The sequence below is a fragment of the Diceros bicornis genome, chromosome 14 (assembly GCF_020826845.1).
Source record: "Diceros bicornis minor isolate mBicDic1 chromosome 14, mDicBic1.mat.cur, whole genome shotgun sequence".
NCBI lineage: Eukaryota > Metazoa > Chordata > Mammalia > Perissodactyla > Rhinocerotidae > Diceros > Diceros bicornis.
Window position 1 is genome coordinate 58,764,776 of NC_080753.1, and position 144,179 is coordinate 58,908,954.

General features: G+C 41.6%; 2 protein-coding genes and 1 non-coding gene across 13 annotated transcripts; 1 reads left to right on the plus strand and 2 right to left on the minus strand.

Moving 5' to 3' along the window:
- Positions 1-3,617: 3,617 nt before the first annotated feature.
- On the minus strand, positions 3,618-74,441 carry SNRNP48 (small nuclear ribonucleoprotein U11/U12 subunit 48). Of its 10 annotated transcripts, none has more exons than XR_009222140.1 (13): positions 74,261-74,441; positions 71,599-71,712; positions 71,281-71,341; positions 70,363-70,437; positions 64,465-64,653; positions 63,900-64,021; positions 61,601-61,689; positions 61,069-61,233; positions 24,834-24,918; positions 22,576-22,646; positions 19,882-21,851; positions 9,840-9,930; positions 3,618-3,943 (listed from the first exon to the last, which is right to left on the minus strand). XR_009222140.1 is itself a non-coding variant. In XM_058555307.1 (10 exons), exons 1-10 carry the CDS (start codon positions 74,414-74,416, stop codon positions 30,597-30,599), a joined length of 1,236 nt encoding a protein of 411 aa, XP_058411290.1. In that variant the 5' UTR covers positions 74,417-74,441; the 3' UTR covers positions 30,413-30,596. The 10 variants fall into 10 exon arrangements, 7 of the variants coding, with proteins under 7 accessions (XP_058411290.1, XP_058411292.1, XP_058411296.1 ...); XR_009222138.1 differs by lacking the exon at positions 24,834-24,918 and adding an exon at positions 33,315-33,365; XR_009222139.1 differs by lacking the exon at positions 24,834-24,918 and having other exon boundaries at positions 3,619-3,943.
- LOC131414291 (small nucleolar RNA SNORA2/SNORA34 family) lies at positions 13,776-13,902 on the plus strand. Its single transcript, XR_009222180.1, has one exon. It is a non-coding gene; the product is annotated as a small nucleolar RNA SNORA2/SNORA34 family (small nucleolar RNA).
- A 3,456-nt stretch (positions 74,442-77,897) lies between the features above and the next one.
- DSP (desmoplakin) lies at positions 77,898-120,115 on the minus strand. Of its 2 annotated transcripts, none has more exons than XM_058555316.1 (24): positions 119,591-120,115; positions 107,593-107,695; positions 105,474-105,622; positions 104,289-104,463; positions 100,764-100,892; positions 99,818-99,868; positions 98,802-98,963; positions 97,819-97,923; positions 96,865-96,960; positions 96,418-96,543; positions 95,719-95,871; positions 93,650-93,804; positions 92,679-92,805; positions 91,697-91,898; positions 91,220-91,446; positions 90,364-90,530; positions 89,804-89,942; positions 89,039-89,232; positions 87,616-87,778; positions 87,047-87,130; positions 86,262-86,369; positions 85,585-85,683; positions 84,579-85,076; positions 77,898-81,801 (listed from the first exon to the last, which is right to left on the minus strand). In XM_058555316.1, exons 1-24 carry the CDS (start codon positions 119,794-119,796, stop codon positions 78,565-78,567), a joined length of 6,855 nt encoding a protein of 2,284 aa, XP_058411299.1. In that variant the 5' UTR covers positions 119,797-120,115; the 3' UTR covers positions 77,898-78,564. The 2 variants fall into 2 exon arrangements, with proteins under 2 accessions (XP_058411299.1, XP_058411298.1); XM_058555315.1 differs by having other exon boundaries at positions 82,782-85,076.
- Positions 120,116-144,179: the final 24,064 nt, after the last annotated feature.

Genomic DNA, 144,179 nt, shown 5'->3' on the forward strand with positions numbered 1-144,179 from the left:
CTGGAAAGGCCTCTCTGATAAGATGACTTTTGAGTAGAGAACTGGAGAACGTAAGGATGAGCTTTTCAGGCAGAAGGAACAGGGAGGGCAACGGGTGGGAGCAAGCCTACTGTGCTTCAGGAGGCTGGAGCAGGGTGGGTAGGGAGGACGGTGATAGAAGGTGAGATCAGAGGCTTGGGGGTCTGCACAGACCATGTAGGACCTTGATGGTCTTGGTGAGAATTTTGTATTTTACTCAGTGTGAGATGGGGAGCCACTGGATGGTTTTGAGCAAAGAAGTGACATGGTCTTACTTCCATTTTAAAAGGACCATGCTGGCTCTTGGCTCCTACATGGAGAAATAGGCCATAAGGGGGACACGGCAGAGGCAGGGAGATCTAGCTTTTTTCTAATAGTCTGAGGGTGATGTTGACTTGGACTAGATTGATGGCAGTGGTGTTGGTAAGAAATGGTAAAACACTAGATGAAGTCAATAGGATTTGCCCGTGGATTGGATGTGGGTGTGCGAAAAAGAGTGAAAAATGAGCCATTGGAAGAATGATATTGTAATTTACTGAGATAAGGAAAACTGGAGAAGGGCTGGTTGGGATGAAGAGTTGGGAAGAAATCAAAAGTTTGATTTTAAATATGCTTGATTTGAGATGCCTATTAGACATGCAGTGATAATGCCAAGTCTGGAATTCAGGGGGAAAGGCTAGAGTAGTTTGGAGTGGTCAGCACGTGAATGGTACTTAAAACAGAGGGACTGGATGAGATGGCCTAGGGAGGGAATGCGCACAGGGAAGAGGTCGGAAGATTGAGCCGTGGCCATGCCAATGTGTAAAGTTTAGAGATAAAAGGAGGAACCAGCAATGCATACTGAAAAGGAATGGCCTGTGAAGTAGAAGGGAGACCCGGAGAGAGCAGAGTCTTGGAAGTGAGGAAAGTGTTTCAAGAAGGGACTTGGCAATGATGTCAACTCTGCAGTTGGATCAAGATGAGGACTTGAAGTTGGCCATTGGATTTGGCAACGTGAAAGACATTTTTGACCCTGACCCGGAAGTTTGGGTGGAGTGTTGGAGGCAAACACTTAATTGGGAATAGCCTCAAGGGATAAGAAGAAGAGACAAAAAAAGAACAGAGGAAGTGAGGACAGTAAGTATAGAAAACTCTTTTGAAGAGGTTTGCCATAAAGGAGAGCAGAGAAATGGAGTGGTAACTAGAGAGAGAGACAGGGTTAAGGTAAGGTATTTGTTTTGTTGTTGTTGTTGTTGCTTTGTTTTGTTTTAAGATGGATGAGATATCAGCAGGTTTCAGTGCTGATGGGAATGAGTCAATAGACAGGAAAATTGATGATGCAAGGCAGAGGAAAGTATTATGAACACTGTCTTTGGTTGAGTGAGAGAGGACAGTTTCCAACGTATAAGAAGAGGTAGTGTTCTAAGATCAAGCACAGAATGACTCCTTCGTTGTAAAAGGAGAGAAGATCAAGCTTTTACAAGTTAGTAGAAATTTTTGTGGGAGTTTCTTTTCAACTTTTTGCCATAAGGTGGCAGTAGACAGCTTCATATAAACCAAAAATCTGAAGTTGATTTTGGAATTTTTTTTTTAGAGACTCAATGGGTGTTCCAGAAGACTATAATAGTACCTCTTTGTCCTTCCAGCATCATCTTAAATAGCATCTTCTCAGTCAGCCCATCCCTGTCCAACCTTCCTAAGTGGATTCACAAGGCTTTCTGAAGGTGATACCTGATCAGACTCTTAAAGGCTGTATGGTGCTCCTGGGAAGAGCATGGGGAAGAGGTCCAGCAATTACCTAGGCAACCACAACCGGGACTGATTTGAGGATGAGAATGAAGGCAGGAAGGGCAACTAGGAGATGGCTGCAGGAGTCCAAGCAAGAGAGGCTTGCTGCCAGGACTACAGCAGGGTAGTAAATCTGGAAAGGACAGGATGGGCTTAATACATATTTAGGAGACAAGATAGAGCAGTAAAGGAAAGGGAGAAATCAAGACTGGCTCTCAGGTCTCTAGCATGGGTGAACAGGAAGATGGTGACATGAACTGAATGCAAAGTTCAACACAGGAGGCAGAGCTGGTTTGGGGGAAGGTGATGGCCACAGTTTTGCACTGTGGAGTCTGAAGTATGTGGAGAGCATTTGGGGGAGCTGTGCAATTTTACTCATAAACATGGTACCTGGAAGGGAGGACTAGGCTGAAATCATCGAATTGGTTATTGTCAACACAGTTGTAGGGGAGGAAGACTTATCCTCTACCCACTGTGGGTGCTTTCTGTCTGGTGTACAAATTAAATTGACATGAGACCAAATAGCAGGAGAAAATCAAACAAAGCTTTATAACATGTATACATGGGAGAGACCCAGGAAAAACTGGGTAACTCAACAAAATGGCGGAGCTTCTCATCTTAAATACTATCTTTAGCCAAAGACAAAGGAGGATGTTGGTGGTGGGAGGAGTCAGCTATGAAAGATTACCAGAAAAACACAGTAAACAAGAGTAAGGTTAATATGCAGATTTAAGTCCTTGGCTTCTGCACTGATAAGAGTTTCTAGAGATAAGGTCATCCCCCCTTCTTCCTGGTACAGAGAGGGACATACCTTTACAAATAGAGATTTCCCTTATAAATGTAAATGTCTCTTACAAAGGATAACTTCTACTTTTACTTGGTTTTCAGAGCTTTGATAAGAATGGGCTTAGCAAGGACCATCTCAGTCTATCCATACCCAGAGTTATCTACGGTGATGCCCTGTCCTGGGGACAGGCTTTCTATCTTAAATTCCTTTAGGTAGTAGCAGGGGGAGGTCAAATTTTCTTTCAGAGTCTTCTGAGCCTTTATTGTCTTCAGCTCAAAATAATCCACATACCAGAGTAGCACATCTTGGGGCAGCCTGCCCTGAACCTCATCATAGTCAAATACAAGAGAATTGGTTACTGTCAATATAGTTAAGACATAAGAGTGGGTGACATCTGCTGGGCAGACCACATAAAATGAGAAAGGACATTAACCCTGAAAATCACCAATATTTAAGGATGGTCAAAGAACAAGAAGTCCATCCACACAAAGCAGTTGGAAAAGTGTGACAAGAACCAGGGAAATGTGGAGCTGTGGGAATCCAGGCCGTAGTGAGATTCAGAAAGGAGGCTGTTTTAGTCAGCTCAGGCTGCCATAACAAAGTACCACAGACTAGGTGGTTTAAACAATAGAAATTTATTTTCTCACAGTCCTGGAGGCTGGAAGTCCAAGATCAAGGTGTCGGCAAATCTGGTTTCCTTTGAGTCCTCTCTCCTTGGCTTGTAGATGGTTATCTTCTCCCTGTGACCTCACATGGTCTTCCCTCTGCATGTGTCTGTGTCCTAATTTCTTTTTCTTAAAAAGACATCAGTCAGGGGCCGGCCCAGCGGCATAGAAGTTAAGTTCGTACCTTCTGCTTCGGAGGTCCAGGGTACACGCGTTCGGATCCTGGGCGCGGACCCACTCACCATTCCTCAAGCCATGCTGAAGCAGCATCCCGTATAGAAGAGCTACAGCTCTACAACTATGATACGCAACTATGTACTGGGCTTTGGGGAGAAAAAAAAAAAGAGGAAGGTTGGCAACAAATGTTAGTGCAGAGCCAATCTTCCTCAAAAAAAAAAAAGACACTAGCCATATCGAATTAGGGTCCACCCTAATAACCTCATTTTAACTTAATTACCTCTTCAAAGGCCCTATCTCCAAATAAATACAGTCACATTTGAAGCGCTAGGGGTTAGTACCTCCATATGAATTTGAAGGGACACAATTCAGCCCATAACAGTGGGTTTGATAGATAGTTACACATAGCACAGAGGCCCAGTAATTTAAAGATTCCAAGCGTCCTTTGGATTTGGCAATGCAGAAATCATTGTTGATCTCAGTAGTGCTTGCTGAAGCAAGATAGCAGTGGGTCACCACAGTGGAAGTTCTAAAATGGAAACAAATACTCTTTGGTGAAATGTGGATAAATACATGTGCACAAAGAGTTTAGAAGAGTAGCTATTAATATCTCTGTCCACTTTTCTCATTTGGAAAGCAAGGTATAAGGATATTTGGTACCAAATAATTGAAATGTTAGGAATATTTCGAGATGATCTCTCAAGTAGAATAATTTCATTTATTGAGCACTTTTTATGTGCTAGAAAAATTCATTTAAACCTCACAACAAATCTATGAAGTATTTATTATCTTCATTACCAAGCTGAGGACCTGAGGCTTTGGGGTTTAAGCAATTTGCCGGTGGTGGCGCGCTACAGATGGCCGGGCTGGGAGTCACCCTCATACCTGTGTGAAAGCTCCAAAGCCCTTAATAGGCCACTTGCTTGGATCCTGGAATACATTTTCCCATTGAAATGTGATTGGTGGTGACTGACTTCCCACCCGCCCACAAACGCATATTTAAAGTACAAGCCATGAAAAATGCTTTTTAAATGCTACTAAAAAAAGAAAAATCTAAGGCTTTGCCATAATGATGATTAAATAAAACAGCAAAACAAGAATATCATCCGGCGAGAAATTTTTTTAAATGACCTTAAATGCTTGGACTTGATTAAATATTGATAAAAAAGTGAAGTAGGGGAAGGCTCTGGGGCATTTTTCCAAACATTTGCATTTGAAATCCATTTATTTATGCTGCTTAACTTACCTCAAACATTTGGTTTCCCTCCCTCCTTGATTCAAGTCATTCATTGGCCATGAGTGGGAGTTTCTTGACAAATTAATGCAATTTTAAGATTACTAGAAATTTTTCTCAAAAATTAGTTAATATATGTAAAGCAATGCCTGGCATATAGTAATTAGATTATATGTGCTGGTACTCTTCTAGACTCTTTGAATGTATTAACTCTTTTGTATTAACTCATTTAATCCTTATGTAACAATTCTATTGTTGCCCTTGGTTTATACATTTGAGAAATAGAGGCCCAGAGAGATAAGTATCTTTCCCAAGATAACACAGCTAGCCAATGGTAGAGCTCAAGTCCAAACCCAGACTTTTAATGCCTTTAGATGGGAGGAAAGAAGCTAATGAAGATGTGTGTATCCATTTGTGATGGTTAATCATGTAACAACTTGGCTAGGCTATGGTATCCAGTTGTTTGGTCGAACACCAGTTGAAGTGTTGCTGTAAAGATGTGATTAACATTTAAATCAGTAGGCTTTGGGTAAAGCAGATTACCCTCCATAATGTGGGTGAGCTTCATCCAATCAGTTGATGGCCTTAAGAGCAAAGACTGAGGTCTCCCCCAAGAGGAAGGAATTCTGTCTCTAGGTGCAACATAGAAGTTCTGCCTGAGTTTTCAGCCTTCAGGATCAAGACTGCATCAACTCTTAACTGAATTTCCAGCCTGCCGACCTGCCCTGCAGATTTCAGACTTGCCAGCCCCAACAATCGTGGTAGCCAATTCCTTAAAATAAATCTCTTTCTCTTTCTATAGATATACAAATGATAGATTAGATAGATAATAAAAGCAATAGATAGATAGATAGATAGATAGATAGATAGATAGATAGATAGATAGATAGATGATAGATGGATATCTCGGTGGTTTCTCTGGAGTACCCTGACTAATACACATGTGACAAATATTGCCTAAGGTCAGCAATAAAACTGAGAATGCAAGACAGAGGCAAAAGGAAAGGCTTAGCATGTGCCGCTCTGCCTGCTACAGAGGAAGTTGTGGTGGGGAAGCGTTCGTGTTGGCTCACCTTGTACTTGGAGCCAGACCTCAGTTAGTAGTGTTAGAGCAAGACAGCTTGGCTACTCACTAGTGAAAGAAGGGGTGTTGGAGAAGGTGAGGGGCCTCCTCTGAATGGAGCACTGGGGTGCAGGTCGGTGGAGGGAGGGAGTGTGCAATACACAATTCAAAGCATTAAAGAAAAATTGACATTAGCAACCTGGGGAGTCCTTTACACATGTCTCTCAAGTATTCAGGAACTAGCTATTCAATATCTACTTTCCTTTCATCTTCCTTCCTTCCTTCCTTCCGTCCTTCCTTCTTTATGATTTTTCTCAGCTTTTTTGAGGTACAATTTACACACCATAAAATTTGCCAATTTTAAATATACAATTTGATGAGTTTTGACAAACATACAAGTCGTGTTACCAACCGCCACAATCATGATATAAAACATTTCCAGCACTCCGAAAGCTCCCTCATACCCCTTGGCAGTCAATTCCCTCTCCCCATCCCTGGTCCCAGGCAACCACTCTGCTTTCTCTCACTGTAGTTTTGCTTTATAGAGAATTTCATATAGGTAGGATCTTATAATATACACTCTTTTGTGTCGAGCTGCTTTCACTCAGCATTACACTTCTGAGCTTCATCCACATGGTTGCGTGTATCAATAATTCATTCATTCAGTTTGCTGAGTAGTGTTCCATTGTATGGAGATAGCAAATTTGGGTTCCTTTTACCAGTCGGACATTTGGATTGTTTCTAGTTTGTGTCCATCATGAATAAAGTTGCTATGAACATTCAAGTCCAGGCCTTTGAGAAATATGTTTTCATGTCTTTTGGGTAAATACCTAGGAGTAGGATTGCTGGATCATGTGGTAAGTGTGTATTTAACTTTAGAAGAAACTGCCAAACTGTTTTCCAAATTGCCCATATATGATTTTTAATTTACAACAAGAGGAAGAGGAGAGAGGAGGAAAAACAATTTTGCTGTTGTTTAGTAAAAATCAACAACAACAAAAAAGGCTTTAAAGGAGGAAAAGCAGTTTGGGATCAGCAATGAGTTCCATTGCTATGTGCTACTCTTTTCCCCGGGCCGCAAAGTCAAGAGCTGATTGTACTTTGACTTCTTCAAATTAACATAATGCGAGACAGGTATGACCGTCCTCAGACCTCAAATTCAAGTATCCCAGAAAAAAAATGTATTTAAAAATTTTTCTTTAGATCAAATTAATTTCACCTTGGTGCCCACATTCCCCAGGCTAGAGGGAAACTCAACCGCAGTCACTCTTAAGGTTCTCTTCCTGTCTCCAGAGAAGTGACAAGGTGCCAGTTCTCACCTGGGCCAGGGCAAGGGATGGGTCCTGCAGTCATCAGTCATTAGCACCTCCGGGACACCAAGTCCCCAGGTCACTTGGCTAAGCTATTTCTGCCGATCTTGGAGGTTTGCTGACAGGAGGCCCTTGTTGGTCTAAGTAGTTCCAAATGACAAGCACCCCTGATACTCCTGTGAGATTCTTGGGGCACAGGAATGTCTGACAAGGCTAGAGATCCCTCACCCCGTTCCCCTTAGAGGTGTTGCCAACTCTCAGAGCAGGACACAGTTCCCAAAGAGGTTCGTAAATGAAAATCAGGGGGGAAAAGGTCTTGGAGAAAAACATCTACTTTCCACCCAAGTAACCTGCTAGGTACTTGAATTCGAGAAGAGAAAGAGAAAGATACAAAGAAGGAAAACGTAAATTAATACTACAAAATGATCCTGCCAATACAGAGTAATGTTTGCAACATGATTAATAATAAGTCATGTTTTTGAAGAACAACAAAATGAACACGCAAAACTACTGGAAATACAGACACCAAATGAAAAAGGATTAACCGTCAGCTCACATTCTGCCTGCCAGAGATGAGGATACCCTTCAGGACACCCTCTAGCCGTCCTCAGACCTCAAATTCAAGTATGGCCTTCAAATTGCTCACCCAGAATCAGCAAGCATCCTTAACTCAAGGGAGTCAAAGCTCAAGGCTCACAGGCCTGGGGGAAGCTGAGAGGAGAACGCGAGGACCAAAGGAAGCCTCTCCTACAAGGGTGGGAGGGGTCATCTCCGGCAGCGACAGCAGACTGGGCTGGGCTTTGGAGCTTTTCTCCCCTATAGACATGGCCTTTTAATCTCAGATTTTCAGCTTTTTCATGAAACAGAGAGAGAGTAGAAGCTAGACTTAGGTGGAGAAGTGAGAAAACTTTGGAAGAGGAAACTATAGGCGCGGGTATGATGCGGAAGCTCAGCAGGTGGCTAACGGTCCGACTCCACTTCCACAGCGGTGGTGGTGAATTGTGTTTGAGAGACTATCTCAAAGGACAGTCACTGGATCTCTCCACCAACCGTTGTGGAGTGATGGCAGTGGAACCCACTGGTCAAAGTGACTTTCAAGAGGCCTGAGTGTCATTAGCTGGAGTATCTGACTCCACTCAAACTGCTCGTGGAGAGGGACCTATCACCTCCACTTTGCAGATCCAGCAACAGTATTCAGTGCTCACCCCCCGGAATCACTTGGCAGCACTCATCCCAGCACAGGATCCCTTCTCTTGGCACAGCCTCTTCTCTTGGCCTCGTGACATCGCCCAGTTTTCCCCCTTGATCTCTGGCCGCTCCTCCGCTTTGCTGGCCCTCTGTTCTCCAGTTGACCTCTAAATGGTGGCGTCTGCCCAGCTCAGCCCTTCCCCTCCACTGGCCTGCTCAACAGTCTCACCGTATGCGCCTGTTGTATGCACCTCTCCTCCCTGAGCGGCCTCTCTTTCTTCGGCCTCTCTACGGTGCGGAGGTCATAGGTGCCATGTGTCAGGATTTCCTGTACTCATTTCTCCCAGAGAGTGTTTCTGTGGAGGGTGGAGTTAGGCGTTGCAGGGAACAGCATGGAGCTGCTGAGTGTTTCTTGGGTATTCATTTCTTACCTTATTATTGACAATCAGCCCTTTCCTTTTTTTGTTGCAGCCCACAGTCTTACCCTATCAGTACTTAACCATAAAGTGACCTCAAATATCCCAGATGTTCCAAGAGGACAGAAAACATTCACCCTGCATGTGTGCGTGGCTCTGAGGCAAATGGAAAAGAACAAGGAAGGGATGCTTAAAGGGAGGCGATGTAGATCCCTTTCATGAGAGCCAGGCTGGCGGGGAGCGTTATTTAAAATGACTTCCTCAGAGCCTGATAAATGCCACTCTCACCTGTCGCCTCTTTTTGGCTTCCACTTTCTCTTCCCCTCTTTCACTCTGGCATGTGAATTAGTTATTCCCACCAAGATGGCCACGAATTTCCACAGCCACAGGAGTCGCAGGGCCCTGAATAAAGGAGTTCCCCCACCAGTGTGGACCACCAGCACAGCACAGACACTCTTAGGATGGTTCTCACAAGAGAGCAAAAAACCGTTACAGTTGACTAGTTCCATCTGCGTACACACTGTCCCTATGACAGAGTTCCGTTTTAGCTCCCTTTAATATTAAATGCCCATAAAACACAACAAAAATTATCTTCTAAGGCATTCAGTCTTTAAGAAGCACAAAAGAAACCATGGATTCACAACCTGATAATTCACTTTCTTTAGACATGAAATCAATGTTATTATCTTTGCTGAACTGGAAGTCTCATTTATTTTCTACTTTGTTTTTAATACCACTAGGATAAAATCTGAGCATTTACCATAAGACCACTTTTTACGTGGGGAAAAGCTTTTATCAAATGACAAATGTTCGAGAGTTTGTCTCTGCAGGTAAACCTCTGCTGCCTTTCCTTTACCCTTTGGGCATCTACACGTGTGTGGTGCAGCGATCGTGGAAGCGCTGGGATAACAGAGATAAGAAGTCAGCAGGCAGAGAGGGGCCAAGCATCCCCTGACTGCTGCTCATTTGCCTGCTCTGAAATAACTGGCACCCCAAGACTCTTCCCACAAATTCATCTCAGGATTGTCAAAAATAGCCAACCATTACTATTCTTGGTTGATTTAATGACTGTTTTATCAGCCAAATATGGTACAGCACTCTAGGTAGGAGAGCAGACCCTGATGGAGATTTATTGAAAATATGTTTTTAAAACAGGCGATCCCTGTTGCACACTGCACCAGCGAATGCAGAATTGAACTACCACTATCGGTTACCTCATAGCCAGTGGGTGCCCCAGAAGGTCCCCATGATCCGAGCTTCCCTGAAGCCTGTTGTGTTCTGTGGCTCTCCAACTGGGCCGGATGTCTGGGGATTGGAAGAAACGATTGTAACTAATTTAGCCAAAGCCCATTGTTTTTAACAAATGCTTTTATCAGTACATACAGGAATCCCACTGTTCTAATAACCCATGGACTTTTGAAAGTAGAATACCTTGGGACAGGTGACCCAGCAACTCTTGTGAGTTTCAGCTGCTCCTTAGAGATCTTCAAGTGTTACTGCCTCGGCCCCCCTGGGTCTGCTGCTCTAGACCACCCAGGTCCTTGCTTGTTCTTAGAATAGCTGAGACAGGCTAGTAAGGAATTTTAAAAGATTATTATACCATAGGATCAAACAAAAAGGAGAGTACAATCGGAAGAAAAATAGTTCAGCTTTACGCAGAGAAACAGAGAGTAGAATGGTGGTAACCAGAGGCTGAGGTTTGGGAGAAATGGGGAGATGTTGGTCAAAGGGTACAAACTTCCAGTTATAAGATTAACAAGTTCTGAGATCTAATGTACAGCATGGTGATTATAGCTAATAATACTGTATTATATGCTTGAATGTTGCTAAGAGAGGAGATCTTAAATGTTCTCACCACAGAAAAGAAATGGTAATTATGTGACAGGATCAGAGGCTGTAGCTAATGTTAGGTAGTCATCATTTTGCAATATACAAATGTATCAAATCACCACATTGTACGCCTTAAACTTACACAATGTTATATGTCAATTATATCTCAATAAAGCTGGAAAAGAAATAAATTTAACTTTTTTTCAATTTAAAAAAATAAAAACTAGTTCAGCTTTGAAGGTTGAAGGTTCCAGTCCCACTAGAGTTTGCTTTATTTCAGGTCCTTTTCAATAACTCATAGGATCCCCTCAGTGTGAGGACCCACAGGGAACCCTCTTTCTAATACTACAGCTCTTTCTCTTGTTTCCTAGTTTTTGACATAGTGAATAACCTCCTCCCCGCCCACTTGTATACAGGGACTGCCACCGTTTCCAGGGCAGAGCCAATAATTTTAAAACACCTTTTTTTTTAAGGTTGTGAATCTCTGATTTGTAAGACAATACATATAATAGTTTAAAATAAGGAATTTTGGAGAAAAAGATAAAAAACAAGGTATATGAGCTCAAACTGCTCGTATATAATAAATATATATACTTTCTGGAAAAGCAGTTTCCAAAAGAAATTTTATTTCAGTTTCCAGCACAAGAACATAAGTATCTCCTGACTCGAAACAAAATAAAAACATCCTGTGGTAATACAAGTTCCTAGTAAGACACAGAATAGAGAGAATCCAATTGCACAATAATGTGTTTATAGTCACTATAAATTATCCTCTCTGGGATATGCACACATTTGTAAGAAGTAAACAAGGCTTTCCACAGAGGTGATTTCTACTTTCAGCAGATAATTGGGTGGACATGGGTTCTGCTTCTGCCTCTGATCCTCAGAGCATGCAGACACCATCTTCAGGATGTCCCATGTCATCTATTTCATACATATCACACATACCTCTTCTAAGTGTGGTCCCTTCATTGCTGAAAGCAAGTGGCACCACAGTGAAGGGCATGCCAATGAACGGGTAACTTGGTCCCAAATATTTACAAATTCATTAGAACCCCTCGTAGCAGAGTGTTGTGGATATTGTGAAAGGAAACAGCACTGACTGGATAAACCTGCCCGATATTATATTCCTTTAGTCTCTGATCTTTGAATATACGCTTCTTTGTAGCTCAGGACTTAGGTCAAATATTCAACAGCCATCTGGCGATTAAAAGAGCTTAACACATAACTTTGCTTGGGAAAAGTCATACACAATGAGTCCAGATTTAAGATTGAACTCCCTTTTCTCTGCACATCACCCACAGTCTGGGGCCAGCTGTTCCCACAACCAGCCAGTTTCGCCATATCGAGGGTGTAGATGCCTCTTCAGGCTGAGATGAGGGGCCTACATTACAAGGAGTTCTGGGATCCCTCCATTTAACTAGCTGATTCCAACTTCCAGTAACCATCACATTCCCTTCTGGACAGTACTCAAAACATCCAAGAGAGGCATTGTCTTAGTTCCCCCCAAAGCAGACCTTGGGATAAGATGTGGATCTAAAGCAACCCATGTGCCTTGACGATGGATGGATACACAAAATGTGGTGTACACATACAGTGGAATGTTGTTCAGCCCAAAAAAGGAAGAAAATCCTGTCGTATACTACAACATGGGTGAACCTTGAGGACACTATGCTAAGTAAAATAAGCTAGACACAAAAAGACAAATACTGTATGATCCCACTTACATGAGGGACCCAGAGTAGTCAAATTCATAGAGGCGGGGGGAGGGGGAGGGGTTGGGTTGGAGGGAGGGGATGTGGAGTTAGTGATTAATAGGTACAGAGTTTCAGTTTGGGAAGATGAAGAAGTTCTGGAGATGATAGATAATGGTGATGGTGTCACAACAATGTGAATGTACTTAATGCCACTGAACTGTACACTTGAAAATGGTTACAACATTTAATTTTATGTTATGTATATTTTACCACAACAAAAACATTTATTAAAAACAAAAAGATAGATGGATCCAAGTCCTTTGGGAGGAAACCCCAAGAAGCACTGTGAGGGAAGAAAAAAATTTAATAGAGGATATGTCAAGAACTTGCCAATGTAGGCAACTGGGGCTCAATTTCTCTGGGCAGAGCACACCTCAGAATGGTCCCGAGAGTGAGAGAGCTGAGGTATTTATCCACCATCTGCAGCCCTCGTTGATTGCTCCAGGAGCATTAACTCTCTGGCCCTTCTAGTCCGCCTGTACCCAGGCAAACCATTTCCCAGAGGCCAGCGGATGCTCTGGCACAGAGAGGTGCAGGAGCCACAGGTGTGTGCAAGGACTGTCTGCACGTGACCTCAGGGGTAGGCCAGGGAGATGTGAGTCAGGCACCAACAGTGTCTGCTACAGGCGCAGTGGGTCCCAGGAGCTCAAAGTCATGTCCCTCTGAAAGCGAGTCTGTTGCTTCTCCATTGCACAAGAAGGGCAGCATAATATTTTGGTTGGAGAAAAAGAATCTCCAGCCCCACCTAATTTTCCTAGTCATTAAAGCTTTATATGCATATTGGGTGGGTTTCTTTAAAAGTGCCTCTGTCACTACTTTCACAATAGCAAATAACATAGTTATGTTTGGAAAATGTTTCCTTTTTACCTCCCTAATTTCAAAATTCACCCTCTGTAAACATTTCCTTTGAAAGATAAAAATTTCCATGTGTAGAATATTTAGTATAAGGGTAAACGTTTTTGGAAGGATTGAAGAATACTCCTTCAATCAAAAGTTGTTTCACTCTTATTAAGTTTGGTAATGTTTAAATTTGAAGACTTCAGCCTGAAAATGCCATGAACTTTTTTGGAGAAAGAATTGTGCTTTTTTAAAAAAAATTGTAGTAAAATGTACATAACATAAAATCAAACATTTTAACCATTTTTAAGTGTAAAGTTCAGTGGCATTAAGTACATTCACATTGTTGTGCAACCATCATCACCACCCTTCTCCAAATTTTCAACTTGCAAAACTGAAACTCTGTCCCCATTAAACACTACCTCCCCATCCTGCCACCCCACAGCCCCTAGCACCCCCATTCTACTTTCTGTCTCTATGAATTGGACTACTCTAGGGATCTCGTATAAGTGGTATATCATCTGGTATTTGTCTTTTATGACTGGTTTGTTTCACTTAGCATAAGGTCCTCAAAGTTCATCCATGTTGTAGCGTGCGTCAGAATCTCCCTTCTTTTTAAGGCTGAATAGTATTTCATTGCATGTATATACCACAGTTTGTTTATGCATTCATCTGTCAGTGGATACTTGGGACGCTTCCACCTTTTGGCCATTGTGCTTTTTTAAAAAGAATCAAGACCAATGGTTTGCTGTAGCTATTAGTTTCAAAAGGAGCCAAAAGCAATGTCTTCCTATGGTCTGTGGACCATTCAGCACCCCAGTGAGACTGACCAGTTCAGTTGGAAGAAACATAATCTGTAGAATATAATGTCCTTTTTTTTTTAACATAGCAATTGGACTATGTTAGGTTTAAGAATCAGGGACTTACTCTATGGGGATAGGGACTTAACCAAAATAGTATTTCTTAGCCATTCAGAGGGACTTTGAGTTTTTTGTGCTTTCTCTTCCTTCTCCCTCTCCCTCTCTTGTTCACTGACTCACTTTGTGGCTGTTAGTACATTAATCAAGCAATCTCATATTGTCCGGTCTTTTAAGGCAATATTTTATTTTAACATGTAATTATGCTAATGGTCCATATTAGATTCATCACTGGTGAACTTAGATGTTAACTACAATTACCCTTAGAGGAATATGTTTCTTTAAATAAATATTTTTTTATTGTGGTAAAATATTTGTAACATAAAATTTACCATTATAATCATTTTTAAATGTACAATTCAGTGGTATTAAGTAAATTCATAATATTCTGCAACCATCATCACTGTCCATTTCTAGAACTTTTCCATCAGCCCGAACAGAGGCTCTGTACCCATTAAACTATACCTCCCACTTCTCCTCTCCCCCAGCCCCTGGTAGCTACTATTATACTTTCTGTCTTTGAGTTTTCCTATTTAAAAAAGATACTTTTTTAAGCTACAAAAGAATGAAAATTTCATTTCGGATCAATAGACTAATTAGATAAATGCTTCACATTGATTTGTTTCCTCATCAGTAAAATAAGGATGAGAATAATAGTGCCTTCCTCACAGAGGCTGGGATAGATGAGGACAGGCTGAGTTAACACACGCAAAGCACTGGGAACAGAGCCTGACACATAGTAATCACTCAATAAATGTCAATCACTATTGTTAACATTACCATGATGACCATTATTGAGAATCTGCTTTCAATCTACTCATTCATTTCTTGGTCTGAGAGTCTCGTGGGGCCTTGAGAGTCCAGCACACAGCTTCTGCTCGTCATCACAAATCAGCTTATGAGGCTAGTGTGTTTCATGGTTAAATATCTACATAGTAACTAGACATTTTAATGATGTCTTAAAGAATATCAAATGACAAATAAATTTGTTCAGAATATGAATAGTAAGATTAGTAGTGGATTAAAAGTTATATGTATAGCATAATCTCATTCAAAAATATATTAAATCTTTGTCAATATATATTATAAAAGTATGCATATTATTCCTTTGAAACACTAGAAGAACAATGGTCCTGGGTTTCTCCCCTGGGCTGATGCAATATCCTCCTGATTTTCTCTGATTCCTCTCCGGCCTTCCCAGAATTAGTTCCCCATTCAGAAACCAGAAGGTTTCAAATATCCAAATCAAATCCCAGCTCACGGCCATAGCCTATAAGGTCATGGTTTGTCTTTCAAGGTCTGGCGACTCCTGAGTGCTCAGCCTTGACCTCTAGCCTCTCTCCCCCTCATGCAGCGAGCTCCTGACAGGTTCACCTCATTCCTGCTTTGGGGAGTCTCTTCCTGGAACAGTCTCCCCACTCCTCATCTGCACAGAGCTAGCAGCCGCTTGTCAGTCAGTTCGCAGCTTAAATGTCTCCTCCTCAGGGAACTCTTCCTGACTTCCTGACCACAAGCCATCCCCAGGCAGTCACTCTCTAGCACAGCATACTTTAATTGTGTGCAGAGAAGGTAGCACCAGCTGAAAGTTTTCTCCCCGGTTCATCTGTTCCTTGCTCCCCCTGGACTGTGGGTCCCATGGGAGCAGGGATCTTGTCCCGTTCATGGCTGTACCCAGAACAGTGCACGGACACAGAAGGTGCTCAATACACATGCTGAATGAGGGAGAGAGGGAATGGAGACCAAACGTAACAGTAGAATCTCTGAGTGGCAGAATTAGTCTACAGATGATTTTCTTTTTTGCTTGCCTCTATTTCTCAAATTTCCTACAATGTGGAGAAAGTGTGTTTTTGTAGTTTAAAACATTTTTTGTATTTGGCAATCAAAATGAAGTAGTTTGCACTGATAACTGCTCCTGCAGCATAATAAAACTGGTGCAAGAATAAAATCTTGAGAAATCATGCAAATAGGGCTCAACCACATCCTTGGTTCCCTTGCTTAGTGTCTGTAACCTCTCCCATTCTCACTCTCCTTGGGGCACAGACAGGGGCTTCTGCCTCATTCCAGGGTTCTGAACACCAGCAGGGACGCTGTATGTGTCAACAGTCACTCATTCATACAGAAATTCGAACTGCGCGTCATCAGGGTGCAAGATACAGAGCCTGGCACTGGGTCTGTGCAGGGGTGATAGCCCCGCTATCCTTCAACAAACAGATATTGAACACCCGTCATGCGCTTGACGCTGGAGCTGGGGAGGCAGCCCTGAGCACGCCAGCGAGGATCAAGACATGGCAGAGATCGTTTTCGTGATAGCTACAATACAAATATAGAGTGACACAGCCAGGAAATGATTCTGGCTGAAACGATCAGGAATCATTTGAGACGACACTTTCACGATGAGTTAATGTCAGCATTGGAGATGTTTCATCTGAGTAATTTTTATTTAGTCAGATTTAGAGGGAGGTTGAAGAATCATTTTCCTCTGGTCACACTCAACATAATCTGAATACGGATAATGGCGGGCACCAGTGTCTGAGGGGAAGGAGTAGAGGCAGGGAGACAGGATTGCCACTCGTAGTAGTCCAAGGGAGAATAGAAACATGTGTTCCCTTATCACGATGTGCCTGCAACCTTATCAAGAATCCAATGTGAATTCCTAGCTGTAAGATTGCAATAAATCTGTCAAAGTAGTGTATGTGAGAGTGTCTACGAGTGTGCATATACATTTACACATACACACATTGAAATGGTGCCCTTGCACTAGGATGGGAAGATGAACTCTGAAAGTAAAGCATGACACATTTTGTAATCCTGAGTAATGTGTGTATTAAATATTAAAATGAAACCAAACAATTACAGCGGTTGAGCCCATTCTGATGTATAGGAATAGTCTCAGTAACTGTGAAGACACCTAAAGGCAGCGACAGCCCTTGCCAGGAAGCGACTCGTGTTATAATTGAGGCTGCCTCAAGAGCTGCTTGATGATGCCAGGAAACCAGGAAGAAGACAGTTTGTAAATAGAAAAAGTTAGTCAGAGTTATCACAATCTGTTGCATTTTTTAATTTGTGTGAGGAGTCAGACTCTGAAAGATATCCCTTGGTTCATGCTGTAGAATTTAGCAATTCTAGAACTCATACAATGAGGAGACAATGAGAGGAGTGAGTGAGGAGATAATAGGGCTGAATGTGGAGACAATGGGGGTAAGTGTGGAGATAATGGGGGTGAGTGTGGAACTAATGGGGAGCTAGTGTGGAGATACGGGGGTGAGTGAGGAGATAATAGGGGTGAAAGTGGCTATAATGGGGGTGAGTGTGGAGATTAAGGGGGTGAGTGAGGAGATAACAGGAGTGGATGTGGACATAATGGGGGTGAGTGTGGAGATAATGGGGGTGAGTGTGGAGATAATGGGGGGTGAATGTGGAGATAATGGGGGTGAGTGGGGAGATAATGAGGTGAGCGTGGAGATAATGGGGGTGAGTGTGGAGATAATGGGGGTGAGTGTGGAGATAATAAGGGTGAGTGTGGAGATAACGGGAGTGAGTGAGGAAATAATGGGGGTGAGTGAGGAGATAATGCGGGTGAGTGTGGAGATAATGGGGTGAGTGTGGAGATTATAAGGGTGAGTGTGGAGATAATAAGGGTGAGAGTGGAGATAACAGGGGTGAGTGTGGAGATATGGGGGTGAGTGTGGAGATAATGGGGGTGAGTGTGGAGATATGGGGGTGAGTGTGGAGATAATGGGGGTGAATGTGGAGATAATGGGGGTGAGTGTGGAGATAATGGGGGTGAGTGTGGAGATAACAGGGGTGAGTGTGGAGATATGGGGGTGAGTGTGGAGATAATGGGGGTGAGTGTGGAGATAACGGGGGTGAGTGTGGAGATAACGGGGAATGAGTGGAGAGATAACAAGGGCAGGTGTAAGAGACGAGCCAGATTTCCTCTCTTCTGTGTCATCTCTGTTGCCACCACCGTGACTCTGACCCCCAAGAGACAAAGAGTCTCTGGGATTATTGCCTCAGGAGAGGAAAATCATTCCCTTTTTCATTAATCTTCCTCAATCTTATTTATCTTAGCAGCCCATCTGGAACAAACCTAACTGGCCTCACCACCAGGGTAGGATTGACCTAGGGGGTGACTATGTGCAGATAGGAAATTATAGGTACAGAAGGTCAACCTGACAGGCCATCTTAGATATCCGGCGCCACCTTCCAGTTCTAGATTTTCGTCCAGTCATCTGAGATCAGCACAGGACTGTCTCTTCCTAACACAGGTCCAAACACTAACCCGGGAGCCAGATGAAGCGGGGTGAGGACCTCCACCACTCAGAAGCCTGCTGGGAGCGAGCCTGCAGAAGGCAGGCGCACGATGAGTTCCTGCCCTCCCGCGACATCATCTCTCAGGATGGAGAGACCATGGAGGAGAAGCTGTGTCTGCATGGAATTCAGACCACAGGCTGACGACCTCGTGAGGAGGAAGAGATCCCTCTATCATGGAGCCCACAGCAACAAAGAAGGGGGTCCTGGGCACGGATTGAGGTGGAGCCTTCACTTTAGGAACAGAGATTTCAAACGCCTCAGGAGAAACAATGTCGCTGTGACACGGCTGGAAAGGTTAAACGTGACTGCAACGCTGGACAAACAGAAAGTTCTAAAACTGAAATTGTCTTTTCTCAATCACAGCAAGGAGGGGGCACAGCCCCACTCCTGGCTTTTCCTGTGAAGTCACCGCAGGAAGTTTTCCTGTCCCCTCCCACCTGCTTCAGCCTCCTGGGGACATAACTGACTGATAGGTGAAGTTGGGAGGGGCCCTGAGGATTCTCAGCCTGCAGAAAGCTGTGTGCTGTGCTTCTATCTGCCGGCGCAGGATGGGGCCTGAGGGCGAGGGCTGCACTCGCCCGGCTATGCCAGCGCCTAGGCGGAAGCCCGGCCAGCTCTGGGGATGAACACTGGGCTCCCTCATACTTCAGCCATGTTTTCCTAGAGCTTAAGCCCTAGTAAAGCTGACATTAGCTCTCCATCTGGCCCATTTGCCTATCCTGTTCTGAATTTGGGTAGGGAACAGGGATATCATAAGTCATACCAATTAAGAAACAATGGGCGTCCAGAGTAAGGAAATCTAGACAGAAAGTAAGTCAGTTGTTGTCAGGGTTGGGGGAAGGGAGGAATGGGGGGGGTACTATGGACTGAATTGTGTCCCCCCCAAAATTCATAGGTCAAAGCACTAACCCCAACGTGACTCTCTTTGGGATGGGGCCTGTACAGAGGTAATTAAGGTTAAACGAGGTCTTAAGATCAGGGCCCTGATCTGATAGGATTAGTGCTCTTATAAGAAGAGTCCCCTGAGAGCTTGCTGTCTTTCTCCCTGAGCGTGCACGAAGAAGAGATCCCGTGAGCACACAGGGAGAAGGCAGCCGCCTACCAGCCAAGAGAGGAGTCCTCAGAATCAAACCTACTTTGCCGGCACCCTGATCTTGGACTTCCCAGCCTCTAGTACTGTGAGAAATACATTTCTGTGTTTCAGCCACCCGGTCGATGGCATTTTGTTACAGCAGCCCGAGCAAACTAGCACAGGGAGTGACTGCCAAAGGGTACAGGTTTTCTTTTGGGAGTAATGAAAATGTTCTAAAATTGACTGTGGTGATGGATGCACAACTCTATGAATATGACAAAAGGCATTGAATTGTACACTTTAAATGGGTGAAATGTACAGTATGTGAATTATATCAATAAAGCTGGTTTTTAAAAAAGCAGTGATAACATTTTATACAGAGATTTTTTCTAGAATTTACAAGTAGTGAAACAAAGTTAAAGTCAACACAGGGCAGATTCTTCCGGTAAAATGTAAAATGAGAGGAGTAGGCACATAAGTTAGGAGGTTTGGGGCTTCAAGTAACAATGACTTAATGAGGATGTTTTACCTCCCATGTTAAGAAGTCCAGCTATGGGGCCCTTCCAGGGTTGCTTCATTCAGAGTCTCAACACCGTCATCAGGAACCGAAGTCCTCCCCTGCTGCAGTCTCCAGCGTGTTGGTTCACCTTCTTATGCTGATTCCACTTATGATCACAAAGGGCTACCAAAGTTCCAAGCATCAGCCATGTGCAAGGTACAAAAGTGGATGTTTCTTTTCTAAAATATCTGTTTTTAAGAGCAAGGAAAGCCTTTCCCACGAGGCCTCCCAGGAGACTGAATCTCACATAGCATTGGCCAGAACTGTGTCACATGGCCACTCCCAAACCAATCACTGGCAAGGGGGATGAGATCACATGATTAGTTAGACCAATGAGGATTTATCTTTGAGCCCAGGGAGGCCTTTCCCCTGAGCACATGGGCTCCTTAAGCAAGAAAGAGTGAGAAATGGATTCAGATATGCAACCAGTGGTGTCTGCTGGTGAGCTGAATGATCTCTACGGGTCCTTGCATCTCGAATACCCAGTTGCTGCGTGAAAAACCAACATGAAACCCTGGTTAAGCAGTGCTCCTTATTTCTAATATAAACATGTCATAGGATTTGCCTCTTTGTTCTTTTACACCAGCTCTGATCTTCCACCAAGAATCTCAGAAGTCATCTGGATTCATTCAAGAGCCCAGCCCAAGACAGGTATTTAGTGCCATATTAAATGTACCCAAAGTCACTACTTAGGATAACCTAGGATGTGCTGTGGTAACAAATTAATCCTGAACTATTAATAGCTTAACATAACAAAAATTTAGCTCTTCTTCACATTACACATCCAACGTGGGTCGGCAGAAGGCTCTGCATCACTCAGGAACCCAGGCTGACAGAGGCTCCACCATCTCGTGATGCTACTATATCAACACAGCTTCAGGGTTTGATGTGACTTGGAGTATTAACATTTGCTCATAAGTGCCTCTGATTGGAAATGACATTTGTTCCTTCTGCTCACAGCCCAGTGGCCAAAACTAGTCATATGGTCCCAACATAATTGCTAGAGATCCAGGAAGTCTTCCCACATGCTCAGAAAGTAGAGAAAAATCAAACATGATGAGCACATCTAGTCTCTACCATAGACACTTTCCTCCTTAAATCAACAGAATATGGGCCTTTAGCTGAGCATTTCTAGGTTCTGGTTCTACATTGCCATCTGCCATCATTCAGTTATCAATGAATAACTTTGCATTTATATCTGATGATTTAATGAAATTTTTTTAAAAAGCAAAAACAAAAAAAGTACTCCCTCGGTTTTATTTGCTTGTTCTTTTTTGAGTCATGAATGTACCATGTGAATAGAGCAGATGACCAAAAAAGTGAGCAACAAACTGTGAAGGTTAGGTATCCATGAACAGAGTCTAGGACTATAATCAAACAATTGTATATTAAATAAATATAAGATGACATATTCAATTACAAATATAATCATTATTTTGCTCCATGGTAATAAGCCGTAAAGGGTGAGAAGTCCATATAGGATATTATACTTCATATTCATTCTAGGCTAACGGTGTTCTGACACCAACTCTCTGACACCGCTGGGTGTCCTGCAACACAATTCTGACACTAACTACCTGGAGTTAGCATCACACTCCACAGGCTTAAGGACTCAGCCTTCCACCACAAGAGTCCCCTCACTTCAGATGCCAGCCACAAGTAGGGTCCCCAGGCCACCTGCACTGCTGATCAACCGGCTATACATTTGGGGGCTCCCACAACCCCCCTCAGGTTCAGTAATTTGCTAGAATGACTCACAGAGCTCACTTAAAACTTTACTTGTGAGTACAGTTTATTATAAAGGATACAACTCAGGAACAGCCAGCTGAAGAGATGCACAGGGGGAGGTCTAGGACAGCAGGGGGACAGAGAGCTTCCATGTCCTCTTGTTGGGAGAGAGGGAGAATCTCCCTCTGCCCTTTTCCTTAAGGTTCTTATGGCTGCCAAATAATTAACAAGACAGGTTAGCAGGAGAAAATAATACCAAGTTTAATAACATGTATACATGGGAGAAACTCAGAAATGAGCAACTTGTCCCTCTGTCTAAGCTGCTTGCTTAAGTATTGTAGCTAAAGGCGAGGAAGGTGTTGGGGGTGGGTGGTGGTCTGGGACTTCAGAGGGCAAGAAGACAATTCTTTTTAGGGTCATCTATAGATAATGTGGTCAGGGAGAGATAGAGTTTTTTGATAAAAAGGGCTTGGTGCCCCTCCCATTGTAACATCTATTTTTCTTTATCATTACAGCCATCATGATAGAAGATCTGTTCCAGGAAGGAGCCACCATGTCAAATTCTTTAGGCAGTTAGTGGGGGAGGTCAAATGTCCCTCAGAGGAAACAATCAAGGTAAAGAGACATATTTCAGGGTGGCCAAATCTTGATCTCCCACACTCTCCTCATGGAATCTGAGCACACCACCCTGCCAGCACATCAACGTCTTCACTAACCAGAAAGCTCCACTGAATCTCAGCATCCAGAGTTTTTACTGGGGTTTCATTACGTAGCCGTGATTGGTTAAATCATTGACCACAAGACTGAACTCAATCTCCAGCCCCACTCCTCTCCCTGAAGGTCAGGCTGGACCAAAGTTCCAATCCTCTAATCGTATGGTTGGTCTTCCAGGTAACCAGCCCCCAACCTGAAGCTATCTAGGTACCCATATGTCACCTCATCAGCATAACAAAGACACTGCTGCTGCTCAGGAAATTCCAAGGGTTTCTGAAGCTCTGTGTCAGAAACTGGGGAAAAAAACAGATATATTCTTTATTATACCACACAAACAAACCACATTTCAGTTTTTCTTTTCATGCTCCGTTAAGTCTACAGTGTTTCTAATCAGTGATGATAATGACCATTTTCCTAATAGGATCATAGACTCAAACTTATATTATTGGGAAGGATCTTAGAGATTTCCCTTTTTTACAGATAAGGAAACTAAAACTCACAGAAGTGACATTACTTGCCTAAAGCCACAGCTGGTTGGTGAAAGAATTGGGATTAAATCCTGAGTCTTCTGTTTGGCCTGTGTACTTTATAGTGAACCATAATGTTTCTTAATGCCATTTGGCTAACACACATTTTTGGAGAGGCTCAACTCTTCCAACCTAGAGTTCCCTACAAACCCACTCCCAGAGCCTAAAGCTAAGCTTCTCTTGGTCACATTTGGTACCAGCCCTCTGTCCTCCAGCCCGAACTGGCCTGCAAACCATTAATGGCACAATCCCCCCACTTATGCACAGGATGAAGATGAGACCCAGACTCAGCTTCAGGAATGATAGAAAGCTGGATTCACAGTGGGTTCTTAGAGCCGAGGAATCATGACAGAAGGAGATGACCCTCTGTGCTCAGGCAGGCAGGCTCCAGGTCCTCACTACATCTGAGAAGAGCTCTCTGCTTCCTGATGCTCCAGCAAAGTCAGCCCCAAACTTCTAACCTGGTCCTTTTACAGGAGCAGAGAGACGACTGAGAGAAGAAACAGCAGTCCCCCCTCCATCCCCAGATACCACAGAATGATCAAAGCAGGCTTAGAGCCAGCCTAAGCAAGGGTGTATGATTACTATGATCAAAATCCACCTCCCCTTGGGAAAAAAAATCCCTCTACCATCATCTGCATTCTGAGACTTTCAGTTCCTTTAAGGTAAACAAATCCTTTCATTTTCTTTTTTTTTTTTTTGTCAGAAAGATTAGCCCTGAGCCGACATCCGACGCCAATCCTCCTCTTTTTGCTGAGGAAGATTGGCCCTGGGCTAACATCTGTGCCCATCTTCCTCTATTTTATATGGGACACCACCACAGCATGGCTTGACAAGTGGTGCATCCGTGCGCGCCCAGGATCCAAAGCTGCAAACCCCGGGCCACCAAAGCGGAGCACGGGAACTTAACTGCTATACAACCTGGCCGGCCCTTTTTCATTTTCGGATGAGAGATACATTTCAAAATTTCAAAACCCAGCAGACAGAATGCATTTATGCAAACTCTCACTAGAGTGTGACTGACAGCTTTCTGATTATGAGTTTTGTTTTACATTTCATTTTAAAGAAAGAGAGCATTAACAAACACAAGGGCACTAAGTACATTAAGTGTATCCCAAAATTGTGCCCTGAGCTCATCTCAGCAACACTGAACGTGTTTGTATTTCATTTCTAATCCCTTCTCTCTGCTTATGATGGTGATGTTAATGAGAATGAAGTAGGCTATGAGAGGAGAGGCAGGAAGTGTATATCAACTGTAAATTGACTACTAATGTCTTGAATTGCCTAATAATCAAGAATCATTGCCCAATTTCCTAATAATCAAGAATAACCAAGAATCCTCATGAATCATTGCCTTCTTCCCTAGAAGCCAATAAATAAAGATATGAGGGGCCAGCCTCGTGGCGTAGTGGTTCAGTTGAGCACACTCCACTTTGGTGGCTTGGGTTCGTGGGTTCTGATCCCAGGCCTGGAGTATACCACTCGTCAGCCATGCTGTGGCGGCAACCCACATATAAAGTGGAGGAAGACTGGCACAGATGTTAGCTCAGGGCTAATCTTCCTTAAGCAAAAAAAAGAGAAAGACTGGCAACAGATGTTAGCTCAGGGCTAATCTTCCTCAGCAAAAAAAAATAAAGACAAACCAGCATAAACATAAAAGAAAGATATGAGCTTCTAACATGAGAGTAAAATTCAATATTAAAATAATTTAAAAATTAACTCATGTAAATTTATGTCTTTTAAAAGCACAAACACACCATGTTTATTCATCTAGGTCTTTCATCAAGAGAAATCTTTTCTACACATTATACATCCCTTCCCTTCTAAGGAATAAATGAAATAATTTTTTTTGTAGACAATTCTTTCCTCCTCTTCCCCCAACCCTAATTAAACAATTGTCTCAAAGATCAGAATTTTTTAAGACTCCAGAAGAAGGATGAAATGGATTAAAACCTGATTTCTTTAAGCCAACGGATCGAGGCAGTAGTTCTCCAACGCTAGTCTGTGAACTGGGAGCAGCCTGCTTCATCAGAATCACCTGCGGGGCATTGTGACAATGACATTCTGGGGGCTTATTATCTGAATGAGTAAATGTACTGTGCTCCTGTTTGGGGCACTCAGTTTGATCTGTAATATATCAAAATTATTATTAAACAACAATTGCTCTTCAAGTTATGTATAGTTCATTTAATCAAAACTGACTTTTTTTTTACCTCTCTGCATTTTTTCTCAAAATAATAAACTCATGTAACACTTGGCCATTATTAAATGGAAAGACTATAAAAAGAAACATTTACTAAGTATCTGTAATATGGCTAAACTCTGCACCAAAAGCAAAATTCATAACTTTTGACCATGTTAGTCTTTAATTCCCAAAAGAATGCCTTGTTTCATTGCCAAATAAATATTAAAGAATTTCAGTACATCAAAAAGAGTGACTATTTTAAAATGCTAATACTTGGAGTGGAAATAAAAGAGCAAAGACAAGTGCAATTTATCTCCCTTTTTATGTGCTAACATTCTCTAATGTGAACAAATAGCTCCTTATAGTTATTCAATAAAACCACTAGGCTACGAGTCATAAGAATAGAGCGGCTACATAATTTGCAGGGCAATGAGCAAAATGAAAATGCGGGGCCCCTTGTTCAAAAAGCAGGAAAACAGAGCAAGCCCTGATGACCTAGCGGTTGGGGTTCAGCGTGCTCTGCTTCAGCAGCCTGGGTTCCGTTCTGGGCATGGAACCACACTACTCATCTGTCAGTAGCCATACTGTGGCAGCGACTTCCATAGAAGAACTAGAAGGACTTATAACTAGAATATACAACTACGTACTGGGGCTTTGGGGAAAAAAAATAAATAAAGAGGAAGATTGGCAACAGATGTTAGCTCAGGGCTAATCTTTCCGAGCTAAAAAAAAAAAAGCAGGAAAACAAGAAAGATTTTTCCTTTCTTCCACGATCCCTCTCTTGACCTGTGGTGGTGTTTTTCTTTGTTTTTAATGTCACGCTCACTTAGGCATGAGGATAGTCACAGGTCAAGTGCTGACCCCCACAGGAACACCCCGGGTGAATACACCCATGCTCCCACCAAGCAGAGACGGGGAGTGAGGGGCTGACAACCATCCTAGGGAGGCAGGAAGTGGAGGGAGGCAGACCACACCTGAACCCCAGCGCATGCTCCATTGTCCCATCAGACTACACTTATGGGACACAGATTCAAAGATAAAATCATTAAGAATTTCAAGACGGCAATGGCAGAACATTGAATCCCAAGCACAGGTTCCCCTTCTGAGCATGGGGCTCCGTGTGATGTCCATGAGGCTGGCCTGCAAGAGCGCGCGGGTTATAGGAATATGCTACATGGTACCAGGACATCCAGAAAGTTGTCAGAAAAAAAGCTGCAGGATGCTGTTACTTATTTTAAAATACACATACGATCTATCATTCTCAAAAGAGAACAAATCCCAGCCTTTTTGGTCAGGGTGGGCAGATCTTTTCTGTAAAGGGGCAGATAGTGAACATTTTAGGCGATACGGTCTCAGGCACAATGCCTCACTCTGCTGTTGGAGCTCCAGCGCAGCCACAGAAGATATGCAAACGAATGGGCATGATTGTGCTCCAAGAAACATTTTTATGGATGCTAAAGTTTGAATTTTATACGATTTTCATGTGTCATGAAATATTATTATTTCGATTTTTTTTCCCAGCCATTTAAAAATGTAAAAACCATTCTTAGCTCAAGGGCTGAGCAAAAACAGGTGGCCAGCTGGATTTGGCCTGTGGACAGTAGCTTGCTGACCTCTGCTTTAGAACTTAGTAGACTCAGGATGGAAAATTAAAGAAGCCCATAATACCCCCTCAAATCTATAACTGTGTCATTTCATTAGTGTGATCAAGAGAAGCAATATTTATAAGAATTCAGAAAAAGGAGTGGGAACAAGAATTAGGAAGCTTGGATTCTAGACCCGGTTCTGTTACATACCAGCTGGATGCTATGGACTGAATTATGTCCCCCGCAATGATTCGTATGTTGAAGGCCCAGCCTCCAGTGTGACTGTATTTGGAGATAGTGTCTATAAGGAGGTAATTAAGGTGAAATGAGGCCATAAGGGTGGGGCCCTGATCCGATAGGATTGGTGTCCCCATAAGAAGAGACAACAGAGCTCTCTCTGTCTGCCATGAGGATTCAATGCAAAGGCAGCCGTCTGCAAGTCAGGAAGAGAGCTCTCATCAGAAACCAAATCAGCCAGCACCATGACCTTGGACTTCCCAGACTCTAGAACTGTGAGAAAACACTTTTCTGTTGTTTAAGTTACCCAGTCCGTGTGTTGGCAGCTAGACAGACTATTACGCTGGGCAGCCTCAGTTTCCTCACCTGTAAAATGAGGGGAGAAAAATGATCAGATAAACTCCAAAGGCTTTTCTGGCTCGTAAACATTCAAGGATGTGAGAGAGTATTTAATATAGTCTTTAAAATACATATACATTTTTAAAGCCCTCCTTTCACTCATCCTTTCCAAGGAAAATCCCTGAGGGTTAAGCATGGTGCAAGGTCCTGTGTTCCCACCTGCAACATATAAACTAGAGGGCTCTTCCTGTTTCTTACAAAGTTTTCCCTCCCTAAATTTCATTCATTTCTATGACTAGTATACATGGTATGTGAAGGGGGGAGGGGTATGTGAACGAAAGTTTTAGTAGACTGTGCTTTTAAAACGTGGAGTTTAGGGCCGGCCTGGTGGTGAAGTGGTTAAGTTCACATGCTCCTCTTCGGCGGCCTGGGGTTCACAGGTTTGGATCCCGGGCCTGGACCTATGCACTGCTTATCAAGCTGTGCTGTGGCAGGTGTCCCACATATAAAATAGAGGAAGATGGGCACAGCTGTGAGCTCGGAGCCAATCTTCCTCAGCAAAAAGAGGAGACTTGGCAACAGATGTTAGCTCAGGGCCATTATTTCTCACCAAAAAAAAAAAAAAAAAGTGGTGTTTATCTAAAAAATTGGGTTCAGCCCCTTCAGAATCATTGAGTTTTAATTAAACAACATCAACGAAAACACACAAGCTGTGTGACTGACGATTACAATAGGATCCTGTTTCTCTTTTTCTCTTCTATTGGCAAATCTCTAACACAGATCAAGTAAAATAATCATAATCTTCCTACACCCTACTATCCTCTTTAATTAACCACTCTGGTTCTCTATCTATAATTTCTAAATCCAGTTAGTATATAAGTTTAACTGACATGAGAATTATTTGGGAAATTTGTTTAAAATACAGATTTCTGGTTCCTATCCCAGACCTAGTATCTTCAGCGATGGAGCCCCCAGATCTATATTTTTGATTAGTCCTCTCTGTGATCTTGATGCAGCCAGCCCAGTACAGGTTCCTGGGCCAACATTTGGGAAGCAGCACCAAATTACACAGGCCCAGTCTTCAGGGACCAGGACCCTAAGACTATACTGGCTCTTCTGTACATTGACACCCTGGGTAACAGCCACGTAATGACCAAAGGTCGTTCATTAAGTGCTTACTAACGACCCACTGTAGGATGAGAGCTATGCTGGCCAGCCCACCTCTAGCCCCTTGTAGGGAATTCCGGTTCTACCCAGAGATCTAGAACAAGATGAGACATAGGAGGAAAGATTGTGGCTCTGCACCTGGATTTTTTCACCAATTAAATAGAGATACTAATATATAGATGTGCACCACACTCCTGCATGCCTCCCCCATGGATGGGCCTGCCCCGTGCAGGTGATGATGCATTTTGGAGGGAAGCACGGTGGCCCTCCCCTGAGGAGGCAGCTGCTGAAGATCAAGGACAATGGGTGTGCAGTGGGATAGGTCACAGAGGGCAGTGGAGGATGAGCTTGGCCAGGCAGTGGCGTCGAGGTCCCAGAGGGAGATGAGCAGCTCCCACAGCCCCTCTGCTGGGGCTGTGGTGTTTCACCCCCTTTGGGGAGATCAAGGCCAGGGGCAGCATTGTGTTGAAAAGAAATAGCCCTGAGCAGTGGATGGATGTTGCTGCAGCCCACAGCCACGGTGACCACGCAGTGGGCATGCTCAGTACCTCCCTGGGGGCCTGCAGCAATAGTCATGCAGGAGAGACTGATACATTCACATACACACTGGTGTTTGACTTTGCCCAGATCAACAAAAGAGAAGTGACTGATGCGCACAGTGACTGATGGTGGCCATGGCCATTGCATGACCAGCCCCATCACCCACTAGCAACGTCATGCTGCTGGTCCTACCAGCCACAGGCCGTGAGCTGGGCCATCGGTGCAGGAGTAGGGAGGCGTCCTACAAAGACTTGGTGCTAACCAGGTTCCTTTCTTTGATGTTCCTCAAGATCTCTGTCCACAATCATAAGAAACAGCAGCTACACCTGAAGTTTGTCACTGGCTGCACATTTTTCCTGCAATAGTGTCTCCCTTCAGACACCAGGGGAGACCTCATTGCCTATTGGGAAAAGGTCATGTATCAGCTAAGACCCCCAGGAAGTGTAGCAGTGCCCACGCCAGCACAGCTGGGGACACAATAGGCATGCCTGTGTTGAGGCAGAGAGCAAGCCAAGCCCAGCAGGAAAGCCCTGCTGACCCGGGAGGGTGGGACTGGGTTTAAAGCTGATCCTGCAAAGCCCCCAGTGCCCTCTGAGGCCCAACAGTAAAACATACTGCATTTGAAGGGGCTCAGGGCCTGGAGTCACCATTGGGGGATTTGTCACATTGGGGAGGATCTTAGGGCTTCTCCTGAGTGTACCACAAAGCTGAATTCCCAGCTACTCTAATCTTATTCCCAACATTGTAGCCCCCTCTGCAACACCCTGGTGGGCCATGCTTTTCTTGAATACTTACTGCCCCAACTCAGACAGTCCCAGCTATTGTTGGACATTTTTAACTACGAGGAAGTCCTTCCTTTGTTTGAGCTGTAATCTGTCTCCTCATGACTGCCATGCACTGAACTGTGTACAGTATAGCGTGTGTATGTATGTGCACCACCAAAATGTGTGGCCATCAAAACGTAAAATATGCTTGTGTGTATGCCTTGACCAGCAGTCTCACTTCTACGACTCTGTACTACAGAAAGATGAGCACAGTGTGCAAAATAGAAGCATCCAAGGATTTTCAGAGGGAATTGCAATCGTGCTCTCCTGCTGTGCTGCAGAACGGAGGGCTCCTGAGGTGGGTGCTGGAGAGGAGATCCCTGCGGTAAACAGGACAATGAACTTGACAACCTCAAACAGTCTTCCCTTACATGCTCTGGATTTGCAGATGCTTCTGGCCTCACTTTCTGTCTTCTCTACCTCATTTCTTTCTCCTCCGCTGGGGACAAACCAACAGCTCCACGGAGAGGGAATGAAGGGAAGGTCATTTCACATGCTCCCTGAAGTGTCTGAGGCCACTTCTTCTGGCTGTGCTGGGGGAGGGGCGAGGGGAAGGGAATCCACGTGCCCCCCACACAGACCTGGGAATGCCCCGTCTGTCCGCCCCAGGCTCACTCCTTCCGCAGTCACCCAGTTTGCAGTTGGGGCCAAAGGGGCCACAATATGAGCAGCAGCAGGGGCGGCGGTAGCAGAGGCGACAACAGGCAGCAGCTGTGAGGGCAGCAGCCCCGAGTCTGCAGCCCGGGACGGGCAAACGCAGCAAAGAGAGACAGGACCCGCCCCAGGCCCGAGAAGAGGCGGGGCGGGGGAGCAGCGGCCAGCGGGTCCTCGTGGTGTCCTAACGAGGTCGTGGTGGGTGCTGCCGCGTGGCCGTGGGCTGGACACCAGGCCCTCCAAAGGGGGCAGCGCGGATGCGGCGACTGCAGGAGCAGAGACACCAGCAGGTCTGTGGTGAGACAGCTAAAGGTCCAGAAGCGGGAGCCTCCTCGCCCTTGCAGAGGGAAGGCGACGGGAGCCATTGCGATGGCAGCCAGAGAGTCTGCTGGCTGGTGCTGACACCCAGGAGGGAAGAAGCGGGAGAAGGAAAGAAGTTCCCATCACCACAGAGCAGGGGCTGACACGTCAACCAAACCATCCTCCAGCTGGCCCCACGAGAGACGACAAAACCGCCAGCCCCAAAACGGTGTGGACATTCCCCAGTCAGGGGCGCTGACACAGCCAGCCCAGGCTCCGCCGGTGACACGGAGCAGCGGGGCCGGCTCTTCCTTGAGGAACGTCAAAGCCAGCCCTCTGCAACAGGGTTGTGGGCCCACCACGGGCTTGAGCGGAGGGCGTCTGTCTGAGGCTCCGGGGGAGCAGCAGGGCCATCGTGGAGACAGCAGAGGGCGGCCAGGGGCCGAGGTCCCTGCTGCTGCTGTGACATCCAGGACCAGGGAGGCGGAGCCAGAGAAGGAAGCCTCGCAGTGGGCCCAGGGCCGTGTTCCCAGAGCCCCCGCCTCTCTCCTCACTGCAGGCTCAGCAGAGGGACCCAGATAAAGGAATCTCAGAACGTCGTGCATCCTCTGTTGGACTCCACGTCCCCTAGCCTAGCAGTGACCGCACAGTGCATTCCCTGATGTCACTGTGCTGCAGCCCGAGTCCCCAGTCTCCAGAGAGCCCCCTCATACCTTCGCTCTGAGAGCCAGTGTGAGGGCACCCCCTTCCCTGCACAGTCCTGGCTTTGAGCCCCCAGGCTGCCGGCTGGGAAACACCCCATCTCCTCCCTCTCCTCTCCCTCATCTCTCTCCTCTCCCGCAGGGCCCTGAGCGCAGACATTCAGTCCAGGCTGTAGACCAAGCAAGGACAGGATTCTGTCCCCTCGGGACGTTCAGGGAGGGAGGAGGGACACATCCAATTCATTGGGAAACAGAGTGGGAAAGTCTATCTTGTCGACTTAGTGGTTCCAGAGGCCTGAGCTCTGGAGAAATGCTGACACGTGCTCCAGGAGACACGCGGGGAATGTTCGTAGGAAAGTAGTTCGTAGCAGCAAACACCGGGAGCCCCAGACGCCCCTAAACAGGGGGACAGAGCAAGTGTGGATGCGCACAGAGAGTACAGTCCCAGAGTGAAGAACAGGGGGCAGGGCTGCACCTCACATACCGCTGAGTGGAAAAGCAAGTCACAGAAGAATAATTCAAAGACAAGACCAAAAATGTATGTTGAGGGCACGTCTGGAATAACAGTAGAGAAATGAGGGCATGAAAAACGCAGAAGTCAGGAGCGTGGGTGTCCGTGGGGTTGGGGGAAGGGAAATGTAACCAGGGAGGCTTCAACAGAGCTGATATATGACAAAAACTTGTTCAAGTCTGAAAGACCCCTTCGAATAAGATTAAAAATTCCAGGTGACAAGATAACAAGATAATATATACTGTGCAGTGCTATTGAGGAGTAGAAATAATGCACATAAAGAGCATGGCACAAATTTATGATGCTAATATTATTATTGTTATCATTACTAATATAATGGTTCCTTTTCTCAAAGGACTTACAATCTAAAAAAATATATAGACATAAAAATATCCACTAAGTGTTTAATGAGATGATAGAGGTGGTGTTTTAAGGTTTCAGTGAAAAGTGAGAGCTGGAGTAACCAGGGAAGCCATCAGGTGGGATGTAAAGAATGAGCATGATTTAGTTAAAAGGAAAGACAGGAAATTTAATTTAAGTCAGGGGGAAATGAATATAATGTATTTGTGAAAAAATCATGTGAGACCATGGTCTCAGATCATGGTATGTGAGACCAGACTGCTTACAGCAGAAAACTAAAAAGAAATGACATTTAAAAGATACTTTTCAAATTGACAACATAAAATGAAGTTCATTTGGAAGATGGATTTACCATATTATTTTTCCCTCACAAATACGTTGTACCAGAAACACACAGGACGGGCAAACAGCCAGGTGACCACGTAGCCCATTCAAGGTTTCTAGATAGGGGGACCAAGTGGGGAGGGAACATACTGGGTTTGCAACCTGCATCCCCACCGACAAGCTGGTGACCTTGGGCAAGTCATTCGAGTCCTCTGGGTTCCTTTTCTTCAGCTGTGAAACTGGGGCCAGCGGTGCCTGCCTCCTGGGATGGTTGCAAAGGTCAAATGCAGCATACATCGTACATCAGCTACTGCTCAGCTGCCGACAGAAGAAACCACTCTGGCTCCTCTAAGTAGAAGAGTTCCCAGGGAATCTAACCTAAGAAGTCTATACAAAAGTGCCTCATTAATTGAAAGCACTCAATACCAGGAAGCTAGCATATTTCAAGTCCAAGAGGCATCAATCACAAGATGCATGCTATAGACTGAATGTTTGTGTCCCCCCAAAATTCACATGTTGAAACCTAATTCCCAGTGTGACGGTATTGGGAGGTGGGGACTTGGAGAGGTGATTAGGTCACAAGGGTGGAGCCCTTATGAATGGGATTATAGAAAGGGGCCCCAGAGAGCTCCTGAGCCCCTTCCACCAGGTGAGGGCACAGGGAGAAGACAGCTGTCTGTCTGTGAACCAGGAAGAGGATCCTTACCAGAGACTGAACCTGCCAGCACCTTGATCTTGAACTTGCCAGCCTCCGGAACTGTCAAAAATAAATGTTTGTTGTTTAAGCCACCTGATCTATGGTATTCTGTTATAGCAGCCTGAATGGACTAAGACAATGTATGTTATTAACTGAGGGATTAGGTGCATACAAAATCATTGAAAGGGCTGCAGGAGGGGCCCCAGGCTAGGCTTTCAAACATAACTTCCAGGACCCGGCCCCGTGGCGTAGCGGTTAAGTGCACGCGCTCTGCTGCTGGCGGCCCGGGTTCAGATCCCGGGCACACACAGAAGCACCGCTTGTCAGGCCACACTGTGGCGGCATCCCATATAAAGTGGAGGAAGATGGGCACAGATGTTAGCACAGGGCCAGTCTTCCTCAGCAAAAAGAGGAGGATTGGTGTGTATGTTAGCTCAGAGCTGATCTTTCTCACAAACAAACAAACAAACAAAAAACTTCCAGAACAACACCCCAGAACTGGCCCACCAAAAGAACTGCCACCTCTGCCACACCCAGGAGCCTGGGAATCAGGAAGTGCCAAGTGACAAAGATTCGAGTCACACAGCTTAGCAAACATCCATGATAAGGAAGACACTGCCACTGTGGCTCCAGGAACAAATGCCTTCTGCTCAAAGAACACCAGGAAATCTCCCCAAAAACCACACCCTCAAAGCACATGCCCTGCTTCCTACCTGGATGTCTGCTCACACTGCTGCAGAGAAAACAACTTCTGTTGATATCAAACCAAGTGGGCTCGCCTCCTGGTGAGTTAAATAAGACTCTATACCAGTGGAAGTTGTCTCACAAAGTACAGTGTATTTCCAGCAAATAGGAGGCCATGAGGAATCACTTCCAAAGTCATGGCCTCCCCGAACAAAGGGGAAGGAGGAACTTTTATGTGGTTGGGGAGTGAATATTCAAAATGGCGAGGTGGGTATTCGCTTGCACAGGCTCAGCTGGTGTCTTGACATGAGTACAGCCATGTTTGGCCGTTCCATTAACCTACAGCCACCAGCACACAAAGAAATACAAAGCTGCTTTCTGTGTGGTGGGAACTGGCCTTTCTCCCACAAAAATAGTTGCAATTTGTAACATTTCAAGGTCCTTTGGGTGTCACAGTCAAGGGCAGACTGGCCATCTGTGCCAGGCTGGGACGATAACCAGGGAAAACAGTGCACGTATGCCACTGCCGGGCTGGGACAATAGCCAGGAGGCTCAGTGCACGTATGCCACTGATAACCATTTGTGCATGGGAACATTGAATGCTTGCTCTGTAAACTCTGTAACTGCTTATATAAACTGCTGGAAACCGAGGCCTGGTGAGAGTCTCACCTGTGGAGGGGACGCCCTGCCCAGGACCTCTGATGATCAGATTCCCACCCAGCCGTGTCAATTGAAGGGACTCTCCCTGGCAGTGGGGTGTGGATGTTGTGAGTAACCGATCTGATGTGTTCTCTTTTCAGTCAACCTGGTGTTTCTCTTTCTGGTTGATTTGTGTCCTTTCCCTTCAGTTGATGTGGATGTTTCCCTTTCTAATCGATCTGATGTTTTTCCCTCTCATTATATGATCTATTCAAATCTGCTGCTATCTCAGTCGATGTGGATGTTTTCCCTTTCCAGTCGGGCTGATGTTTTTCCCTGTTAATATTTGACCTATTTGGATCTGTTTGCAGACTATCGCCTTTACTATCCTCTATATAATAAAATATAGCTTCAGTCCATTTGTTTGGAGTGGAAAGTTTCTTTTACACCTCCGATCGAATCCCCAAACCTCTCATAACAGCTGGGGAACATGTTTCCACATAATGACGCCTTAAGCTCTGCCTGGAGAGATCTTTGCATTAAACATAAGGCAAAAGCCATGGGCATAGCTCTTGTGGTGTGGCTTGGTCAGTTTCAGGATGGCTGATAGTTATATCTCCTTAACATACAAAAGGAAAAGAAACAACTTGGAAAAACAGTTAATTGCTTCCAAACCCACCTTTGAGTTTCTCGAGGCACCTAGTTGGTGACACTGTGACCTGCTTGCTAACAGCAGCAGCAGAGGCAGAAGCAGCAAGGCCCCCATGTCACTTCTGCCTGCCAGATCGCCCACGAGTTCATCTGATTGGCTGACCCGCCATTTCATCATGGATTTTTGCTGCAATGGAAGCCAGAAGCGTGGCTTTTGGCCTCCAACCTCTATAGTCCAGGAAAGCAAAGAAGGAGGGTAGAATGAGTGCCAATCCACCACACCCGCCCCAGGGAGCTTATGTAAGGAAGCCAGCACTGTCTGTTACCTAGTAAGTGCTCAGTACATTTCCAGCTCGAGCAAACAGCTGGAAAAATAGTGCATGTTTTCCCTCTTAGCTGAGGGAAGAATTAAATAAAAGGGGAAGGATAACATGTTTCTTTGCTCCTGTGACTTTTGTTCCCAAGCAGGACTGTCCCACTGTTACATACCCAGCAATAACAGATGCTTTTTTGAAGTAGCTGGTTTTCAAAGTAGCTGAGAAGGTGCAATTCCCAGATAAAGCAAGCAAAAGAATTCTCTCTTCTCCTAAGACAGCTGCCTTTCACAGTTCTCGTAGCAGATTCATTGCAAAATTATTTTTTTTCCTGAAAATACATTACTGCTTCTTAATGATTAATTAAACCAATAAAGCCCTAGAAATTTCAGAAATCTTCTGAAATGTTTTACTTCTTGCTTCCCGTGAACAGCTTCAAGACTCATGACATTTGTTCCTTCAAGAGTGAGGAGACAGGGATCCATCTACCCAGCACCTGCCCTGCTTACCTCCACGTTAAAGGGGGACAGCAGCCCACCCTTCTGTTACGAAGCCTCCTCTGGGATATGTGTGGGGAGCACAGGGATGAGGTGACACATCCGTGCTCTGGACCTCAAGTCACCCCTTTGCATGAATCTGGGAAAACTACTGTCTTCCCAGCCCTCGGTGTTCCCACCTCTGAAATGGGGACTCAGCCTATTTTCTCTACCACCTTCCACGGATATTAGGGCAAACCATAAACAAGGTATAGACTGTACACATTTTAAAGCAGTAGCTAGTTTGCCTTGCCCCCCCCCACTACACCACAGTAGTCTAAATCCTTGCTATCTCCTCAGCAATTTTTTGGTAAAATGGTATTCTTACTGCTTTTTTTCATTCTAATAGAAAAATTCTTACTACGGCTAGAAACCACACATTGCCCTCTTTCCTTCTTACCTAAGAACATAATATGAGAGACTAAGAGGACAGCACCCAGGCCCCAGGCACTGGCAGCGAGGCTCCATGGTAAAAAGCCGGTCTTGGTGTCAAGATTGGATCTGAACCCTCTACAATGGGCTGTGAGATCTCATAGCAGCTGCTCGATCTCTCCAAGCCTCAATTTCCTCATCTTCAAATTGGGTGACAATGATGGTAGTTCCCACAGGGTGAAGAGTGAATGAGATCACAGATTGTAGTGTTCGCTGTGGTGTGCCACCCACGTCTCCCCTTCAGCATGGAGGTGCTTCTCCTCTGCTGCCAAGAGAGATGGCTGATGACAGCTTCCATCTGAGACACTCCCCCAAATTGTCCTTGGTCAAAGGGAGTCCACACCCAAGGTTACAGCCCATCTGGGGTGTTAGATGGAGAGTGGAGCTTGCATCCAATACATGGCTGACATGGAAGTATAAAGGCCTGCTCCCCAATTGCCCCAGCTGGGTACAACTTTGAAGGATCATCCCAGTCCCAGAATCCATACTCCCTATAGGATCAGCTAAGTCCTTTGTTCTGACTGCACTGTAGTTAAATTTCTCCCTCTGACCAATTCCACGTCCTTCCCCATCCCACAGGTGCAGATCCTGCAAGCACTCCCCCAACAAACTTCCTACATCAAATCTCAGGCTCAGAAACTGTTCCCGGGGAATCTGACCTGAGACACATATGCAAAGGGCCTCAAGAACAGGAAGCACTCAATACAGGGAAGCTACCATATGTCATTGAGTCTAAGAGCCATCAATCACAAGATGCCCATTATTTTATGCACGACTAAGAAAGAAAAAATACCCAAGATGGGAAGTCTAATAGGATACACCCAAATAGAGCCGGGACACCAACCAAAGGTGTCCTATTCCCTGCAGAATAGGACAGCAAGAAAATGTGCAGGGCTCAACCACGGTTCTGGGTACAGGAAGTGGGCAAAACTGCCCTGATAATCTGCACTGAGCTCGCTTCAAGCAAAGAGTTGAATTGAAGGATCTCAGGTCAGTAGCACCCCTAGGATACTGGCAGAAGAAAGTGAAAATCCTCTCCAGAAAAACTCAACTTCTATTCTCACCAACAGTGATCATAAAACCCGCTCAGATTTCAAAGATGTGAAGATGAGAAAGAAAGGTATGTATGTTAGAATCAATGAAGTACAGCATTATTCTGTTCACAAAGACGTGAGCACACCCAGCTGTCACTCTGCAGCAGTGGTAACTCCCATCGTCCCCTGTGGAGTTCACCATAGTCAAAACTGACCATGGAAGTGACCAGGCTTCATGTGGACCCGGAAGCTGGTGGATCCAAGCAGAAATCAGAGATAAAAGCATAACCCACTCTGGGCAGAAATAACATATTCCAATAAGACTGATAGCGGCAGGGAAGAGCTCAGACTGGAAATTGGGAGAGCTGGGCTCCAGTCCATTCCCACTCCTAGTTAATTAGCTATTGGACTTTTAAACTTTTCTGAGGCTCATTTTTGTCACACCTTCCCATCAATGAGGAAAAAAAACTATCCTTCCTGCTCAAGTATTATATCAGAGGAACTAGAACTTTGAAAAGTTAAATAAATACTAATAGTTAACATTATTATTAAATATGTATTGATTGAACACTTCCTACATGTTTTAGATGCCGGAGATGCAACACTTACAAATAAAACAACATCCCTGCCCTCATGGAGCTTACATTCCGGTGGATTGTAGCATCACTATCGTAAATCGGTTCTTCCTTCTGTAGCAGGATTTGCCACGTTCCTCACGGTTATGACACCCAGAGAAGGTTCAGTTCCAAATGGACATGGCTTTGAACAACAGAGGTACACAGTGTGGAGTGTGGTAATTGCATATTTCCACACATACTATTTAAAAACATGTGTAAACCAGCTGCACACTTGGCTTCTGATAATGAACCCATTTATTTGCCTGCAAGTCATGTGGGGCAGGGGAGAATTTGGAAGGGGTGGAGGCATCCGGGTATAGGGCTCCGAGCCTGGAACTTCTCTAATGGGCCGCATCCGGCCGCCTCCATTGTCAGGGGCATTGGGTCCAGAGGCCTTTCCCAACTCCTGAGCCCCTCTCCCTGGTCCCCTTAGATCACAATCTACTTTCACTCTGGACTGAAGCAAAGCAAGGGATCGCTTTCAGATGACTGCAACAGGAAGCAGGAGGTGCGGCAGTTGGAGCAGAGGTTCCAAAGGCAGACCCTTCTGGGTTGGGATCCCTTCCCTGAGACTTGGCAACTGTGCAGTTCTGGGCAAGCTACTGGAACTCTCTAAGTCTGTTTCCTCATCTGCAGAATGGGAATGAGAATAGCTCATACCTCATAGGGTGTGGGGGGATTAAGTGGAATAATGCACGTTAGGTAAACTGTACTCCAACAGAACAAGTGCCCAATAAGTGATAGCTGTTACCGTTGCTGTTGTTGCTATGGTATTATTACCACCTCCCTCCCGTCTAGATGTGTGTCTCAGCGATGTTCCTGACACGGTCTTTGGAATGTTCTCACAGCTGGAGAGTTTCTGCCAAACTGAAGAGGATGCCATAAGTTCTGGCACTTTTCATTGCAGCTTCCTGGGAAAAGCACAATGGTTAACACTTCCACGATCCTCTGAGAGATGCCAGATGTGGAGGCTTGCCTGTCCTGCCTGCTCCCTGTGAGGGTGTCAGCCGCTGATCTGCTCATCCCTTCCTCCCTCCATCAATCCCTCAGGCACCCAGATAACACCAGTTCCGCTCAACCCCGGTTCCTTCCACAGACCAGGAAGGGGCTGGGCCCCCAGGCCCAGGTTAACCCGAGGGAGACAGGTAGGAAAGGTGAGACTGGCAAGGTGCACGGCGGCCCCTGGGAGCAGCGATTCCCGTCATCAGAGAATCCCACCACTCACTTTTCCCAGTTCAGAAGCCAATGCTCTGACATTTAGACTTGCTTCTCCATTTTGACTTTTAATGTGATTTCATCAAAAGAAGTCAGTCTGGAGCCAGAAAAACACGGCAAATTGTTCCATTCATGTTTACACATTACCCACAAACCTCTGACCTCCCAGAATTTTTTGAAAATTCCAAATCTTGATTCTTTCCTTGTCAAACACAGCCACTTTTTAAAAAAATAAACTTTATTTTTTAGAACAGTTTTAGGTCCACGGCAAAATTGAGTGAAGGTATGGGGAGTTCCCATACATCACCTGCCCCCACATGCTCAGCCACTCCCCACCCATTAACATCCTGCCTAATAATCACTTCAAATAAAATGAACTATCTAAAAGGGTGGAATCTTTCCTTATAAACCTCCTGGAATAATTTTCCTTGTGTCTACAGTCACATTCTAAACTGGCCAAAAATTATGGGAAATGTATCTTTTTTGTGTGTGTGTGAGGAAGATCAGCCCTGAGCTAACACCCATGCCAATCCTCCTCTTTTTGCTGAGGAAGATGAGCTCTGAGCTAACATCTATTGCCAATCCTCCTCCTTTTTTTCCCCAAAGCCCCGGTAGATAGTTGTATGTCATAGTTGCACATCTTTCTAGTTGCTGTATGTGGGACGCCACCTCAGCATGGCCAGAGAAGCAGAGCCTCAGTGCACGCCCAGGATCTGAACCCAGGCCACCAGCAGTGGAGCGCATGCACTTAACCGTCAAGCCACGGGGCCGGCCCCGGGAAATGTATCTTTTCTTGATAAAATTATAATTCAACAAAGCTATAATTTTGCCTCCTTGGCTCCAAATTCTACTTTTTCTCCAAAGAAATCAAATAAACTCTTTATACGTATGACAATGTTTTTTGGGAGGTGGGGTTGTTGTTTGTTGTTCAGATGAGTTGTCCACAGACACCTCCTGTAACAGGAGGAAACTCTTTCCTTTCCTCCCGCCTCTCCAGGACTCAGCGTCCATCTCAAATTCGATGCCTTTTCCTTTGCTGCCTCAGAGTTCTTTTCCTTCTGCTGCTCTGGGTTATTATCAGCACTACTAGGTTTGGTACTTCAACTCCAATAGACAGCTACTCATGACCCACAGGGATATGCCCACAAATATTCTTCACGTGGAATACCCAACTTTTCTGTATTTAGTCTCTATTTATTCACCTTTACTATCAACTTTCCAGTACTTCTCAAGTGTAGGTTTTTATTCTCCAGACGACTGCCCTAAAGTGTGTTTCTCTCAGATCCCCAGCACAGGCTGGGCACACTGTGTGTATTCCAGCTAAAACACAGTTGCTTTAAACTGCCTTCGACAGTCAGAGAAGAATCCAGAGTCCTTCCAGAGTGAAGAATCCAGGCAGAGTCCTTCCAGATTGAAAAAAGGGGGACAGGGAAGCCCCCGCTGACTTGTTAATAGGAAAGCCTCAGTTCCCTTTCCTTCCCTGAGGAAAGCTGGGCTTGCTTCCCTCATTCCCAGGGCGTGGCCGAGCATGCCCGGTCACCACCCTTGGGCGTGGGGTTACAGCTACCGACTGTGGGAGTGACACAACATGTTGAAGTGAACCACACCTGAGCTCTAATCACACGTTAGGGAGTAATTTTTTTTTTTTTCAGAAGTTTATCTTAACTCCCTGTGTAGACCAGGAGCACCTAGAGGAGAGACGCCATCATACTCTTTTTCTTTTTTCATTGCTAAGTATAATTTGAATATAATAAATTCATCAATTTTAAGTGTATGACAATAAATTTTAACAAATGTATTCAGTCCTGTAACCAACACAATAATGACACAGACCATTCCATCATCCTAAAAAGCCTCTTTATGCTACTTTGCAGTCCCCTCTCCCCACCCCCAGCCCCTAGCCACCACTGATCTGCTTTTTGTCACTATAGTTTCACCTTGTCTAGAATTGCATATAAGTGGAATCATATAGTAGATAATCTCTTATGTGTAGCTTCTTTCACTTAGCATGCTTTTCAAAGTCATCCATATTGCCGCGTGTATCAGCAGTCGCTTCCTCTTTATGGCTGGGTAGTATTCTGTTGAATGGATAGATAATTTGTCTACCAATTCACCAGTTGATGGACATTTGAGTTGTTTCCAGTTTGGAGCTACTATGAATAAAGCTGCAACGAACATTTGTGGACAAGTCTTAGTGTGGATATGTTTTATTTTTGGTAATACAGGAGCAATCTAAGAGTAGATTGCTGGATTGTATGGTAAGTGTACGTTTAACTTTAAAAGAAAAACTCTGGCAAACAGTTTCCTAAAATGACTACAATTATAGAGTCCTACCAGCCATAAATGAGAGTTCCAGTTGTTCCACGTTCTCACCAACACTTGGTATTATCAGTCTTTTAATTTCAGCCATTCTAGGGTGTCTAGTGTTCATTGTGGTTTTAATTTGCATGTCCCTTACTAATGATGTTGAGCATCTTTTCATGTGCTTATTTACCATTCGAGTATCTTCTTTTGTGAAGTGTTTACCCAAATCTTTTGTCCATTTTTGGGAGGTTATTTGCTTTAAGAGTTCTTTACGTATTCCAGATACAAGTCCTTTGTCTGCTATATACTTTGTGAATAGTTACTCCCATTCCATGGCTTGACTTTTAATTTTCTTAACAGTATCTTTTGAAGAGTAAAAGTTTAATTTGACGAAATCCAACTTAGTGATTTTCTCTTTTATGGGTTATGCCTGATGCATCCTATTTAAGAAATCTTTGCCTAACTCAAGGCCACAAAGAATTTCTGCTGTTTTCTTTTAGAAATTTTTATTTTAGCTCTTACTTGTAAGTTGATGATTCACTTCAGGTTGATGTTCGGTACATTGTGTGAAGTAAAATTCAAGGTTCATTGTATTCCATGTGGATATCCTGTTGTTCCAGAACAATTTGTTGAAAGCACTATCTTTTTCTCATGGCGTTACCTCGGTAGCTTGTCAAAAATCAACTGATCACATGTCTGTGTTTCTATTTCTGGATTTGCTCTTCTGTTCTACTCATCTACATGTCTATCCTTATGCCAATACCGTTCTGTCTTGGTTACTGAAACTTTATAATAAATCTTGAAATCAGGTAGCGTAAGTCTTCCAACTTTGTTCTTTTGTCCTCCCTAAAATGTTCTCTCTTAGGTCCACTGCATTTCCATACAAATTTTTAAATCAGCCTGTCAATTTCTAGGGGAAAAAAAAAAAAAAGCCTGCTGGCATGCTACAACATGGATGAACCTTGAGGACATTATGCTAGGTGAAATAAGCGAAACACAAAAGGACAAATATTATATGATTCCACTTACATAAGATACCTAGAGTGGTCAAATTCATAGAGACAGAAAGGGGAATGGTGGTTGCCTGGGGCTCGAGAAGTGGGAATAGGGAGTTAGTGTTTAATGGGTAGAGTTTCGGAAGATGAAAAAGTTCTGGAGATGGATAGTGGCAATGGTTGCACAACAATGTGAATGTACTTAATGCCACTGAACTGTACACTTAAAACTGGTTAAAACGGTCTTTTTTTTGCTGAGGAAGATTCACCCTGAGCTAACATCTGTGCCAATCTTCCTCTATTTTGTATGTGGGTTGCATGGCTGCCACCAAGTGGTGTAGGTCTGCGCCCGGGAACCGAACCCAGGCTGCTGAAGCGGAGGTTGCTGAACTTAACCCCTAGGCCATGGGGCCAGCCCCTAAAATGGTAAATTTTATGTTATGTATATTTTATCACAATTAAAAATGTATTGTGCTTTAAAAAAAAGAAGCCTGCTGGGAATTTATTGCAATTGCACTGAATCTGTTGTTCAATTTAGAGAGAATTGGTACCTTAAAAATAGTCTTCTGATTTGTGAGCACGGTATATCTCTTCATTTATTTAAATCTTCTTTAATTTCTCTCAGGAAGATTTGTAGTTTTTGGTGTACATGTCTTGCACATTTTGTTAAATTTATCCTATGTGTTTTATGATTTTTGATGCTATTCCAACTTTCATTAGTAGTATATAAAAATTATTATAGATTTTTTCTATTGACTATATCCTGTGGCCTTGCTAAATTTATTAGTTCTAGTAGCTTTTTTTTGTAAATTCCTTAGGATTTTCTACATAGATGATTATGTCATCTGTGAATAAAGACAGTATTACTTCATCCTTTCCCATCAGTATACACTTTATTTCTTCTTATTGCATTATTGCATCAGCTAGGACCTCAATACAATGTTGAAGAGAAGTGGCAAGAGCAGACACCTTTGCCTGGCTCCCAATCATAGGAAGAAATTATTCAGTTGTCCACTATTAAGTACAATGTTAGCTCTAGGTTTTTTGTAGATGTCCCTTATCAGGTTGAGGACATTTCCTTCCATTTCTAGTTTTCTGAGAGTGCTTTTTTTTTTAAACTATGAATAGGTATTGAATTTTATCATATGCTTTTTCTGCATCTATGAAGGATCATATGATTTTTCTTCTTTAGTCTGTCAATATGGTGAATTATATCAATTGAGTTTCAATGTTATACCAACCTTAAATTCCCGGGGGAAAAACTCACTTGGTCATAAGGTACATTTTTTTTAAATGTATTGCTAGATTCATTTGTCTGCAAAAATTTGCCATGTTTTTGTTAAGGTGTCTATGTTCATGAGATACATTGGTCTTTAGTTTACTTGTAATGTCTTTGTCTGGTTTTGGTATCAGGACAATGATGGCTGGGAAAGTTTCCTTCCTCTTTTTGTGAAGAACTCATATTATTCCTTCTTAGATGTTTCAGAGGATTTACCAGTGAAGCCACCTGGAACAGGAATTTTCTTTGTGGGAAAGTTTTTAACTATGAATTCAATATATTGAATAGAGATAGGACTATTTCAAGTTATCTGTTTCTTCTTGAGTAAGCTTAGGCAATTTTTGTTTTTCAAGGAATTTATCCATTTCATCTAAGTTGTTGAATTTATTGGCATAATGTTATGCATAATATTCCCTTTTTATCATTTTAAAGTCTGTACAATCTGTAGCAACATCTCCATGTTCATTCTTGATATCAGTAATTTGCATCTCCTTTTTTCTTTCCTCCTGGCTAGTGTCTGGTTACATCCATCTGCCTAGAGGCTTGTCAATTTTATTCATCATTTTTAAAGAATCAGCTTTTGGTTTCATTTATTTTCTCTATTGTTTTTTAGTTTTCTGTTTCATTGATTTTTGTTCTTTATTGTTTCCTTCCTTCTGCTTAATTTGATCTTCTTTTTCTAGTGTTCTAGGATGTAAGCTTAGATCATTAATGTGAAACTTTTCTTCTTTTCTAATATCAGCATTTAAGCTATGTTTCCTTCTCACCACTGCTTTAGCTGCATCCCAAAAATTTTGATATGTTGTGTCTTCATTTTGATTCAGTTTAAAATATTTCCTGATTTGCCTTATGATTTATTTTTGACATATGAGTTATTTAGAAGTAGGCTGTTTAATTTCTAAATATTTGAGGATTTTCCAGATATCTGTTATTGATTTCTAGTTCAATTCTGTTGTGGTCCGAGTATATATTTTGTATGATTTCAATCTTCTCAAATGTAGTGAGAGTTGTTTAATGGCCTAGAACATGGTCTATCTTGGTGAATATCACAAGCTCGTTGAACAGAATGTATTCTGCTGGTTGTTTGGATGGAGTGTTCTATAAATGTCAGGTCAAGTTGGTTGATAGTGTTGTTCAAGTCTTCTATCTCTTCACTAATTTGCTGTCCACTTGTACTATGAATTACTAAGTGAGGAGTGTTGAAATCTCCACCTATAACTGAATTTTCCTATTTCTCCCTTCAGTCCTGTCAATCTTTGTTTCATGTATTTGAACCTCTCTTATTAGGTGCATACATATTTAGGATTGTTGTGTCCTCCTGATGAATTGAATTCTTTGACATTTTGAAACATTCTTCTTTATTTCTGGTAATATTCATTGTTCTGACATCTACTTTGATAGTAACAGAGTTTTCTTTTGATTAGCATTAGCGTAATACATTTTCCCCCATCTTTTTACTTTTAACCTATTTGTATCCTTATATTTAAAGTGGGTTTCTTGTAGACAACATGTAACTAGGTTTTGCCTTTTTATTCAATTTGAGAATCTTTGCCCTTTAATTTGAGTGATTAGAACATTTACATTCAATGTTTAATAAGGTCAATACAAGTGGGTTTAAATCTACCTTCTTGCTATTTGTTTTCTATTTGTCCTATCCTTTTCTTCTCTTTTTCCTCCTTTCTTGTCTTCTTTGGATTGTTTTTAATGATTCCGTTTCCTCCCTACTACGGCTTATTAGCTATACCTCTTTTATTTACTTAGTGGCTTCTCTAGGGTTTATCATATACACTGTTAACTTACTATAGTCTATACTCAAATAGTATACCACTGCATGTATAGTGAGACCCTTACAACAATATATTTTCAATTCTCCCTTCCATTCTTGTGTTACTGCTGTCTGCAGAGAACTGTGGCTGATTCAAGTGTGTGTAACCACGTCCATGACCAGTATTCCCACAACACAGCAACTACACACAGGGCCCCCTATACAGGGCAAAGCAAGAAATGGAATAATATGTCCCATGTTAACAATGACATCATTATTTGGGGGAAAGGGTGACTGCATAGTCACCAATTAATCAGAACAGCCACCAACCAGCCTCAGCCCTAAAGCAGGGTGCTCCAAGGCCCCCAGCTGCACCAGTCATTGGCTTTATTTGCTGGATCATGGTGGTGTGTAGGAGAGGGTCACTTCCAGAGCAGACGGGAAGAAGGGAGGTAGGGCTTGGAACAGCAGTTATTTACCAAGCAGTTTAAGAGTATTTCAGTATTTTTACACTGGTAATATGAAGCACCCCCTATACACACTTCCTTATGTAGTCTTCAATAACGTATGGCATATTTGCTAAGATTATAGTATGAGAGAATTCTCTGAGGCATGAGAGAGGTATCTAGGTTGGTCCATAAGCAAAGCCAGACATAGGAAGCAGAACAGAAAGAAAAAGCTCACAAGTGTGTTACAACTCATAATAACGGCAACTATTTAGCACTTGCTATCAGACACTGTGAGGCAAGTCACATTCATTATCTCCAAACCTCACTGCTACCCTTTGAGGGTGTCTTGTTATTCTCAATCTACAGATGAGGAATAGGAGGCATGGAGAGATTAAGAATTTGCTCAGGGTCACATGGTGAAGAAGAGGCAGACCTGTATTATATATATCTGACTCATCCCACTGCCCCCTTTGATCAAGGCTATTCCTTCCAGAAGGTGAAGAAGGGCCGGCCCTGTGGCTTGGTGGTTAAGTGCGCGCGCTGCGATGCTGGTGGCCCGGGTTTGGATCCCGGGTGCGCATCGAGGCACCACTTCTCCATTCATCCTGAGGCCGAGTCCCACATACAGCAACTAGAAGGATGTGCAGCTACGACATACAACTATCCACTGGGGCTTTGGGGGGAAAAAATAAAATAAATAAAATCTTTAAAAAAAAAAAAAAAAAGGTGAAGAATTTATTATTTAAAATTATTTCATTTGTATTAAATAGTGTCAGTGATACCAAATAGTGCCCAGGCTCATGCTTCATCTCTCTGTATTCTTGAAAGCCCCCTTAATTACCTTTCTCATTCTAGAAGAGGAATCATGGCTTGAAGCTGGAGGAACAACATGGGTTACAAGCTCCATGATTATGGGAAATTAGCCTCATAAACATAGTACTCAAGCAACCCAACCCCAAATCCCTTAACTGTGCCACAAGGTGTGACCCTCATAAGGCAGGACTTTCCAGTGCCTGGAGCCTTTCTTAATTTAACATTGTCCAGATTGTGTGTGTAGCAACTCTTCAAACTGGAAGTGCCTCCTGCCTTATATTACTAAACCAAAGGACTGAAAATAAGCTTAGTTTATATTCTATTTTAGGGCAGCATCCTTTCTCTTAGGTGGCCTTGTTTTTTGAAGGGAAAGTGGCTCAGCTTTCCCATTCAAAAAGTGTCTCATTAAGTAAAGATTAATCCAGCTTGCAACTTCTCAAGTCTGACAAATCTTATTTTTTCTTTCCTGAAAAGGAGCACTAGAAATTAGTGGTCCCAGTCCAAACATGCAAAAGCTGTGAGGACTTCCCGTAACACCAAACTCCCAAATTTGTGACCAGAGTAGGAAGTATAATTGCTAAGGTAATAAAACAAGTGTGGCTTAAAAGAGCTTTAACAATTAACACATCTGTCAGCTCAATAAGCAACTCAAAAGCAAGCTACATAAAAGGAAATTAGCCTTATAAACACACTCAAACAACTACAAATGGATTTTATTTTTTATACTCAGAATGCAACAAAGCTTTACACCAGAACTCTTAGACCTTTATGAATTAACTAAACATAAAAACAAAGCATCTTCAGAGGACAGGGGTAAAGCCCCTATGCTTGTTGTTACAGTATTAAATTAATATTTCTGTATGATAAAATACATAGGTGATTAGAAAATATTTTTCAATGCCAATTTAAAATATTTTACCCCAGTGAGCAGAGGGAGCATCATGGCAGAATGAGCTTTCCCATAAACTCTTCCCCCAATAAGATACAACAAAAGGGACAGTCACAGACCAACAATGGACTCCTAGACAGCAAAAAGGAAGATTGGAAAGATCCACACTGCCACACATCTGAGAGTGGACGTGCTGGGGCCCCCAGAGGAAATGGGGAGAAGTAAGGAGACCTCCTCTCCCTCCCCATCAGATCAGCATTCCCGGTCTGCGCGGCTCCCAGAGAGGGGGGAGGAGTGGCCCTCTGCGGGGAAACCGTAGCTCTTCGGGCTCTCTCAGCCAGTGGGAAACTCCCACACAGAGGACTCAGGACTGCTGCAGGGGTGCCATCAACACCTGAGCACCCCAGGAGAGCGGATAACAAGGGGCGATCGAGAAGCCCCCCACGCCAGGGACCCAGCAGGCAAAAGAGAGAGCTCCCCCCACCCACGCATGCCCAACACTGCAGCTCAGCTGACCAGACCGGACAGAGCAGCCAGGACGATCGCAGCGAGCAGCCAAGGCAGAGCGCCGGGGGCTCAGATTACACAGCCCTTAACCCCTACATGGTGGCAGCAGGTGGAAACTGCAATCAGATATTTCAAGGATGAGGAAAAACAAAGCGAATACAGGAACCACAATGCAAAGGTACATGAAATTACTAGACCAGAAGGAAAACGACAAACACCCAGAAACCAACACTGAAGGCACAGAAATCCACAACCTAAACGACAGAGATTTCAACATACCTATCATAAAAAAACTCAACAAAATACAAGATAACACAGACAAACAATTCAATGAAATAAGGAGTTTCTTCACAAGAGATTGAAATCATAAAGAAAAACCAATCAGTACTGATGGAGATGAAGAACACAATGGAGGCAATAAAGGAGAATATGGAATCTTTAAAGAATAGAGCTGACAATATGGAGGAAAGAATTAGCATTATAGAGGATAGGAATACAGATATGCTCCAGATGGAGGAGGGGAGAGAACTAAGACTAAAAAGAAATGAAGAAAGTCTCCAAGAAATATCTGACTCTATTAGGAAATGTAACATAAGAATTATAGGTATTCCTGAGGGAGAAGAGAGGGAAAGAGGAACAGAGAGCCTATTCAAGGAAATAATGAGAACTTCCCAAATCTGGGGAAGGAACAGGAAATACCAGTAAGTGAAGCCAATAGGTCACCTAAATACATCAACAGGCAAAAGCCCACTCCATGGCATATAGTGGTAAGGCTGGCTAAAGTCAATGACCAAGAAACAATATTAAGGGCAGCTAGACAAAAACAAAAAATAACGTACAAAGGAACTCCCATCAGGCTCTCAGCAGATTTCTCAACACAAACTTTACAGGCTAGGAGAGACTGGAAGGATATATTCAAAATACTGAAAGACAAAAACTTTCAGCCAAGAATACTCTATCCAGCAAAAATATCCTTCAAATATGATGGAGAAATAGTAACTTTCCCAGGTAAACAAAAGCTAAGGGAGTTCATGGCCACGAGACCCCCACTACAAGAAATACTCAAGAAGGCCCTCAGGCCTGAAAAAAAGAAGAGAAAGGGAATACAAAGCTTACAGCAAGGAGAAAAATAGGTAGACAAAATCAGAAAAGTAGTAGATGTTTACTGGAATAGGTTAGCAACCACTTAAATACCAAAATCAAAGATCAAAGGAAGGAAATCACCAAAAATAAATATAACCTCATCACTATAAACACACACCCACAACACAAGATAGAATAAGTTGTAACAAGAATGACTTAGAAGGGGAAGAGGAAAGAGATTGAACTGACTTAGTATAAGGAAATAAGAGGCCATCAGATAAAGGACTATCTCATACACAAGATTTTTTATACAAACCTCAAGGTAACCACTAAACAAATAAGCAAAACAAAATCACGTACGATAAACAAAGAGAAAACTAGAAGAGTTATAAGACAGAACACCCAAACTGAATTGGCAGTCCAAAACATATGGGATAAGAAACAAAGGAAATGCAAAAGAACCAGAAAATAAGTGACAAAACAGCAACATTAAGCCCTCATATATCAATAATTACCCTAAATGTAAATGGATTGAACTCTCCAATCAAAAGATACAGAGTGGCAGAATGGATTAAAAAGCTGGATTAAAAAGCAAGACCCAACAATATGCTGCCTCCAGGAAACACATCTCAGCTCTAAAGACAAGCACAGGCTCAGAGTGAAAGGATGGAAGACAATACTCCAAGCTAACAGCAAACAAAAGAAAGCAGGTGTTGCTATACTTATATCAGACAAAGTTGACTTCAAGATAAAACAGGTAATGAGAGACAAAGAGGGGCAACATATAATGATAAAAGGGACACTCTACCAAGAAGACATATCAATTATAAATATATATGCACCCAACATAGGAGCACCAAAGTACATAAAGCAACTATTAACAAACCTAAAAGGGGATATTAACAACAACACAATAATAGTAGGGGATCTTAACAACCCACTTACACCAATGGATAGATCATCCAGACAAAAAGTCAATAAAGAAACAGTGGACTTAAATGAAAAACTGGACGAGATGGACCTAGTAGACATATACAGAGCACTCCATCCAAAAACAGCTGACTACACATTCTTCTCAAGTGCACATGGAACATTCTCAAGGATAGACCGTAGGTTGGGAAACAAAGCAAGCCTCAATAAATTTAAGAAGATTGAAATCATAACAAGCATCTTTTCAGACCATAATGCTATGAAACTGCAAATCAACTATGAGAAAAAAACGGGACAGTGACAAAGATGTGGAGATTAAACAACATGCTACCGAACCACCAATGGATCACTGATGAAATTAGAGAAATCAAAAAAATTTCTGGAAACAAATGAAAATGAAAATATGCCATACCAAATCATATGGGATACAGCAAAAGCTGTCCTGAGAGGGAAACTCATAGTGATATGAGCCCACCTTAACAAACAAGGAAAAGCCCAAATAAGCAACCTTAAATTACACCTAACAGAACTAGAAAAAGAACAAAGCCCCAAGTCAGCAGAAGGAGAGAAATAATAAAACTCAGAGCAGAAATAAATGAAATTGAGACCAAAAAAACAGAAAGGATTAATGAAACAAAGAGTTGGTTCTTTGAGAAGATAAACAAAATTGACAAACCCTCAGCCAGATTTACTAAGAAAAAAAGAGAAAAGACTCAAATAAATAAAATTAGAAATGAAAGAGGAGAAATTACAATGGATACCACAGAAATACAAAGGATTATAAGAGAATACTATGAGAAATTATATGCCAACAAATTGGACAATCTAGAAGAAATGGATAAATTCTTAAACTCATACAACCTCCCAAAACTGAACCAAGAAGAAATGGAGAATCTGAATAGACCAATCACAAGTACAGAGATTGAAATAGTAATCAAAAAACCTCCCAAAAAATAAAAGTCCAGGACCAGATGGCTTCTCCAGTGAATTTTACCAAACATTCAAAGAAGATTTAATACCCATCCTTCTCAAACTATTCCAAAAAACAGAGGAAGATGAAACACTTCTTAACTCATACCAAAGCCAGAAGAAGACAATACAAAGAAGGAAAATTACAGGCCAATATCGCTGATGAACATAGATGCAAAAATCCTCAACAAAATATTGGCAAACCGAATACAGCAATGCATTAAAAAGATCATACACCATGACCAAGTGGGATTTATACCAGGGACGCAGGGATGGTTCAACATTCGCAAATCAATCAATGTGATACACCACATCAACAAAACAAAGAATAAAAACCACATGGTCATCTCAATAGATGCAGGGAAGGCATTTAACAAGATACAACATCCATTTATGATAAAAACTCTCAACAAAATGGGTATAGAAGGAAAGTACCTCAACATAATAAAGGCTCTTTATGACAAACCCACAACCAATATCATACTCAACAGGGAAAGGCTGAAAGCCATTCCTCTGAGAACAGGAATGAGACAAGGCTGCCCACTCTCACCACTCTTATTCAACATAGTACTGGAGGTTTTGGCAAGAAAAAGGAATAAAAGGAATCCAAATAGGCAACGAAGAAGTGAAACTCTCACTATCTGCAGACAACATGATTTTATATATAGAAAAGCCCAAAGAATCCATTGGAAAACTATTAGAAATAATCAACAACTACAGCAAAGTCGCAGGGTACAAAATCAATCTACAAAAATCAGTTGCATTTCTGTATGCTAATAACGAACTAACCAAAAGAGAGCTCAAAAAGATAATACCATTTACAATGGTATCAAAAAGAATAAAATATCAAGGAATAAATCTTACCAAGGAGGTGAAAGACCTATACAATGAAAACTACAAGACATTACTGAAAGAAATCAATGATGACATAAAGAAATGGAAAGACATCCCACACACATGGATTGGAAGAATAAACATAGTTCAAATGTCTATATTACCTAAAGCAATCTACAGATTCAATGCAATCCCAATCAGAATCCCAATGACATTCTTCACAGAAACAGAAAAAAGAATACTAAAATTCATATGGGGCAACAAAAGACCCTGAATAGCTAAAGCAATCCTAAGAAAAAAGAACAAAGCTGGAGGCATCACAATTCCTGACTTAAAAACATACTACAAAGCAACAGCAATCAAAACAGCATGCTACTGGTACAAAAACAGACACACAGGTGCCAGCCCAGTGGCCTACCGGTTAAGTGCACACACTCGGCCACTGGTGGCCTGGGTTCGGATCCTGGGCACGCACTGACACACCACTTGTCAGGGCATGCTGTGGCAGCGTCCCACACAAAGTGGAGGAAGATGGGCACAGATGTTAGCCCCCAGTCTTCCTCAGCAAAAAGAGGAGGATTGGCACGGATGTTAGCTCAGAGCTGATCTTCCTCACCAAAAAAAAAAGACAGACGCACAGATCAATGGAACAGAATTGAAAGCCCAGAAATAAAACCACACATATACGGACAGCTAGTTTTCCACAAAGGAGCTAAGAACATACAATGGAGAAAGGAAAGTCTCTTCAATAAATGGTGTTGGGAAAACTGGACAGCCACATGCAAAAGAATGAAAGTGGACCATCTACTATTGTCATTCACAAAAATTAACTCAAAATGGATCAAAGACCTGAAAGTGAGACCTGAAACTATAAAATTCATAGAAGAAAATATAGGCAACACACTATTTGACATTGGTCATAAAGGAATCTTTTCAGATGCCATGCCTACCCAGACTAGGGAAACTAAAGAAAAAATAAGTGGAACTTTATCAGATTAAAGAGCTTCTACGAGACAAAAGAAACTAGAATCAAAATGGACAGACAACCCACCAGCTGGGAGAAAGTATTTGCAAAACATATATCTGACAAGGGGTTAATCTCCATAATATATAAAGAACCCACACTACTGAACAACAAAAAAAATTAACAGGCCAGTCAAAAAATGGGCAGAGGAAATGAACAGACCCTTCTCCAAAAAAGATACACAGATGGCCAATAGGCACATGAGAAGATGTTCAACATCACTAATCATCAGAGAAATGCAAATCAAAACAACACTAAGATATCACCTCACACCTGTTAGAATGGCTATAATCACCAAGACAAAAAATAACAAATGTTGGAGAGGATGTGGAGAAACAGGAACCCTCATACACAGCTGGTGGGAATGCAAACTGGTGCAGCCTCTATGGAAAACGGTATGGAGATTCCTCAAAAAATTAAAAATAGAAATACCCTATGATCCAGGCATCCCACTACTGGGAATCTATCCAACAAACCTGAAATCAACAATCCAAAGAGGCTTATGCACTCCTATGATCATTGCAGCATTATTCACTATAGCCAAGAAGTGGAAGCAACCCAAGTGTCGCTCAACTGATGATTGGATCAAGAAGATGTGGTATATATATACACAATGGAATACTACTCAGCCATAAAAAAGACAAAATCATCCCATTTGCAACAACATGGATGGACCTGGAGGGTATCACGTTAAGCGAAATAAGCCAGAAAGAGAAAGACAAACACTGTGTGATCACACTCATACGTGATATATAAACCAACACATGGACAGAGAAAACTGTAGTGTGGTTACCACGGACAATGGGGGTACGGGGTGGGCACAAGGGGTGAAGGGAGATACATATATGGTGATGGACAAAAATGTACAATCAAAAATTTCACAATGTTATAAACTATTAAAACATCAATAAAAAAAATTTTACCCCACATTTACCATTTGACAACTAATTTTCACTAAAAGGTTTGAGGTTAATCAATCAGCCTTACTCAAAAGTGGCAAATACTTAGAGATCATTGATCCAAGTTAAAATTCTGAGTGACGAGTTCAGTTTCTTATTGAATATAAGCAGTGCCTTGTGCTCTGCACAGCAGCCACCTTGATAATATGTAAATTAAAGCGACCAAGGTCAGTCTAAATATTTGAGAAGCTTCCTTAATTTCTTTTTGCTCACAAATGCCTCCCCTCCTGAACTTCAATGAGCAGCCTGAAACCACACCCACATCCTCTTCCTCAAGATAAGCAGGAGACAGAACGCAGTGGACGGGAGAATAAAGCAGGTCTGAGTTTCTCCTCAGCTGATTGCACCTTCCTTATGTCGGCTGAGATTCTTTCAAGAATGTGGCATTTCATTGTCAAGCAGTCTTAATTTTAGCAGGTGCTGTGAGATTGTTTTTGTCTTCATGTGGAATCTTGCTACGTAAAGTTGATCTCTGGTGCATAACTAAATGGTATCAAGACACAAAGCAGGTTCATCTGTGGATCAGTTTGAGTTTTAACAAAATGGCAGGTGATAAGATGTTGTTTTTTGGATTTTATAAAGCAGTTCTGAGAACTCTGGTGGACATGAAGAGGCTGCTATGAAATGGCAGACACTACCATGATGTGAATTCATTAAAAAGGGTCCACAGTTAATCAACACTTATATGGTGGTGAACAGCAGGGCTTCTAGTTCCAATCTTTGTTGTATTGTTTGTATGACGCTGGGGAAATACCTAAGCATCTCTATGCCTAAATTTCCTCATCCACAAACATTTATCACCTACATCATTCAAGAATTATACTAAGCACTTTGAGGATTCAAAGATAATCATCACAAAAATTTTAAAACCTAGTTGGGGATAGAAGCAGTACGTAAGTAATTATAAGGGAGAAAAATGGCACGAGTGTGGACCCTGGGTCAAAACTGCCTGGGTCGGAATTCTAGCTCCCCTACTTTCTTTGAGAACTGCAGCAAGTTGTTTGACTCATTGAATCTCAGTTTCCTCCTCTGGAAAATGGTGATAATGAGAGTATTTACACCTCAGAGTATTTTATTAGAATTAAATAAGCTTAAAATCAAGAGCTCATCAAAACCACAATGAGTTGCCACTTTATGGTCATAAGGATGGCTATTACCCAAAAACAAAAAACCACCAGAAAATAATAAGTATTGCCAAGGATGTGGAGAAACTAGCACTGGATCTCTGGTGCACTGCTGGCGGGAATGAAAATGTACAGACGCTGTAAACAATAGCATAGTGATTTCTCAAAAAATTAAAGAGAGTTATCTTATGACCCAGCAATTCCACTTGTAGGTATATTCTCCCAAGAACTGAAAGCAGGGACTCAGATATTTGCACACCCACGTTCACCGCAGCACTATTCACAACAAGCAGAAGGTGGAAACAGATGTCCAAAAACAGTTGAACGGATGAGCAAAATATGGTATATACATACAGTGGAATATTATTCAGCCTTAAAAAGAATGAAAATTCTGACACATGCTATAACATGGATGAACCTTGAACACACTATGCTAAGTGAAATAAGCCAGACACAAAAGAACAAATATTCTATGATTCCACTTATATGAGGTCCCTAGAATAGTCAAATTCATACAGAAAGTAGAATGGTGGTTACCAGAGGCTGGGAAAAGGGGTAAATGGGGAGTTGCTGTTTAATGGGTAGAGTTTCAGTTTGGGAAGATGAAAACGTTCTGGAAATGAACAGTGGTGATGGTTGTACAACAGTGTAAATGTACTTAATTCCACTGAACTATATACTTAAAAACGGCTAAAACGGTAAAAATGGCTGAAATGGTAAATTTTATGTTATATATACGTTTACAGTAAAAAAAAAGGCTCAGATCAGAGCCTGCCACATAGTAAGTGCTCAATAAACGTTAAATAGCCTTAGAGCTTTTAAAAGAGTTTAGGAGAGAAAATTACTTAGAGCCAGTAGATCAGAAATGCAAGTGTAAAGGTGCCATCCATGCCAGGACTTAATGGATGGGTAAGACGGATAGCAGTCATAATAATTACTAGTATCAGCACTTTATGAATCAAAAATTAGATGTGAGGTGACAGGGGCTTGCAAATGCTTTTGTCAAAATTTAAAACAAATTAACAACTATTCTGTGCTAGGCATGGGAGTCATATTAACGAAGATATAAACTCTGCTCTCAAGGAGCTCATAACCCAGTGAAGGAGCCCAAATCACAAATAGATAAGCATGGTAAATTAATACGCTCAAGGATCAAACAAATGCCTCATCATCTATTTCTGCATTTTATCAGATAGTTCAAAAACTTGGACTTTAAAGAACTCTGGTTCTTTTAGATCATCTTAGATTTTAGATCATTTTAGATCATCTCTTTTCCCATACTATTCTATTTTCCCCCAATCCCACTGACCCACTTCTCCTTTCCACTTATTTCTCTCTTCTACTAAAAACCCAAGTATGCCTTTGAATTTTATTTTAATTTCTTTCAGTTAGTAAGATCATTGAAATCATAATAAAAAATAAAATTATCAATTAAGTTATACTATATGAAACTGCTGGTAATTCAAATGGTTTTGACCTACAAGAGCAGCAATTTCATATGGTTCAACATTATGGTTAAGGTCAAAGTCTTTGTTTTAAGATTTTTAAATCTGAATTTTATATATTTAGAAATTAAGTACAATGGCAATAATAGGACTTCATCTTGGGAAGTGACCTGATTTCCAACATACATCTGGAAGCTGTGTTCCATACCTGAAGCTTAACAGCCACACTGACCTAAATCCAGTCAACCGTTCTGTCATTGTCAGTTACTTACTGAAATATCATTTCTATCTTGAATCCACCTTGGAATCTTAAACCTGGGTTTCCAAGATTCAAGATATTGCTATTCAGACATGAGATGCTTAACATTTAATGCGCAAGTTTCACCTGAATGACCTATCATACAACACAATATACTACTAGTAACAAAAAGGAATAGACTACCAACACACACAGCATGGATCAATCTCAAAAATATGTGGAGTGGAAGGAGGCAGATTACATAGTGTACTATTTCATTTATGTGAATTCTAGAAAAGATTCATCTAATCAACAGTAACGAAAAGCAGATCTGTGATTGCCTAGGCCTGGGGCAGAGAAATTGATTGGGAAAGGGGTACAAGGGAACTTTTGGGGGCAAAGGAAATGTTCTCTATCTTGACTGAGGTGATGGTTACATGGGAGGAGGTGAAAGTTTGTCAAAAGTCAATGAAATGTACACTTAAAATGTGTGCACTTTATTTTATGTAAACAGTACCTCAATAAAGTTGATTTACAAAAAACAAAACAACAGTATACTTTTAATTAACAAGTGCAACACGAATATCTTATTTTAAAAAATTAATGTATTATGGATAAAGCTAAAGTTTCCTTTGACTAGTCTCCCTATCCTGATTTCCACCCCTTCTCTCTCCCATCTACACCTCCTCCCCCAATAATCACTGTTATGAGTTTGGTATGGGGTCTTCTGAACCTTTAAAAGGACTTTGGTGTTACCATAATGTTGAACCATATGAAATTGCTGCTCGTGTAGGTCAAAACCATTTGAATTATCAGCAATTTCATATAGCATAACTTAATTTATAATTTTATTTTTTATTATGATTTCAATGATTTTACTAACCAGAAGAAACTAACTATACATATATTCGAATATATATATAGCCACAGAAACTGTACACTATTGTTTTGTCCATAAATATAACTTGTACATATCTTCCCATTACTTGCTGTTTTCACTTAGCATGTTTCTGAGATCTATTCACGTTAATATAGATAAAGTTTCTTTTAAATCCAATATAGTAATCTATCACATGACTATACTACATTTTATTTATTTAGCCAGGCCATTCCCTTTCTGACAGATATTTAGGTTGTTTTTCCCTGTTACAATTCCCCAGTGTAGCGGTAAATAGTAGTTACCACCAGGGTGGCCACAGGGATGGCAGATGATGTTCCAAGGGGACTTCAGCCTTATCTGTAAGGTTTCTTTTGTACAGTGAGAATGTATTCACTTATTATATAGTTTAAGTATAGACTTTAATTAAAGCATTTTCTGATACATAAATTATCACAAAGAATGAAACAAAATCAGAAATAGGAAGCAATCATCTATTAAATTATAAGGAAAACAAAGTTATAGGGCATCACAGTGTACTCATGGCTTGAGACATAAGTATTTATTGAAAAATAATGATCTGAGCGCTAACAGATCACAAAAATACATTCTCCTACTCAAAGCCATTATAATTAAAATATCAACATGTTAGTTATCATGGCATAAGCATAATTAATACATGCACAAATACTTCATTTACATTTTTTGCTTTCTTCTTTTATGACTATGATGTCTTTCCCCATCCCTGAAATGAAAGGAGTGAAAAAACACTATTATAACTGATGGACATTTTACTATCAGAGCTTTAAAATAATAATTTACCAGTAATATACTTACTTTAGATATAAACCAGAACAAGTTAAAACATGCATTTAAAAATGAACAGTGATTTTTTTAAGAGTAAATATGAAAAATGTATCATTAAAAGTAAGGGACAAAATAGAAATGGAGATAAGCAAAATGGAATTTTTTTATTTTTTTGGTGAGGAAGATTGGCCCTGAGCTAGTATCTATTGCCAATCCTCCTCTTTTTGTTTGAGGAAGACTGTTGGTTAGCTAACATCTGTGCCAATCTTTCTCTACTTTATATATGAGATGCCACCGCAGCATGGCTGGATGAGCGGTGCTTAGGTCCACACCTGGGATCCGAACCCACAAACCCCAGGCCACCAAAGCAGAGCACGTGAACTTAACCACTACACCACCAGGACAGCCCCACAAAATGAAATTTTTTTAAATTGCACTTTGAAGTTCTGCTTTAAAATTAACTTCAAATATATGTATGTGATTGATGACCAGAGAATTCATTTCAAATAGAATATTAAAGTAACAGAAGGAATCCAGAAATTGTCTAATTTCCTTATCCTGGTTCCTACCTCAACTCCCTACAATTCATTCCAACTCAGGGGTGAAATCTAAGATCAGCCTTGCCCCATTGAGAAGTATTTCCTCCTAATACTCAGTTTATCCTCCCTAAAGGAAAATTACTTCATGTTTAGATTTTGAGGCTGTCTAATGGATTTATGTCAATAGGGATTTATCAGAGATCCCAAAAATTACTTAAATGGAAGAGGCACTAACAAACCAGAAAGAAGTGAAAGAACACAATTTCTGATAGATAATTAAGAGTTAATTTGTGTATAATTATCACAAAATATCATTCATTATATGAATCAAAAGGGATTATTAGGCAAATACTTCATTTTTATAAGAGAAGGACTAACTCATAGCCAGTTTTAAACCTATGAACTGAATGATAGTAAGATGAGCAAAATTATTAAACCAATAAGCGTTACTAATTCCTGATCACCTGTGGCCCTGAACAGACAAGACATCATTTGGGAGCCTATTATTAGACAAGCACTGTGCACAAAACACCTGCCTTCAAGGAGCTCACTGTCCAGTAGGGAAAATAATAACTTAAATTCAATAAAAAGTATCTGCTAGGTAGAGTGGTGACGAAAATGGAAAAGATCAGCTCTGCTTGAATGAGTGAAAAGAGGCTTCAAGGAAATGACTAAGCCGGGGTCTTAATGGATGAGGAGTTTACCAAGCAGGCTTTAAAAAAAAACTAGGCAGCAGAACATGACATGGAAAGGCATCGATGTGGCACAGTGTGGATGAGGAACTGTAAGTACTCCAGGCTGCCTGGAGCATAAGTTATGCATTTCATGGGGGCAGTGGCTAAACACAAGGACAGTGAGGCGGGTGCCCTGATCCTGGAGGTCTTAAGGTCTAAAGAATGTGAATTTTGCCACTGAAGAGTTTTAAGAGGTGAAAATTCACTCTGGCTGTAGGGTAAGGCAGGATCCATGTGGGACCAGCTTACAGAAAGGCAGAACAATCAGGAAAACTACCATCCTTTTCCCGATAGACAGCAATAAGGACAGCGAGGAGGAGGTGCATGTGTGGTTATCTTCAGGTAGAACTCATGGCAATTAAGACTAGACAGTAAGGAATAAAAAAGGAGTATCTAATATGACTCCTTGATTTCCGGCTTTGTGAACAGATGATGGTCATCTTTAACCAGGATAGGAAGTGCTGGGGAAAGAGGAGCAGATTGATAAAAGGGTAAGTTCAGTTATAAACCTGATAAACTTGAGATCCAGGTAGATGCCCCAGTAAGCAGGTGTATTACAGGAATAGATCTCAATTGATTTAAATTTATTATTTTAGTATTAGTTCATCACTCTCCAGCTATCAAAATTTTATCAGGGATATTTAACAAGGGCAAAATTAACTGACAACGTTTAGATCTTCTCTCTGACCCCATATACCCTTTAATGAAGGAATTAAGCAAGAGAAAGAACAAAAAAGAGAGGGAGGAAGGGAGGAGCAGAAGAAAGAGATCTAGGCAAACATCTTTTTAACACAGTTAACTTACCACCTAGACATTACTTTCATATGTCCCGGTTAGAAAACAAGTAATAAAAAAGGGAAATCCATATCCAATCAGGCATATAGAGAACTACGTCACCACAGCTGTAATTATTTGAACTAAAACAGGATGAATGTTAAGAATCTTCATCAATTATTTACTCTCCTACCTTACTTTACTCTTAACAATCCATTTTCTCAACATGGTCTACAACAGAAGGAAATGTTTACTTTTCAAAACTAAACTACTCAATACTGGATGATGCAGAGTTAGACTTACCTCTCTTTCCTTCTTCTTGAGTCCCAGTTTTTATCCTTATCTTTATTTCTTTTTCGTTTATGTGGGCTCCTACTCCGATCTCTCCTATGTCGTGAGCACTCAGCATCCAAATAGCTTCCACCAGACTGTCGGGAATCTACTGAAGCTGACCGCCTTTCTTCATTCCTGAAACATAGAAAAGAGCATTAATCAGTTAGTTGTAACCACTGGTCTCCAGTTCAGACCAGCCTAAAGTCCAATATTCTATATCAGACCAATGATAGATAGAGTCTAAATAAATATGTCTAACCTTACATTCCACATATATGTATGTATAGCCTTACATTCCATATAAGAGACAGTCAAAGAAACACAGCTCTTAACAATGTTTTACAACTCTGGTATAATAATCCTGAGCAATGACAACAAGAAACAATAAACATTCTGATGAATTATGCTGTGCTACTGACAGTCTTAGAAATGCTAAAATTTAAACCATTATAGGTAACAGATTAAAAGGAGAATATTTTCACCAATAAACACAATGACATACTTCTCAGCATCATCCTCCGCTTTTTCCTGCTCTTCTTGCCATTGACTACTGAGTTCTTCCATGTGCACATTAATCACATCCCGAATCACCTTAGGAGAGGTAAGCACCGAATTTCAGATAAGAAAGCTGCTCAAAAAACTAAGACTACAAAGCTAGAAAAAAAATCACTGCTAACAATCAATCACATATTTACTAAGAGCTAGGATATAATGGACTGTGGGATGTGTGCAGTTTAGAGAACATAAAAAGGCAGTCGTCAACTGGAATATGAATGGTAGACGGAAGTACTGCATCAATGTTACATTTGCTGAAGTTGATAACTATACCATGATTATGTAAGAAAATACTCCTATTCTTAGGAAATACATACTAAGTGTTTAGGGATAAAGGATCATGATGATATATGTAACCTACCCTTAAATACTTCAGAAAAAAAATTATGCATAGGTAGAGATTGAGAGAGCAAAAACTGTACAGATAGAGGCAGAGAGTGCAAATGACAAGCAAATGGGACAAAATGTTAACAACAGGTGATCTGGGCAAAGGATATTCAGGAGTTCTTTGTACTGTTTTTAGTTTTGCAACTTATTTGTATGTTTGAGATTATTTACAAATAAAACTTTTTTTAAAACCTTATAATTAAATGAGATGACAAAATACAAAACTTATAGTCACTTCACAGATACTTTCCCAGTGAGACTATAAATCCCTTACCTAAGAATCACTTAGAAGTTTTTTTCTTTCCTCTTTATCCATGTCATCAAGCACAGGGCTAGTCAATGGCAAGGCACAGACGAAACTAAAAGAAACTCACACTTCCCTCATGCCTAATCAGGAGATGTTTTAAGAAGGTATGGGGGGAATAAAGAGGCAATCTCAGAGACACACACTATAGTTCAGGTCTGACTGCGTTTCTCCCCACCTCAAAGAAACTTTCAACGGCTCCCAAAGTAAAATGGAACAATGTCCAAAATGTATAGTCTTCGAAGCTTTCCCAGATTTCACTGCATCACATAGTAAAGCCAGCCTTATCTCTCACTGGATATTCTTCAGATGCCCTAGGTTCTCGCCACCCTGGATGACTAATGGGTCTCTGGAAAACTCCCATACTTGTATTTATTTTTAGGAACACTAGTCCTTCTACCTGAAAAATCCTCATCCATCATTTCCCCTCCTCCACTATATTCTCCTGTGGAAAATCTAAGACACGCCAAGGTCTACCCCCGGGAAGTGACATGAATCACATGCAGCTGATCTCCACTTCTAGCTCCAGCACCTCCAGAGCAGCCCTACCTGACCCCTGACCGGCAGCTCTACCTGAGCTCCATGAGCCCTGAACGTGACTGGACGCAGTTTCCATAGGCGACCTAGCACAGGTTCACCGCATAGAAGAGAGCCAGTAAACAGACATTCCCTTACCCCTCTGCTTCTCTTTTTCTCTCAAATACTGTCTTCTCCATGAAGCCTACACCAGTCTGATCTTTTAAAAAGAACTGCTCCCTCCTCCCACATACTTTGATCTCACCTTATTTTAGCACTTAACACAATCTGCATTTTGAGAGGTCTGTTTCACTTGTTAAACTACAAGAAGCTCCTTGAGGGTAGGGTCTGTGTGCATTTATCTTCACGTATCCCGCAGCACTGTGTTACGCAGAGCAACTACAGCACGTAATAAATTTTTGCTGAAGTTTGTCAAAGTTCAGGTTCTAGTCCAGAGCAAACAAAAATTATATAGGATACGAATGAAGAGAGGAATGGATAAAATGTTGAAAAAGCCATGACCAGAGCTAAGATAGAGCACTAAAAAGATTTGTAAACACTGAAGTATTTACAGATGAAAGACATCTGTTTCCAAGGTTACCAAGTGTGGGGGTGGGGGGTAGTAAGTGGAGGTATAAATAAAACAAGGTCATATGTTGATAACTGTTGAAGCTGAGTAATGGGTACTTTAGGGTTCATTAGACTATTCCATTTGATTCCAGCAGAATCAAAACTCAAGCCCACATCTGTCTAAAGCCAAAATCCATGCTGTTATCACGATGTAACATCACTTTCTCAAAAGGAGGTATTCTTTTAAGATTGCACAACCTCGTTATACAAGATTTGTGTTCCCTGGAAAGCCTCTGTCTAGTAAAGGGTGGGTCTGAAAGTGACAGAGCAGATACAAATCGGGTATGGCCCCCTGAGACACTTTCTGAAAACCTCTAAGGAACTGTGGAAATCCATCAACAGACTTAGAAAACTATCTAAGGGAAATTTCTCTTCTCAACAAAGCTCTACATGATTATGTAAAACTTACTTCAGTATATGATTTCTTAGTTATGTGAACATTCTTAGCTCTATAGGACTGGCGTCTTCTTTTATAATCTCTCACTTCTGCCAGTATTTCAAGGTAAGATTTTGGACTTTTTCGACTATTATCTGATAAAAGAATAAAATAAAATTATTATATCCTTAGAAGCTTTTAAATTCTTATGAATTAGCAGAAAGGAACATCAGACCCATCCTATATTTCAACATGTTTCAATGTAGCAAACAAAAATATTCTAAAAATTCTATATTGTATCACTGGGCTAAGCTTTATATCATTCCTTTTCTGTAGCCATTAGTTGAACATGAGAGTTTTTAGGTACACAAAGTAACAACACAAATGTAAGTAACGTTCTTACAGAACGAAGGTACACAATGTAAAAATCAGAGACCAAAATTTCATGTACTCAGTAAACATCTTAATATATATACAAATATCAAATGATACAAAACCATACCATTCCAACTCAAAGCGGACTAACAAATCATCTTAATAACACTCAAAAGATAGAATGACAATTAAGAAATATAAAACCATGATATTCATTTCAAACCTTGATTAACTTTGGCAGCCAAGTCTACAAAGAGATCACTGTCATTTTCAATAATGTGAGAATCAGAGCGCTTTTTCTTTGTCTCCTCGATTACAAAATCATAGAGGGCCAGACGATCAGCTTGGGTTAGATCACAAACAAACCGTTTGTGATTCAGAGGAACTTCAACAGGCAATGAAGAGTAAGTCCCTAAAGTAAAAATAAAATCACAACAATAAACAATACATGAAGCATTGTAGACTTAAACTCTACTACTTATCTTTAAACATGCGCCGTAAGAACGTTAATATTCACACAATTTTTTTCACAGTAATCCCTAAATATACAAAGTATCAATCTATGTGATAAATGGTAAACTATGACTCTATTCTGAATGCTATATCCACAGAAAGGATGTACTGTCGATGTTTGGTATTCTCTCCAACAACATTAAGACATATCTCATGAACGCAAGCAGTAATAACCATGAGACAATTAGTGCATAAGAAAAGCTTTTAGGTAACAATTTTAAAAAGGCTACCCAGGGCCGGCCCCGTGGCTTAGCAGTTAAGTGCATGCGCTCCGCTACTGGCGGCCGGGGTTTGGATCCCAGGCGCGCACAGACGCACCGCTTCTCCAGCCATGTTGAGGCCACGTCCCACATACAGCAACTAGAAGGATGTGCAGCTATGACATACAACTATCTACTGAGGCTTTGGGGAAAAAAGAGGAGGAGGATTGGCAATAGATGTTAGCTCAGAGCCTGTCTTCCTCAGCAAAAAGAGGAGGATTAGCATGGATGTTAGCTCAGGGCTGATCTTCCTCACACACACACAAAAAAATGGTTACCCATATTATAAAAGTAGACATTAACTTTCTTTCTGTTTATATGCTTTCCCCCATAAAAGCTGGAAAAAAATGCTTTTAACAGGTAACACACATTATAGTTCCTTTGAAAATAAATTATGGAAATATGAAAAATGTGTAAAAAATGTTGTTTTTATATGAGACATCAAGCTAGATGTTCCATATTCAAAATATATCCCACTTGTGCATTGACTGAGAGCTAGGGACCAAAAAACAATTAAGTAGCAGAAATCCCACACTTGCTCAGACCAGAGAAAGACACACTGAACTGAGACTAAGCTTGTTTTAAATTTCCTGAACAGGAAGCAGATTGGCTTAACCAAATTAACTGAAAAAAGTTAACAGCAGTACCCCTGACAGTTACAGAACTTTCTAAAATCTGCTCATAATGAAAAAAAAAGTAAATACAATACCTTGATATGATGTATTAAACATTGAAGAAAATTTTTAAGATTCAAATTTTCTCATAGAAATAAAAAATTACTGTGACTGTAAATAAAGCAATTTAAAATGACTCTTTCTAGATTTCATTATTCACTACTACAAAGAACAGGAGCTACTAAAGGAATCCTTTTAATGTTTGCTAGGTTACCCTAAAGGAATAACCCTGGTTCACAGAACAATGTAAAATCAGTAGCTCTTCCCAGATACTTATATTTGATAAAGTCTAACCTTGCTGACTTCCTAGGCAAAGAGGCAAAAGAAAAATTCAAATAAGAGCATACTATGAACTAAGCATTACAACACAAAAAAAGACAAGACTTTACACTTGCCTATAAATTAAGAGAGCTACACTGAATCTGAGTTCATGGTTTAACAGTTATGGATAACAATTCACAGCCATTTGTACTAGTCAAAGCGTTTTGAATTAGTGGGGAAAAAGGGTTCCCTTTCAAGTCATTCAATTTTACTCTAATTCTCATAGACACTAGGAAAAGCCTTTTTTGTTAAAACATTTAATTTTATACTATAAAAATGAGTTAGCTTTGATGAACCTAATTCCTTTGCATATAGGCTATAAAAATCTGGGATAAAAATACAAAGATTAGAAAATACTGATATATTATAAACAAGCCCCACATAAACCTTTGCTTGTTATTTTTAATAAAGAAATATAATTTCGCCCTTAAAATATTTTAGAGTTTTCCTTATTCATCTTAAATTTCTGTATGGTGAAGATTTATACTTAAATTCTTTGAAATTCAACTAAAATTCCAAATCAAGATTGTAATATTGTGACAGTGATTAAGATCAAGTTTAAAAATTTGAATGATACTTTTAAAAGGATATCATTTGCAAAAAGGATACTGCATATCTTTAAATAAGGAGTACATTCAGGTTCCTAATTCCTCTTTATACTCACCCCAATTACTGAAAAAGAAAAAGTACAGGAAAAGTTAAACAACAAACTGCATTTAAAGCATTCAGAACACAGATATTTCTGACAAAGAAAAAATGGATAAACAAATAAGCTTACATTTCCATAAAATGTAAATTTTCAAATCAAAGTTTCTATATGATTTAGAGGTACATCTGAATGTGCTGTAATCATACTAATTCTGTGACCCTCTATCCAGTATTTTTATAGTTTTTTTAACCTATGGTAAAATACACATAATACAAAATTTACCATTTTAACCATTTTTAAGTGTACTGTTCAGTGGCATTAGTACATTCACATTGTTGCGCAACCATCACTTCTATCCATCTCCAGAAGTTTTCATCACCCCAAACCAAAACTCTATTCTATTTTTTAAATAACTCTACTTCTCATTCTTCCTCATTAGTCACTTTTGCGATCATGGGGCATCTTAAACATATGAGATGCAACATCAAATACTAATAAGAGGTATTGTGTCAAGGATACAAATTAGGAATTTTAGGGAAAAGTCACACAGAGTCAATTTCCTAATAGTAGAGATAAAGAAATTAAGCCCCATAGAAATAAAATGTCTTGTTAAAGTCTCACAAGTGGTGGGAACAGATTAGGTCCAGACCATTACATCCTATCTCTTTAGGATTCTTTAGCATAGTCCACTGATCTTCAAATCATGGCCATGACTCAAATACATGCCATGAAATTGAAGTACAACAACTTGAATCTTTAATACTGAAGGAAAAAGATAAACCACTAAATATAAAATGATTATTTATGATAGAAATTAATCTTAGTTATAAAATTAACCAAAGTAACTACATCTGAAAATAAGTAAGTAGATCTAACGTTTGTTCAAGGTTTCACAAAGATTAATGAATTGAGAATTCAGTACCCTGAGGTTAGACCTGATATGACCGATGAAAGAAAAACATAAATACTACCTCATCAAAAAATCTACAATTTAGTGCATAACAAACAAAATATGAATTAAATGAGAAAATGTAATATTGTTCATGTTAATCATTCTTCCTTTAAAGTAAATACATCAATAAGAAGATATTAAAGAGATTTTTGTCCTGGGGGTAAAAGATTTTAAAATGTCTAAGACATAAGTGGGCCACAAAAAATAATCTCTATTGAGAAATTGTAGAACTCTACAGAGGACGAAAAAAAATTTTAAAGGAGGGTTATAGATCAAATAAAAATAGTTACAATTAAATCTTAAGATAGTGCAAAAATTCAAAATCAAATAAAAGTTTGTCTTAACTACCTATTGAAAGAACTATCCATTCAAAGTAATTCTTTGCTTTTGTAAAGAACTATAAACTTAATGTCCAAATCTGCCTTATTAACTCAGTTATATAAATGCAAAACTTAGAACATTTTCTAAATTACTCACATACATAAAATTCTCACCCATTTCATTAACTTAATATTGCTTTCTATAAATTAATTTGCTTAGAAATTAAATTGCTTAAAAATAGCAGCTACCAATTATTAGAGTTAGGGCTGGTTTAGCACTCATTATCTCTATTGTTTTAAACACCACAAGATAGTTTTATATTACAGACAAGGAAGCAAAAACTCAGACAAGTCATTTGTACAAAGCCAAGCAGATAGTTTATTTCTTTAAAACAGGCTTACACAAAGTAGAATAAACAACAAACAGTACTAATAGTAGCAGTGAGTACGCACAGATTTGAAGTTTGTGATATTCTTCTACTTAACCATGATAGATATAATAAATAACAAATACATTTGAGCAGTATCTAGAATCCTAGTCCATGAATTTCACTAAATGTAGCATTTCTAACAGAAAGCAGAATAACTCAATTCAGAGTTCGTGCCAAAATTCAGAATTTGGTTCTCAATCCAGCTTTGCTCTTATCTAGGAAAAAAGTGTTAATTCACTTCTCTGCACCTCTACTTTTTCACCTAACGTGGAGGGGAAAATACCTGCCCAGCCTACCACAAGTTTGTTGTGAAAGAGAAATGAAATATATAAGAGCTTTGAAAAAAGAATCTCTTTTAAAATACAAAAGTATTGAGGACGTTTAGAACACATACACTAGAACTTTATCATCTCTATCACGTGGGGTTTCCTTATCTGTAAAAAGCAGACTCTGGATTAGATGATCTCTAAGTCCTCTTTCAACTCTAAAATAAATTCGGTAAATGTATCTTAACTAATTACAGTCAAATAAAGTCCTTTAACTTTCAACCCCTCCAAAAAACCAAAAACAAAATCCTCTACTTTTTAATTGGTTTATTAACTAAATAGGGCAATGGGTAGAACCAATAACAGGGGCCAAAAAAAAGGCTTACTTGATCACAGCTCAGCAATCTCTTCGAATAAGATGGGAGTCAAACGCCTCCCTCAAAAAAAAAAAAAAACAAACCCTGGAATTTAGCACAAAAGTACATAAAAATGGGAGCTTCAACACAAGAAACTCGGGGCCGGCCCTGTTGCATAGCAGTTAAGTGCATGCGCTACGCTGCTGGCGGCCCGGGTTCGGATCTCGGGCGCGCACCGACACACCGCTTGTCAGGCTGTGCGGTGGCGACGGCCCACACAAGATGGAGGAAGATGGGCACGGATGTTAGCTTAGGGCCAGTCTTCCTCAGCAAAAAGAGGAGGATTGGCAGATGTTAGCTCAGGGCTGATCATCCTCACAAAAAAAAAAAAACCAGGAAACACAAGAAAGGTGTTTGTGGCTGTTGTAAGGAACCAGAGTAATGCAGACTCAGGATGAGAGACTTCCTCCTTCTGAAGCCACAGGGCAACTGAGGGAGAAAGCAAGCCCAGATACCAGCTTAGAACAATGTGTTAGACCGGTGAACTTCAACAAGGAAGACAACAAGTCCTAACTATGGGCTGGTTAATATAACTCGGCTAGAAAGAAGAGTGAAGGAAAAAACATACGATGTCCAGAGAAAGCTACCTCCAGAAGGTTCTAAGATGACAGCTCAGAAATCCTTATAAAAGGGGCCAGTCACGCTTTGGCTAGATGTTATACTCAGGTTCAGAAATCTATTAACTCTATTTACTTGTTTACTTCCATATTTTTGATGGATTAAGTTTTCTTTCAAGTTCCTAAAAGCTGATACTTAAAAATTCTAACCTAGTCTTTGCTGAAGTAAGTCCCAGACAGAAACTCTAAACCCAGCTCCAAAGCTGGGCATGCAGAGATCCACAAACCCTCTGAAATGGAATGTAAAACTCTGTGTTTGTGCTTCATGCTGAGGGGAAGCTGTGGAGACTGATCTCTTTCTGCCTACGCTTTTCCTTTCACATCGCATTTCAACATTCTTACATTTAACATTGGGCTAATGCTCAAGACAGGAAAACAAGGTAAGACAGTCTCACTCAATGGGATTTATTTATTAAATAACCATAATAAAAATAATTATCTACAAGACAATCTCACCTATTAGGTAATTCCAAAGCATGAACCCTTAGCTAAGATTGTCTTAGTGAGACTCTGGTGTAGTTGAACAGAAAATAACTAACAAAGGAACCTGACACCAAGCACGCTAGTCTAATGTTAAATGTAAAACTGAACCTTTCCCATGTAACTGTATCCACAAGATTTTTCCTGAAAACTAGTAACTATGTGTCTGTGGGAGAAAAATAGTTTGATTCATTAATTAGCTCAAACTATGATGCCACTTACTTTGATTATAACAATCACCATCTTTTCCAACTGCAGTTCTAGCTTGTTTAATTATCTGGAACTGTGAGTCCTTATCTGTCAAAAAAAAAAAAAACCCATAACCATAATATGAAACATCAGTGTCCATAACTAAATTATTAACTGGTTTCCAATCCAAGCTCTTTGGGCACACTGACAAACCTTCCAGAATCTTAAGAGAGGAAACACCCACATCACTGCCTAGGCAATCTGAATGCAGAATTCTTTCAGATCTAGCTAGAGCCCAGTAAGTAACCAGAGTTCACTATAATTAGGCACGCAGCAGTAGCCTCTACAAATTTTAGCAACCAATAATAGCTAACATTTCTTGAATCCCAGCTAAGCATAAGACACTGTTCTAAGCATATTATATATATATCATTTAATCCTCACAAAAGTGCTATTATCATCATCTCCATTTTATAAAGAAATTTAGGCAACAAACAGGTTAATTACCTTCCTGAAAGTCACTCATCTATTAGTGACAAAACCATGAGCTGAATCAGGGCATTCCGATTCCAGAGCCCAAGATTTTAACCTCTATGAAGATTTTAACCCCTACGTATGCTGTGAACACTTGGAACACATTTCCATCCTCAGTCTTCTCTTCAAACTGTGTTGTGGCCAGATTTTTGTTATAACCAAGAAGGAAGGTATCTATCCTACTGTGCAATGCTCTGCAGTTTTCACTGTCTATTAATATAAGCCTTGTCTCTAAGTTTCAGATTAAGCAAACTAATTTCACTGTACATTAATTAATCCTACATTCTCTGAAGTTACAAAACGTCCTTTTTAATCATAAACATACTTATCAAGTCCATTCTTTTGATAATTCAAAAATGAAATATCAATACCTATATTAAGATATTTTAAATTATAATCTATTAAATTAATACTTACTCAAAGTAATTGAAGGTATCTTCGCATTCTCATAGAAAAAATCAGAATTATACATTTTATCCTAAACAGTAAAAAAAAAAAAAAAAACTTAGTGTTCTTGAGTAACAGATAATGACTATTTTAAGATTTGACATAAACCAACAATAGATGAGTATCCTTTAAATATTTCTTGCAATAATTTGCAAAATTAGGCAAGTACCCTTCTACCCCTTAAATGACTACTATTTTATGTCAGAAAACCTCACACCATCCCTTCTGAATACTGCGAACTTATTAATGCATGGACTATACGATGTGTACATAGCACATATGGGGTACCTCTTCTTCTTTGGTGTAGCCCAGCTTCCTCAGTCGACAAGACACCATGTGCTTTGCTAAAGACGATTTAGGCATGTGATGATTGGAATCATAAGGGCATATCACAATTTCATCCTATAAAAATCAAACAGAAGCAAAGAAAAAAGGTACATGATATTTAAAGAAATAACTATACCATTAGATGTTTACTACTTGATTAAGTGGAACTATCTAGTAGTTCTCTCCTCTTCTGCAAAAAGAGGAGGATTGGCAGATGTTAGCTCAGGGCTGATCATCCTCACAAAAAAAAAAAAACCAGGAAACACAAGAAAGGTGTTTGTGGCTGTTGTAAGGAACCAGAGTAATGCAGACTCAGGATGAGAGACTTCCTCCTTCTGAAGCCACAGGGCAACTGAGGGAGAAAGCAAGCCCAGATACCAGCTTAGAACAATGTGTTAGACCGGTGAACTTCAACAAGGAAGACAACAAGTCCTAACTATGGGCTGGTTAATATAACTCGAGGCAGTGGCTGTAAGCTTTTCAAAGAGTTGAGCTTTGAAGGGATGGAGAGGGGGCAGAGTCTATAAGGGGGATGGAGATGGAGGGAGGTTTTTTTAAATCTGCACATACACTCACACAGGGGATTCTGATATGCCCTAGCTTAAAATACTTCCACGCGTCTTCCATTGCCCTCATTAAAGAAAAAAAACCTGGGGCTGGCCCGGTGGCGCAAGTGGTTGGGTGCGCGTCCTCCGCTTTGGTGGCCCGGGGTTCGCCGGTTCGGGTCCCGGGCGTGCACCGATGCACCGCTTGTCAAGCCACACTGTGGCGGTATCCCATATAAAGTGGAGGAAGATGGGCATGGATGTTAGCCCAGGGCCAGCCTTCCTCAGCAAAAAGAGGAGGATTGGCAGATGTTAGCTCAGGGCCGATCTTCCCCAAAAAAAAAAAAAAATCTGGATTCTTTAATATGGCTGATACAAGGACCTTTTAGATCTGGCGCCTACTCACCATCATTCCCCTCCTACTCCACATCCTATGCTCTAGCCATCCTTAACTATCTGAGGTTCCCTGATCTGGTCACACCATCGTCTCTACACATGCTGCTGATGCTTCCTCTGTGCTTCACCTAGCTAATTCAGCTCACTTCTATTTATCAGCTTAGAATTCACTTTATCCAGGAAGTCTTTGCTGTCCCACCACAGCCTACAATAACCTCTACTACACCAATTCCAACCCACTCTTCATAGACTTTATCACATTATAACGCAATGGCGCAATTCTCTGTATTCTCCCTCACTACCACCAGACAGTAAGCCCCATGAGGACAGGAACTGTGACTGTTGTTCACTTAACTGTAGTATTACAACAGTCAAGCAGAAAAGTGAAGATTCATTAACTATCAGGACTGCACCTATTCTAGGAATTATGGAATCACTTACCAGGATTTTTAAACTAGTCACTCTCCTGAATATCAGATGTTGGTTTTGCAAAAGTCAGAAGTATACTCACAGCTGATTGTCCAACTTGTGGAATTTTACAAAGGAGTTTTACAGAGGCAGCATAGCAATTAACAATTAAGCACACAGACTCTCAGGAGCCAGAATGCCTGAGTTCAAAACTCTAACTGCCATTAACTAGCAGTAACAAACTACACCTCTCTAGGTGTGTTTCCTCATCTGTAAAATGCAGCTAACAGTACCTACCTCTTAGGGTAATTATGGTTATTAAATGAGGTAACTAACGTATAGTAAGTGGCAGAGATAGGCAAAGTGCTATTTAAGTGTTAATACAAGAAATCCAAATTTACTACAATGCTGAGTAAACAATGGTGTGGAAAGGCTTGGCAGGCCTCACTCAATGGAATTCACAGCTTCAAATACCCCTCCAAACAATAAATATATTTTTAAATTTTCCACTCCTCTTTTTAATATAATAAACGCTTAATATAATAAATGGTTAGTCTATAAATCAAACATACTTCAAATGCCTCTGAGGAATCAGTTATGTAATTTAAACCTGAGATAAATTATTACAGTATGATGAACCCAGAAAGAATATTAGAGATCATGAATTATCCCACGTTGTGGCACTTCCCTTCCTCCCATCCTATTAAAAGATATATATATACCAGGATGGTTCACTCTAATACACTTGCTTACATATTTTTTAAAGCAATTCTAATGTCCAGGAGAGTTGCTAATCACCATCTCTTACTGCTATTACTTAATCCTACAGTCGGTGCTGTCCCAAGCAGAAGCGAGCAATTTTATGGCAGAGAAAAGTGCACTGAACTCCCAGGCTCTTCTGATGTCAAATCTGGTGCAACTGCAGAATCCATGTGACAGATGACAAAGCAAACCGCCAACACCTCCGCTAGCAGCACTGAGACCCATTCGTCTATTTTCTAAACAAACCCCAGACCTGCCATTCCTGCCTCGCCCACCGCATCGTCACGCTTTAAGCCGGAAGTTCCGCGGCGGGGGGGCGGCACAGGAGCTGGGTGCGGGCCGCCGCAGCGCGGGGTCCGGAGACGGCAGGGCGCTCCGAACGCCGTCCGCGGCGCCCCCCACGGCTCTGCAGGCAGGGGGCTCCCACGCCCTTCCCCGCGCCCGTCCTCTACCGCCAGAGAAGACCGCGGGCTGAGCGCCCCCAAAGGACCCCGCGCGCCCGCACCCCTCACCTCTGCCGTCCCCTCCTCCCCGGGGTCCAGCCGATCCAGGCTCCAGCCCAGGGACGCCGTCACCTCCTCCAGCGTCCGGCAGCAGCTCTCCACGAACTCGCTCAGCTCCTCCTGCAGCCGCCGCCGTTCCTCCACTGAGGGAGTATCGCCCTCCATGGCGGCGCCCCGCCTGCCAGGAGAAAGCGGCCGAACTGCCGGCGGCGCGCGCGCGGGCCTCTGGGAGCTGTGGGCGGGGCGCCGTCACGTGACTGGAACCGCCTATAGGAAGGGGCCCCGGCAAGGGCGGGAGCTGTTGTCTTGAGAGGCGTTTCCCGGTCTCTTCAAGAGGTTAATGGTTTTGCAACTGCTCCTGGGTGCGATTGCGCCTGGTGTTTCCTGAACGGCATTTCCCCCGCCGCCCCACTTTTTAAAACAATGGTTTATCTCTACAGAAAAGTTTAAAGACTAGTACAATGAGCTTTCGCATAGCCGTCCTCCATCTCATTAATTGTTAACATTTGGCCACATTTGCTTTCGCCCGCTTTCTCCACACGCACAGCCCCGCACACTTATTTTTGCTGAATTATTTGAAACTAAATTGCAGACACTTCACCCCCAAATATGTCCGTATGCATCTCCTAGGAATAAGGACATTTTCCTACATAACCAACAATACGTGATCAAACCCAAGAAAATTAATCATTTCATAGTATCATCTAATATACAGTTCATATTCAAATTTCCCGTTGTCCCTCAAATTCCTTTTATAGCCGTTTTATTATTTTTTCAACCTATGAGCTATAATTGGTTGCCTTTTTTAACCTAGAACAGTGTCCCCCACCCTCCTTTTTAAATTAAGTCATTGAATTGTGTTAGCAGCCTCAGCCAGTCGTCTTGTAGAATGGCCCTCTTTCTGGATTTGTCAGATTTTTTTTCCCCTCATGATTAGATTAATCATTTTTGCAAGATGTGTGTTCCTTTTTGTTACATCTCATAGAAAACACATATCTTAGATTCTCCTGCTATTAGTAATGCTAAATTTGATCACTTGGTGGAGCTAGTGACTGCATCACTTCATGATAACAGTCCATTTTCCTCTTGGTAATTGGTATGTAATCTGTGGGTGATGCCTTGGGGGCTTATGAATGTCATGTTCCCAACAAACACTCAGAATCCTTCACTGAATGTTATTACATTAGGGGTTATAAATGATGATTCTCTAATACTATGGTGGCTTCTACATTTTTAAATTCATTATTACATACTCTATTACCATAATTCTTGTTAATGCTCAAATTGTCCCAAATTTGACCAGTGGAAGCCACTTTAAACCACCCCGTTTCTCTTTGACACATCCCCACTGGTTCTTGAGCACTTCCTTCCTTTGATTAACCCAAGTTTACTTTGTACATCTCCTACCCAAGACCTTAATCTAATCCCTCTTATACCATTTTTTATTTTTATTTCTTTCAAGCCTGATGCCAAATCTTTGCTTTACCTTTGCATTTGTTTCCACCAGATGAAGAAACCGTGCAGGAAATTTTTGTAAACAACTATTTCCAAAGGCAAATAGCACAGTTCTCTCACTTAAAAAAAAAGGTGGGATGGGGACAGCCTGGTGGCATAGCAGTTAAGCTCACGCAATGCGCTTCAGGAGCCCAGAGTTCTTGGGTTCGGATTTCAGGCACAGACCTACATAACACTTGTCAAGCCATGGTGTGGCGGCATCCCATATCCGAAAAAAAAGAGGAAGGTTGGCATGGATGTTAGCTCAGGGACAATCTTCCTCACCAAAAGAAAAAAAAAAAAGGAAGGGGTGATAATGAGTATAAAAAGGTAGTACCATAAAATACAGAAATAGGCCAGTAGTTGCAACTGGATGTGTGGTAATTAGTTTATTCATATTCTGCCCACGGCATTGTTACTTTTTATTTGCACTTACATAGTGAGCCAAGCATCCTGGAAAATGTGAGACTACTTCTGGATGTGAAGTGATGACTGTCATTGAAAAGTTACATATTTCCTTTTCTGAGGATGCACTGTATATGTGAACCAAATCAAAACTTAGCCCAGGTCAAGTGTGTCCTCTCTCCAGGACTCAGCCCTATCTCACCTGAGCTTAATGACTTTGGCAGCAGCTTGGAGGGGCTGTAGTTTCAATCTGAGGAACTCCTTTACATTGATGCTTGTTAATCTCTGTTTAATCACCCTTTTCCTAAAGAGGTTTCCTGACCCCTGTTCTAGGTTAGGCCCCTATTATGGGCTGAATTGTGGGCCCCCACACCCAAATTCCTGTGGTGAAGCCCTAACCCCCAATTGTGGCTGTATTTGGAGATAGGGCCTTTACAGAGGTAATTAAAGGTTTAATGAGGTCATAGCGGTAGGGCCCCAATGCAATAAGACTAGTGTCCTCATCGAGGAAGAGACACCAGAGCTCCCTCACTGTCCCTCACTGCCCACTAGCCAGGAAGACCTCTCACCAGAAACCAACCCTGAGGGCACCTTGATCTTGGACTTCTAACCTCCAAAACTGTAAGATAAACTTATTTAAGCCCCCCAGCCCATGGTACTTGTTATGGCAGCCTCCATAAGCTGATACAGCCTACCAGCTCCAGCAGAGGATCCTCCTTCATTCCCCCCAACTCACTATTTACCACGTATTTTTTTTCTTCTTTTTATATTACAAGGGCTATTTTTGTACCATGTATTTCTACTATGGGATCCATAGCTTCTGGCACAATGCATGGCACACAAAAGAACTCAATATTTAGTGAATGAAATTAATTACAAGTCCTCCAGATTGGGAAGGTGGCAAGGGGAAGAAAAGGAGAGGTAAGTTAGGGAAGAAATGAGTGCTGTTTTCACCCTAAGTACCAAAAGCCCCCAATAATTTAAGTATTCTCTTCAGTATGATCTTTTTTGTTCCACACAATTAGCATTTCATTTGTTTTCCTATTTCCTATCTGTACTATTTGATTATATTAATATATACTGCTGATTTATGAAAGTTGTCCCACTGATTGCTTTGTGTGTGTCTTCTGTCCCCATCCAGACTGCAAATGCCTTGAAGTCAAGGGGGCTACTAGTATTAGCCCAATACTAGACATAATTGATATTCAGGAAAGTCATGTTAATTTAATGACAAATGTCTGAATTTCAAAAGTTTCTCTTTAACCCAAAGAATAAGCTTACATCTCATTACCCTTCAACAGAGAGCCAAGAACTCTTCAGGAATCACTTTCATAGACTCAAGGACAATTCTTTCCTCTTAGGGAACAAAATGAAACATCATGTATTTTGAGGATACCCAAAATGGAATCTTAGCCACTTCATGTTTTCTAAATGGCATGATGGTGACTTGTGCCCGTGCTACTGGGTACTCACTGTCGAGAATAAACTAGAACTGAGTATTGACCTCTGGCCTGGCCTCTTTACACAAGCTTCTTTCCAAGGACTCTGCCTGGTACAGAAATATTGAAAAAACTTACTTCAAAAGACCAACTTCTAACAAGAATTTGGAACTAAAGTAGTTTTTCAATGGTCTTTCTTAATAGGTATTTAGTAAATAGATGGTTTTAGACGTATTTTACAGTAAGCAAAAGATGCTGCTAAATGCCCTTGTGTGTATAAACATAGTATTAAATCAAAACGCAAAAACTTCAAGAGTCTAAAAGTTTATTGCCAAACTTCATAAAGACACCTTTTTCAAGTACACAGAAAATGACAAGCAAAATAAACAGAAAACTTTGACCCAAGAAAAGCCAAGATTGCTGCTATCATGCACATAACAGTCAAATTCATACCAAACCAAACAGGTGCATTAAGAGTATACGGGTTATACAATCCACAATCTAAAACTAAAGGAGACTCATTCCAAAATGCTTGGGTTTGGGGTGGGTAATTTTATCCTAATACAGAAAATGGAAGTATTTAGACAAGAAACAGAAAAGATGACTAAAATATCAATGATCAATTTAATTTTTATCTCCAAAGAACATGAATCTGATTTATACGCCGAAAGATGGTCAAGACGAATCAATCAAAAATCTAAACACGGAAGAAACGCATTCTAAATTCAATTTTTGCTATCCTTACAACTGATTACCACATCATACACACTACATCCAGTGTGTTACTAAGGTGAGCTAAGAAGATAAAAAGCCAGAACAGCCTTAACTATTTGATTTCAACCATGACTATGTTTTTTTAAGCACAGAAAGTTCTATCACTATACTGCAAGCACTAGGTTTTCTTTTTTTATTATGTAGTAGAGTGAAAATTCATATAAATGAAACCAAGGTATACCGACCATTTCCAACTGACTACTAGTGCCCAGTAGAGCTAGTGCTAAAGGAGTAGGAATAAGAGTAGGAAGAATTCCCTGTTGCATCAAAGCTTCCTCTCCGGGACCCACTTCGGGAACCAGAGCGAGAGCCGGATCGAGATCCGGAGCGGGAGCCGGAGCGGGAGCCTGGGGCAGAAGACACGTTATAGGGGCTAGGCAAGCCCTTGGACGAAACAGAGGCGGCCTCCAGAAGGCGTAGGCCAGTGACGTCTTCCACCATGGAGCGATTTATGGCATCCTTGTAGGATATTTTTAATTTGGTTTTGGGGCAGGTCAGGATTTTGGCATAGCTGCTGGTGTCTTGCAGCCTCTGAGCTGCTCGGCCGTCGATGAACCCCTTTCTGATGGCTTCTTCTGTGCTTATCCTCCCATGCACTTCCGGGTCAACAAGGCCTCCCGTGAGGTACTGGAACTCCAGGAAGCGCTGACCTGCCTCATAGGGGAGCCATTTTTCTTTCACTGCTTCTGCTGCTGACATCTTCTTCTTTCCCTTCACACCCTCAAAGCCAATGAAGGCTTTCTGAGCAGGCTTCAGCCTGGTGGCCATATCTTGGTCAATCAGGCCCTGGGAGACCGCATCCTGAAGCGGCAGCTTCTGCCCGGTTGTGGGGTGGATGATGCCACCTGTGCAGGCCTGAGCCTCCAGAAGCCTCTGACCAGTGATGCTATCGACAATGCCCCGCTCTATGCCTTCTGCAATTGAGATTTTCTCCAGGTTTTCTGTGTCAAAGATGGCTGCAATAGGGCTCCATTCTTCCAGGGGGTCAGACAGAGAGCTGCTCCTGATGGTTAAATTCCTGATGCTTGATATGGTAGAAATCTTACTTACTGACTCATGTCGGGAGCTGCTAAAAACATCATCACTGACACTACCCCCTATGCCACTGCTGTTGCCGACACCATTTTTCAAGGAGATCATATCAGCAAACTGAGTGAGGCTGAGACTGCCGGATCGGTACTGATCAAAGAACTTCCTGTCAATGAGGCCCTTGTCTATAGCATCTTGAATATCATACTGACTGCCTGTCTTCCTATCTACCAGGACCACCCTGGTGGAGCCATCGGATCCAGTGATGGTTATTTCTTCCCACTCACACTCCTGCTCACACAGTTCCTTGAAGGTTTCATAATCTATAAGGCCCTTCTTGTAGGCCTCCTGAACAGACATCTCCTTGTTGGTTTCTGGATCAACTATGACCACTCTACGCTTCCTGAGGGTATTCTTTTGTGATGTCTGCACCTGTTTCTTCTTTTCTTTCAGGGGCAGAAGACAGAGCCCTGTTTCCTCATCCTTAATGCATCTTTCCTTTAGTTGCAAATAAGTAAGATTTTCTTCAGTGTTTGGGTCAAAAAATCCTTTTGTATCATCACTTGGATCTGAGAGAATCTCATTGAGCTCCTCATTAAAGTAGCCCCTCTTGTATGCTATGTCAACTGGTAAACGATGGCTCTCCTTTGGGTCAATGATCCCACCGGTTGCAATCTGTGCTTCTAACAGGCGAATGCCATGGCCCTTTTCAATGAGTTCCTTGTTCATGGCTTGGAACAAAGAGATGATGTTTCCTGTTTCAGGATCATTATACCCGGTGACAGCTCGTTCCGCAGACAGGAGCTTCTCTTTGAACTCAATACCCACCAGACCTCTTTTGTAGGCTTCTTCCACCGGTAACCTCAAGTTGCTAACAGGATCCACTATAAAGCCAGTAGCTGCTTGGGCTTCTAGCAACTCCAGAGCAGTACCAGGTCGGACCAGGCCAATTTTCATGGCCTCATAAATGCCAAGCTTCTGTTTTGTGGTCTCACTGTATATGCCTGCTATGCAGCTTGACCCCTGAAGGAAGTCCTTAATTCTCTCACCAACCTCATCATAAGAAATCTGACCTAATTCCAGTTCTTTTACAGTGGATGGTCTCAATATACCAGAATCTACTAGCTCAGAGATGGTCACAGGTTGTCTGATTCCTTGGAAGGACATACTTCTCTTCTGTACCGACAGCAAGAGCAGACCAGTGTGTGGTTCGATTCTGCACCGCTCCCTCAGCTGCATGTAACTGACCTTCTTTTTGGTTACCGGATCCACAAAGTTTCTCTGACTATCTCGAGGATCGTTCAAGGAACGATACAAATCTCTATCAATCAGCCCACGGGCCAAGGCTACATCTTTTGGCAAAAAGACACTATTCACGGGGTCCACTATACCCCCTGAAGCAATCTGGGCTTCCAGCAGGCGCATTCCAGTTTCTCTGTCAATCAAATTTTTCTTGATGGCTTCCGAAACAGATACTGTCTTGCCTGAAAATGGATCATCAAAACCAGTGATAGCTTTTTCTGCTGTATATATCTGTTGACGGTCATCAAAGTCGATGAGGTCTCGAGCTATTGCACTGTCAACAGTTAGCTTCTCATTCCTATGGGGATCAATTACACCGCCTGTAGCTGCCTGCGCCTCCAGAAGCATGACTGTGGATTCTGGGGTGATTAATTTCTTCCTCTTGGCCTCTACCAAAGAGTATTTTTCCTTAAGAGAAGCAGAAGCTCCCGCGATAGCTCCTGCACCCCGAAGGAAAGGCTGGATTTCAGAAGCAACTTCTTCCACTGACTTCTTCCCCTTCAACAGTTTGTCCAGGGTTGTTTTGTCAATCAGCTGGCACTCGTAGAGCTGCATTGCTGTCACCTTCTTCCTCAGTCCATCGAACACCAGCTTTGAGGCATCAACAGTCCATTCGCACTCGGTCTGGGTCTCCCGATGGGACCCATATGGGCGCTGTTTGAGTTTGTCGATTTCCCTCTGAAGTCGGGAGCGTTCTGTTTCCAACCGTGACTGTGTCTCCCTAGTGGAATCCTCCAACTTCCGCCTGCACCTCTCTTCAATCCTCTTGATCTCCACTTGGAGTCTTTCAATCTCACTCCTAAGGCTGTTCTTCTCTCTCTCGCTCTTTTCTCTTTCCGATTCTATCTTCCTGATGGCCTCCTCCTTGCGGGAATATTGAGTTTTCCACTGATTCAGGTCATTCTGGATTTGCTGTTTCTCACTCTCGAGGCGCTGTTTCACCCTACTTTCTGCCTCTAGAGTCACCTTAGCGCGATTCAGCTCATCCTCCAGCCTCTGCAGCCTGGCCTTGTCTTGCTCGAGAACTTTAATTTTCATCAGAAGGGTCTCTCTTTCCTGCACCACCTGAGTGCACTGATTCTTTGATTCCTGAATCCTATTAGATGCCTAGAATGTAAAAAGAAAGAAATGGGAAAAAATAATGTTTTGATCATATCATATGACTATCATAATCTAACCCCTTTTCCTACATTTTTTTAAATTTGTTTACTCATTTGCTCTTTCTCTGTTTTCCCTGGATATAATGTTATTTTATCTTACAAATTTATGAAAAAAATTCTATAGATACATGTTGCCATTTTGATGAATGGCTTCATACTTACTATTTTTTTTCTATAGAAGGAAATAGGAGAATTTGTAGACTTGTCTCATTCTTAATAGTAATTACGATTTGAAAAACTATGCGGAGTTTTGTTCCAGGTTATCACACTTGCTATACCTACATCTTACCTGTGACAGCTATACTACTGTGTTTAATAAAGCAATGTAAATCTACAGACATATACGCACCCCACACGCAGCCCCACACAAATATTGTCTATAGAAGTCAAATGTATTAGAAGTTAAAGAAGTTACTTGTAAATTAGGGGGTAAAAGAAGAAAAGCCAAACAAAAAGAAACACATTAGGACCAAGATCAAAAGAGAATGAAATAATGAATGCAGAAAAATCATGCAAGCAAGAAAGAAAAAGTAACTTAAAAATTTCATAGAAAACCCCTCTAATATGGTTTTTATTTAGGAAAATTTTAATTACAAATGTAGATTAGAGCTCACTAAGTAAGAGCTACTGTCTAGAAAATAGAGTGGAACATTCAGAGGAAGTGATCTCCAATGTCAGACTAAAGTTCTCAAAGCAGGTTACACACAGATTGGTATTTGATGCAGTGATAGAATAGACGGGCAAACAGCACTGAAATTATTTTAAAGCAGTTGTCTGGATTATGACAGATGGTAGTACGGCAATAAAAAGAAAAATTAGACTTTCTGTTAGCATCTGTCCCAGTAGCAAGAGCACAGTTCAGATTAGATGACAACGGAGTCAATTATTTGAGAGACAGTGAAGCTGTGATCAAATATTTGTGAATACCTCTAAAGCCTGCTTTTGGAATTTCTCAATTTCCTGTCTCAAATTTTCCCTCTCTCTCTGTAAATCATTAATCAGCCCCTGCAGCTCCAGGGTCCGGTTGTTGCTGATCTGCAGTTGGCTCCTTAGTTCAGAAATGGTTGCATTTTTTTCATTATCTGCCTCACTTCGGCCCCTTCTGAGGTCATCATATTCCAGCCTCAGGTTCCGTAGTTCCTCCTCCAACATCAAGTGCTCCTTGGTCAGGCTCTCTGTGAGAGACTGCAGCCTCTCAATTTCTATTTTGCTTTCATTTAAGCTTCTGCTTTTATCTTCTATCGCCTTCTGGAAATGCTCATTCCTCAAGTGAGCCTGTTTGGCATTTTCTTGTTCCTGCAGCAACTGCCGCCTCAGGGCCTCGACCTCCAAGGAGAGCCTTCTCAGTTCCTCCTGGGTCCTCTGCTTCTCCCTCAGGTGGCCATCCAACACGTCCCTCTGCTGCCGGAGGTCGTCCTCACTCTTTTTCTTAACGATGGACGCCTGCTCCAGCTGCTGGGTCAGGCTGGTGATTCTTATCGCTTGCTCCTTCAAAGACCTCCTCATGCCTTCCAGCTCCTCCTCCAGCTTCTTCCTCTTGGAGGAGTCTTCTGAGGCCATCCTCTTCAGCCGGTTCAGCTCCTCTTCCACCTTCTGCTTCTGCAACTGCAACTCTTTCAGAGAACTCTGGAATCTTGTGATATCCTGGTCCTTCACAGTCCTCTCCTGGGAAATCCTTTCATAGTCGATTCTCAGGCGCGTTAGTTCTTGCTCCTGAACCTTCAATTTACTTATCGTCTCTGTTGCACTATTATTTGCTTTCTGCAAATCATACTGGGTCCTTTGTAATTTAGCATTTTCATCTTCCAGGCATTTCCGTTCTTTTGTTTCTGTTTCTATCAGTTGTTTTAACCTGTCTATCTCCTTGTTTTTATCCTGGATTGTCTTGGCAGCATCATCAAGAGACTGCTTATATCTCATGCTCTCTTCTGTTCGCATCTGCGTGACCTGTCTCAGCTCGATCTCCAGCTGCTGTTTTCTCTGAGACATCTCAGAGCCAGTGGCCTTTTGCTGTTGGACGTTTTCTTCGACCCTCCTGAGACTCTCTGTGGTCTGGGCTAAAGCGTTCTGCAGCCTCTTTATCTCTTCAGATAGGCTCCTGTTTTCTCTGGTGAGGTTGTCTACCTGGGCTCGGTAGCCACTGGTATCCTCTTCCTTCTGCATAGTGAGCTGGTGGATGGTTGTCTTGGTGATGTTGATTTCCGTCTCGAACTGGTTTTTTAAGCTAATGATTTCCTCATCATAATTGTTTCTTACCTTAGCCAGTTCATTTTCATATTCCCAGCGGCGCTTGGCCTCCTCCTGAAACTCAGCTTTGAGTCTTTCAATCTCCTTATTTTTGTCCTGAATGGTCTTTGCAGCCTCCTCCAGGGACTGCTTATGTCTTGCATTGTCCTCCGAGCGCTGCTGGATGACCTGCTTAAGCTCTATCTCCAGATGCTGCTTCTTTTGCATCATCTCAGAGCCACAGGCTTTTTGCTGCAGGGCATCTTCTTCAGCCCGCCTTCGCTGCTCAGTGGTCTGCAGTATGCTGTCATTTAGCCTGACAATTTCATCCTTCAGATCTCGATTTTCCCTTGAGAGTCTATCAAGCTGGTTTCTAAGGTTTTTGGAATCATCTTCTTTCTGCATGGATATCTCCTTGATGGTGGTCTTCGTAATGTTAATCTCTGTTTCATACTTGTTCCTTAAATTACTCATCTCCTCATTATAGTGGTTTCTTACCTTTGCCAGCTCATTCTCATATTCTCTCTTCCGGGCGCCCTCCTCCTGCAGAAGAACCCTCAACCTTTCTATCTCGTACTCCTTCTCCTTGATGGCTTTCTCGGACTCTATTTTTTGCCAACCAAGGCTCTCCTTTTCACTTTGCCTTGCTTTCTGCAGTTGGTCATAGTCATTCTTCTGTTGGTCAAATCTGTCTTCCACGGTCTTTCTTCTTCTCTTTTCATCTTCAATCTCATACGTCAGTCTGGTGATCTTCTCATTGAGCTCTTTTATTTGGCCATAGCACTTGTCTAGATTCTGTTTAGCTGCCTTTCCATCCAGCTCAGCTTGTCTCTTCAGCTCCTCCAGGCCCACAAGCTTTGCTTTGAACTGGGAACACTCTGCCTGGTATTTCTGCAGGTTCTGATCCAGGAATTTGTTCTTATTGCAGTTTTCAGAGTTGGCATCTCGGGCAAGTCTGAGCTCCTCTTCCAAAACTTCGATCTTGGTATTTTTCAGCTGTGGAAGTGAAATCAGAAATTATGTTGAAAGAAAAACATCTCATATCACAAGAAAGAAGCCCTACTTTTTCTCTCCTAATATGCATTCTCATTTTTCATATATTCTCATATTCTCATATATCTCTCATATAAAGTCAATTGAAGTTATTAGAAATGAGGGGTTTTAATTAACCTTTCAACATTAAAAATTCAAATCCAGCTAGTCCAGGATGTTCTTATCCTTAATGTAACAAAAAGAAAGCAAGCAAATTCCTTGACCAAACATTAAATGAAATTACTGGTTTGGGCAAGGCAAAATAGCTATAATTTTGCAAATATTACCTAAGTTCATTTCGAGCAGTGTATTGGAGCATGGGACTGACCCCAGACTTATGAATAAACTATATTATACTGTTTAAAGGAAATATTGTTTTATCAGTATGTCCAAATCTATGTTATAATGAGGCAGTAATAATAAGGTTCTATTCTATTTTTTGATGCTCCAAGGAAAAAAGTACGTAAATTACCTTCAGATCTTCCAAACTCTTCAGCATCTCACTTAAGAATCTGTAATAGTCTCCAGACCTTGTAAGTAGTTCTATGTATCGAGCATGTATATCTGCAGCCTTGGAGAAAAGGTGTGAAAGAAAAATAAAAGATACTGCATTAAAAAAATAGTCCTATGCAAGTTGACCAATTTTGTTTTCTAAGACAATGAAAAAGTGAATTTATAATTTAAGGAGTGAATTCCCTTTCATGTATGCTTATTCCAAAATCTAGAAGTACAACGAAACAAAGGACTAAAAACCTTGTATTCCATCCTCATCAGTACAGAGTGCTTCCCCTAAACCATCTGACAGGTGATGCTCTCTGACATCTTTGGGAAGAAGTTGTCTTTTAGAAATCTACTAGATATTTTCTACTTTTTAAAAGTCTCCCTCACTAAACCCAGAATTTAAGCCCAGTTTCTGCAGACTCTAATACATAAACCACAGATCCTAACTTCCACTGATCATTTCCTAAATGCATCATATATGGATGACTCACACTAGATGGAGCAAAACCTGCTATTAAAACTTTTTGAGTGGACACCCTATAAGAAGGGATGAATTCAGGGACTGTAGGGAAGACAGAAAGGGGACAGGGAAAACAGAAGAGGCAGAAGGAGGGGCAGGCTCTAGGAGGTATGTAATGACGTCCATACCTCTTGCAGAATCACCCCAGAAGGAGACTGAACCATGGTTCTCTTGATAGGTATGTTCAGCAGAGTTTCCAGTCCTGAGGTGTATGACGCCAGCTGGAGTTCATAATCCTGCAGAATAATAAAATTTAAGAAAAACATACTTAACAGACTTAAAAGTTGTCACTGATAGCTACAACTCCACAATTTTAAATCATCAAGCTGGGGCAGGCCCCGTGGCGTAGTGGTTAAGTGTATGCGCTCCACTACTGGCGGCCCGGGTGAGGATCCTGAGTGTGTACCACCGCACCGCTTGTCAGGCCATGCTGTGGCAGTGTCCCACATAAAGTGGAGGAAGATGGGCACAGATGTTAGCCCAGGGCCAGTCTTCCTCAGCAAAAAGAGGAGGATTGGCATGGATGTTAGCTCAGGGCTGATCTTCCTCACAAAAAAAAAAATCATCAAGCTGTATTTCTAATGACCAACTCCAAAGGCAGTCATGTGCTGCTAGTGTCCAAGCAGCTAATATTATATTATTAAACTAAGCAGTACATCTTTATATGCTAAATGGAGATTTTTGCACATACCACCAGTCTAAAGAATGAAGACGAGGCCAGTCCCACAGATATTGCCAATGCATAATGAATTGTTCATGGATAACAAACTTTTAAGGTTTGTTTAGCAGAGAACACATAAAAGCCATAATCGCTATCCTCAAGAAACTTATAATCTTTAAAGTGAATCAGAAAATAATGCAATTAATGTTATTCTTGATGAAACACCAGCATTCTTTGTGAAACTCAACATACCTTAATTGAATTTGCACAAAGTTCTGCAATCTTTTGTACCTCTTCTGATTTGTCTCGTTTGCCACATATTTCATTGTGCAAGTTCTATACAAAAAATAAAACACTTACAAATGTTAACTTGTATAAATATTTTTAAATAAGTGTTACTTCACTCTTTAACCACTGTTATTTCTTTTTTTCCCTCAGTTTATTACTATATGTACTGACCTCATACAGTTAACATACAGTTAAACCTTAGGAGATGGGTATATTTTCTATTCAGAAAAGAGAAGGAAGATCTTCGAGTTCTTATTATCTAAGAGCTTATCCTCTAGTCAGCACTCTTTTCTGGTCCTATCATCTCAATTTATGAAGATACTTTACTATGATATTACATTATTTCTACATTCATAATTGTATTTCTTGTAAATATCTCAATTGCTTTTCCTCTGGGCATTGTTTAAGCAGTCACGAAATGAACTAGTAATATTAAATATTTATCATTTCAAACCTAGCTACTGCTGTGAAAACCAGAGGAAAACACAGCTTATACCCAATGGAATCTAATGGAACGGCAAGTTGGCTCCTACCTTCTGCTCATTCAAAAATCGCATGACCGTGTTGGAATCTCCAAACTTCATGGACTCTAAGGAATCCTGGCGGCGTTTGGCATCATAGAGCCACTTACAGAAAGCCTGATAATTGTCACGATAATTATTCAGTTGCTTGATTTGTTTCTCCAGGTCCCATAATCTGGGGAAAACAGATATAATAAACATATTAACAAAGTATTTAATACAGAGTGACCATATGACTCAGCAATTCCATCTAGTATAAGCTCAAGAGAACTGAAAATATATATCCACAGAAAAAGTTACAAATGAATGTTTGTAGCAATATTTTCCATGATAGCCAAAAATTGAAACAACCTAAATGTTCATCAATTGATGAAAGAATAAACAAAACGTGGTATAGCCATACAATGGACTATTATTCAGTCATAAAAAGAAATGAAGTACTGAAATATGCTACACCATGGACAGACCTTGAAAACATTACGCTAAGTGAAAAAGCAGTCACAAAGGACCACATATTGTATGATTCCATTTACATGAAATGTCCAGAATAAGCAAATCTACAGAGACAGAAAGTAGACTGGTGGCTGCTTGGGGCTGGAGGGTTGGGAGGTGATGGGGAGTGATGCTTGTGGGTATGGGGTTTATTTTTTTTGGGGTGACAAAAATGTTCTAAACTTAGATTGTGATGATGGTTACATAATTCTGAATATACTAAAAACCACTGAATTATACACTTTCAATGGGTGAATTGCATGGCATGTGAATTACATATCAATAAAGATGTTTTTAAAAAGCACTTCTTTTTTTTTTTTTTTTAAAGATTTTATTTATTCCCCCCAAAGCCCCAGTAGATAGTTGTATGTCATAGCTGCACATCCCTCCAGTTGCTGTATGTGGGACTCAGCCTCAGGATGGACGGAGAAGTGGTGCCTCGATGCGCACCCGGGATCCGAACCTGGGCCACCAGCATCGCAGCACGCGCACTTAACCACCAAGCCACAGGGCCGGCCCTAAAAAGCACTTCTAATAAAATGAACTACAAGCAAGATTCAGGAGATTTTTTTTAAACCCTCATTTGCAGTAAGGCATTTCTTTTTTATAAGATACAATTTTCATAAACTTTTGGAGAACATTCACTCAACCATCTACCCCTTCCAATAGTCATAACAAGAGTTTATAGGGCACAAAAGAGCCTGATCAATGGTCTCTGCTATTTCCCTAAAACCTGGATGGCACCTGGCATGGGCTGGTTCAAGCTTGGCTAACGTGATGTACTCTCTTTCCATTTCCAACAAAGCTGCCTATATGAATAGAGCCCCTATTCTACCTAACCTACACACAAAACAAAAACCACGATTTTTATAGTCATTACTTCAAGTGACATTATCTTGGGAACAACCCAATGGGAAGAAAGTGAGGAAGGAGGTTGGCATACCTGTAGTCTATCTGTTTATCTATTCTTTGCCAGCGATCTGTCAGCTGTGTGACTTTTTCACTGAACTTGCCCAGATCCAGGTCATAAAGCGGATATTGCTGTGAAGTCTGGGAGTGGATCTGCTGGGCCTTCTGCAGCTCTGTCTTCATGGTGGCCAACAGTGACTTCTTCAAGTTCAAGTCATTTTTAATTTTCTGTCACAAGAAAAAAAAAGTACAAATTAATCTCGTCTCCCACTTTATGCTACACTACAAGTCACCAAATGAAAAATAAGTTTATAAAACTCTTTAGAATATTTACATTTTTAAATGATAACAATCGATCCAGAAAAATATATTTATTGATTGCATTTCCTAATATTTGTGCCAGCAATCTAGTTCTTTGTCCTACCCCGTTAAAAAAGAATACAATGTGTAAATCACTTTGAGAAATGCTAAATATCACACTCCATTCCCTTCCTGAATAATTGTAATATCTATTAACATATTAAAGGTTCCAAGAAGTCCTACAGTAAAGAAACCAGTTTAACTATGTTTAACTCAGCATTCCCCAAATTGATCTCACCACAAATGACTTTCTCGCATAGTTCCTGGGACACGCTCTGGAAAACAGAGTGTTAGAGATAACGACTGATATCAGCATGTGTGGTCAACGAAATCCAGTAATCTTTGACACTCATGAAAACTTAGTGAGGCTTTATAATTGGAGACCAAGTCCTGTATTGTTTCCCACAAACTTGGCCACTGTGATAACCGTCCACGTTACCTTCAGCCCACAGCGGTAAGCTTCCACTTTATCCAGATCCAGGCAAACAGTTTCCTCTTCAGTGAGTCTGGCTTCGTAAACCTTTAACATGTCTTCTGTTTGGAGAATCGCCTGGAGTAGTGCTCTTACTGCGCATAAGCTGTCAAGAGCAAAAGAGGCCAATAAAATTGCTGGTGACATAATTAGACGGTGAACATTTGGCTCTTGCCACTATTAACAAAAAGCAGAATATTAAAGTAGATAAAAATTTATTTTGCCTATTTTATAAGCTGCAGGAGCAATAATTTTTTTTCTCTCTATCAGGATTCCGACAGCCTCTTTGCATTAACTGAAGAATTTTAAGTTCTGGCCCTTAAGATGCATTAGATTTCAGAATAGTGGAATTAACACCTTAGGCTAGAAGACCCTCTCTCAAAAGCACAGAAGAATGTAAGCAAGCCTCTAGCGAGAAGAGAAGCTGGAAGGCAAAGGCTCCAGAAGCCAAGCATATAAAGCAAATGAAGTCTGACAAAATGAAGCTCGAGAAAACCAAAATGTCTGAGGTTAGAATTGGTGTTTACCTGTTTAAGTAGCCATCTGTAACGCCATTGATATTTTCCAGTTTCTGAAACAGTCCAAATACCTCATTCTGTAAATAGCAATATTTTTTCGAACCTCTAAAGTTGGCTAGCATATCTTTAAGCTGGTTGAGAACTTCAGCAATTGCTTGAGAATCATGCTGCACACTCTGTCAAAAAAAGAAGGAAAGCTCTTCTGATTTAGCTGTGTGATTCTTATGATCATTTTTGTCCTTAGAAAGTCCACTAAATGTAAAGGATTCAAGAAAGAGACAGACCGGACCCTTTGGTTCCTTCTTCGGGGAGCCTGATTAGCACTACGGAGACGTGGCCCTCTTACTTAGAATGTACATCTGGGACTTTCCAGCGCGGTGCCCGGGCCTGGCTGAGCAGAGAAGAGCACTGAGCTGGGAGGTGGAACACCTGGGCTGTAGTCCCAGCTCTGTCGATGGCTCTGAGCTCTCACCCCACCAACCAAATCTCTCCAAGCCAGTTTCCTGTCTATAAATAAAGATAACCCCACCTGTCTAGCCCGTATCATAGGTTGTTTCAGGCAAAAAGCCAAATTAATATTTGTGAAAACTTTAAAAATGAACAAAGTACTAAATCACACAAAGGAAAAACAGCATAGCCTGATTCTACAACCCACAAACTAACAGCGAAGGTGGTTTAGTCCCCAGCCTGGTAACTGTCTACAAATTTGGAAGCATGGGAGACAAAAAAGAAGTCCTGCCAGAAGCCTGTTTTCTTGAAAATTAATGTTTATTGCCTATAAATATTTAAACCAGGAGGTTTTTTATTAGTCTGCAGATAAACAGAAATATACCTGAAACCAGGCAAAATATTAATGGATACCTACCTTCAGCTCGTTTATTTTCACTGTGATATGGTGAGAAGACCCTTGGTCTGCCAGAAGGATGTTTTTAAGAGTCATTCTGCCCTCGCACAGCTCCATCTGCCTGCGAATCTTCTGGAGCTCCATCAGCATCCACGTTTCTTGCTTGTCATTTTCTCTGTTGGTTTCAATCACTTTACTATGATTGATGTCTTGGCAGGAATCAATATGAGTGATTTCAGTTTTGGTTGCTGTGAAAATATGTCAGGACCACAAAAATCAGAGAATTCCTAGCTAGAAGGGTGCTAGGCCTCAAAAAACATCCATACTGCATGAAAGTGTCGCAACTTCCTTTGATTTAATTCTGAAAATTCAGTGTATAAATGACTTTTGATATATTATCTTTCAAAAAAGTGATTCTGAAACTAGTTTTGTGCAAACTACTTTCTTCTAAGAACTGCATGGATGGTTGATACAAGGAGAAAGGTGCTCCCAACCAACCTGTCTGGTGCTGGGGGTGGCCAGGGAGCTGTATGACCAGGGTCTGGTAGTGCTTCTGGGCGTCTGTGAACTGGGATTGGATTTTCCGCTTGTCATCATCTCCAAACATCTCTGAGCCTTGGCTGTTCCTGATGAACTCTTGGTAATGCAACTCCAGGTCAGATATCGTCTTCATATAATCTTCCTGCCGCATGGTTTTCAGCTGGAAGTAAACCAGGCAGGAGTGTTTATGACTGCCCCCAGAGTGTGACCAAGAGGACTTCGCTGGAAAACACCCTGTGCTAGATGGAGCTTGAGGCAACACTCGTCATAGGCCCATTAAGATATAAAAGGTCTTCGAAGGGTAGAGATTGCTCCTAAGAACCACAGCAATGGGTTGTCAATTTTTTTTCCTACAGAACTTTATTCTTCAAAGGAAATATTACTCAGAAGCCCCAAATGTACAGCAGATCACAGCAAAGCTGTTCTGACTGAAAACATAAAAGAGGTAATAAGGGGGATACAAAAATTTACCCATTCCAGCCCCCTCTCCTCGCTGCCATCCCTGTCATTCCTGGAGGATCCCTCACCTGGAATTCTTCAGACCACAATTCAAAACCACTGATCTAGAGGAACTAATACTTTGGGTGTTTTTCTGAGAATTCTATCGCACCTTTCACTTCTGTGATATCCAGTCAATAATTTATGACCTAACTTTCCATTACATCTAAGGAGAATGGGATCCAGAATATTACAGGACCAATGCCTCTTCTACGGGTACTCCTGGCTTTAATTAGTATTTTGGTTGTCTCGCAACCAGCCCTGTGCGAATTCCTCCCACTCTATATTGAACAGTCTAGAACCTCCAAGGCAGGCTCAGCTGCTCTCTTGATGAGATACAAAAGCATTAGCGGTACTGCTAGACGGTTTGCCTGGTAGAAAGGCACACTGCGGGGGGAGCTGGCACCTCCTCCAGGCAGCCCACGTGGTCCTGAGGACATACCTTGGCAATAGTCATGGCCTTGATTTTCTCGATGTCGATCATGCAGTAGTGCCAGGACACCAGGCTCTTCATGTTGATGTAGAGCTGGTTCCACAGAGCCAAGATGGCTTCGTAGTACTGCTCGATCCTAGGAGGTGCAAAGGGAAAACACACTGGAACCCAGCTCTCAAATTTCTTCCCAAATGGGGAAGCTGGACATGCTTACATGACTGCACAAAAAAATCAAACAAGAACCAACCAAGGAACGGCTGTATGTATAATTTTCAAAACATTCAACATTTCAATCGATTTGGACTAATCCGCAAAAGTACATTCTCAATGATCTACATCAGTAACCATTTTGAATCCTTCGAGATAATTCAAATCATTTTGGTCAAAATATACAGTACAATTTTTTGCTCTCGTGTTGTTTGTCAGCAACTTTTTAAGTGACGGAGGTCTGACATTGTGCAGAACAGCTGGGAGAAGGCAGCCACGGAATGCTGAAAGCTGCTGGGGCCTGCAAATGAGGACCTGGGGCTCACTATGCGCTCTCCCTCTTCTGTGTGTGGTGGAGGATTCCATAAGAAAAGGTTTAAAAGAATCTGCCATGGACAATCTGTAAAATGAACACTCTGCCTATTGATGAGCAAATATTGCCGTTAAGGGCATTTTATATTTGTGGCTAAATGCAAAATTACTGATTGTTTAAGATGGCAAGAAGAACTTTGAAGCAATGCCTTTCAAGTGTATGACAAGAATTATTCACTTCGGCCCTCCTACACAGTCACACATTCTTTTTTATGCTTTAATAGTAAGTATAGTACCTTCAACAGAAAATTGCAAGACAACGAAAGGGGACCTTCATGAAGTTCCTTTTTGAGGGAGAGGGGATTATAGTAAGGAACAGTGTATCTGTTTCTTGTATAAGCATTTGTCCTATTTCTCTGCTCACATTCATGTCATGGTTATTAGGAACTTCAACAACTTACTTGTAAGAGAGGTCCACGGCCAGAGGATTCGGAGGAGGGATAATCAGACCAACAGAAGGAACGAGCATGTCCACGCCTCCCGGGCCTGTCACGTACCACTTGCTGCGCTCACTGTTGTCCTTCAGGATGCACTCGTCCCCTTTGTGCACGATTTTCTGTAAGGCAAGCAGCCCCATGTTTTGATTTTATTCTTAAGTACACATTTTCGTCTTCTTTCTCAAAGATAGAAATAGAGATGATGACATACAAACTGCTGGAGCTTTCCTCTCATTACAGTCATGCATCACTTAACAACAGGGATACGTTCTGAGAAATGTGTCACTAGGTGATTTTGTCAACAGGCAAACATCGTAGAACGTACTACACAAACCTAGATGGTATAGCCTACTACACACCTAGGCTATGTGGTACTAATCTTATGGGACCACCACCGTATGTGTGGACAGTCGTTGACTGAAACATCATTAGGCAGTGTGTGACTATATCTTTTTCCTCAAATGAAGCTGATTGTTACACAACTCAACAATACTGATACTTTAAATAATACACGTGAGCCTAAAGGTACATATAAAACGAATTAGGTGAAGTGACTTTCCAAAGATAGCCTGAGGAATCCACCAGTAAAGTGAGAAATCCTTTTGTAAAGCAAAAACTCACCCCACGGTTTTTCTATTTTTGTGAGTTCATGTTTCATATATTAGATTTTAGTATGTGGTAGTCACTTGTCTCATTCATTTGCTCTTACAATTTAAAAACAAAAACACAAAAATGCTGGTATCAGGTCCCTAGAAAAATAACTTCCTAAATTAACTCCAGCATCTAAATAGCTTCTTAAAATGGGTACTTAAAATATGACAACTATCTTAACTAGTATAATGTTTACAAGCTTGATACTTTTGTATTTCAATCTCCATTTCAACTTACTTCTTACTTCTCTCCACACAAGTTCTTAAAACATTTCCACATGGTAAAATAAACTCCATTGTTTTATAACATTTAACTAACCAACTAATCACATTTTATATTTCTTAAATCCTCCATGATTTTTATAAGAAAACAGAGCCGTGGGAATTATATAAGTAATTACTAAAAACAAGTCATCTTTCCACATAAATGCTTGTATTTACCTGCAGAACTGACATGCTCAGTTCCTGTCTAAAATCTGCGATAACATTCACTTTCTATGCAACAAAATGGTCTCATTTCTTTTATTTTTTTTTTTTTGTGAGGAAGATCAGCCCTGAGCTAACATCCATGCTTATCCTCCTCTTTTTGCTGAGGAAGACTGGGTCTGAGCTAACATCTATTGCCAATCCTCCTCCTTTTTTTTTCCCCCAAAGCCCCAGTAGATAGTTGTATGTTATAGTTGCACAACCTTCTAGTTACTGTATGTGGGACGCAGCCTCAGCATGGCCAGAGAAGCAGTGTGTTGGTGCACGCCCGGGATCCGAACCTGGGCCGCCAGCAGCGGAGCGCACGCACTTAACCACTAAGCCACGGGGCCAGCCCTGGTCTCATTTCTCTTTTCTTTTATGTCAGAAATTTAAAGATAAGAATGATCACAGACAAATAAGTTTTGCATAATAGAAGAAAAGAAATATTAAGCCTTAAAACAGAATTAGAGGGCCGGCCCCGTGGCTTAGTGGTTAAGTGAGCGCGCTCCACTGCTGGCGACCGGGGTTCGGATCCCGGGCTCGCACCGACGCGCTGCTTCTCCGGCCATGCTGAGGCCGCGTCCCACATACAGCAACTGGAAGGATGTGCAGCTATGACACACAACTATCTACTGGGGCTTTGAGGGGAAAAATAAATAAATAAAATCTTTAAAAAAAAAAAAATAGAATTAGAATAGTTTTAAAAATACCTACTGTCCTAATTATTGACAACTACCATATAATTCAGAACACAGTTGTGGCATTTCTTCAGCTGCTTGCTGCTTTGTACACAAAAGAAAGACATTTACTCTTGTGCTTACTGAAACCTAGGTTCAATTTTGCTCTTTACTGACAAAAATCTCTAAGTAAAGAAAGAGAAAACTTTTGTATCGTTCTGAATAACTGGGTCCACACCTGGTCTTGTTTGTAGTCACAGAGAGCCCTGAGAATGATGGGTTTATTGCTTCTGTAGTCTGGGTTACGTGGCTTCAGCTGCACAATCTTCTTGGACTTATTTACCAAGTTCTGCACCTGACGCTTATATTCAAGGATTTTCTCCCGTTCTTTCTGTAATTACAAATAACATCATGCTTTAACATAGATACTCTGTGAATTTTAGATAAGATCTTCAAATGACATTACTATAGCTACTACGACATTACAAATTAGATATTGCTATAGCTGCATTAGCTATAAAAAGCCACAAATTCACATCTGCAAGGACTATATAGGAACCTCTCCTAATAAGCCACTCCAAAAGCTACACGGCCAGGAATGAAGTGGGCAGGAAAGAATATCACTGTGTTGGGACTGTGTTGATAAAATTTGAAGTGCGGTTTTCCAAAGGAATTTTCATGTTAAGTAATCAGTATTCTCTCTGTTTTTGTTTTGAGTGATAGTAATTACTGAAGCAAAAGTAATTTTCAACAATAGTTGAGCACATAAAGAAAATTCATTTTGAGAAAAGCCACTGACAGATGAAGAAAACGCTTGCTTGAGCTCTGGGTGTGTGTTTCTGTACAATAATACAGATGGGCAGTGGGAACTGCATTGGGTGGTGCATTTTATCACCTCCCCCCGTGAGGCTGCTGAGCACTGGCTCTGAGATGATACCTCCAGCTCCTTGATCTGTTCCAGCAGGCGCTGCAGGGGCATGTTCTTGTCACAGGAGTACTTCTTCCTGATGGAGTCTTGAAGGCCCTTCAGGTAGGCTTCAGTTGATTGGGCCTCTTCAAAAAACTATGAAGGATGACACATAAATGAGAAGCAACTCAATAAGCAGTATCACCTACTATTTCTATCTCTGGACTATCATCCCTAAGAGTCTATTTGATAGGCAGCTAAAGGAAAAAATTAGAGCAGAAAGTATATTAACTTATGTGACAGCAAGAGACTATCTGAGTGGTAACCAGGTTACCAATTTATGCTCCTCTAAACTAAAAACCAATAAATAGTATTTATACAATATTTTGAAGATGTTTTTAGCGCTTTTTAAAACACATTCAAAAGATAAGGTATTAAGACCTAAAAGACAATTAAATTATTACTAAACATAAAAACCTGAAAGTAGGCAGCATTTTCTTTGAGATGAACATCAATGCATTTGGTGATCTGAAGAATCCAGCTCCACTGTGTCTGAAGAGTATCCATATACGCCTGAAACAAGAACACATCAGCTGTCTCTCCACCACCCAGCCGTAGAGAGGCATCCTATGTGAGCCTGAAGAAAAGCTATGAAACATTTATCTAATTCCAAATCAAGAAAACTTTTTTCTAAAAATTGAAAACAGAATTTCCCAACAGGGATTCTTGGTATGGTAGAAATTAAATTTCAAAACCAGTTTTAACAAATAGATACCATTAGGAGTATTAGTCAAAATAGTCACCCAAATGGCATAGCTACTGACCAATCAGAACAGACACTGGGGATAGCACCGGAGCAGGGTCCCTCTGCTGCAACAGTTGGTTAAGAGTCACTGCCTTAAGCCTCTCAAACTATAACTGTTCCTGTACCGCTGCTAGATCATGGGGAGGTTCAAGGCACCCATGCAGAGGGTTTGAGGGGCTTAAGGCAGTGACTCTTACTAACCAATATGGAAATAGTTCGATTTTAATATGGCTATATCAGTGCTACCAGCTAATGGCAGCCTTGAGCACAGCCCACAAATGGCAGTCTAGGGCAGAGGTCAGCAGCAAACCACAGCCCAAGGGCCATATCTGGCCCGCTACCTGCATTTATAAATAAAGTTTTATTGCTATGGCTGCTTTCACACTACAATGGTGAAGTTAAGTAATTTCGACAGAGATCAAAAGGCCTGCAAGTCTAAAGTATTTATTACTTGGTCCTGTCCAAAAAAAGCTTACCAACTCCTGGTCTAGGGTGTTGATCCCAAAATATAAAATAAACTTGTCATGGCTTTATGATGGATAAGAATCATTCATTTGCATAGTCTTACTTCATGAAAAGTTTCCTTCTTTTTTCCCTAATAAAAATATAAATCTCATGAAGCCTACCTCAATTTTGTCTGAAGCTGGATGCTGATTGAGGACAAGTTGGTCACTTTCTTGTTTAAGCTTATTGAGCTCTTTTTCCTTAACTTCCAATTGACTCATGCGTATCTGTGAATGAAAGAAAAATATCCTTCGGAGCAAGTCGCCACTAGCCTTTCATCACTTCCACCATTTTTTTTTTTTTGTGAGGAAGATCAGCCCTGAGCTAACACCCATGCTAATCCTCCTCTTTTTGCTGAGGAAGACTGGCTCTGAACTAACATCTATTGCCAAACCTCCCGTTTTTTCTACTCCAAAGCCCCAGTAGATAGCTGCATGTCATAGTTGCACATCCTTCTAGTTGCTGTATGTGGGACGCGGCCTCAGCATGGCGGGAGAAACAGGGTGTTGGTGCGCGCCAGGGATCCAAACCCGAGCCGCCAGTAGCAGAGTGCGCGCACTTAACCGCTAAGCCACAGGGCCAGCCCAACTTCCAGCACTTTTAAAGAAAGTTAAACACAAAACCGCATTTTGAAAATAAACAATGCCAAAGAATTGTGTTATGCTTTCCTCAAGAATCATAGCATTTTTAAGACCAGAAAGGACCTTTGAGATCATCCAGCACGTGGCTGAGGCCAAACTGGTGACATGTCTTGTTCAAATTTACACAGGTAAAGTGACAGAGCTACAACTAATACTGAGACTTTCTAATTTCAGGTGTTAATCCACCATACTACCATACTACCAAGCTACACGCACCCTGGAATGTCTGAACAAACTAATTCTTACCCTATCTACTGCCTTCTGAGATGTTAAACAATGCATCACCCCTCTTAGATCCCCAAAAAGCTTTCAGAAAGGAATGGCTTTTCATGACCATTTCCACCAAGGCTGAAGTACAAGTGGCTGATTAAATTATTACAAGGCCATTCATCCTCCACTCCAAGGTGCCCTCCAAGGCCACAGCCTCGAGGGAAGCATGCACAGCTACTCGGGGGTGAGCTTACGGAGAAGGCCTCCTGTTTCTGAGCGATGTTGGTGTTCCTGTCGCTCCAGTCATAGAGCAGCTCCTCCTCCTCGCAGTCGTTGATCCACATGATCTCTCGGGACGTGGCCTGGATGATGTTCTGCAGCTGTCGCAGGTGATCCATCCTCTCAAAGGACGCTTTCTGCACAGCAAGTTCAAAAGCAGCATTAGGATAACAATATGCAGATTATTGGCGCTCTCTGCAGATTTCATAGACAAATCCACGTGGTCCTTTTTGCGAAAAAAATCACAAGGACCCATCCAAATTTGCGATGAACAAGGGAGCAATTTTAGATTCAAGGAAACAGCCAGATCCAGAAGGGTCTTGATTCTGATATTGATGTTTGGGTTCAATCAGTTTTAGACTATCAAGGGAAAAATCATCCTTAAAAAAGATAAATCAAGCTTTTCCTGCCCTCTTCCACACCCTAAAAATTCAGAGTGCCATCAGTCAGCTCTAATAGGGAATTTTTTGTGTCACTACTAGCCATGTGATTTAAAAAGTATCACTGCCAACAAGGAAATATTGAAAAAGTGAAGACAGGGTGACACAAATAGGCAGAAGAATGGAAATATCTCTTCTTGTGAGTCAAGTACCGATTCAGAGTTTGTCATAAAATGGTGATGATGGTCTGTTAACCATCTATCTAAGGAAAACAAGTCTTATTTTTGCTTCTACTTTATAAAAAGGCTGCAATTCACAAGTGGAAAAACTTAATTGCTTAAACTGCAAGTATTTAACAAGTGCTACTTATGTGACACTTAACTTGCAAATAGAAGAGCGACAGATACTGTCTTCAGGAAAAAAAACTTTTAAAATTCACTTCTGAAGAAAACGCAGCAGAAACGAAATGAGTATCTACAAGCCCCTAAGTATACTTTGAGGCGCTTCCAGGGACATTAGGTATAACACCTGGCAGGTGCCCTCGCCCAGGCCGTGCTCCATATTTATGGAACAAAACTGAACACAGAAACTTCAAGAATCGGTCAGCTTACCAGCAGGTTTTCATACTCCTCCTCCAACTGGTAGATCGCAGATTTCTCACGCTAGAAGAAGACAAATAGCAGGTAATCACTTACTTCCCCTTGTGGGTTTGTATAGAAAGAGCAGCCCTTCAAACCTTCTTTTTGTCAGATACTGACTTCAGATCCCTCAGTAGAAAGAAGTATTTGCTCTATGAACCTTCTGCCCACAGGGACTTTTTCCCAGCTGGTTTGAAGGCAAACCACTATCTCGCCTGGCAGTGCCACCTTCACAAAGTCACTTAGAAAGACTCACTTGTTACAAAATTGTAAAAGTTTGAAAATGCAATTTAGAGCTTCCCAGATTTTAGAGAAAAGAGAGAGAAATTTGGTCAGATACTCAGGTGGACAAAAGGCAAAAAAACAAAGGTGGAAGAAGTGAGGATGAGTATCTCTGGTCTAAGTAAGAAGTTCGTGATTTAAAAGTGTAAGCACTTAAAATCAGATCAAAATATTTTATGTTCTCATTCTCGACCCAGCTTCAAGTCAGTCCTTTCAGCAAAGGAAAAGTGTCAGGATGAGACACCATTTCCTTTATTAGAAATGCATTTTAATTACCACATAGGAAAGGATTCAACTAGGACACAAAACTATATGATTGTCACATTTTCTCTATTTGAAGAGATGCTCTGCTTTCTGCAGAAATGAACTACCACCCCCAAAAATAGTCACTTACAAACTGTACACAAATGAGTGTGTGTGCCCTTAGCCTTCTGTTTAACTCCTCTGAGTGTTAACACAATCCTAATTGGTCTATCAGATTCCACTTCCCCATCTATGCAACGGGATTTTTAAAAATTTCCAGTCTGTTGGAGAAGAAATCATAGACTAATGTTTCAGACCAGACTGCCAGGGATCGAGTAATTACACAATCCTTCAATATGCTTTTTGAAGACTCAAATGAAACATTTCAAAGTACCAGGTCGGCTTTGATTTTGTCCAGCTGCCAGCGATAGTCTCCAATAGCATTGTGGATGCTCCTGTGGCTGTTGATATGCTGTTCCACCGAGGCCAGGTCCACACCCCAGGCCACCATGTCCATCTCCGCCTGGCGAAGGAAAAGTGAGAGCCCCCTTCAGTTCCAGTCCTTTGCATCTGACTCACCTTACCCACAGCATCAGGGGTCAGAGGACCAAGGAACATACATAGCTTTCATTCAGATAAAGCTGAAGACGTAAATATTCAATATTTTTGAAACCAAAAAAATTTTGTAAAGACTTGGAATTCCCAACAGCTAATGGGGGCTGCCAAATACTTCCCTCAACTTGTCTGACCCAGCTCAAGATGGGCTGAGGAGAGATTATTCAGAAATCAGATCCTTGAAACCTAGATCATGAAGGTGATCTGAGGAAAAAAATCTACCTGTGCACATACGAGTGGCTTGTGTGTATGTACAGTATTGAGTGCATTCCTACAGATGATACAATGTTAGGAAATACAAATAGAAGTTTCTATATTCAGTCATTTTAAAATGTGCATCAAAAATAGTTCATTAGGGCCGGCCCTGTGGCTTAGCGGTTAAGTGCGTGTGCTCCGCTACTGGCGGCCCAGGTTCGGATCCCGGGCGCGCACCGACACCCCGCTTCTCCGGCCGTGCTGAGGCCGCGTCCCACGTACAGCAACTAGAAGGATGTGCAACTATGACATACAACTATCTACTGGGGCTGTGGGGAAAAAAAGGAGGAGGATTGGCAATAGATGTTAGCTCAGAGCCGGTCTTCCTCAGCAAAAAGAGGAGGATTAGCATGGATGTTAGCTCAGGGCTGATCTTCCTCACAAAAAAAAAAACAAAAAAAAAGTTCATTAAGCTCAATCATATACTACTTCCCAAGCTAAATACCCAAACTAAAAGTATTTCTCATTGTTTATTTCTTTAAATTGTTTTGATTAATGTAATTGTTGACTCTTTAAATCTGGCATTTACCGTTACCCTTCAGGATGCAAAACTCCCTATGGCCCATTTCAGAGAAGTTACTGTAAATACTCAATGCCCTAATTTAAAATTGTGGATTTATGTTAGCTTTTTAACAATTAAATCTGACTTTCTCATTTGAGTCTCCACTACTTCAAATTTAAGAATGCCACATAGTAACAATCAAACATTATTTCACAAGTTTCGTACTGTGGCAAGTCTATTATCTCGTCTTTCAAAAGAAAGCATGAGCTCATGTAAATTTCCAAATCACCTGTGTCATCTCTTGGACATGCCAAGGGCAAACACTCCAGTCTGCATTGCAGCAAGAACACAACAGGCATTGTTCTAAGCCACGTCCATGTTCTAATACACTTGGCAAGCCTTCAGCAAGGGGAGCCATTTCAGAGTCGGGTAACTTAACGTTACCCGGGACTTTGACCCTCCTCTCCCGAAGCTCATCGCGGCTTAAAAAAGAAACAGGTGAGCGCACTGGGAAGTTAATGAGATGACCAGGCTCGGCTCACGCCCCTCATTACCAGCCAGGTGTACAGTATCTGACTCGTCCATCAGCAGAAACACGGACGGATCAGGGAAACAAAACAAAAACCTGGCAGAGGCGATGTGTGACTGCCTCCTGACTGTGCTGTGGGGACACTGCTCCCTTATCAGCAGGCCCTGCAGCTCAGTCTCCTGGGAGTGAGAGAAGAATGCAGGCTATGCTTGGGGGAAGAAGGGATAAGAGGAAAAGGGCCTGAGAGACTCCCAGAGCAAACCAGCAATAAGTGATAAAACTGCTTGTAGTTCATTTGAAACCATGGGGGCTGCCTGATCTGAAAAGCATTGCTCATCAATTGCATCTATTAGAAAATGTTCCCTGCTCCCACACGACAGAACAGAGTCCATGTGATAACGCCATTTTCCAAAATTTAAAAATGTTGAGACTTTGCTACAAAGGATTCTTATAAAGCTACACCCAACATGAATATAGAAAATGACAAATTATGAGCTGTCATTTTATGTAATTGTCATATTGACTAAAAAGAAATTAGAGGATCTGACGTTTCACAAGTAATTTGGTTCAAAGGTTGTTTCACCTAACATCACTGACCCGTACAATGTTGTTCAAGCCCCAGCAGCTCTGCCAAGCCTTCCTGTGACAGCTCCGCTCCACAGGGATGGAGCACCACTCCTCCCCCACTCCTCTCTGAGCAGGATTATTTTATTATAGCTCAAACATGCAATTAACTCCACACTGCTCTGGATAGAAATTTGACATTTGGGGGTATGTACCTTGTTTTCTTCAATAACATTCATTTTCAGGGCTATGGAACAAATTTTTGAACCCTCATTTTCTGGCATAGTGCCAAAACATAAAATGCTCAAGACATGTGTGTTCAAAGATTAGAAGGGAATTTGAAAACATGCAAGTAGGTTTCTATTTAGGTTTCTGGCATTATAACTGACTTTTTTCCTCTATAACTCCCGCCTTCTATAATAGTACTATATAGTCAAAGTGGGAGAAAAGGTTAACTAAATGAATGAACCAATGTTTAGTCCCAAAAGCCCTCAAGACTTAGGAAAAAACACATGCAAAAATTTTTAAGTGGTTGAGAAACTTTAGAACCACTGCTAAATTGGTCCAACAGCAAGTAATAAAACCAATATTTCTTATAACCACAACTGCATGGCATAACAAATGACCTCTGCACAACTCATTATTCTAACATATCCACCTTCCCAAGAGAAGGATGGGCTCACTAGGATCAGGTTTCCATTATACAATTCCCGTCTATATGATTATGGCACATTTCTACTGCCACCTGTTCATTACACTGCCTAATTACTACATCAAACAAAACAATAATTAGCATTGAAAAATACTTTGTGAAACTCCAGTTGGAGGGAAAGTCTCAGCACATACTTTGTTGCCGTTATTTCACCTCCCTCCCACACCAGTGATGTAATGGCTGCACAATGAGATGACCTGACACTTCACAAGTATAAGGTGAGCAACCAATGAGTGCAAACCAGAATATCCAGTTTTACTGTTTCCAGCTCCTCCATTGTTAGCATTTTAAATGAACCTCCACAACATTCTTTTTCTTTCTAAGTATCAGGAACACAGATGAGTCAGTTACCACACAAGTGGAACAATGAAGTTTTTTAGCACATAAACTCCTGCAACAGATTTGCCAGTTGTGAATGATAAGAGCTAGATATTCAAAATCTAATTAAATTACACCTGTTAAATCTTACCTGTGTAATAAAGACTATAAAGGAATGAGGCTGATTTTCTAAGCCACACGAGGGGAAAAAAGAAACTGGTTTCATTTATTTCAAAATAGAAGTTGTCATTTTTAAATTGTATACGAGGAAAATTCCGCAAACAGCAAGTTGTTGCTGTCAGCTGAGGTACAGACCACTCTTTGCAGCCAGACCACTGGGGCTGACCCTGCGTGTTCTATTCACCTGGCTACAGAGGCTTGGAAGGTTTGAGAACCGACCCTCATCCCTCCGGAAGCTCCTTACCCTCTGCTGCCTCAGCCAGCCCAGACACTCGCTGGTGACACGCTTGGTGAACTCATCCCACCCAGAGCCGCTCTGACAGGTGTACCCTCCACCACCCTTGGAGCTGGCCCTCCGGACTCGAGGGACACTGATGGCTTTACAAAGGGCTCGCATTTGCTCCTGGAGCTGAAGTAGTCTGAAAGGAAAGGAAAACAATTATACCATTGCAGGAAAACAGCCTAGGAAAACACGTTCTGGGCCAATTTCCTCTTTTCTGAGTCTCCTTCGTGTCAGTATAGAGGTCACAAATGTTTATAAGAATTTGAAGAATTTTTTTCTTTACCATGTGCCTCGAATCTTGATCGCATACAAAAACCTAAATGTGATGACACTCAAAGCCTGAAACACCACAGAAAGTGTCAATAGCTTTCCCAACCTGGTAGCACCTTTTGCTTTCTCATGATGTTTACTCTGGGAATTTTCCTAGTATCCTGGGCCCCAGGTACCACGACAGCAAAATCAAACTACACATCTCTGCTTTAAACTGCATTTCCAACTCTGAGTCTCGTTTTTGTATTCATTAAACTGAGCTTGACTTGATATTAGACTCTTGAAAGTCAAATGATGGGGGCCAGCCTGGTAGCGTAGCAGTTAAGTTTTCACGCTCTGCTTCAGCAGCCCGGGGTTCACAGGTTTGGATCCCGGGCATGGATCGACGCACCGCTTGTCAAGTCATGCTGTGGCGACATCCCATATAAAGTAGAGGAAGACGGGCAGAGATGTTAGCCCAGGGCCAATCTTCCTCAGCAAAAAGAGGAGGATTGGCATCAGATGTTAGCTCAGGGCTAATCTTCCTCACACACACACAAAAAAAGGAAATGCTGGCCACAGGTCTCTGCTGCCCCCTAAATGGAGGTCCAGTTAACATTTCATGACAAACTCAACTCTTCAAAATAAGCAGACTCTTTTAAGCAGGTCTGCTTAATTCGTTTCATGGCAGCTTTGATTCCACAAAAGATGAAGGCAGTGGGTATAGTCCATTTATTAGAGATACACCAAGCTGCAAAATACCAAGAAAGCGAGCCTTTCCTCAGGAATACCTGTGCTTCCTTCAAGAAAAAACCTGGGTCATGGGATTGAGTGTAACTGGGTGTACGGCATTCTTCTTCACGAGGCCTGCCTGCGTTCGTGTTCTGTGGGCAATACCTTTTCTGATACGCATCACAAGGCTGGCCCATCTGCCGCATCTCTCTGATCAAGCCATCAGTGATTTCCATCTGCTCATTGGCCTGGGCAAAACACTCATCCAGTTCTCTGCTCCGAGCCAGCTGTATTCCATCTCCATATTTCAGTTCCTAAAAGAAAGAATTCACATGAAGGACACACACAATACCACAAAGAAAAGCTTCATGTGTGTTAATGGAAGCAAAAGCTTCTGCTCTAAACTTAACAAATATTACGCTTCCATCTTGCATGTAATTGCAAAAAATTTCTAACTGAAAATTATTAATTTGAGACAGGGAGGTAAATACAGGGAGATTCGTGAACCAAAATTCGTGGACTGTATTTTAAATTTTCACTAGGCTTTTAAAAGAATATTTACAGAATGCTCATCTTTCCCTTGCTTCAATACGTTAAATGCCCCTCTCTCATATTTGCACAGAACTCTCATCTAATGGGAACATCACTGTGGTAAGAACACTGTCCCGTTATATTGGATGACGTCTTTTACACACACAAACCGAGGTTTTCCTGCATCTTATGGGAACATAACTTTCCAGTTCTTAAAAAGAAAGCTGTCTAATCCTTGTATCGGGCCAATCGATCTCCCGGTTTTGATGACGCATTATGGTGATGTGAGCTGTCACCTTTGGGGGAAGCTGGGGGATGAGTACATGAGACTGCTCTGTACTATTTTTACAACTTCTTGTGAGTCTATAATTATTTCAAAATAAAATGTTTTAAAAAGAGAAAGCTTCCTCTGTTCCCATGCAACAAGCTGCTGCTTCAGTGCCATATATGAGCTTTCTCGAGGACTGTACAATTGCTGCTTTCATTTGGTTTCAGCCAAATGAACCTTACTTCTCTAAGCAGAAAGGTTAGCACATATGGGACATTTCCCTAACATTATTACACTTCTACGCATACAAGTAAAAATAAACTGAGAATGTGATGCCATGTAAATTTTTAGAACTATATGTAAAACGTATCCACAGCCACTACAAATCGTGTCCAGGCCTAGGGTGCATATGTGTTCAATATTAAGTCACTGTGCCTCCGATTTTGCTTTACGTAAAGGAGTCACCACACTGTGCTGAACATTTAGAGGAGTGTGTTTCAAATCAGAGACTTGAAACAACCAGAACTAGGACCAAGCTCGTTTGCTGAGCCCCAAATATCTTTTCACATGGACTAAAGTGAAGTTATTTTTTTAAGTGGAAGGAATAAACCAGAACTAGAACACACACGTATCTAAAATTAAAGAAATTAGAACATGAAGATATTCTCTCAACAGAACCCATAAATTCTCTTGGTTAAATCCCTCTTTACAGTTAACACGTGTACTTTGTAATGAGCCAGATTCCAGATTTAACCCTACATTAACACCAGCACTGGGGAGACTGGCACTCAAGTCCTTTGCCAAAGAGACACAATAAATCAGGGAAGGAAGAGAAGAGCTGGCTACGGCCCCACTATTCTCGAGTCCGTTTTTAGCAAACTTGGAGTAAATGTGAATGCTACAGCGTTTTAAAATCAAAACCGTCCACAGAAAATATCACGGAATCTGTGATTGCTAAGCCTGTTTTAATGAGATCCTACGCTATCTCAGTAATATCAAGAAATATCACGAGACTTTCATAAACCATTTTTCCTCAATTTTCAATTGCTCATTTTTCCATATTTTTTTATGTTTCTCAAATAGAATTGTTCTCACAATATTGTAATTTTTCCTGAAAAAAAAAAATTTATAAATTGATGGTGTACATCACAATGCAGTGCCATCAACATGTCAGGTTGTCTTTCTAGGAAAAAAAGGATTACAAAATAACCTAAGTGACAGCAGGTTGTTGTATTTCCAAAAGAGTGGCATTTTGTAGCGTACACATTTGTTGCAAAAACCTTTGTGTGGAAACTAGTTCCCATGGTTAAACCAACATTATCAACAGGTTAAGAAGATACACCTTCCTCTCTAGCCTGTTTTGAAAAAGATAAACACAAGTACGCAGAGAAGAGCAGTGACTAAGGATGCACAGGTCAGGGCAATGAGTCTAGGCTGAGCGGGGACAGTCGGGTGTGGATGGGACTTCAGGAGGAGAAAGCTTACAGGCTGCACAATCAGCTCCGCCCGCATCAGAAGGTCCGAGCAGTTCTGCAGGAGGTCCTGGATGGTGTTCTGGCTCTGGTGTCTGGACATCGTACTGGTCTGACTGGTGAGGCAAACACAAAGAAAGCAGACATGAAAAATTTTTTTCAATCTTGAAATAATTAAAAACTTTCAGAAACATTGCAAAAATGAGATGAAAACATTCCTGTAGACCCTTCACCCAGATGTGCCAAGTGTTAACATTTTGCCTATTTCCTTTATTGCCCTTCTCCTGCTCTCTGTACGTGTATTTATTTATGTCTATCTATATATTTTTTCCGAACCATTTGAGAATAATCATGCCCCTTCACCCCAAAATATTTCAGCATGTATTTCCTAAGAATAAAGACATTCAATAACATCACCACAGTACAATTATCAAAATCACAACATTTAAAATTGATAGAACACTATTTTCTAATCTATAGAACATTTTCAAATTTTACTAATTAGCCCAATAATGACCTTCACAGCAAGTTTTTTTTTTCAGCTCCAAGATCCAATCCAGAAATAGTTCTGAGTTGTAAAAACACATTTCTAGCAGTTTCTCTATCACTCCCCCCACTTCATCCCACAGTGATCTATAACACTGAGCCCCCAACTCCACAAGTCCCTCAAGGGAAGACCTCATCAGACCCAGAGCACGAAGGTTTCACTGGCCAGTCTGGCTGAGGAAAAGGGTAGGAGACAAGAGAAAAGCTTATTCTACAAAAATATTTTCTGCACTCACAGTAAAAGACAATAATGGTAAAAAATATGGTGTGAAGAAAGTGATGGGAAATTTAAATATCTTTAATGCAAAAACAAACCATTTTTCCTTTCAAGATGACCCTAGAATATTTTTCTCTACGATGACGTTCACCCAAATGTACATCTCAAATGAAACACTTTTCCAAAAGACAAGTGGCAGAAACCTTAAAAGAATGGTGGTGTTTAAAAAGAGTGTTGAAGATGCTCCATATTATAAAGAAAAAGATTACAGGAATTTTAATTTGCTCCAGATATAAGTAAGAAAAAAACAAGGTATAATAAAACAGTCTTACTTTTTAATTTGCTAAGATACATTATGGTTCAGCATAATGTATCTTAGTTTAGCAAGAGAAATTTAAAACATACTAAATTATTGTTTAATGTTCGAGAAAAGGCCTCATGAATGTTCAACAAGAAGGCTGAGTTCTTCCCAGGGCTTCAGAGCCACCCAGCCCTTCAGCTAGGGCCAGCCTGTGCCGCCAATGACACTGTTTGATGCCTGTTTGATGTAACGGACTTTCTCTTACATGTGTATGTTTCTGTGCGTGTGCGGAGGGGTGGGGTGTCTGTGTGTTTTACAGAAAGAATTTCATTGTTAAAAAAAAAAAGTTTGAAAAACACAGGCTGTACTATGCATCGATGGGGTAAAATCACAAGAATGTGGGAAACTTCTCCCACGGCACGTGATTCTGCATCATCTCATGCTAGGAAAGCTCTGACTTTCTCTCTCTGCCACCTATTTGCAGTCCCTCCCTGCAAGCGAGACTCCCGACAAGCCAGCACTAGCTGACCGTGGGTGGGTGAGGAACCAAGCTCTCCCTGGGAACCACTCCCAGGTGATGACATGGCTCCTCCAGGCAGGCCCCGGCAGGCGTGGCGCCTGAGCTGCCCCCTGTCAAAACCAGGACGCCCCTCCCCAACCCCCATGAATGCAGCCCTTCTCTTTCTTCCCCTCAGAATTACACAGGAAATCTGGCACAGGTCTCATACCGCTGAGATACAAACAGGACGACATCAGTTGTCCAAACTTGTGCAAAATTCCAATTAACTTAGAACACTTTGCAAAATGTACCTATTATAAAATAGAGGAAAGAAATTCAAAAGACAAAGGAAAAAATTCAGAATACAGAAACCTCATTTAGAACCCTAGGATGGATAAGGAATTAGGAAAGTCCTATGTAATTATATTTGTTTTCTCTATGGAAGGGGGATCAGAGTACTATACTTTTCTTCTGAAACATTTAGTAATTCTGTTCAGCAATTTGGTTCACAGGGTGATTCCCACAAAGAATGCCAGTCCCAAGCACATAAATGAAAGGGCTGTCTCTCAGCACAATGGAAAGTCAGAGCTTCCTAAATGATCTAATAACATGTGCTACCGTCAAAACCAACATAAACCGAGCTATGAGACAGAGGCAGATAGGGGAAACTGAGTGAGAGGTATGTGAGAACTCTCTACTATCTTTACAACTTTTCCGTAAATCTAAAATTATTCCAAAATAAAAATGTGTTTAAAAAAGAAACAAAGCAGGGAAGCCAAACTCAGTTGTGAAGGAATGTACCAAAGTGTACAACAAGTCTTTTAAAAGCGAGTTTATGACACTAAATTCTTTTGATAACAAAATATAAAACTCAACAGCTTCTTTTTACCCAACTGCTAGAGTAGTTAGTTACATGACACAGAATGAATTGTATCCAAGAAAAAGAGAGGTAAGCAATTAAATGTTGGCTTAAAATACTGGTGGACTTTCTACATTTTTTTTTTTTTGTTTCCTCCTACTTTTAGAAGATGTTACTACTTCTAGAAAGCAGCTGGTGGGGCCAGCCCGGTGGCGCAAGCGGTTAAGTGCCCACACTCCGCTGCGGCAGCCTGGGGTTCGCGGGTTTGGATCCTGGGCGCGCACTGACCCACCGCTTGGCAAGCCATGCTGTGGGCGGCGTCCCATATAAAGTGGAGGAAGATGGGCACAGGTTACCCAGGGCCGGTCTTCCTCAGCAAAAAGAGGAGGATTGTCAGATGTTAGCTTAGGGCTGATCTTCCTCACACACACACAAAAAATAAATAAATAGAGAGCAGCTGGCATCTCTACAAATAAGACGTCTTATCTGCTTCCCCTGACCTACATAATCTGAATGTAAAAAAACCAGGTAACTTCATATGCTGTTAATAATACTAAAAAGAATTCTTCACGCTTTACTAAAGGATTCGCATATGTTCACCACACACGCTCTTGATATCCACTAAAATCCTATGTGTTTTGCTTGGCATTTTAGTAAACAGATTAACAACTGTATAGGAAAGAGGAATGCTCAAAATATAATCTCTTTAAGCTAAAATGAAAAGCTAAAGTGTTAGAACAATGAAATTAAGAATCTTTGGCATTGCTATTTGTCTATAGGAAAGTATGATCTGATTAACCAAATTTCATCTTACACACAACTTTTCAGGACTGCGTTTGGTCCTAAAAGCAAGATCTACCTATCCTATCTTTCATCTGTTAAGTCTGAGGTGTGGCCAAGGACATCCTTTGGAAACAGACCTAGGTGAGAAAGGGAACCAGGTACACACTTTTCCAATAGCTCAATCCATCAAAACGAGATGGAGGAAAGGAGACTCAGGCCCTCTGAGGATGAGTGACTGGGCAAAAGAGAATCCACCTTCACACTGCACTTTGCTTGCCTTGGCCCAGTGAAGAATCCACACAGAACTGGCTGTACTTAAATCAAGGAGGAAGTGCAGGGAGACAGGATTTTGACCCATCGAGTGAGTCCAGCATCAGACACTCAACACTGTGCAGTGCTGGATTCTTCGTCATAAAGCCAGGAGAGTTTCCTTCAGGGAACACCTGCATTTTTTAAAAGTTGTGTGTCATTCAAAACTTTTAGATCAAATCGTATTTTTTACTGACCACATACTTTTAAAATTTTTTTTAATCTCAGAAATTTTCTAGACCTCAGTTTTCTCATCTGTTGGGCTAAATGATATCTAAGATTTCTTAGCTCACTTGTTCTGTAACTCTATTTTATGAAACCACCAAACTCATTCCTCCTTTTGAAAATAATACAAAAGTCTGTTCTAATGGCAATGAAGTCTCCCCTTCAATTCGTATAGTGCACTTTGGGAAAATGCAAAATTCTAGCATATATTAAAAAATAATTTTTAAATAAATGTACATATTTAACAAGCATATAAAGATTTTAAAAATGCCTAGCCTCAAAGAAATTTTCAATTCTGGTACATATACATGTTAGAGGTGCAAATATTTTAAACCACATTAGGAATTGAACTAACAAGCTCAAAGTTCAATTTTTAAATCCATTTCAGTGGTACAGAGGATGAAAGATGTCATGTGATTAAAAATAAATAAATCAGAAAAGTAATTTGGGTCAATCAAAAGACTTCCAAACTAAAATTAATAGCTGTTCTTGGAAAAGATTTGTCCTTAAAGTGACTTTTCTGAAATTCTGTTTTATCTTCAAACTCACAAAGACAAATGATTCATACTACAAAGAACCTGCCTCCACAAACCTTTTTTTTTACATTCACTCTAAAACCTTTTTAAACAAGTACCTAATGGTTCCAACAGTTTACAGAGAGATCCCCTCATCTGCGGCTAAAAGGAAAACATGATCTGGATTTTAATCCAAGGACGGACCACATGCCTATGTCAACAATATTATAAAGGCTTCTATGTTTACTACCTCCAAATAACACTCTTTTCTTAAAAAATAAAACTCCCAAATTAGCTGTCTTAAGGCATTAGATTAACACTTGTTGACAAGAATATTATAGAAAAAAAGACAAATATTTTGGAGAGAGGCATGCAACATTACCATGTAAAAATATTTTTTAAATAGTTACTCTTTGTTTTATGAAAGTAATTTTATGATAATCTATACTGTTCAAGAGACACTTGGCCCATGCCACCTAACTCTGTATCTCTTTTTGTGAATACACTTTCCTTCCCATTGGATTCCTTCTTTCTTTCCTTCTTTCCCTTCCTCTCTTTCTCTCTCTCCTCTCTCTCTCCTCTCTCTCTATCTCTTCTACCTTTCTCTATCTTCTCTCTCTCCCCCCCACCCCTTCTCTCCTTTCTTTTGTTCATTCCATCAACATAAGGTCCTGCACCTGTGCCAGAAATGGTGTCTTACATTTCTTTGTATTCAGGTTCATGGAATAATGGCCTCAGAAAAGCTCAATAAATGCGTACTGGAAATTACATTTATGTAATGCATTAACATTCATCTTAAAGCCTATCTGCTTAGCTCTTTATAATTTTCATAGCATTTTCACATATACTATTTTGTTTGAGTTTCTTTAAAGGATCTTAAGCAAAAAGAAGAAAAAAGTGATATTTGTAAAAAAAATATTTTTACTTCTTCATTTAAGGACAATACCATACCTCCCGGGCTCACTGAATACACTACACATGAGTTGAAAAGTCACGTATCCACCCTTTGGAAGTTACAGACCAAGAGCTGCCCCCTCTGTTCCGCTTCCTGATCACAGCTCTGCCCTCACTCTGCAGTAGGTATTTACACACCTATCTGCCCCTCTCCTGGAGAGCAAAGTCCCACCTGTCAGTCACCTTTGACTCCTACACGCACCTAACAGAGTTTTGTGCACAGAGGGCACTTAATGCCTGTTTGTTCGGTTTAGTAAAGCAGAAGAAAAACAAAGGCAAATAAAAGGCTGACACGAGGATATTACCACTCACCTCATTACCCTGATTTCAACAGCTCAACTGGCAGTGCTTCTATTCCCCCCATCCCCTGTTCCTACAACAGTGAGCAAAAAAGGGGGTTTTTCCCCATAAATTTTAGAAAGAGGTCCTCCGCTGATCCTTCATTTTGTCCTCACCCAGGAACTTTGGAAGCAGTACTCTAATAAACCTTCCACTTCCTTCCCATGTTTATTATTTTCACACTGTTTTCAGTGGATTGGGGGGGGGAGGTTGCTGCGGGGCAAGCTGATCACGTATCATTAACTTCAAAAAGAATCTAAAGTCCGCAGACTTGGGGTCCACTCCCTGCTCAGCCACTTCCGGTTGTACAGCCCGTGACTCTGGGCATTGTTACTTGGACTCACTGCACCTGGAGTTGCTGCACCTGTAGCCTGTGAAAACACACCCACCTCCTGGGGTTGCACCATGCAGAGGAGCCAGCCCGGCAGCAACCAAACCCTCACGGCGAGATAGCTCTTACCATGGCGGCTGCTGCTGCTGCTAGCACACTGTTCTCAGATTTCAGTTTTATTTTTCATTTTGTGTTTTTTGCCCCAGTTCATAATTTTGAACTTTGCCCAGTTCATAATTTTAAGGATATCCTGCAACAAATTGGGGTGGGCGAGAAGCAAAAAAGAAAAAAGAGGAAAAAGAAGAAATGGATTGTATTAAGTATAAGGCATTTCAGAGGTTCCTAAAATTACCTACAGGACCTGAAAATAACGATTTGAGACAATTCAGAGAGAGCCATACGTTTTAACAGCATGAAAGAAACTTATTGAAGGGATAAGAAAATTCAGAAAAAGATGTGTTCCTTTCCTTTATTAAGTGAGGATGACATATGAATATTTGATGCTTACAAATTCAATGCCAAAATAGGGATTTGTTTTGAATTACTTCCCTACATGAAAACTCGCATTCATTCTGAAGCTTAAAATAATCATTTACAAGTTATCTGGTTATCTATCAAGAAGCCAACTCCTTTTTCATTTTCTTCAGGGGCCAGATGAAGCAAGGGATGTTATGTTTGTGAGTCAAAAATTTTAATTCCAAGCAAAAACTTGGACCTATTTGCTGCAGCATCTTACTAAAGTGTCGTCATTTTCCTGAAATGTAGATTCCACATTCAGAGGTCTTTGAAGGTCCTGGGCCCTTCCAGCCCAAGGTGTTGGTGGTAAGGTGTAAATTATCGGATTGCGCTACCATTTTAGAGGACATTGCCTCAAATGAGTGGCTCACTGAGTCTTGGGGTCTGTGGGGCGGTGGCTTCAATCAACATCAGAACCACACCCGACCATTTTCCCATCCAGTGCAAAATTTGAGAAAAAAGAGTAACGGGTGGGGCAGTGCTCCCAGAGCCTCTAGAGTGAAGCACTGCTTCTGGAACCTCCTCATCTGGAAAGATTAGTTGGCTGAGAGCTGAGTTAGACTCCCCCAGTCACACCCAAACTCTCCTTTGCTCCACCCTAAGAAGTCAGCATTGAAGCATCAGGGGCATCAGCAGTTTTTTTCTTTCCCAAGACATTTCCATCACCTGACAACAATGAAATCATGCCCATATTTAGAGAAAAAATTAACTACTGTTGAAAGCTGTTTTGTAGATCTGACCAACAATTAGTTGGCTTAATGCATCATCATATTGTGTTTTTTCTCCCTAAGCAGATGGAAACCCTACGGGATTATTAATGAAAGAATACAATGGTGATAAAATAAATATCTTACAGGAAAGCAACAAACTAAAAAGAAGTAAAAATTCATATTAGATAGAAGAGTTTACGAATAGAAAAGATGAATTCTAATAACCAAGGTGTGATCTTTTCTGGAGCTATAGTGGTATACTGGGTTCCAAGTTAGCTCAGCCACTAACTAGCTGTGTGGCCTAGACCAAGCCACTTGACTACTTTAACCTCAGCTTCCCAACTGTAAAATGGGGAAGTTTGTCGTGAGGCTTCAGATAACATATATAATATACCTGGCACATCATGGGTGTTTGCCAGGTGATAATAACTATTATTAACCACTGATCTGATATTTTTATACAATTATAACTCATCCTAAATTAATAACCATGGAAGTGTCATCTACGATATATTAAGCTAAACTTAATCTTACTCTGCAACCATTTCCCAGAAAAGTATTTAGAATCTCCATTCTATGAGTCACCCAACTCTAAGCCTGTTTCCTCAGACTCTCCTTGTCTCTCACATCCAGTTCTTAGCTGAAGTTGCAATTCCCCCTGGCAGTAACTACTTTCCTGTCCCAATGCCACCAACCTCAATCAGACTTGCATCACCTGGCTCTCTCACTGCAGTTGCTTCCTTAAGCCAACTCCCTCCTACAAACTCTCCCCACCTCATGCCACCCTGCAGCCTGCACACGGCTGCCAGAGAAACAGTCCTAAAGCTCACTTAGGACAGTCTTACTTTCCTGCTCCTTCCATGGAGAAGACACTCACTGGCTTTAGTGCAAGCAACGGCTCCCCTGTGCTTATCCAAATTCCCCTCCCTGGATTCAAGGTCTCCCAGGCTCTGGCCCCAACCTCTCCTTCCTACTCACATCTCAATGCTCCCTACTTAGAGCAAATGTTCAGAAGAAAGACCACTCCGTAGGCCTTGAATTTGCTCCTGGTTTTCCACCTCTCACACTTTCTCATGCTCTTTCCTCCCCATGGAATGCTCTCTGCCCATCCATCTTTATCAGCTGAAATACTCCAAAGTCTAATTCAACACCACTCCCTTCATCAAGTCTTACTAGTTTCTCCACCACAGATGTTATCTTGTCTCCTCACGAAGCTCTGAGGCATCTATACCCCTCCTGTCCAGTATCCTTTTGTATTACAGTACTCATGTACTTATCTTCCTTTAACGAGTATACGCTCCTTTCAAGAAGTCTTTGTATTTTCACCTTTGAATCTCCCCGACACCTAACACATAGCAGATACTCAATAAATATTTGCTGAATGAATGAATAAATGGAATTGAGATACTTTCATCCTCTAAGTACAGGACTGTCCAGTCTAATACACAAGGGACATGGTCTAAAGGCCCAGAATGACAGGAGGGCAGAGGTGAGGAGCCTTTAGGTTTGGTGCCTGAGTGGACTCAGGGATTTGAGGAAAGTCTTAATCTACTTGTCTCCAAAGGGGAAAAGTGAGGTTTCTATACTCCTTAGCACTCGTCCACTCTAAAATCCAATGCAAATAGACTTGTTTATTTCATGCAAAGAAATAGGCTTCTTTTAAAAGGTAGTTTAAAACAAACTTTAAAATACATATCAAATAGTGATCACATGCATTTTGGTTTTGACATCATGAGTTCTGAAGAAAAGTAAGCCTTAATATAACAACCACATATTTCTGAAGCTTAATGACTGTATTTGGCTTTTAATCCTCCTACAAAATCCACACTTTGATCAGTGAAAAATCCAATTGTGGGACTTTGTCACTTGGCCACCAAATTTCACTACAGATTTGTAATTTCTTTTAAGTACAGGAATAAGGCTAGAGTAATTTCTGCCTTAATTGAAAACAACATTAATATAACATCCTACACAAGAAAAAGGCGAAGTTTAAATTTTCAAAAATATAGCTACTATATTATCAATCACATAACATTTACCAAACTTTAAAATATTAAGTAGACCACAAGAAATTAAATAAAATAGTTGCAGATTCCATCCAGCCTAAAATAAAGAAGACACAAAAGATAGGCCGGGGAAGGAGAGAGAACTACAAGGGAGATATAATACTGTCCTAAAAACTGACAAGTGTCATTAATGTAAAGGATAGACAAAGGGAAGATGTTTTAAAGTCATTTTAAAAGGAAATAGTATAAGATCTGGGTTCTCTACACACTCACTTTAGGGAAGGGCTAAATATAAACACTGATTATTTCAAAAATCACCAATCTAATTCAGCCAATAAACTGGCAGTTTTCAAAATAAATAAGCTCAAATTCGACCAGTAGTTTTCATACTGGTTTTTGTGCTTTAAAAACAAAACAAAACATCTTTATTTAGAAAAACTTTTGGTCAGAAAAGCACTTAGTAAATTGTTAATCATCATTCACTGAGCAGAGGGCAGACAGGTCAGAGACGGTATCCTACTTCTACAAACTGCAGGCCATAGGCCAACAAACCCATAAGCCACCAAGAAAGCAGGCGCGGTTGCAGGCGCGTGCCCTGTCTGTGCCCTGTCTTTCTGCGGTTGGTCGCCATTACTTTATAATGCAGAAGTCAGCACTGGCAGCGGGCTACTTTGTATTGTGCTAATTCTTCCATTCAAGAAGGGTCAGCAGCACCACTGCAGGCCGGGGCAGGCTAGGAGAGACTCCATTACGTGGGTCCAGAAGAATGATCGCCTGCGGCCTCAAGCTCCCAGCCTGGCGCCCTGCTGCCCGGCACATCAACATCAATGTGCAGAGAAAGCACCCTTCCTCAAAGGTAGGTAATTTTTCACTTGAGTCTGTTTTCCTTTCCCAGAGAGATGTAAAACTTAACAGGTTTATTAACAGCCTTTAGGTTGGAAAAACTGAGCACAAGAAATGATGCTATAGTATGACAAAACATTGAGCCTCCCCAAAATATAATGTTTCAGTAAAGAATCCTTATAAACCATGTATCTTTCTGCAGTTCATTAACCAACGTATTAATTACAAATTTACTTCTACAAGAAGCCCAGGGAGTGAAATATTCAATTAACAGGAATGTGTATTGTCAATTTAAAAGTCAGGGACTCTAAGATGACAAAGCATATTAAAAACAAAAGACTCGGTTCATAAACGGCCAAAAAGAAGAGCTGCTCAAGAATCCTTGCAAATTCAGACTTGGGTTTAAATGGTTGGATTAAAGGAATGTGCTTTCCAAATACTGGAAGACTGGGAGGGAAAAGGCAAGTTTTGGATTTAAACGGTTGGCCAAGTGTTAAAACAAAGTTAAAAACCAAAGTGAAAACTGGCAAAAATTTCTCCCCTTCTCCCTACTGCTTGGCAGGTTTTTGCTGGAAATCCCCAGGCGCATTTTGTTCAGAAAACAAAGAGCTCCAAAATTGAGACAATTCTTGGCTAACTCAGAAAAGAAAATAACTTATCAAGATGCTCCGGGAAAATAAAAAAGCACAAAACAGGTTGCAACTCGAGCAGCCGCTGCCTTTAAAAACGCTGGCAAAACAAAAAACCCCTGGAGTGGATTCAGTTTGCTCCTCCCCAGCCTGAGGCCACCGGGCAGGGTAAATAATGTTCGGCACTCGAGCCTCTTTCCCAAAAGCCCTACGAGAGAAGGGCTTGCAGGGGGCGGGGAGGGTGCGGGCCGCAAAATCCTCACGGCTCACGTGGGCACCCCGAGTCCAGCTCCCGGGGACAGAGTAAATGCAGGTTCATGATCTTCGCCCACCCAGCAAATGACCCGCGGGATCGGTTATGCACTGATTCTGAGAAGCAGACCCTGCCCTCTTCCCAGTGGGCCTCCCCGGGGGCACTTTGACCAGGGCGGGCCCCGGTGTCGCCGGCCGGCGCGGGTGGGACGCGGCGCCCACTCCTCCACAAACCCCTGCCCACACTCGCCTGCTCAAAGAGCAAGACCCTGCGCCCGCGCTCCGCCACCAAGACACTGAGGTCGTTCCCTGGGTGCTTTTTAAAAAGGGAAACAAAGGACGCTGGCGCGGGGCCACAGGTGCGCTCCCCGCGGGGGCTGCGGCGCGGGGGACTGAGGGGGACAGGCGCGTCCTGGCGGAGTTCCGACTCCGGGCCAGGCGACCGCCCCTGCGGAGGAGCTCCGTTTGGTGGCAGGGGAGGCCGAGGCGCGGCCTTCTCGGAATGGGACCCCGCGCCGCCGGGACGCGCAGCCTCTATACAAAAAGCCCTTGGGTGGCCAAGCAGCCAAGGCGCCGCCGCGGACGTGGTCTCGGGGTGACCAGGCACTGGGGATGAGCCAGGCAGAGGCTGCGGAGCGCCAACTCGGACCCTGGCCACCCGACAGGCGGGAGCCCCGGCTCCTTTACTGTTTTACTTTTGGTTGCGGTTAAAGAGGTTGGGTTTGGTTACCGTAGCCCCGGCTGCCAGACCTCCCACCTGCTGGCCGGGACAAAGGGGATGCCAGCCCGGCCCAGCTGCGAAGGGGGCAGTCCTGAAGGCAGCCGAGAGATGCCCGCGCCCGGTCTGCCTCCGGCCCCGGGTCGCGGGAAGAGAGAAGGGTGGGACCGAGTCTCCGCCAACAGGGAAGGAGCCGCTCCTCTCTCGGTCTGCGCGGCGCGCTGGGCGTCAGGACACCTGGGTCATGCCACAGCGAGAACAGGAAATGCTTTCATGATCTCGAGCAAAAAGACTTTCCCCTTTCTGGACCTGGGTTTCCTCGTCAGTCAGAGGAGGACGGTCTCTTCCTTGCCCAACGTGCTGAGATTCTGCTAGGAGAGAGTGGAGACCCCGCAGCCCCAGCCCAAGAGCCCCGTGTACGCCGCGCGCTCCGGGCGCCCCGGCCGGCCCGGTACCCACCAGTAGCCGTCCGAGTTCTGGTCTGCGACCGTGTAGCGCCGGCAGTAGTACATCCTGCTGGTGCCCCCGCCGCCGCCGCCGCCGCCGCCGCCACCACCGCCGCCGCCGCTGCAGGTCATCTCGTAGCGCAGGTCCGGGCCGGACTCGGCGCGGGTCAAGCGGCCCAGCGTGTTGATCCGCGGGTGGGAGCCTCCGTTGATGCTCATGTCGGCGGGCACTCAGAGAGCCGCTCAGCGCCGAGGCATAAGCGAGGGCGGGCCGGCTCGGAGAAGGCAGAGGGGTTCAGAGGAAAGGCCAAAAAGCGGGAAATGGAGTGGGGAGTTCAGAAGGGTGTCGCGAGGACGCTCTTCTCCACCAGGTCCGGCCCGGCCGCTGCGAGCGCGGCGCGGCGGGCGGAGGTCGGGCGCGGGGGACGGCGCCGGGCCGGGAGCGGGAGCGCGAGGAAGAGCTGTGGCTCAGAGTGCGGCGAGGGCGCAGAGGAGCTGGGTCGCAGCTGGGTGTTGGTGTTGGTTGGTGAGGGCGCGAGTCTCCTCCCCGCTGGCACCCGGCGCCGAAGCCACACCTGGCCGGTTTCTTCCCAGGGAGGGGTGCGGCCGCTGCGCCACCTCCGCCCCGCGCGAGTGTCCCCAACGCGCACGGGCCGCCCCTCCCCACCTGAGCCAGCCGACCCGCGGCTCCGCCCTGCGCGCCGAGGCCTGAGTAACAAGAGGAGGGGCGGGGTCCCCGAGACCCCACCGCCCCCGGCGCGGCTACTGAGGGGAGGGCGTGCGCTCGCAGGGACCGCTGCTCTTGGCGCTTCGGCTGCAGGGGCCGGAAGAGCGTGGCCCCTGCTTTTGAGGATTTCCTCGGTCCCCAGGGCGGAAATGGACTGAAAAATAAGGGCCTTGCGATTGGACAATTACTTACTAAACATTTACTTTTGCTCATCCCTAGAAACGGTGCCAACCAAGCTTCGACTAGAAACATAATAGAGGAGAGAATGCTTAGATGATGAAGTTTTGTTTGGGGGCTTTTTTAAATTTTCTTTTATTAGAGTAATCCAGAAACTTGCCTCAGAAGTCCGATTTCCGACGTGTAAACGATTTTTACTCAGAATCACGCCTTTCTGGAGAAGTCGTCACCGTAAATCATTTCTTTGGCATGAAGATAAAGAGGAAAACACTACAGCCATTTTCCACGGGGTGATACGAAAATATAAATTGCAATTCCTTTATTTTGCCCGTTGATGGTCATTTTAAACGAAAAATTGCAAAGACTTCCACCCCCAAACCCAGTTTCCAAATTTTGTAAAAGAACCTTGGGAACATCTGTCTCTCTGGCGCCCCTGAGCGCCTTCTCCCTTGAGAAGGCAGAGGCCTTCCTGGGACTTCAGTCTCCTGGAGAGCAGCAAAGAACCCTGGACAGAGATCATCCACTGGGTACGGATGAGTAACTCTGAGCCAGAACATTCCAGCGACTTGCTCCAGAGCCCCTCCCACTTCGTGGCTGAGTGTGAATTACACCGTTGTCTCTGACCCCTAGTTTAGATACCGACCCACTCATACCATCCATAAAAAGCTGTTTTTATCATTTGAAAAACTGTTGTTACTGTTTAATAAACACCACTTAAAGATCTTTAAAGTAAATATTTGTCATCTTCCCAAACAATGCCAGTTAACTTACCTTCTTATATGTTTCTGAAATGTTTATGAATTGAAAAAAACAAAAATCAAACTACATTTGCATGTTGTAAAGGGAGTGGGGGGAGTTTTATAAAAATTCCCATAATGAAACACCCCTAATTACACCTCGTTTCTTAGGCACAAATCTTTGACAAAATGTCTTGTTCTTTTTCTTCACAAATGGCCACGGAGTTGACCAGCTCAAATCCAAGGAGTCAAACATACAATGAGATAAATGTTTACCACTGTTACCACATCCAATAATTCCCATCATCTCAATTTTCTCTCCTATTTACTAAAGGCAAATGCGATAAAGTATTGAAATGATTACACAAACACTGATGTATAGATGAGAACAGTGTTTCTTCTGAAACTGATTCAGTGGCTGGAAGTCAGCATCAGCACAAATGGCCCATATATCCACAGACTGGAGGGGAGAAAAGCCATTTGGGGTGTCAGTGCATAATGTACAAGATTAGATTTAGGATGTTTTACCTCTATAGACCTCATTTGTTCAACAAATAATTATAACCTACTATATGGAAAGACCAATGCTGGACTTTGGAAAATACAAAGATGAATAACCCATAGTGAGTGTCCTTAAAAACATTATAGTAAAACTTCAATTTAAAAAATTCAGGGATTCCTTTATTCCAATAATGTGTAATAAGAAGGTCATGCAATTGCACAGTAGAATTCTTCTTAAAAACAATTCACATCTATGAACCACCTCCCAGTGATGATGAAAGCTCTGCTTAGCCAAAGGGGCCCTCTGAGAGCTCACACTGAGTAGTCAGGAGCCTGGCCACACACAGACCCAAACACCACCCAGACTCACAGAGCTGTTCAATCTGTTTACAAAACAGGGCAAGAAGTGAAAAGTACAACCCACCAATTACACACCTCTGGCAGCCATTGCTTCCTAGTCTATTTTATTGCTTCCTGTGCTCCTTTTGGTATTCCCAAGAACACAAATGACTTCCAGCTAACCAAACATGCCAGGTCTGGGAAGACAGTGACTTTCATTTATCTTTTTCTAAGAATGGTAAAGGAAGATAGGAGGATGAAATAAAAGATAGACATGGTAGATGGAATCCAGATATAAACACACTAACCGTCTAAATTGGCTCATCTCATGGACGGCCACAAGGTGAAGGCAGGGAATCAGAAGACCATAGTTCTGATCTTAGTGCTGCAATTTACTTGGGCAAGAGCTCAGTTTCCACATGTGCAAAATGGAAATAATAATACTTGCTCTGCCAACTTTCCAGATGGACAGTGAGGATCAAATGAGATAAAATGTGTGAACATTGTTGAAAACTGAAACATTGTATAAAACTAAGGTACCACCCACTAAACCAAAAGCTCTTTACTGGATGTGAAATTTTAGCCTTTAGTATTTCCTTTATCCCACATGTGAATCAGTAAAAATCCCTTTTGGAGACATTGAACATACATTCATTTAAAAAGCAGATATTAGACATCTACTGTGTGCCACACAATAGGCTCACTGCTGGTCACACAGAGATGAATAAGGCTTGGCTTCTGCTCTGAAGGATATCCAGTCTGCACCAGGAAAACGAATAATTACACTACAACGTGAGGCATGCTATTACAAAAGTATGTTTATAGAATTGTGGGAGCACAGCAGAGGGGTGTAAAAGTAGCTTATTTCTTACAACTAGGTTTAAAAAAATTCAGAAGCCAAAGTCTGGCAGCGTCCTCACAAGCTGCCACTAAGGTCAGCTATTTTTTCCCTGCCACTTGTAGAGACCTCCCCTGCTACTGTTAGAGACAGATCCCTGACATGTAACTTTCTCTCTGGCTGACCTTAGCAATGACCTTGCGGTTAGGAAAGAGGCATCAATCATATCCTGAGCATATTTTTAACACTAAACAGAGCACCTGATTTTAATAAGATTAAGAGGAATCATTTACTTGCTCAAAATCCCATGGGAACTCTCTCATATCTCTGTGTTGGTAAATGATATCCTTTTGCCACAAAAAAAGATTTATAGCCCGTGAATTAAAATAGCTGTTCTGCCTGCCAGGGGTGTAGTATTTTAACATCTTAGAACTCCAGAAACTAGGATTGGACTATAAGGTGAGGTAAACAGGATGCCTATTATCTTACTCTTCCATTTGCATGAATAAATTAGAATCTTCCAGAAATAGTGAAATCCAGTTCTCAATATCACAAAAATAAGATTATTCTCTCCTAGTTAAAGTTGTTGAAACAATTCAAAGCTTTCATTGAAGAAAGCAGTTTAATAAACCACGTAAATTCCATTTCAGAGATAGGAAAATGTTTGTGAAATATATACATTAGCTTTATCTTTATCTTCCTTGGTTCAAGTGTCCTTCAGGATAATTTAGCAGTTTTTCGCTTTTGCCAGGGGAGGGTGATTAACATTTTAGCAATTAAACAGCTGAGAGAAACATCTCAAATACATTTTCTGTCGCTGTAATGATGAGTTGCTGCTTGTCTTGGTTTTTGCACAGGTAATATCTAATAAATTGTTCTATCCTTTGTGTTTTAAGAGTATGTTTTCTGTTTGTTTGTTTGTGAGGAAGATCAGCCCTGTGCTAACATCTGCCAATCCTCCTCTTTTTGTGCTGAGGAAGACTGGCCCTGGGCTAACATCCGTGCCCATCTTCCTCCACTTTATATGGGACACCGCCACAGCATGGCTTGCCAAGTGGTGCATCGGTGCGTGCCCGGGATCCGAACCAGCAAACCCCGGGCCGCCGCAGCAGAGCGAGCGCACTTAACTGCTTGCGCCACTGGGCCAGCCCCAAGAGTATGTTTTTTGACTGCATTTAATTGGATAGCATGGATATTGGGGATTCATCCACACTTTCCTGCCTGATCCTCTAGTTCATTAAGAGCCCAAATTTGCAAGATAGAGGGGCTGGAGGTTAAGGGTGTGGATGATGGCGACCCCAGGTATGGGCTACACAGGGGCCACCCAAACCCTTAGCCAAGTGACTTCTGATGCACCAAACTAAAAAATAACCTATATTAATTTTAGTGGGCAAGCCACACAATCAATAAATGTAATATAGAAGCCAAATAAGTTAGCCTTTTTAGTATACTCTCAAAGTAATTTTTTAAGCTTATGTAAGGGCCTGTCAATCTGTCATGCTGGGATTGGAACACTTACTCAAACTTCTATAAATATAAAGTCAAGATGCTGATTATTGCTGGTAAACCCAGTTCTCAGCAAATACCACATGGATATATAATGTGCTAATAGCTACATGAAGAAAATTAGGAATGGCTGCTCAGCCTTTACTGAAAGAATTCAAAATTTATATTCCACAGAGAATTCCAGAAATGAAAGCACCCTTAAAGAACTCTTATACCAGTTGTTTTCAAAACTTTAGACCCTCGAAACTCTTTGTACAAGTGAAACCCTACAAGGACAGCCAGTAGTCAAAACAGATCATGGTGGTACCAGACTGGTTGTAGCCTGGTGGGAGTTGAATCCCCACCCATTGCACCTGGACCTTGCCTTTTGATGCTCTGGCCCCCAGAGCACTTCCCCAACTGAAGCACCATATAAACCAAAAGCCACATTGGTTTTTGGGGGTTTTTTTGCTTGAAGATTAGCCCTGAGCTAACATCTATACCAATCTTCTTCTGCTTTATATGTGGGTCGCTGCCACAGCGTGGCTGATGAGTGGTGTAGGTCCTCTCCCAGCAGCTGAAAACCTGGGCTGCTGAAGCAGAATGGGCCTAACCTAACCACTATGCACTGGGGCTGGCCCCCAAAGCCACATTTTAGTAAAAGAAAAGTGTGAATCCAAGGAAGGTTAAGAAACTTCCCTGAGTTACTTACCATCTAAAATATCAGAATTCTGTCTGTTTCCAGCTTCATGCCCTTTCCAGTATGTCAAAATTCCTGTCTAGTCAGGCATGAAAGAATACCTTTCTGAGCAATGATTTGGTATCAATTTGAAACCAAGAAACCATCCTACCAATTGTTATTTTCCTACACTAAACCCATAGGATGTCTGGAAATGCAGTAACTATACTGAGCCTGCTTTGCAGAAGTCACACCAAAAAAATTACTTTTACTATTTTTAGCCATCTTCCTGTAGGTGAGGTGATTGTCTTTCTTGGTCTCCTTAAATCACAGTGCATGTTTTTGTTTCCTTTTGGTTGTTTTTTTAAAATATAGCTTCCATCATTTAGGAAAAGTAAAATTAGAGATTCATATACAAACAACATAAAACCAGAATGGAAATGAAGCCAAACATGATCCGACTTCGAGTAGAGTGTGAACTTTGGGTAGAATGTAATACAAAAGAAATGTTACCTCATCTCTGAAGTGACCATCTTTCAAAATTGTAGACATTCATAAGCAATAGCAGGTTCCCCCAACCATTATCATTTTATCATCATGAAAGATTTAGTGCACATACGCGGCTTTCCTGCTGCAGAGAGAAATGTCCGCATAAGAGAGCTTAAAGAATAGGTCCTATCTTCAATTAATTTGACATCTGAAGCAAGAGATAAAGTATGAAACATAAACCAACTGGTTGTATTAACAAAAACACAAAAAGCAAGCGTCTAAATGCAGCAGGAGCTAGGAAAAAGAAAACAAAACCATCCTCAGCTTGACCTGACTCTCTTCATCTAGCGTTGCAATAGTTTAATTTTGTCAGAGAAGTGCTAAGATCACAGATCACAGATCGTAGGGAAGAACTCTATTCAAACTCTTCATTGTACACAGTGAAAACTGAGGCCATGAGAATTTATGTTACTTGCCAAGGTCTCAGCCTGTGAGGGACAAAACCTAGATCACCTGAGAGTTTACTAGCAAATCAAGAGGCTTAGGAAGATGAATCTAAAGTGGGTTTTTTCTCCCCCTGATTATAAAAGTATGTATGTTTGCTGTAAAATACTCAGAAAAGGTAGAAGGGGACGTAGAGAAGCTAAGAAATTTTCATCTATAATTGTACCATCCAGACAAGGCAATCATGCCAAGCATTTTTGGTAAATTTCCTTCCAGTTTTTTTCCAATGAATTTTTTACCTACCTTTACCTGATGTCAGGTTGTATATATAAATTTGTATCCAGCTCCTTAATTTAGCATCATATCACGAGCATTTTCCAACCACGTTTAAAATGTCTTATTAGCATTGCTATAAAAGGTGCATACTATTTTGTTTTTTTTAAAAAACCCTCTTTTAAAGTGGCAAGGGGCCGATTCTGGAGCTTTCCATGTGAGCGATCCACTGTTCTAGAACTTTTCACATGAATGGCAAATAGCATTCACCGTGGATGGGAAATGAGAGCTAGTGAGGCAGAGCTGAAGCAGTGAGCAATCGCTTCATAGAATGCGGTTACAACCACCACCAAAAGGTGTTTAGGACAACAATCCTGCCCTCAGGGATGCAGGCAAGTCCTTATAGGGTCTCCCCAGCAACCCTTCCGTAGCCGGCAGCAGAGGGCTGCAGTCGTCAGAAACCAGAGTTTTCTGCTTTAGTAACCTTTAGTAAGCTATGGACATTCGCCATTGGGAAGCTCTAAGAGACTGGGCTACTTCTGAATCCTTTAACCAGCTCCTCAGGATTTGGTGAACTGACTGCTCCCCTCCAAATGAGAAAGCTTCCCTTCAGCAAGGGTTGGATTCAAGACGAAGTCATGCAAATCGGGAGGAGAGCCTAAAGGATCGTTTCTTCTGCCGTAAATTAATGCCCTTGACAGCAAATCTAAATTGATTTGATTTATGTATCTTTTACTGATTTGCAGAATTTTAACCTGAAACATTTAAACCATGCTGACATCAGACAAAAATGTTTCAAATTTAGGAAAAAGTTATAGCACAGTTCTACAGCAGTTTCAGCAAACCTGTGAAGCAGTTCTGTCTTGCAAAGGTGGGTGTGGAGCTACACGTCATTCTGGTTAAACCTGTCTGGCGGCTCCCTGGAGGTTTAACTGCTTAGCAATTTGGCTTCAGGTGGAATCAAGCAAAGCACCTGGAGTCCCCTCCCACCAAGGTACTCAGAAGAAATGTCATCTGTCATCTCTAGACAATCTCTAAACAACCTTTTATTTTGCTTTGCTGAATAAGGAGAAAATAATCTCATAATTTAAAATTGGAATTATTATGTTCTTAAAGCAAAAATCAATATTCCTATTTAATGTATCCCTGAGAAAATATGTAACATACAAAAGGAGGGTTTCTTAAGCCTCCTTTTTAACTACAGAGGAACTTGTCTTTATAAGAGGGACTTATATTAATACGAAATACATCTTGATCCCAGAGTTATCATTAAAAATAAATATTAAGAAAATGGGTGTGTTTATACAGACACGGATGTATAAAGAAGGCAAAATGTATTGTAAAATTTTTTTAAAAAGGCAATTTTTAAGCAATATACCAAATGGTATGGTCATATTTTTTTACATTAAAAATTATGTCTTAGAAGAGGCATATAAAGTGATCTTAAGGCATAGAGGTTATTGCTGGAGGATGGATATATAGAAGACTTATTTGTTAGAGTATACGTTTCTAATAATCTTTAAAATAAAGGTATGCAATTTTGTAAGGAAAAGGTAGCTTTATATCTGGTTTTGAAAATGAAAGTGAGTTTCTCAACACCTGTCTTAAAAATATGATATTTGTCAGTATGAGAAAAATAATTATAATTTCATTCATTTGTACAGCACCTTACCGGGTTCTTTTTTTTTTCACTTTTAAAATTGTGGTGGGGCTGGCCCTGTGGTGTAGTGGTTAAGTGTGCGAGCTCCACTGCTGGTGGCCCGGGTTCGGACCCCGGGCGCGCACCGATGCACCGCTCGTCAGGCCATGCTGTGGCAGTGTCCCATATAAAGTAGAGGAAGATGGGCATGGATGTTAGCTCAGGGCTGATCTTCCTTACAAAAAAAAAAAAAAAAATCACTTAAAATTGTGGTAAAATATATATAACATAAAATTCACCGCTTAAATTGTTTTTAAGTGTACGATTCAGTGGCATTAAGTTTACTCACAATGTTGTTCAAGCATTATCACCATCCATCTCCAGAACTTTTTCACCATCTCAGACAGAAACTCTGTACCATTAAGCAATAGGGCCCTCTTCCTTGCTACCCCCAGACCCTGGAAACCTCTATTCTACTTTCTGTCTCTATAAATTTGACTATTCTAGGTACCTCACGTTAGTGGAATCATCCAAAATTTGTCCCTTTGTGTCTGGCTTATTTCACTTAGCATAATGTCTTCAAGGTTCATCCATGTTGTAGCATGTGACAGAATTTCCATCTTTTTTAAGGATGAATAAAATTCCACAGTATGTCTATACCACATTTTGTTTATCTGTTCATCAGTTGATGGATATTTGGGGTGTTTCCACCTTTTGGCTATTGTGAATAATGCTGCTACATTGTTTATTAAGTAGTAAAATTACTATAAATGTTTCCTTTCCTTTACACTTCTCCCTCTCCCGTGGTTAATAATGTCCTTTTTTTCTTTTGCATAGTGTCTGTTATTATCATTCATTTATCCCCAAACTCTCCCCTAGTTGAGTAAATATTTTCTCAACACAAACATTCACATCAAGTATTCTACTAATTTCATTTGCTTAAAGAAATCTTTCTTGGTGAGGGATGGGGGGGTGGATGAAATGGGTGAAGGGGGCCAAAAGGTACAAATTTCCAGTTATAAAATAAATAAGTCATGGGGATTTAATATACAGCGTGGTGATTATAGTTAATGATACCGTATTGTATATTTCAAAATTGCTAAAAGGGTAGATCTTAAAAATTCTCATCACAAGAAAAAAATTTTTTTGTAACTATATATGGTGATGGATGTTAACTAGACTTATTGTGGTGATCATTTCGCAATACATACAAATATTAAATCATCATACTGTTCACCTGAAACTAATATAATTTTATATGTCAATTATACCTCAATAAAAAAATAAAAATGAAAAAAAAAAGGTGTTGCAGCCTCCAAATAAAAAAAGGAAATCCTTCCTGGAATCTTCTGACTTGCTCTAATCTGAGCTAATTGCTCTCCAGACCTGCTCTCCGCTGTTGATGTAGGACCTGCCTTCACCTTCCCCCTAAGAGTCCCCTTTGCCTGCTCTGTGTTGGTTGGACTCTCTGTTTTCTGGATCCCATGCCTTTCCATCTGTTGATTTAATCCCTCATTTTGGTGGCACACATCTTCCACCAGCTTTACTGAGAAAGAGTGCATGGGAGATAAATTTTTTGAGAACTTGTGTGTATGAAAGTGTCCTTATTCTACCACATACTTAATTGATCATTTGGATGAGTATAGAATTCTAGATTGGAAATAATTTTCCCTCAGAGTGTTAGAAGCATTGCTCCATTGTCTTCTGTTTGCAGTTACTCTTGAGGTGTCCAGAGCCACTCTGGTTCTTTGTATATTTTACGAAACCTTCGGTAATCAGGACATTCTATCATTTTTAGAACATAAAATTTGGGGGAGTTCAACCTAAATGCCCTTCTTGCTTGGTCCCCAGTGCAGGAGTAAAAGAGTATGTTAAGGTCCGCAGAAAGATGCTGCAGCAACAAAGTCAGCAGTCAATAAACATGGTGGTTATCAGAAGAAGAGGAAAGTGGATTTTTTTAAATTTAATAAATATGGTAAATGAATAGATGAATTCCTCTTAAGAGTAGGTGAAAGGAGGGTCCCTTCCTTCCTTCCTTCCTTTCTTCTTTTCTTCGTTCTTTCTTTTCTTTCCTCTGTATTTATTTCCAGAGATGGTTCCCTTTCCTGCTCTCCATCTCCTCAGTCAGTCAGCCCTCTCCCCCCACCCCCCAACCCCTCACTGGACTCCCACTCTACCTCATCCAATTCACCTTTCTCCATGCAAGTGAGTGTCTCTTGTTGGCAATTTAGCTGCCTCAGTTCAGTTTCACATTTCATAGATTCATCCATTTCCATTGCCCACCCTAACCCTAACCACTGTTTATCTTCCCAAGCCTTTAAGAAAAGAAAACCAACTTGGTCCTCAAATCACCTTTACTTCTTGACTCAGTCTATGCCACATGCTCCACACCCCTCGTCAATCCAACCCTCCGATTTAAACTTGCCTCCTCTCCGGCTAAACATTTACGTGGAATGATTTTCAAAAATGTCATCTTCTGTATTTCAAAAGTGTCAGCATGCATATTGGTAAATGGTTTAAATGACCACATTAAGAATTCATAGAGAATGGAGAAGATGCAGGGACTGCTGCCCTCTCCTTAACCTGTCTTTCGTCTCTCTTTATTTCCATAGTTGTTACGATGATCAGGGACTTGACCATGTCTCACTTAGGATGAATTGCCCCATTCCTTTCCCTGCTCCAAACCACACACCAATCCCAGACTAACCTTCCCAAAAATCCTCTCCTCAAGTCATTCTCCTCCTCAAAATCTTTACTGACTCCCCTCCCCCACCCCCCTACCCCTGTCAGCGGATAAGATACACACTCCACATCCTGGCATTCAAAGCCCTCCACAACTGTATCCCAGTCTACCCACTATGGTTTTCTGCCTCTGTACTTTGGTTTGTACCCATCCCCCATTGCAATGCCCTCCTACGTTCTCCATGCATTCTACTAGAGTCATCTCAAGTCTTGCTTCTCCATGAGACCCTCCCTGGTCACCAAAGTCCATGGTTTATTTTTTAAATTCATCCCACCATCTATCCATCCATTCATACAGCAAACTTTTTTTTTTCTTTTTTGAGTATTTATTATGAGACAGGCATTGTTTTAAATGCTGGGGAAACAAAAATAAAGAAGTCATCCTTCCAGTGCTGGTGAAATTGACAATCCAATAGAACAAATAGTAGCTTCCATTTAGTTTGCACATATTGTATACCAGGTGTAGTACAAAGCATTTAAAAGACTTTGTCATAAATTATCTCCATAACAACACTGTGAAGGGGGTATTATAATCCTGATTTTATAGATGATGAAACGGAGGCTCAGCAGAGTCAGGTTATCTGTCCATGGTCGCTCAGATGGTAATTAGCAGAGCCAGGAATAGGAGTCTATAAAAACCTGTCCTAATGTCCAGACTCTGAGGCGACACACTCTCTCTCACCACACCACGCACCTCTTTCTCTCTCTCTGTCCCGCCTCCCCTCACCCCACTCTTTCCTCTGAGCTCAAAGCATTTGGCAGTTGATCTGTACTATGTTTTCTCCTTGCATTTTCTTGTTATTTAATTTTTTGTGTGCTTATATCATATTTCCCCAGTTAGATTTGTAAATGCCGAGAGACAGAGGGAGTTAGGAAAGGATGCTGTCAAAAATAATGTGACTTTTACAGAGTAGGGTTCAGATATTCGCTCCAGTTACAGCAGTTTTGTAATGTCAGCACCTCAGTATTTTGCGGAGCCAGGAGGAGGTCATCCATGAGTTAAACACAGATCACTAACACTCTCAAATGATGACCCCCAAACTTCTAACTTTTGAGGACCATTTCATTATTAAAAACTGCAAATCTGCACATGAGCAAAAGTTATGCTTCTGAAAGCAACCCATGGAGGAAATACATGACAGACTCCCATGAATTTAACAATGCTTTTACACAAATTTGTATTTTATTAATCACAATTGCACATCTTCATACTTTTGAAAAATAGTATGTGCAGGTGTAAAACATTATTTATGCAGTTATAGACAATGCTTGCAAACCCATCGCCCATCTCCTCATCTCCTCAGCCATCCACGTCTCATAGACTAGAAACCACTGATCTCTCAGTTTGCTGACCCTGAGCCCAGAGTGGAGAGGATAATGTCACCTTGTAAAAGGGCATTCTTCCCTTCTGAGTACAGAATTCTTTTATGGGGAGGAATCTTAATTTAGGGCAGAGCTCTGGCATTTGTCTGTCTTCTGTATTCAACAAGAATACAAAGGTGGGGTGGGGGGGGTCTCAGCTCACTGATTATGCAGTATAACTACTACAGGTGCTAATAGGATTTACGGTAGTGGATACAGTGGACAAATTTAAATACAATTCACTGAGTTCATTTTACCTGCTCTTACCTCTCCATAGTCCAGATGTCAGAGAAATCTGAGCTAACAGGTATGAGTTCAGTCAAAGTTGGAAATGTGCAAACTATCAACTGATAACAGAATGCTTGCCACGGGAAGAAGACCATCACACTCCCACCCCCGTGCCCTCTGTTGAACCTTTTATTGTAACTCTTCTTTGTATTGTATCTAAGGCAAGGCTATATTATCCGGTTAGAGAGTGTTTCTGAAGGAGCCTGCAAGAAATCATTTGAAACCCAAAATATATAACTTATCGCATAACACAAAAAGGCTACTCAATATTTCCTTCATACATCTTCCTAGGCTTCCTTAAAAAGGCCTAAAGGTCCTTCTGACATGAGACTTTAAACCAAAGGCAATACACAAATGTAGCCTATGGCTCTCAGTGTCATAGTAAAGGGGAAAGGGAAGGGGGCAGCTATCACCCCCAGAAAGAAACAGCCCCCCTCAAAGAACTGCAATACATTGTTGTTACTTAACTGGCAAGGAGATTAGGTTTAATTTAAAAAGTAATAATGATCTGGATTCATTTAAATCTATACAATTCAGAGTTTGTACTGATTTATTATAGACAAACATGCACAATATTATTATCTTCATCCCCTCAAGAAATTTAGATGTGCACTGCATAATTAAAAGCAATAGGGGCCAGCCAGGTGGCACAGCGGTTAAGTGCGTGCTCTCCGCTTAGGTGGCTCAGGGTTCGCAGGTTCAGATCCCGGGCACCCACCGACACATGGCTTGTCAAGCCATGCTGTGGCGGCGTCCCATATAAACTAGAGGAAGATGGGCACGGATGTTAGCCCAGGGCCAATCTTCCTCAGCAAAAAAAGAGGAGGATTGGCATTGGATGTTAGCTCAGGGCTAGTTTTCCTCACAAAAAAAATTTTAAAAAGGTTTCTTGTATTCTAAAGGTCAGATCTGGAAATACTCTATTTGGGCTTCCAAGTCTCCCTCCATTGTGAAAAACAGATCTCCTCCTTGAACAGTCCAGCCTCGAACACAATGCCTGGCACACAACAGGGCTCAGGAAATGAGTTAGTGGGTGAGTTAATGAATGGAATGCCTGTGGCTTCAGCAAACAAATGTATAAACACAGACACCCTTATTCAACCAAAACTCAGGCTCGAACCTCAGGCTGATAATCAAAAAGCCACCCATTCTTTTTTGTGTGTGTGTGAGGAAGATCAGCCCTGAGCTAACATCCATGCTAATCCTCCTCTTCTTGCTGAGGAAGACCGGCTCTGAGCTAACATCTATTGTCAATCCTCCTCCTTTTTTTTTTCCCCCCAAAGCCCCAGTAGATAGTTGTCTGTCACAGCTGCACATCCTTCTAGTTGCTGTATGTGGGACGCGGCCTCAGCATGGCCAGAGAAGCGGTGCATCTGTGCACGCCCGGGATCTGAACCCGGGCCGCCTGTAGCAGAGCGCACACTTAACCACTAAGCCACGGGGCGGCCCAACACGTATTCTGATAGTTAGTTTTACTATTCATTTTCCCCTTCCAGGTCTAGATTTCTTATAGTCTTTACTTCAAAAGAAGAAGTAAAAAAGGGATTCTCTGAGGTTGTATGTGCCTTTTCTATGATAAATAGTAAAATCAATTCAAGGCAGTGTGTGCAGTGGTGATGAATTCTGGAGAGTAGGATTTGTTGAGTAAGGTTTGTATGCAAGGATAGCATAGGGTGGAGAAGGCTGTCTACTGAGGATAGAAAAAGAAAAAAGAGAAATTGAGACAAGAAAAGAACAGGAAGCTGTGTGTGTATGTGTCCACGCGTGTATATTCTGTGAATGCATAAAATAAAAGTATGCAAACGTATATGTCTTGAATTTGATCTACAAATAAGCAGTGAAATGCACCAGCTGCTAAAGAGATGAGCTCAGCACATCTTACTTCCTCAGTGGTCACATGATTAAACAAGAAGACTGACCCCATCTGTGGGGAAGATGCTTCAGCCTTTGAGCTCTATGGCTTTATAGCAAGCTGGTCCACCCACAAGGCACTAAGGGAAAAGGTGAAATAAACAGCATTCCTTAGAATTATGATTGCTGAGGTAAAAATATTAACAAGGAAGCTCTCTGTCCATTCGAGCAGATTTAAACTGTTAACTGTGAAAATGGAAAAGTTCAAAAACAGACACTATAAGTGTATGGTGTTAGAGTCAGGGTGGTGGTTACCTTGGGTGGGGAGTGACCGGGAGGGGCCAAAGAGGGGGCTCTCTGGGGCGATGGTAATGCTCTATTTCTCAATCTGGAGACATGGTGCGCACATGGGTGTGAAAATTCATCCAACTGCACACTTATGACTTGTATATATTTATGTATGTATATTATTCTTCAATAAAAAGTTTACTGAAAATGCCTATATGGAAATTTCAAGGCTATTTCATGGGCAATTGATTCTATATAAAAGAATAAGCAATTTTAATACTACATGTATTTTCTTTAAAGAAGGTGGCTGATGGATAGAATACTAATGACTAAGAGAAAGAGTGCCTGTTCATGAGTCAAGTGTTGTGAGCTTCCCAAGGAGATAAGAAACCAGTCCTACATAATTAAAGGAAATATGGGTCTACATTTACTATAAAGCCCAAACTGATTGGCCAGATAAAAGTCTAGGCCTCTGCAGGTCATGCAGTCATCTCGCCTGTACTTTCTTAATTGTTTTCTTCTCTAGTATCATTCTGGGCTTTATTAACCTGCTGGTAAACAATGAACACAGATGAATGGTCATTAATCAAGATCATGGGTCACCTAATAGTGATGGCTCAGTGGGCCACTGAGCCACTGGTCTTAGTGCTTGATTGATCATCAGGGATGACCAGGTCTATACAGCTGTGTCACAGCTACCTTCTTACACAGAACAATATGATCCTGTCACGCTCCACCTCTCACTTATGGACAAAGAAGGCAAACACAACACAGGAACACAGGGGGCCCCTATTCGTACCTAACAGGTCTTCAGATCTGACTGCTGTCCTCTTCCATAAGGTATTTCATCCAGGGCCCGACTCCATTGACTTTAGTGGCAGACTATGAAAGCTATTAGCTCCTAAAGACTTCATGGTCAACATCCATCCCTGTGATATTGTGATTTATAATAAGAGATATCTATTTGGTCTTCATCTCAGTTTTAGCACAGAGCTTCTAAAACCGTTCAAATTTCCTAAGTGATGAGAGCCATAAAGGTGTCTTTTGCTGGGTTAATGAGGTGACTTTTGGACCCCACCTAAGGATCGGGGCTGATTGCCAGGAGAACCAAGCCCGTGATTACAGGGCTGGAAGTTTCAGGTCCTCCCACCACCTCTGGGGAGAAGAGGGGAGCTGGAAGTTGAATCAATCATCAATGGCCAATGGTTTAATCAATCGTTCCTGTATGATGAAGCATCCATAAAAATCCAAAATGATGGGGTTCAGAGAGCTTCTGTATTGGTGGACATGTAGAGATTTGGGGAGAATGATCTGTCAGAGAGGGCATAGAAGCTCTGCACCGTTTCCCCATAATACTTTGCCCTATGCATCTGGTCCATCTGGCTGTTCCTGAGTTAAATTCTTTTATTATAAACCTGTAATTTAGTAAGTAAAATGTTTCTCTGAGTTCTGTGAGCCACTCCAAAAAATTAATTGAACCCAAGGAGGAGGTTGTGGGAACCTCTGGTTTATAGTCAGTGGGTCAGAAGCACAGGTAACAACCTGGACTTGTGATTGGCATCTGAAGCGGAGGGTGCTTTTGTGGGACTGAACACTTAAGTCATGGAATCTGACATTTTGTCCAGGTAGATAGTGTCATAATTGGGTAAATTGTAGGACACCCAGCTGGTAGATAGTGTCAGAATTGCTTGTTGGTGTGGGAGAGATTCACCCGTTCCCCCCACACATTGGAATTGGGTGCAGAACCCAGATTAACCCCTTTTCCTTATTTTCTACAATCTTAAGAATTGGCAGAAGTGACAAGTAATTCCTCTCTATGGAAAAAAAAAAAAAAGCCAACCCTAAAAGCATTTGTATCGTTTTTCATACTCAAAAGTAAAAGTCTTGGTATCACTACATGATAAAGTGGTGGGATTTTCAAGTTAAGTTTATCAGCATTCCATAAAAATGCACCCCCGCTTCAACAAGGACAGTTCCAACTCCAACCCTATTAAATGTCAGGATTCCATGCAAGATTTCAAGAATAAAAGAGAGTTCTGGTGCTTTTACAAAGTTTGAAAACAGGGGTCGCAGCAGCTCAGGGGTTGCAAGAGTGGCAATGTCCAGCCAGCTCAGCTCTGCAAAGGCTCTCATTGTGCTGTCCCCACAAACACCCAGGCTCCCCAGCACAGCCTCTGCCATGATGCCCAGGAGAAAGGGCAGTCCAGCACAAGAGGCAGTAAAGGGAGAGCCCAAGGAGAGCTGGGCCAGATGCTGTCCAAACCTGCTCCTGCAGACGGTTGAAATTGATACAAATATCGTCCAAACCTGCTCCTGCAAACGTTGAAATTGATACTAATATAAATATACCTGTATCTATCTCAGGCAAAAAAAGCGCAGGGAAAAGGGAAAAAGGAGCAAAAGGAAAACAAGCCAAAGTGACCAACCCAGAAATTAAAGAAGACTCACCTACAGAAAACAGAGAAGCCACAGCCAGAAGAGGCCAGCCTCTGATGGAGCAGGAGAGAGAGACGCCCAGTCTGATCAACCCCATAAACCGAGTCTCGATTGTCTCAGTATCATGCTTCTTGTACAATCTAGAGGAATTGTTTTAACAACTATTTCATAAATGAAAGATTTTAATAGTTCTAGAAATACACTTTTAAGAACTAGGAAACCCGCTCTATGCCTTAAAAAAATTTTTTTTGGGTAAGTGTAAATCCTTTTTTAAAGGAGTGAGTTCATGGGCTGGTTGTGTTTTTCAGTACAACCAGAAAGTAATGGAATATCGAATGAAGGAAGGCTCTGAGCATAGGCTGGGGGACAGGTGGGGGAGAGCGCGTTGGCAATTTTTAATATCCTGTAACAAGCAGTATAACCAAACGGCAATTTTAAGTCATAGTTATGCACTTACCTTGTTGTAAACATTTCATATTACCTAACTTTATTTCCCTGTTGTCTTTTAGAATTATTTATAAAACTGCTCCCTAATCTTGGCTCCCCTAATAGAATTGGGTGCTCTCTGTGACGTCTTTGTTTGAGATAGCTCAGCTTTTCCTAATAACCCTGTTAATGTGCTGTGAAATAATGGAAATTTTTGATCATGTAGTGTATATGATATTAAATCATGAACCTAGGGACCTAACAGATTACCAATGTTTTAAGATAATGATATTTGAGAGCCTCTATTTTTTTTTTCCAGCTTTACTGAAATATAATTGACATATAACATTGTGTTAAGTTTAAGGTGTACAACATGGTGATTTGATACACATATATAGTGCAAAATGATGACCACAATAGGGTTAGTTGACGCCTCAATCCTCTCACATAATTATCTTTTTGTGTGTGTGTGGTAAGAATATTTAAGATCTACTCTCTTAGCAACTTTCAAGTATATGATACAGTGTTATTAACTATAATCACCATTAGCTGTACATTAGATCCTCAGAACTTATTCATCTTATATTTCTGCCCTTTGACCAATATCTCCCCATTTCCTCCACCCCCTAACCCCTGGCAACCGTCATTCTACTCTCTGTTTCTGTGAGTTCAGCTTTTTTAGATTCCATACATAAGTGAGATTATATAATATGCATCTTTCTCTGTCTGACATTTCACTTAACATAATGCCTTCAAGGTCCTTTGAGAGCCTCTTTTTAAGAACAACTTGTCTCCAGATTTTAAGCTGGAAAGTCAATAGAATAACTGGAAAAAAATCACAATTACATAGCTTTTTATATTTTCAATACTTGCGTTAAGAACTATATATAAATTGATCATGTTTATATACTAATCACCAAATAAAAACCAGTAAAACATCAATTAAAGAAGAAAGATGAGCTGGCCCCATGACCTAGTGGTGAAGTTTAGCCTACTCCGCTTCAGTGACTGGGGTTTTGTTCCAGGAGCAGACATATACCACTTGGCGGCGGCCATGCTGTGGCGGTGACCCACATACAAAATAGAGGAAGATTGGCACAGATGTTAGCTCAGGGCGAATCTTCCTCAGCAAAAAAAAAAAAAGAAGAAGAAGAAGAAGAAAGTAAGTCTGAAAATGCTAGGTGTGGTAGAAATCATAGGTAGGCAGGCAGATGCCCCAACCCAGAGAAGTTATATGACTGGTCTGACATGGCATAGCCAACATTACATAGTAAGCCAAGATTGAACCACACCTTCAGGTTCCTTCATGTCTTCTCAGCCCAGTGCTGTTTCCATTACCCCACATGGCCTCCCAGACGTAACTCATCATGCTACAGCCATGCATGACTTGCAAAGCCAAAGAACCAGAAATGGGTTCACATCTAGATTTTTTTTCATTCACTAGGTTGCCTATAGTAATGATTCTTAACACTCATTGTTTATCAGATCATCTGAAGGAGCTTTGAAAAAATACAATTGCCAGACTCCTTTTCCAGAGATTCTGACTCATTTGTTCTGGGGTGAGGCCCAGGCACTACTTTTTAAAAAAATCTCCTCAGATGATTCTAATGTGCAGCTAATTAGATGAAAGTCACTGCTCTGTGGCCCTGGTTCTCAACGCTGGGCACACAGTGGAATCACTTGGGGGAGCTTTCAAAGCTACATGCCTGCGTCCCGTCTTCAGAGATGCTGATTCACCCGGTCTGGGGCACAGCCTCGGCACAAGTCTTCCCAGGTAACTCTAACGTGTAGCCAGGGACCAGAATCATTGCTCATGGGCCCCCCAGACCATTAATCTCTAGTCTAAGTCATCTCCCAGGGAAGGTTTTTAGGGCCCTGATAGTAGCCATTCTTATAATTCCAGGGCTGCCAGTGTTCAATGAATGCTTATTGATGGAATTGCCTTGATGAGGATCAATGTTAATGAACAGGTGAGAAGAAAAGGGCAAGCTTAAGATGTAATGAACATTTAATATGAAAATGTCCTGAGGGTGGATTATACAGTCAGTGAAGCAAATATTACGACAATATGCAGATTATTTTACAAACGCACAGGTGGCCCTCTTAGGTAGTGGGGGCTGCTGTTCTAAGCCTGGGATATCCTCAGCCCCAAGAATATTTCAAGAGGGAGAATAAGCAAATTCTACCTACCTTTAACTAATTCCCACCACAGACACAATCACTCTTTCTTGAGACTAATACAACCTCCGCGTGAGCCTCTGGAGAGCAGGGTAATTCTCTTACCAGATGCTGTGCCCGGTAGGTGAGCACCAAAGGGTGCGATAATGGAAGATATGACCCACCAATGTGAATTCATACCATAGAAGAGCTATTTTCTTTAATAGATTTGAGTAGACTAAGAAAGAAAAATGATTTCCCCCCCTTTTTTTTGAGGAAGATTGGCCCTGAGCTAACATCTGTTGCCAATCTTCCTCCTTTTTTCCTTTTTTCTCCCCAAAGCCCCAGTACCTAGTTGTATATCATAGTTGTAGAGTTGTAGCCCTTTTATATGGGATACCAGCTCAGCATGGCTTGATGAGCGGTGAGTAGGTCCGTGTACAGGATCCGAACCGGTGAACCTCGGGCAGCCGAAGCGGAACGCATGAACTTAACCGCTACGCCACCGGGCCAGCCCTGAATTCCCCTTATAACATTATTTAACAAAACTGTTAAGTGAACAGGTAAGATAGCAAAGCTGTCTGTGCTGCATAACCCCCACGTGTGTAATAAACATGGCTAGGAAGAAATTTATCAAAATACTAACAGGGCCTATCTTTGGATAGTGGGATTATGGTGACTTTTATTGTCTCCTTTATACTTTTCTACGTTTTCTAAATTTTTTATCAAGTGCAGATATTATTTTTTAATAAGAAAAAAGAAAACAACCCCTTTTAAAAATTTTAATTGTGCTCAAGCTTGGGGAATGATTGTCAAAGGCAATTCTAAACCTGTTGGCACGTAGGTGAGGAGGAGCAGGTTTGTCCTGCAGTTTGAAAATTCAGCAGGTCCAGTTGTGCTTTCATAAGCAGTTGGAGATTTTGCAATCCTGGTGATGTGCTTGCCAGGCTCAGCAAAGTTGGTATCAGACGGGTGACTGACGAAGACGCAGTTCCCAATAACCAGGCAGCCTCTCCATTTGCAGCCAACCCTAACAACATAGGAATGAATTAAACACTCTTTATATTGGATTGTCACTGTTGATTGATAACGTGAAGGTCGTGGAGATGGAAGAAGATGCTTAGAAAAACTCATGATCTAATATCCCTGGATACTGACCCTTGACTAAGTTGGCTGCAACATTTGTAAATCAGATGCAAATTAAACGTGGTTTGAAAGTCAAAAGACACAAATGACAGGTGGACAAGCCTTTTAAGAAATCCTAGTGCTGGGGCCGGCCCCGTGGCTTAGCGGTTAAGTGCACGCGCTCCGCTACTGGCAGCCCAGGTTCGGATCCGGGGCGCCCACCGACGCACCGCTTGTCAGGCCATGCTGAGGCGGCATCCCACATACAGCAACCAGAAGGATGTGCAACTACAATATACAATTATCTACTGGGGTTTTGGGGAGAAAAAGGGGAAAAAACAAAGGAGGAGGATTGGCAATAGATGTCAGCTCAGGGCCGCTCTTCCTCAGCAAAAAGAGGAGGATTGGCATGGATGTTAGCTCAGGGCTAATCTTCCTCACGAAAAAAAAAAAAAAAGATATCCTAGTGCTGAGCTTATGTGTTCGGCCTACATGCTAAGCCCAGTGAATAAAATGGGCCCGTGGGGGCTCCCAAAGAAGACCTCAGATCCAGTAGTGAGCTTCTTACCTGCACAACAAGGTTCTCTTTCCTCAGAAACTTCCAAATCTTCACAACCATCTACAGACTCCTTTTCAAAAACCCTGATGCTCAGTCTCCTTTTCCTGTCCATTTCTTCCACCTCATTCCTAAATTTTCCAGCCTCTTCTGTGGCTTTACACTCTTCATTCAGTACTTGCCTGAAACAAAACTCTCTCTCTTTAATACCCTCCACCAAAATACCCCTCAATATCCTTCAATACCCATCCCATTTTACTGCCATCAGAAAACTTAGAGTCAGGAAGTTTATTTTCTGCCTAATGTAAATGCCAGCTATTATCAATTGAATTGTAAACACCTTGAGGGAAAGATTCTACTTATTCATCTCTGTATCCCTCCAGAAGCACGTAGCTACAGTAGGTTATTATACATGTGTTGAACAAGTGAATTTCAAAAAACAACAGTAGCACTTTACAATGATGTCATATATTTATTTGTATGGATCCATTTTCAAAGCGTTTGATACATGCAGCTCCCAGTGGGATCCCTAGAATTGCAGAATTGACATCTCCTGGGAATTTCTTAGAAATGTTGCCTCTTAGCCTCCTGTTCTTCCACCTACTGAATCAGAATTTGAGTTTTAGTAAAATCCCCAGGCAATTCCCATGACATTCGAGTTTGAGAAGCATTGGTCTAGAGTGTTGTTTCTCAACTTTGGCTGCACATTGGAATCATACGGGGACTCCAAAAATACAGATGTCTGGGCTCCAGCCCCCAAGAGCCTGACTTAATCAGTCTGGAGTGGACGTGGGGATCAGGATTCTTAAAAATGCCAGCAATGTGCAGCCAGGGATAAGAACCCTCGTGAGTGTCCCTGCTGGAGCTCTCCTGCAATATTTTGTAAGCCCAGTGTCTCACCTATATAGTGACTTCTCTCCTCTTCACTACTCAACCTTCCCTTAAGATTGTATTACTTCTAATCTTCTAAAAAATACCTTGTAGTTTCATTTGTCAATAAATGTCTATTAAGCCCCTAGAATTTGTGTAAACACAAAACCTGTTCTTAAACTTCCTTTCACAGTAAACATCTAACTTCTCTTCCTTGGGCTCTTTCTTCACTAACCCCATTTCCCAATTTTGTAAGCATTCTTTAATGCTACTATAATCATGGCTTGTCATTTCCAGAGTAGAGGAAAAGAGAATTAATCACCTTTTGTCCAGTTTTAAAACAACCTAAAGATTATTTTGAGTCACAGAGACATCAAAAGCTGATTATATTTAAAAGGAAATATATTCTGTTCTATAACCTTTATAAATATGCCAGTGTTGCACTTTATCATCCTCACTGTAACAGCTAACACTTCTGGAGGGCTTACAAGGCCCCTGGCACTGGGCTGTGTTTTCCCTGTATTAATTATCTCAGTTAATCCACCTAACATCCCTATGAGGTACATTCTGTTGTTATTCCTATTTTTCAGATGAGAAAATAGTGGCACAGAAAAGTTCAGTAACTTGCCCACGGTCACACAGCTTGTCCGCTGAAGACAGGGCTGAAATCCAGGCAGTCAGACACAGAAGCCGCTTGAAACGCTTCTGCCGCTTGTTCTGCTGAAGATAGTGTCTTGGGAACATATGAGGATGTGGTTTAGGATTCCAGGGCCCGGGGAGCCTCTTATTCTGTCATAGATATCCAAGGAGAATTTAGTGCATCTTTTCCAAACCTTTTTCCACTTTAATCTGTGGCCCAGAAAGCTGTTTCCCAGGTATAATTCATTGTGAAGTTTAAAAGGATTTCATGTTTGGACAAATTTCTTCCCAAACATTGAGCAAGAAACAAGTTCTGACTAATACAGTGAAGGTCTAAATAAAGAAGTCTTGATAGTTTATAAAGAAATTTTCCCCTCCTAACCAAATATAGTTTTAAATGTTAATATCTCTATTGCAAAAAGAAGATAAATAAATGTAATAAATCAGCAGTGTGTATGTCTGTGTGTGTGTGTGTGTGTGTGTGTGAGAAAGAGAATGTAGAAGTAATAAAGTTAAATGCCAAATCATATACAAAACTCATCCTTTTTCTTTGGGTCTCCTCTACAACCATCCCATTTGAATAACTCTTTTCTTTCGTCATTCTCTCAGCTAGGAAATGCTTTCTTTTAATCCCTTCTGGTTGTTCTAGAGCTGGATTTCTCAACCTCGGCACTATTGACAATTTAAGCTCAGATAATCTTTTGTTGTGGGGGCTCCTCTACATTGTAGGATGTTTAGCAGCATCCCTGGCCTCTACTCACTAGAGGCCAGTAGCATCCCCACTCCTGTGAATTGTGACAACCAAAAATGTCTTCAGATTTTGCTAGGTGTCCCCAGGGGTGGGGAGTAGAGAGGCAAAATCCTCCCCCCAAGTTGAGAACCACTGTTCTAAAAATATTCATTGGAATTGCAATACCACACATTCATATTTTGCCATATTTCATCCCTAAATATTGTCTCAAAGGTCCAAATCCACATATTTGATCTCCCTTTTATTATTTATCTGCTTTTCTCCTTGTCTTTGCCTTCCTGAGCTTTCATCGGATGCATCCTCGGGCAATCTCCAGAAGGCAGCGTGTTGGCTGCTGCAGCAGGGAGCATAGAGAGGGCCTTGGAGGGTCCAGGAGTGTGATCTAGGGAGATGGGGAATAGAGGCACGCTCTGCTGTTGTTGCTCCCTTAACTGCAGACCTGACATTCCTGTGGGCCTTCCTCTGAAGCTTATGTAGACAACACCAACACACCTCAGACATTATTCTAGCGGTTCCTCATAGAAAACAAATGTCTAATTTTTGATAGTATTGCTATACATAAAACATCTCTGCCTAAATGCAGTTTGCCTAATGGCAAAGCAAGACTCTGATATACTAGCAGAATAGACAAATTTAGAATACCTGAAATAAATATGCTGACGAGAGCTGTTAGCTTGTCTTTACTCCACGTGTATGTGGGTCTTAATGGTGCATGTATTTATAGATGTGAATATGGGTGGTGGGAAATTACTGTTTCATTTTTTGGATAAAGCTAAAAAGGAC

Bases quoted from the DNA above. Each gene is read 5' to 3' on its own strand.
- DSP (XM_058555315.1), bottom strand. From the start codon at position 119,796: ATGAGCATCAACGGAGGCTCCCACCCGCGGATCAACACGCTGGGCCGC. The intron at 100,893-104,288 runs GTAAGGAGCTTC...TTCCTTCGCCAG, and splicing joins GCTGGCTGAGGCAGCAGAGG to GCGGAGATGGACATGGTGGC. The intron at 81,802-82,781 runs GTATTCACAAAT...TTTACATTCTAG, and splicing joins TCCAAAAGCAGGCTTTAGAG to GCATCTAATAGGATTCAGGA.
- SNRNP48 (XM_058555307.1), bottom strand. From the start codon at position 74,416: ATGGAGGGCGATACTCCCTCAGTGGAGGAACGGCGGCGGCTGCAGGAG. The intron at 64,022-64,464 runs GTTTGAAATGAA...TTCTTTTATCAG, and splicing joins GGCTGCCAAAGTTAATCAAG to ATAATAGTCGAAAAAGTCCA. The intron at 61,234-61,600 runs GTATGTCATTGT...TCTATGTTTCAG, and splicing joins GCGGAGGATGATGCTGAGAA to GAATGAAGAAAGGCGGTCAG.